We start from the raw sequence: 144,179 nt of genomic DNA, 5'->3' as shown, positions 1-144,179 counted from the left end.
TCCACATATTTATACAGTACAGCTCCTCCCCCTGATGTCCCGCCTTCCACTCCCCATAGGATGGAACTTTCCCTCCAAACCCATGACAGACAGGTACCATCAGTGCTGTATGTAACAAGCTCATCCAGCTCTTATTTAGTTTTTCTTTTGTATTGAAACATTCCCAGCATTAATGACTTTTCCGCTATATGTCTGAAGTACAGTAGCCTCAGTTTAGTCTTTTTTGTTTATGTGTTTCTAGGGAGAGTTCAGGCTTTTATTACGGTAATTTGGTGGTGAATGCCGAGGAATATGAACCGAGAGTTCTTAATACTTATTGCCTCTAGTCTACAGCATTCTCAATCATGTCCACAAACAAAAGAATTCTAAAAAGAGTACAAAATGAGATTGGTCTCATGTGGTGATATGATTGGTCAGTCTTCCTGATCTTACATACCTTCTTTACTACACTTTTTCTTGATTCCATTTGAATCAGTGAAAAAATGAATATACTGTAACTGCTTTAGCTGAATTCCAATACCCGTTTAACAGGGAAAGAGCCCACTGAATGGGAGAAAGGTGGCCTACAAATAAGACAAATGAATAAACAAATAAAACTCTGTGGAACTTGCTTCTGAGTAGACATGTCCGGGATTGCACGGTTTATTGCCTCCTTTCTATTTATATATTTAGATTGTGCCTTATTACTGCAGGTTTTCTGAATAATTTTATTGTCTTTTATTATAAATTGCATTGGTTATGAAAAATACAAATACCAAAGGTAGAAAGTACTAATAATTTAAAGAAAATTAGACCTTACATTATCATTTTGTTGTATTCTGAAATAACCTGGAAGGAATCCTATTCATTTTATTGCTGCCCAGAATCAGTGAACACAGTGATCTCAATATGTGAGTGCTGAAATGTAGATAAAATGGAGGACTTAAGAGTATCACTTCATTTTAAATTTAATTGTAAAATTAAGGAGAAGGTGGGATGCTGTCTAGGGCACTTAATCTTTTTCCCTTGACAGAGACAATATGTACTTTCCCACATAAAGAAATTTGCTGAAATCCATAACCATTGCTAAATTTATTGGCACCACTCTGATATTTCATTGCTTTTCGATGAGACAAACATTTTAATTGTATTCATTCGTTCACCCATTTGCTCTTTTTAGACTCTGTTTTTCTGCTTGGTTGGGATGAGTAATGATGGAAGACAGTCTGGGAACAGTCAGATAAAGATGATCAGGTCTATTCTAGTGTACCCACGTCCAGGATACCTTTGTTTCTTTGGTCTTTTGGGGTCAATCAGTACGTAACTAATAATTATGTGCCATCAAATTGATTTTGATGTATGACAACCACTTTCAGGATTCTCCAGGTAGAGAATACTCCGAGATGATTTACCATTCCCTTCTTCTGGGGTCAATCTGGTAATGTGCAGCTTGGCCAAGCCCACACAGGCTGGCTTCTCCAAGACACAGTAGGGAATAAAACTCCCAGTCTCTGGTTCTGTAGCCTGATGCCTAATCCACTGAGGTGTCCAACCAGCTACTGAGGTATACAACCAAGTTAGGATTAATTTCATCTTACTGATTTCCTTGGTGTTCTTCTATCAGACATCTCACTTGTACGGAGTCTCTGCTCAGAATCATTCTTTTGTCTGCAACTCCTTTTACCACTTTATTGCAGAAGATACATTTAAGGGAAAAACACAGCAGAGCTGCATAATATCTTCTAATTGCTAGTCTGAGGAGCTCTCTGTTCAGAAATGCTGTAAGGCAGTGGTTCCCAACTGTGGGTAACCCAGGTGTTCTTGGACTGCAATTCTCAAAAGCCTTCATGACCAGTTATGCTGGCCAGGGATTCTGGGTGTTGCAGTCCAAGAACTTCTGGGTTACCCAAGTTTGGGATCTACAGCTCTAAGGGAAAAAAAGATTGAACGTTTCAATTCATCTTGCATAGTTAGAAAAAGTGAAAATAAATGTTGTTCTCTACAATATACTCGAAACCAAGACAGAAGAATGACAAGGAATTGAAAGTCAAGTAGTGTTATTCACCGGTAGAACTGAATTGTCATTTTCCAACTCGCCACAGTCTACACTCTCAACAAATACATTGTGAAATGGACTTGGAAATATGATGTTTTGGTGTTCAGCCAGCAAATGGAAAATTGCTTTCCCAGGTGATGAGTAGATGTACTAGTCCGAGATCTGAAGGGTTCCCTCTGAGGGACCCTCTCAGCACAGCACAAGACTTCTGGGAATTGCAGTCCAGGAACACCTGGATCACTCAAGATTGGGAATCACTGCCCTAGAATAACACTATGTTGAGCACATTGTGGGAAATTAAAACTATCAGGCAAACTCACTGCTGTGGGTTGGGGAAGGTTGTCAGTGAGGCTTGCCTAGGAGTTAGGCTCTGATAGTTGCTCTCAAAACTCAGATAAATATGCCAAGCCTGATGAGTTCAAAGTAGGGTTCTTTTTTTTATTTCCATGGGAGTGAACATCAGCCACTATGGCAGAAGCAAGGGGAGAAGACATGTCACTGAGATAGGGGCTGTACCTATTTTGCCCATAATGGTTGTAGTAATTTAAAACCAATCTTTCTTTTACTTAGACATCCCCACATCCTGGGTGCTTTGCATATCCAGAATAAAAAGAATACACATTCCTACACCAAATGGGCTTGTTTCAGAGGTTACAAACCCCGACTGCTCATGTTATCTTCTAAAAAATTTTTTCTGAAAAGTTATTTACATTTGAGCATAATTTATGGATATATTCGCGAAGGCTTTCATGGCCGGGATCTAATGGTAGTTCTGGGTTTTTCGGGCTCTTTGGCCATGTTCTGAAGGTTGTTCTTCCTAACGTTTCGCCAGTCTCTGTGGCCGGCATCTTCAGAGGACAGCAACCTGTGCTCCGGTGTAGTTGGCTTAGGAGTGCAGTATTTATGGCTGTGAGCTAGGCTTTTGTCTTTTTCTGTAGATGGGTGATTAGTGTGTAACAGAGACTGGCGAAACATTAGGAAGAACAACCTTCAGAACATGGCCAAAGAGCCCGAAAAACCCAGAACAACCATGATTTATGAATGTTTAGCATATGGGTAGAATATTAATCATTGTCATGAACTTATAGCCATGGAATCTTCTTCCCTATACCAAAGGCATTTGTGACAGCAATACAACGAGTCAATAGTCCAAAATATGTATTGGGGGCAGGAAAAATAGTTATCTGCTTTTGCTCCAGAGATTTTTAGCAGGGCTGCATTGGTTTATCAAATTAGTTATCTGGATTAATCCATTCTATATATATAAAGAAATGTGAAGTGCTTATCATGTTCTCTAAAATTACAGGAAAAACCAAAATGTGCTTCATATTGAATTAATTAAATTTATGGTAGCTACTGCCAGGTTCAATGTGATGCTCCAATAGAAATCCCCTTGCGGGTTCGTGTGTTGAAAATTGCCATATCAAAAAGTTAACATAGAATCAGGGATTACCAAGAAGTACAGAGAAGCAGGGTATTTTCCTCAGAATCTGGTAAAAACTCTTTTCAACATAGCCTACAGACTGAATTGTTGATGTTCTGGCACAAAAAAGTGCTTCTGATCATTGAACATCACAAGAGAAATTTGTGTGGAGCATTGATAGCTATGAACTCTCTGGCTAGCAAACACTAATCCACTGCTTTCTGTTGATTTTGCTTTGTTAGTTTCTTGTGTACATGAAAAGAAATCTTTGAAACAAACAAATGAAGCATTTAAGCATTCAAAACATTTTTGTAGTCTGAAGTAAAGGTAAAGGTAAAGGTTCCCCTTGACAATTTTTGTCCAGTCGTGTCCGACTCTAGGGGGCGGCGCTCATCCCGCTCTTCAAGCCATAGAGCCAGCGTTTGTCTGAAGATAATCTTTCCGTGGTCACATGGCCAGTGTGATTTAGACATGGAACACTGTTTACCTTCCCACCGAGGTGGTCCCTATTTATCTACTCGCATTTGCACACTTTCGAACCGCTAGGTTGGCGGGAGCTGGGACAAGCGACGGGCGCTCACTCGGTCGCGTGGATTCGATCTTACAACTGCTGGTCTTCTGACCCTGCAGCACAGGCTTCTGCGGTTTCGCCCACAGCGCCACCACGTCCCTGAAGTGCTCTTCCATAATTTATTGGACTTCACATTTATTGGTTTTTTTAAAGTGTTAGTTTTGTTCAATTCTCTACTGTGGCTCATAGGAGAACAGACAACTTGTGTAGCCTTGGACATGCTGCACAATGCAAGGATGCCGTGAAAAGAAAGGAATGGTTAAAATCACTTGTGAATACACCTAGAAAACCCTGCAAAGATTTGCCATATGTTAGAATCAACTTAATGGCACATTATTATTATTATTGGAAACAAGAACACCATTCTCTCACCCATGATATAGTTTTGCTGGTGTGCAAAAGTATGCATTCTTAACCAGATAATAATCATTTAATTAAATTGATTCTTAGGTATGTCTATTCAGATTAGTTCAGTGAAATTTCTAGGTAAGTTTGGCAAGCCAAAGACTTTTAAAGTAAGGCATTCACGAGAAAAGTGGACAATCATCTGTCAGATCTGTTTTGATTTGGATTCTTGCATTGTCTAGGGGGTTGGACTTGATAGCCTTATAGGCCCCTTCCAACTCAATTATTCTATGATTCTGTAATCCTATAATCCTGTAATACTCTACTCCTTTTATCAGGTGTTAGGCTTTGCTTTAAGCATGCCAATGTCCAGCAACTCACTCTACTCTTGATTTTTTTTTCACCATAGTAGTCTGGTTATGAGGTATATTCAGTTCTGCTGTTATCCTCCAATTGGTCATGGAATTAATCAGAGTGGAGATTATCTTAGATCTACTCCAATGTGGTTCCAAATATCAAATATTTTGCATGCAAGTAGAGAAGTGCCAAAGAAATTCAACACAGTTACATTTGACTTCAAAAGAATAAACATCTCAAAAATTAAACAACAGGTAAAAAGGAAATTCAAAGGGAAAGTGAAGAGTATCAAAATACCCAGGAATGCTTGCATGTTGTTCAAAATTGAAATAATAGAAGCTCAGCTACGATGTCTACCATAGAAGGAGCAGTCAAGAATCATACCACAAAATCCACAAGAATGCCAAAATGGAAAACAAAATATTTGTTTCACATGTGAATTTCTAGAAGAAACAAGGCTTGTTTTAGAAAATGGACATCTTGCCCAAATGAGGAGACCACAAGGGAATACAAATGTTGACAAAAGAGACACAAGTTTTGAGAATGTAACAAAATAAAAATCGAGTAATATTTTGCTAAAGATTAGAACTCTGAACCATGAGAACCCTTTCAGTTTTACAGTTTTGTAACTGTTTGAATACATCTGAAGCAATGAGCCAGCTGACGGCAGTTTTACTGTTGCATGTTAAAGCTACAGGTGTACAAAAGGAAGACAAGGAGATTTCACAGAAAATGAGTGAATACTATGAAAGATTTATGGCAGAAACCTGAGCCTAAAGTGACAGTTTCCAGAGGGGCATCAAAAGAACTAAGGCAAATTGTTGTGTCAGGACATCAAGCTATAGGCCTCAGGGACAAATTTAAAACTGACCTATCATACCAGGTCTAGATGGCACCCACCCAAGAATGCTAAAAGTTCAAATGTGAAATTGCTAATCTTTTCACTCTACCTCCACCAATAATTTGTCCCTAAAAATCTGGAGAATAGCCAATATATTATAACTTGGAAAGGGATCCAAGAGGGATACAGGAAACCATAGGCCATTTTGCATAATGTCTGTCCAGATAAATTGGTGAAATAGGTTAAAATTGAATTAATCAAGAACATAGAACAAAAATTAACGAAGAAGAGCCAAAATAATTTATACAAAGATAAGACGTATCTCAATTACTTTTGGAATATATTTGAACGTGGACAATGGCTGACGTATTTGAGCAGACATTGGTTGAAATTCTATTGGTGTAACTATGACCATGGAAGTCTGATTATGTCACCAGCAGTGGACAATTTAGGGAAATTAAACACTTCCTGCTTCTGTCTGTCCTGTGGCTCCCATAACTGCTATGCAATCCCTTTGGCCATGTGGAAGCTGTGATAGCCATGTCTGATTATGTCATCAGCAATGGACAATTTAGGGAAATTATACACTTCCTGCTTCTGTCCCGTGGCTCCCATAGGTGCTATGCAATCCCTTCTGCCATGTGGAAGCTGTGATAGCCATGGGATGGGAGGATGAAGTTTTTAATTATTGAAAATTACCTCCATGGATAATGTCACCCTGAAAGCAAAAATTTTCAGTAATTAAAGACTTCTTATTCTCATCCTGTGGCTTCCATGGCTGCCACAGAATGGAAATGATTACACAGGAGCTGTGGGAGCTGCAGGACAAAAGGAGGATGTGTTTAAAATCAGAAAATTGCCTCTGCTGATAAGATCATCATCAGCCTTCCACAGGTGTATTTAAGCCAACAGGGTTTAGTCACTATATACTTGGATTGTTGGGTAGCTTTTGACAGAGTCATTCACCAAAGGCTACTGAACAAATTCAACAGTCATGGAGTAATAGAACAGTTCATTTTACAGATCATTCATTGGTTAACACATAGAAAACTTATTTCTGTTTATCTTATTCTGTTGAATGTTATCCTGCTTATACTGACATGAGAGGTGACCGTAATAAACAATGTTGTTATTCTGTAGTAATAAGTTCTTCTCTTTCATGGACTTTTTTCTCATTTATTGTACCTTGAATTCACATATACTTCACACATTGAAAGGCCTTTGAGGTAGTAGTGAGATTACCGATGAAGAATGTGATTTGGAAATCTTGATGGGTACATCAACATCACCATATGTAAATGGTGAAGTAGTCTTAGTTATTTTACCAATGCCACAACATTAGCAACGACATAGCACAATTGTAATGGTCTGAACATTGTACATTTCATTTTTCTCTCACCTCCCTGTTTACAGTGGCACCCCAAGGCCCATTTGCATGTTTAAATATTTAGAAACACTTGATAGATACCAAAAAACACTTAAAATATCTGATTATGTGTCCATAAAAGATTAAGTTTTGCTACTACTCAGATCTCTAGTAATCAGCTCATAAGGAAAAAACAGGTGAGAGTCATATTAGCTTTCCAACATGTTTGTGAGGTGAAAAATGGAGACATTTGTGTGTGTCCAGTGTAGTTGTCACTATCAATGCCTACTCCAATTAATTTTCTGCTGTCTAGCACCACCTAGTGTTCTTATTTTTTTGACTACATCAAAAAATGCTTACATATTTTCTCACCTACTGGGAAAAAAGGGTTAGATACCCTATCCTAAAACAGTCTCTTTGCATTGCTCTGTTTTTACCCTGTTTTCCCAAAATTAAGACCTAACCTGAAAATAAGCCCTAGTATGATATTTCAGGATGCTCGTAATATAAGTCCTACCCTAAAAATAAGCCCCAGTTAAGTGAAATCCTACCCTCCACCATTGTGCAGCAACCAGAAGATGACATAACTGTATCTGAATAAATGTAGATTGTTGTACATAAAAAAACCCATCCCCTGAAAATAAGCCCTACTGCATTTTTTGGAGCAAAAAGCAATATAAGAACTTGTCTTATTTTCAGGAAAACACGGTATATGCCACCTTTCTGCCCACAGGAGTTTCAAAGCAACTCAAAATTAAACAATAGCATAAACACTATTAAAAACAACAGTGAGATATAATATTAAAAACATTTAAATTATTTTTTTAAAAAAACACTACACACAACATACCCATATAAATTCAAAATATATATTGTTCCTACTCAGTTCCTAAAAGCCTTCCTGAAAAGGAAGATATTTGTCTTATGACAGGAGGACAAGAAAGAGGGACAACCTGGCTACCTGAGGGAGTGCATTCTATAGTCCGGGAGCAACCACTGGAGAGAGAGAGAAAAAATACTATCATGTATCCTTATCAAAGTAGACTGTGAGGGTAGTGAGACTGAGAGAAAGGCCCCCCAATAAATGTTTAAGAGCCAGGGAGTCTCATAAAGAGTGATAAGGTCTTTCTGTAAGCCTTTTTTTAAAATTAACAAAAAAAGAGAGATTGTATTGAAAAACATGTATTTTTAAAACTGTATTTAATACAAAACACAAAAAATCTACAAAAAGCATTTCTATAATTTTTTTTAAAAATGTTCCAAAATGCAAATAATGCACAAAAATCTTCATAACCTTGTCCCCAGAAAAATTGAATATTTTCATTCTTACTTTCAAAAACTAAATAAGCAGTGATAGAAATCCGTATTGTGAAAGGAAAATATTAAAAGGTTCAAATATTTTATTTCCCATTTCCCAGTAAGTTCTGCTTCATTTACCTCAGGCCAAGGAGCAATATGAGCGCAGTCTCTGCATATGTTTCTGTATTTGTGTGAAATCATCTCACTAGTCACGGCACACAAGGGCTGTAATAGTGATGTGAAACGCCTAAACCTTAGGATACGCAGGACTGAACTGAATTTAAAATAAGCATGCAGCAGCCAGAGAGATGATGCAGCATGATGGCTAAAAAGAGACAGAGCTATAAATCAAGAAGTTTAGTGTGAATCTTGTCTTTTGAAGAATCTTATTAGGTGGTCTCAGGCAACACCCACTTAGCTTAACTGTATATCTATAGTGCAAGGGAACAGTTGTACAATGTTTCTTTGCAGGGTTTGTCTACATACCACAGTAGGAAAATGTCCAAGATACATATTTGAGAGCATACAGATGTTGTCACTCTTGGCTTTCAAGCCAGGCATCTAGTTCTAAATTGGTTTCAGTGGTGCTTCTTTCCATGGTACAGTGGCGCCTTGCTTAACAATTGCCCTGCATTACGACGAATCTGCTTTATGACAATCTTTTTGCAATCACAATTGCGATTGCAAAATGATGGTCTAAATGGGGAATTTCGCTTAGCGATGATCGGTTCCCTGCTTCAGGAACTGATTTTTGCTTTATGACGATCAAAAACAGCTGATCATTGGGTTTTCAAAATGGCCATCAGGTGCTTAAATTGGCTCCCCGCTGTGCTTAGGGACGGATTCCTCGCTATACAGGCAGCAAATATAGAGGATCTCCACTGGACGGTGAGTTTTTACCCCATTGGAACGCATTGAACAGGTTTCAATGCATTTCAATAGGGTTTTTAATTTTGCTTTACGATGATTTCGCTTAATGGCAATTTTCCTGGAACAGATTATCATTGTTAAGCGAGGCACCACTTTAATGGGCTTAGGAGCCTTTACAGTCTTCAACTCTCCTAAGAACTTTATGGGTTGTGTGGGTGAAGGAAAGTCTTCCCCAAGCTAGTACTCTCAAAAACGTTTTGGACTACAACTCTCACTACCCCCAATGAGCAAAGCGAAGCTGACCATACACTGGATAGCTATGCTAGGAGTTGCAGTTCAGCATGTCTCGAGGGCTCCAGGTTAGAGACCTAGTTGTTATTGTTTTTTTTTTTAAGTTTAATTACTATCTCACTGCGTAGCTCTGAATTTGACACATCTTGTCAAACCCCAAAAAATCTACAGGATCTTTCCAAAGCATTATCTCCTAAATTCTAATAATTAGTGTTAGTTGGTTAGTAACAGAAGGTTACGGGGTCTTCATAGGTTCAGGCAACAACAACGGTTTATTAACATTTAACAAAGGTGTGTCAATAACCACTTCAGTAGGGATTAACGGGTCCCACTGAGGCTCCATTCTTTTAACAAATTTCATCAACCTGATAGCTGTGTCTCAGAAGGGGGGAGCCGGCCCAAAGCGCTCCCGATCGTTGGGTTTTCTCAGCGGGGCGCTCCTTACTGCGCAGCAGGGGTGGCAGGCCCTATCCCCCTCGAGAGGTGAACCACCCTCCTCCAGCGACCATGCCCTCTGGGGTAAACCACCATGGTCCATTCGAGTGTTTCATGGACCACCAAGCCTCCAGGGTGAGGAGAAGGGTCAGGAAGGAGCCCACCAACCTTCAGATTCGGAAAGTCATCTAAGAGAGATTTTACTTCACCCACTTTTTCTTCTTCTCCCTTGACTTTCCTCTCCTTTCCTGTCTCCTTTCCCACAGGAACTAATCTCACATTGCTTTTTCTTCGCAGGGGGATTTCATCACACTGTACTGCTGAAATCCAGCTATTGGCAGAAGAACAATGTCAGGGCGACGGGGAGGTGAGAGAGGAAAAAAAAAGCTTCTAGAAAGGGGTTCATAATATTTTCACTTAATATCATACCTGTCAATGTTGGGGGGGGGGGAAGGTGGATAGTTATTTTGAGTGAAAGCCTGAGATATGGAGAATGACTCCTAAAATCTGAGTCTCCACACTAAAGCCTAATGCCCAGCCTTAGTACATAGCTTCTTCTAAAGGCCAGTATTTAAACATACAAGAAACCGACAACCGCAGCACAAATGCCAAGCCCATCTAGTCCCACAGCCTAACACTATTCATATTTATTCCATGGTAAATCACATTGTTCCCATTAGGCTTTGAGGGCTTTTTAAATGGGATAGTTTGTATTTTTATTGCTTTTAAATCTCTTTTAGCAATGCTTTGACCTTACATTTTAATATACATTTCAATGTCTAGTAGTTTTAATATCTAGTAGTCTTACCTTCTGGAACTGAACTTGAGGGGGATAATAAATTACACTTGACACTACGGCTATGGGTACTGCTTACTGACAGCTCCTTAGAGTTCATTGTCAACTTTGAACATGTCAAGGTATGAATACACAAGGCCTTTTTTTGAACTTCCCTACTTGCCTAAAACTAGTTCAGATTAAAAAATCTCTGAGATGCACAGCAACTATCATTTGAGCTTTGAGCGGTGAGAAGGCGGCACAATTCGGTTTGTGCTTTGTATCTTAAGCATAGCCGCAGAATTTGGCTACAGGACTTTTGGAGACCACTTACCTTGCAAACAGCCCGTATGCTGAGACCTAGATCCAAAATGAATGGCCATTTGATACCTTAATCTGGTGTGGGGTTCTAGAATAACCCTAGAAATTTCAGCATTTTGAATTGGAATGTACTGCCCCAAGAAGTCAGACTGGCCTTCTCTCTTCTTGTCCTTCCTTTGGATCTGGGTTTGTTAGTTAGTTTGTTTATATTTTTAAAAATGTTTTTAAGTTTGTTTCTAATTTTGGTTTTAATATTGATTACTCTTTCATTGTTTTAAGTATAGCTTTTCTGTAGGATGTTGAACCCGTGAGCTTTATTTAGTTTCACTTCTTGTGATCTGCTTTTGGTCCCCTATGGTGAGAAAGGCAATATATAAATAATATAAACTCTCTGGGTGTTCAAAGTAAAAAATCTTTTAGAGGCACTTGAGACCTTTAAAATCTACCAGTGAATGAAACTTGGCAGCCTTGTGGAGATGAACACAAAGAGATTAGAGCTGTCATTCAACTTTCAATTAATGATTTTCTTCTCTGGTAAATATTTATTTATTTCCAGTTAAAACGAAGAAATCTGCTCTTCCCGGAGTGAACATCACACAGTTTGTGGACACTATTCCTAAAGGGTGCAGCACCCCTGATTTTGAGCGGAAACCAATTACCTTAACGTTACAGGAAGGTAAGGCTGTTCCCTAAGGGCTCATTATCCCCATTGCTTGTTTATATTTATCAGTCAACTGAGAGGATAATATCATATTCCTTTTCACCAGTTCTTGTGCTCTACGTGGGGCTGCATTTGAGGATGATTCGGGAAACTTCTAGTGGTGCAGAATGCAGCGGCCAGACTCCTTACTGGAGTGAGAAAACACCAGCATATTTCTCCTATTCTGGCCATGCTGCACTGGCTCCCCATTCGTTTCCGCATTGACTTCAAAGTTTTAATGCTCATGTATAAGGCCCTAAACGGTTTAGGACCTTGATACTTGGCAGAACGCCTGCTCCCACCAAGATCTACCCGGATCACCCACGTGAGTCAGGAGGTGAGGCTGAGGAGCCTGATGCTCAGGGAGGCCCGGAGGGAAAAGACACGAAACTGGGCCTTCTCGGCAGTGGCTCCTCGCCTCTGGAATAACCTTCCTCTAGAGATGCGCAAGGCCCCCACACTGGGTACTTTTAAAAGCCAACTAAAAACATGGATGTACATCCAGGCCTTCCCTCCTGTCAACACTTGACTCTCTTCTTTTTCTTGCTATATATTATTTACTATATTTTTGCACTGTATCTGTTATTGATTGTGCTGCAATGTTCTTGTGTCACTTTAATGTATATATGTCATGTTGGAAGCCGCCCAGAGTGGTAGAATATACCAGATGGGCGGGATATAAATAAATAAATAAATAAATAAATAAATAAATAAATAAATAAATAAATAAATAAATGAATGAATGAATGAATGAATGAATGAATGAATGAATGAATATTTATTTATTTATTTATTTATTTATTTATTTATTTATTTATTTATTTATTTATTTAATATGCCGCCCACTCTACCCAGAGGTCTCTGGGCGGCTTACAATAATTAAAATTCAATACAATAAAAATAAAATGATTAAAATACAATTAAAATACGATTAAAATACAATTAAAATTGCCATCATCAGGACCCACAGTTGATGTTATTTCAATTAAAAGCCTTCTGGAACAGTGGCGTTGAAATGTCATCAACGTCAGCACCAGACGAATTTCAGTTGGGAGGGCGTTCCATAGTCTGGGGGCAGCTGCCGAGAAGGCCCTTTGTCTACAAGCTATCCCTCTTACACCTCCTTGAGGGATGGCTCTTTCAAAAGGGCCCCCTGGCTAGATCTTAACTGCTGGGTAGGCTCATATGGAAGGAGATGGTCCTTCAAGTATCCAGGGCCCAAGCCGTTTAGAGCTTTATATGTCAAAACAAGCACTTTGAATTGGGCCCGGGCAGCAACCGGTAACCAATATAAATTAAACAGAATTGGCTTGATGTGATCTCTAGCGGCTCCACCACTCAAATAAATAAATAAATAAATAAATAAATAAATAAATAAATAAATAAATAAATAAATAAATAAATAAAGTTCAATTTAGAAATCCATATAGTCCAGCTGAAAGATTTACTATCAATATTGAATATATTCCACCAACAATTAGCACATACCACACACATATCCTGTATACCACTCACCACTGGAGGAGTATACCAGATACCTTGCAGTTGTGGCCAGGCATATATTGGAACCACAAAACGAAGCATCCACACCAGACTCAAAGAACATGAGAGACAGTACAGACTAAAACAACTGGAAAAATCAGCAGTAGCTAAACATATCCTAAAACAAGCTGGACATGAAATTCTATTTCAAAATACTGAAATACTGGACAGCACCAGCAATCATTATGTTAGAGTGCACAGGGAAGCCATTGAAATCCACAAACACCAGCAGAGCTTCAACAAAAAAGTAGAAAGTTTAAAACTCAACAAAGCTTGGCTCCCAGCACTGAAAAATACAGCGTGCAAAAGGTCAACGAACTCTACCCAGCCACAAGGACCGGTGATCACTACACACAAAAGACCAGCTAACAATGCCCATCAATCACAGTGACAGATAATCTCTCCTCCTTATCACAACAATGCACCCACAACAAAAACACACTGATGACCATAATCACCCAATCTTGAAAAGGACAAAAGCTGATCCCACAGCTATAAATACTCAACTCCCAAACAAACTGCAGCAGAGCACATTGTGCTGCTCCTGTCCTCTGAAGATGCCGGCCACAGAAACCGGTGAAACATTAGGAAGAACAACCTTCAGAACACGGCCAAAGAACCCGAAAAACCCACAACAACCCTTAAATCAATTTTAGTCCATGAAAGCTCAGATTAAAATAAAACTGTTGGTCTTCAAAGTGCTACAATATTTTGCCTTCATCTCTACCCCATCTTCTTTTCCCCCTTTTTCTTCTGTCAACATGTTGAGGGATACTAACACAACTACTTCTTCGGAATTTATTAAAATAAATCTTTTAGTCTTAGAAGTGCCACACTATCTTTATTTTTGTTTTTTATTGCATTTAGTTTTTTTTTTATTTCTGTTACAAGGTAAAAATGCAATTTTCAGAGCTGTGGTCAAGGGGGATCCCAGACCGGAGATACTGTGGCAACGGAGTACTGGGAAAATCGATGACCATGAGAGATATCGGGTCTCTTGTGTTCCTGGCACAAATGAATATACCCTGCAAGTAAGAGTTAACAATGAAATTCCTGTGAATATATTATCACCATTGAATAGATAAAAAGATGTTAAGGCCTTACTAACCTTGAAACTCAAAAAGGGGTCATTTTGTAAGGGCTTGTTTGATCTTACTAAATGCTCTAAGTTTGTTATGCATTAGAGTAATAATAGTTCAGGATATGACTATGGTTTCTGGAGAATATTGTAAGAAAGAAAGACTATGTAACATGCAAAAGCAGTGTAAACTGTAAAAAAAAATGACTGTGTAATAGAAGTATGTATAGAATAATTGACACGTACCATTTATAGTTTTAAAAGATTGACAGGAACAAAAAAGGGTATTAAAGCTGAAGTGGAAAGGATGGGACTTCCTCCACTCAATTTAGCAAAACATAAAACAAAACAAAATCATTTGAGAACTGATGGCCTGCCCATAGGGCTGTAGGTTGAGCCCTCTTACACCTCTTCGATCTGACTGTCTTTCTGAGATTTTGTCTCTTTGTGACAGAGCAGAGTTAGGCAAGATGCAGCCCACAGGGGCTAAAATGAACCTAACCAGTAGTTTCATCCCAAATTAAAAAAAAAATTGAAGAAAACTATCTTGTTCAAATATATATATATATATATCTTGTGCTCTCTAGAGGTATTGGGGCAATTGTCCCATAACTTGAGGGCTCCCCCAAAGTCCTGTGATCTCCACATTCACCACTTAAAATTTATTAATTAATTAAAATCAAAGTAAGAAACTTTAATTCTGTACCTGTCAGAGCACTTGTCTATGACCCATACCACCCACACCCCCAGGCTGTAATGCTGCAGGTAGCCATACTGAGGGAGGCCAAAAAGTCCACAACCAAGGGCTGGGCCTTCTCCATGGTGGCTGCCTCTCTCTGGAATGTCCTATCTATGGAAGTGCACCAGGCTCCTACTCTTATGACATGTCCAAAAACAAAACAAAACAAAAAACCCAAACATAAAAACCTTGTTTTTCAGAAGGGCATTTAAGGGCATTCCTCCTTTGTCATTATTATATGTATGATTTTTTTTTAACATTTACTGTTCTTTGTTCATGGTCACCATCTTATGTTTCTTCTGAATAAGTTTTAGTATTCTTGTAGTGTGGGTAGGGGGAATGATTATTTTCTTTATGTTTATGCACATGCTTTTGTTCAAAACTACCCAGAGAAATCGTATACCACTAGATAGTCAGTGTGTTATAAACAGATAGTCAGACAAACAGACAAACAAACTATTCCTGACTTATTTTGGCTAACTCTACAGGAATATCCCACTGCTGCTTTCTTCTTCTTCTTCTTCTTCTTCTTCTTCTTCTTCTTCTTCTTCTTCTTCTTCTTCTTCTTCTTCTTCTTCTTCTTCTTCTTCTTCTTAAGATTCTTTGGGGGAGATGGGTAAGGGTACCAAGAGTGAATACAGTCCTTGAAGGTGAAAATTGCCATCCCAGTGACAGTGACTGAAAGGAGCAGTTGTCTGGTCTGGAGTCCAGCATTGTGTTACCTCTCCATGATCTCTAATGAGTAAGGTCCAATGAATGGAACTGGGATTGGGGACTCAAGCCTCTGGGGTTTCGGGATCAAGGGTCTCTGTTTATTTATCAGGGTCTCAGTATTAAGCTTGGACTTAATGAGCTCAGTGCCCCAAACTTTTCACACAAGTAGAGAGAGAATGAGAGCCATCTGGTGCCTGGCCAAGGATTGCTAATGAATTCTTTGTCCTTTTTTAATTTTTATTTTTAAAGATAAGCAACATTACTGCAAATGATGCTGATGTGTACCGTTTTACTGCTGTGAATGAGTATGGGGAAGCCACTTGCAGTGCAGGTCTTAAGATCATACAGGGTATGTCACTCAGTCTATTATGCTGCAATGAATTAATCAATAACTTGAGGGAACAGATTACTTAAACTGAAATCTTAAGCATACCTGTAAGGAACAACAGTGAAATGTACTTCAAAGTAAACATACATAGAATTGTTCTCATAATCACTTTCAGACATCTTTAAATCTGATTCTCTTAGCACAATGATTCCCAACCTTGGGTCCCCAGATCTTCTTGGACTAAAATTCCCAGAAGCCTTCACCACTAGCCATGCTGGCCAGGATTTCTGGGAGTTTTGGTCTATCTTAGCAGGACACTACTACTGCAGTATTTCAGTAACATGACTAATATTAAGGAGAACGACTGTATCTTAACAACAGAGCCAGAACTCAGAAAAGCTAGGTTTTATACTACAAATGCCAGGTTCCCTCAGCCATGTCTAATAACTATACTAGATGAGGCATTCTGAGACTTGTGTCCCAAAGTAACATTTCTTACTGCTATAAAGAGTGCAGATTTTTCTATCTAGAAGGAAGTTCCTAATTCAGCCCCTGGCATTTTCAATTCAAGGGATCAAATAGCAGGTTATTTGAATGATATCTTCTTGAATCAAATTGCAGAGAGGTCTTGCTACTCAGAGCAGAGACAGAGCAAATAGGCAAAAAATATAACTTTATTTTTTAAAAATGGCTGCTTACATTCCTATGCATGAAAGTTGCCACTTAAAATCCAAATTAGTTTGCAAACAAAGGTTTTGTAAGGAAAGTGGTAATTTCCCACTCTCAGCTGCTAATGTTATGTTTTAAACTACGCATCTTTTATGGAGAACATGCAGTACATGTGGAGAGACAGGTATAGCTACAGCTGCGTATACATGCTGTATGTATGTTCTTCATTGCCCCAATAAAAAGGGAAATGCATTTCTCTTACTGAAGTCAGCATAAATATAAGCTACACACGAAATCTCTTCAAAGTCAGTGGGGCTTGAGTATGCTTAACTTCAAAATTATACAACTGTCAGTGCTTAAAGAGAATATTCTTACAACTGTGTTACTAATTGAGAAATTCTCTTTCCCTTTTGTCTTCCCTTCTCCCCCCCCCCCCTTTATAACTGATCAGTTGGCTTCAAGAAAAAACCAAAGGATATCGCTGTTGCACCACAGACAGGTATGTTTCTTGGCTTCATGGTCAAAACAGAGCAATACCTACGTTAATCCAGCTGGGAAGTACATCGACCAATTTAGAATTCTGATTAAGCTCTAAGTTATGGAAGCTGCATTTTCGCATGATGACTCTTTTTTAAAAATATATATATCTATTACAGACCTGAAGAAAGAAATAAAGCACTTCAGAAAAGCGTTAAAGAAAACGTGAGTGTTTTCAATACTTGGTCATTTTTAAAGGTTTTTCTTCTGTATGCTGGCAGAGCATAAAATGTAGGCATCCATTTACAATGAATATTATGCAGAAGAATATTTCATAGAAAAATGCAAAGAAGTTAAGTTGTCTTGTGTGTCATAGTAGTAGTAGTTTGCATCTATCAGAAAATGGGCATAAATAGTATGATTCCTAATGGCCAAGAGTTTGTTTTGCAGCCACAAAGTATTTTTTTTTACCTGAATTATTTTCTCTTTTGATTAATTGAGTCCATACTTAAGGAGGGGGGCATCTACTTTTACTGCTTGTTTAAACAGCCTCCAGAATGTAATAGATAAGGTTCTGCAATAAAAATTGATGTCCAGTTGCAGTTCTGCCAATAGTTGCAAGAATAAAGCCTTACTTGAAATACATCTAGTTTCGCTAAACAATAGATGTCTTGGGCAATTTAAAAATGACATGGTGGTGTCATTTAAAAACAACAACACTGGCCTTCTTTTTTGTCTGTGGTTTGGAAGTTTGGATGATATTTTAAAAAAGAGTTGAAATGAAAAGCACCTCTCCCCTGACGTCAAAAAAGAGTGCATAAAGAATAATATCTCCTACTATCATATACAATTTGGGATTCTCTTCTTGGGGTTGAGAATTTGAGATTCTCTTCTCAGCACACCCACAGCTGCTCCAAAGAAGGAAATTGACATGGAACAGGTCTGGCAGCTGCTGCTGGACGCAGACAGGAAAGATTATGAAAAGATCTGCTTGAAATATGGCATTGTTGACTTCCGCGGGATGCTCAGGAGACTTCAAGAGATGAAGGAGGAGCAGGAGACCAAGCAGGCTGAGGTAAGATTCTCTTTGATACAAGGGAAGTGAAGAATTCTTAATAATGTTACAAACCCCGTTTTGGTTTCTCAGGCGCCTCAAGAGATTTTACCTCCAGAGTAAGATTGAGACACAGGCTGTCTTTTCCCCCCATTATGATTCACACAATTCGCACATGATGTCACCAGCTTCTTTTGTCTTTCTAAAGCTAAGCACATGTGCACACAGCAAGCACAAAAGGAAAGGCCAATTTCTCAAAAAGATTCAAACAACCTGTGAAATAATTCTACTTTTAAAATTTCCAGCCACAACAAAGCAGCAATTATGGGACAAAATGCTGTTGGTTTTTGTGTAAGATTTCCATAACTTGGTATGGTTATTTGTAACCAACTGACAAGGTGCTGGGCACATCCTGATCACTTGCCTGTTCTTGTGACCTGTTGTGCAACTGAGGTGTGTCCCAGCATCTCACAATGCCATTGTTGGGGAGATATCTATTAGTGGAATTGGAAATTTTGCCAAGAATCTGTATATTATTATGCTATTCTTAAAAAATGCCTTTTTTTCTGAAGTTTGAACTATTTTCTCACAGCAAGTGGGGTAGAACTACATATAGCTATTCTCAGAGTAGACCCACCAGGATCAGAGAGGCAATACACCAATAAGTCTCATAATTTCAATGGGTCTTCTTGAAGCATGATTCATTCTGAATCTAATCCACTACTAGAAGTATATTCACATTTGTCTTGAAAGCATTGTAAGGGATGACCCTGATTTATGCTTTTTCCTGTTCTCCAAACAGTTTGTAGTAATCTGTTTAGGAACTAGAATGGTTGGAAATTCCATCATTTATCTGTGTGCTCTTTACAGTATGTGCACAGTATTGCAAACTTGAAGCATGTCAAAATCAATGAACAACAAGCAAATGCTTCAATTGATCTGGAGATGGAACTGAAAAATCCACAAAGCAGAATTTATCTGTACAAGGTAAGGAAAGATAAGTAGTTGATGGAGAGAAGTTCGTGGAGTTTTCTGCTTGGCATGCCAAAATGACTTGACTGCTTATGGCTGCTAGGCTTAGGATAGCATAACTGAATGTGTAATCCAAAAATACACCTCCTCCCTTCGTGATAGTGTACATTAGAAAGGAGACATATTAGAATAAAAGTGAGGAGCTTCACATCATCCATTTGCGGAATAATCACACAACATTTAACAAGTTGTCCAAGCTCCCAAGATATGTAATGCAACATTGCATGTTAGTGTTAATTAAAAGTTCCCAATTAGCTTATTTTCTTTTAGTTAAAAATTCTCAAAGGGCTAACCAATGATCCCAATTAAAAAAAATTAATAGCATTTTATTTATCTGTAGACAGCTTGCAAGAGATAGGTAGTTACCTGGCTATCTGCATAGTAGACATTCACAAAACAAACAAACAAACAAACAAACAAAAAACCATCTTTGACCTTACTTTGTTTTCATTTAGCTACATTCAGACATCTTGCCTTACTTGTAAATGCCCTGATCTCACATGTGGCTGCTTTGCTCTTTCCTTTCTGCAAGTGAATGAAGAAAAACTACAGTTTCTTGTTAGTTCTAAACCAGCTAACATTGTCTGAACAAACCAGAATATTAAGCCAGCTTTAAACTATGGTTTCCTTGTCTGGACATAAGAGATTACAATTAACTGAGGAGCTTTTGGCCCACTTGTGGAGGAATGAAGAAGACATGAGCAGGGACACATCTGTCTATTAAACATAACCCTCAGGGTATCTTTATAGTGTAATTAATATACAGAATTTAGGAATGTTCAGTTGTTTTTCTTTATCATGGTCCACTATTCTTCCTGTGAATTCTGCTCTCCTTTGCAACCTTCAGGATGGTGAGATGATCAATTTTGGACTGAATGATGACAACATAAAGCATTGCTTACGGCAGGTGGGCAAAAAGTACAATTTTGTCATCAATGATCTGCAACCAGAAGATGCTGGAGTCTATCAGATCAAAGTAGAAGATGTAGATATCTTCTCTACTGAGCTGGAAGCAGAAAGTAAGGTTTCATGACTGTGGGGCTGTGCACAGAACCCTATAGGAGAATGCATATGTTTTGTAACAAATGAAAAATGGAAACAAATGGTTCCCATACATTTCATTTGTTATGAATAAAGAAGTGAATGCTAGAATCATGAAAGAATTCTGAATTTCACATCTTCATTTGTTGCTCATTATTTACCTACTTTTAGTCATTTATTTTCACTTAGCAGTCAAAGTGAGGTTGTTGGGAATGGGATGACAAATCAATAAAAGCAGCCGCCATAGAATGTCCATGTGAACATTTTTTCATCAGTAGGCCCTCCCATGTCTTCTCATAGGGATCCTCAGAAGGAGTGGTAGACAGTGCTAGAGTGGTGAGAGGAATGTGTTTCTTTTTTAAAGTTAAATGAACCTGAGGGGTGGGGGTGGGGTCCAGGAGGTGGCTTTTGCTTTCTAACAAATCCTCCTTCTGCCATTCTCTCACCAACTGTCTGTACTTACTGGAGTACCTCTGGATTGGGTGACATCATAATTTTATCATCTTCTATTAGCATTCCAGGAAGTGCAGTAGCAATGGAAGGCTGCAGAGTAATGTGATTTTTAAAAAGTTTATAATGAGAATACCCACACCCTTTGACCACCTCATAATGTTAAGGATTAAGGTAAATGCACAATATTCCAGCCACGACTGGAAATATAAATGAGGACCTGGCTGGGAATAGACAACTCACAAATATTTATTAGTAACTCTCTTTGTTTTCATATAACTTTCTCTCTTTCCGGTGAATGGCTAAATAATGAAATTAGCTGATTTGTGGAAATCAGTGCTACTCCACATAGCACGTCCCTAACTTTCCAATTCATTTGCTCTTAGTTGGTCATTTCTAGCCTTAGTCCAATCTCTGTAAATTTCTCTCCATAGTGATTTATTCTTTTTTTCCTATTTAGCAAGTTTGATATCTTGCAGGGGTTATAAAATGCCTGAAATGTCATGCAGTCTAGACAGAAATACATAGTTAGAGGGAGTAGAAGTGCAATTGGATATTTCAGTGAAGGCAGTGAAATAAATGGGAATAATGAAAATGAATGAAACTATAATAAAAATGAGTGTGCTTTTAACAAAAGGATAACTAAATGAATGAGGACTTAATAACAAAACAAATGGAATAACAGTGAACAAATGTTTTATACACTCCTTGTCTCAGCCGTAAATGATTTTCAAACTTACAGCCCAATCCTATACATATTTAGTTCTATTGTATTGCTTACTTTAACTTGAGATGCATAGGATTGCAGCCGCACTGGGGTTAAAAATGAATTATAGCAACTGTTCAAATGAAGGCCTTGTGGATTTTTTTACAGATAGTCTTTGTCTGGTACCGCTGTTTTACATGTACCTTTTATATGCCTCTAATACAAACAATACTTGCATGGAAAAAAATGCATTTCGTGCATGTAGTAAGCACCCACATCTGGGAGTGTCATTTACCATGTACAAGCCTCGTAATGTGTGAAATACCCCCCACTCTTATACAGTAACTGAGGTCTAATGGCATAGTGTCTTTTCCACCATGAATATTAGCTGATCATTTTCAGACATCTATTTACAAAAACTATGAAATCACATTGCTACCCAGTGCTGCAAATTTCTTAAACGGTCCTTAACTAACATTTGAGTATTGCACAAGTTCTAATGTGATTTCAAAGGGTTAAAATAATATTATTCCTGATGGCATAAATCAGGACAGCTTCATTCCTAGGTATTCACCAGCACTTTGTACCAGACTGGTGGAGGGTTTTGGAACCAAAATACATTTATATAGGTAATTCTGTCAGGCACATTTACCATTGAATGGTAATCTGTTGCATATATATATTTACCCTCCGTTTGGTGTTGCAGACATCCCAATATATTTTCGCTTTCCACTTGGTGATGTGAGATGCCATGAGCAAGGAAATGCTGTCTTACAGTGCACCCTCTATGATCCCTGCTTCAATGCTGTGTGGCTGCACAAAAACAATCGTCTAGAGCCAAATGAGAAGTATGAGATCTCGGTCTCAAATGATGGCCTAATGCACCGCCTAGTCATCAAAAACGCCCAGCCTTCTGACAAAGGGACTTACACCATTGACATTGGAAGGCGTACCTCAAGTGCGTGGCTTGAGGTTGAATGTGAGTGGTAATCTAATCTTGATTTCTCACAATATAATCCAGTGCAAAATGATAGACCTTTTTTCTAATAAGCCCTAATAGCATTACATCCATTGACTCACTGCTGAAGTGTCTAACAGTAGAGTGTGAGTTGATTTTATTAGAAGATTTTGGAAGATTTCTTAGGGTTTTTTTTCACTGTTGCTCATTTCTGTTATTTTTAATGATAATACATTAATTTTGCTTTTGAACTGCTGTTTAGCATGTTTAACACGTATTATTAATATATTTACCTGAAGGAAAAACTGTTCAACTTATTACATTTTAACAGTATTTTTAAAAGCATTTAATCTAGCACAAAGTTTCCAATCATAATGGACACATGTGTTCTTTGTCATTAGCAAAGGCTTAGTTATTGAGATTCTGTTTTAGTACTGAGAGGTAACAGCCACTGGCAGTCTTACTTTGCCTAAATATGTGTCAGTCAGTGGTTCAGTATGTCTTTGCTTTGGATTTTCTCCTATATTATTTATTTATTTATTTATTTATTTATTTATTTATTTATTTATTTATTTATTTATTTATTTATTTATTTATTTATTTATTTATTTATTTATTTATTAACTTTATACCCCCCCATCTGGACACATGTCTACTTTGGGTGGGTAACAAGGTGGTGCTGTGGGACTAGGTGGAAGCAAATAGTATACAGTGGTGCCCCGCATAGCGACGTTAATCTGTTCCAAAAAAAAGTTGCTATCTGGATTCCTCGCTATGCGGGGCAAAAAACCCCATAGGAACGCATTAAAACACGTTTAATGCATTCCTGTGGGGGGAAAAACTCACCGCTATGCGGAAATCCTCCATCTGGCCGCCATTTTTGCCACCCGGTAAGTGAGGAAACTGCGCGAAAATGTGATTTTCGCCCATTTAGAACATGTGGATTCGTCGTTAAATGGGGCGCTTGCTATGTGGGGCACCACTGTATCTTTAACGTTAGATATATTATTTGCTTCTGTTAACGTCATTTGGGGATAAGAAACAGATCACAATTTCCTTCCCTTAAATCAAACCAATAAACTTCCATTCCTGTATAATATTGGTTAAGACAGAGAATAAGATGATGCACCGAATACCATAATACAAAACTGGGTAAAGTTTTTTTTTTTACTTATGTGATTCCACCATTACAATTATTTTGTTTTGTACTAAATTACCAGACTGTTCCTCCCTTATTTTCACCTTTAAATCTTGTAAATGGTCTTGCACTTTGTGTTAATTACCATTATGTTTGTAACACAGCTGCTAAAGGAAAGAGAAAACAGTTGGAAGGAGATAGTAATGACAAAGTTGGATTGCGTAAGAAACAATTGGAAGACGATCATTCTAAGAAATTGCGACAGGGAGAAGCACATGACAATCAAGATCACTCTGCAGATTCCAACATGGGCAAAATTGGCCAATATGGAACAGGCCAAGATGGATCACTGGGAAAAGATGGGAAGATGGGACAGCTTTCTGGGGCAGGGGCAGACATGGCAAGTGTCAGTAATAGACAAACTGGGCTTTATGGCAAAGATAGCATGAGAGATGGGGCAGCAGTTACAGGTAGACCTGGTAGTGCTGGAGGAGCAGATGGACTCTATGGCAGATATAGTATGACAGGTGATGCCAGTGAACAGAGAGGTGCTGGAGGATTAGGTGGACTCTATAGCAAGGACAGTGTGTCAGATGGAGCAGGTGGTGCTGGGGGCATTGGTGGAATTTATGAGAAGGAGGGCATGTTCGATAGTGGGGGTGGACCAGGTGGTGCTGTGGGACTAGGTGGAATTTATGGCAAAGATGGTGTGCATATTAGAGCTGGTGGTGCTGGAATCTATGGCAAGGATGGGATGCCAGGTGGTACTGGTGTTGCTGGATATGGTGGTTCTGGAGAAGCAGGTGGTCTTTATGGCAAAGATGGCATGCTAGGTGGCACTGGTAGTGCTGGTGTACCTGGGGGAATAGGTGGACTTTATGACAAAAGAGGCAAACCATTTGGATCAGGAACTGGACCTGACAGTAATGAGGGAGCAGGTAGTCTGTATGGCACTGATGGAATGCTAGGTGTTGCTGGGGTAGCTGGACTCTATGGCAAAGGTGGTATGCCAGTTGGAGCAGGCAGTAGTGTACCTGGTGGTGCTGGCAGAGCAGATGGCTTCTATGGCAGGGATGATATTCTAGGAGGTGCTGGGGGATCTGGTGGTGCTAGAGGAGTAGGTGGGAAGGGTGGCATACCAGTTGGAACAGGTGTTGGTGGAGCTGGTGCTTCTGGAGTAATAGGTGGTCCTTATGGCAAGGATGGCATGCTGGGTGGTGCTGGTGGTGCTGGAGGCTTAGAGGGACTATGTGATAAGGATGGCAAGCCTGGCACAGCTGGCCTTGGTGGAAATGGTCGTGCTGGAGGTTTAGGGGGACTTTATGGAAAAGGTGGCATGGTAGATAGTTCTGATAGACCTGGTGGAACTGGGGGAATAGGTGAGCTTTATGACAAAGATGGTTTGCCTGTTGGAGCTGGTGGAGTAGCTAGAATCTATGACAAGAATGGCATGATAACTGGAGTAGGCCCTGGTGGAGATGCTGATGCTGGAGGAGCAGGTGGTTTCTATGGCAAGGATGGCATGCTGGTTAGTACTGGTGGAGCTGGTGGACCTGGAGGAATAGGTGGATTCTATGGCAAGGAGGGCATGGCAGTTGGAACAGATGCTAGTGGACTTGGTGGTGGTAGAGCTGTAGGGAGCCTGTATGGCAAGGATGGCAGTCTGATTGGTGCTGCTGGACCTGGTGCACTAGGTGGTGCTGGTGGACCTCATGGAGCTGGAGGAGAAGGAGGACGCTACGGCAAGGATGGCATGCCAGTTGGATCAGGAACTGGTAGGCCTGGCAATGCTGTAGGAGCAGAGAGTCTCTATGGCAAAGATGGCATGCCACTTAAAGGAGGTATTAGTGCACTTAGTGGTGCTGGAGGAACAGGGGTTCTCTATGGTAAGGATGGTGAGATGGGAAGTGCTGGTAGTCTCCATGGCAAAGATCATGTGCTAGGTGGTACCAGTGGTGTTGCTGGGCACATTGGTGGACTTTATGGCATTGATGGCAGTGGTGGTCCTGTGGGATCTGGTGGACCCTATGGGAAAGATGGTACATTAGGTGGAGGTAGTGATGCTGAGAAACTAGCTGGACTCTATGGTAAGGATGGCATGCCATATGGAACTGGTACGGCTGAACATTATGGTAGTGGAGGAAGAGGTGGCCTCCATGGCAAAAGTGGCATGGGTGATGCTGGTGAGCATCCTGGTTCTGGAGGGCTAGGTAGACATTATGGCAAGGATGGTACACCAGCTGGAGCAGGCACTGGAGGAGTAGGTGGACTCTATGGCCAAGATGGCATGCCAGTTGAAATAGGCACTAGTGGACTTGCTGGTGCTGGAGGTAAAGGTGGACTTTATGGCAAGGATGGTATGCCAGCTGGAGCAGGTATGGTAGGCGGACTCCATGGCCAAGATGGCATGCCATTTGGAATAGGCACTGGTGGACATGCTGGTGCTGGAAGTAAAAGTGGACTTTATGGCAAGGATGGTATGCCAGCTGGAGCAGGCTTTGCTGCCCCTGGTGGCATTGGAGGAGTAGGTGGACTCTATGGCCAAGATGGCATGCCAGTTGGAATAGGCACTGGTGGACCTGATAGTGCTGGAGTTAAAGGTGGATATTATGGCAAGGATGGTATGCCAGCTGGAGCAGGCACTGGAGGAGTAGGTGGACTCTATGGCCAAGATGGCATGCCTGTTGGAATAGGCACTGGTGGACACGGTGGTGCTGGAGGAGTAGGTGGACTTTATGGCAAGGATGGTATGCCAGCTGGAGCAGGTATGGTAGGTGGACTCCATGGCCAAGATGGCATGCCATTTGGAATAGGCACTGGTGGACTTGCTGGTGCTGGAGGTAAAGGTGGACTTTATGGCAAGGATGGTATGCCAGCTGGAGCAGGCACTGGAGGAGTAGGTGGACTCTATGGCCAAGATGGCATGCCAGTTGGAATAGGCACTAGTGGACTTGCTGGTGCTGGAGATAAAGGTGGACTTTATGGCAAGGATGGTATGCCAGCTGGAGCAGGCTTTGCTGCCCCTGGTGGCATTGGAGGAGTAGGTGGACTCTATGGCCAAGATGGCTTGCCAGTTGGAATAGGCACTGGTGGACCTGATGGTGCTGGAGTTAAAGGTGGATATTATGGCAAGGATGGTATGCCAGCTGGAGCAGGCACTGGAGGAGTAGGTGGACTCTATGGCCAAGATGGCATGCCTGTTGGAATAGGCACTGGTGGACACGGTGGTGCTGGAGGAGTAGGTGGACTTTATGGCAAGGATGGTATGCCAGCTGGAGCAGGCACTGGAGGAGTAGGTGGACTCTATGGCCAAGATGGCATGCCAGTTGGATTAGGCACTGGTGGACTTGCTGGTGCTGGAGGTAAAGGTGGACTTCATGGCCAGGATGGAATGCCAGCTGGAGCAGGACTTGCTGGCCCTGGTGGCATTGGAGGAGTCCGTGGACTCTATGGCCAAGATGGCATGCCAGTTGGAATAGGCACTAGTGGACTTGCTGGTGCTGGAGGTAAAGGTGGACTTTATGGCAAGGATGGTGTGCCAGCTGGAGCAGGAACTGGAGGAGTAGGTGGACTTTATGGCAAGGATGGTATGCCAGCTGGAGCAGGCCCTGCTGGCCCTGGTGGTGTTGGGGGGGTAGCTGGGCTCTACGGTCCAGATGGCATACCAGTTGGCACTGGAGGGCTTGCTGGTGCTGGAGGTAAAGGTGAACTTCATGGCCAGGATGGTATGCCAGCTGGAGCAGGCCCTGCTGGCCCTGGTGGTATTGGAGGTGTAGCTGGACTCTATGGTCCAGATGGCATACCAGTTGGAATAGGCACTGCAGGGCTTGCTGGTGCTGGAGGTAAAGGTGGACTTTATGGCAAGGATGGTATGCCAGCTGGAGCAGGCACTGGAGGAGTAGGTGGACTCTATGGCCAAGATGGCATGCCTGTTGGAATAGGCACTGGTGGACTTGCTGGTGCTGGAGGTAAAGGTGGACTTTATGGCAAGGATGGTATGTTAGCTGGAGCAGGCCCTGCTGGTCCTAGTGGCATTGGGGGAGTAAGTGGACTTTATGGTCCAGATGGCATGCCAGTTGGAACAGGCACTACTGGACATAGTGGTGCTGTAGGAGAAGGTAGCCTCTTTGACAAGGCTGGCATTCAAGGTGGTGCTGGTGGGTCTGGTGGTAGGGGAGGTGGACTCTGTGGCCAAGATGGCTTTCCAATTGGAACCAGCACTCATGGATTTGGCACTGCTGGAAGGGGTGGCCTCTATGGCCAGGATGGAATGCCAGGTGTTGTTGGAACTCAAGGTGCTGGAAGAGCTGGTGGCCTTCATGGCAAGGCTGGATATCTGGGTAGTCCTGGTGGGCCTGATGATGCTGGAGGAGTAGCTGCACTTTATGGCAAGGATGGAGTGCTAGGTGGAGCTGTTGGTGCTGGAGGAGCAGGTGGTCTCTATGGTAAGGATGGAATCTTGGATGGGGCTAGTGGGGCTAGGAGTGCTGGGGGAGTTGGTGGCCTGCATGGCAAAGATGGGATGCCAATTGTATCTGGTATTGGTGGAGAAGGGGACCTGCACGGCAGGAGTGGTTTGCCAGGTGGAGAAGGCAGAATTGGGCCCGGCAGTATTGTAGACCATGGTGGACTTTATGGTAAAGATGGTAGGGCTGATGGAATTGGTGCTGGCGGTTTTGGGCTCAGTGAAGGAGGAGGACTGGGGAATCTCTTTGGTAAGGAAGGTAGACTAGGTGGGATTGGGATTGGTTTAGGAGCTGGAGATATTGATGGATCACTGCTTGAGAAAATGTCAGGCATTCCTGGCGAAGAGTTCCTTGCTTATGGACAGTCTTCCGGCTTTTATGGTGCTGGATATCATCCTGGTGACAGAAGACAAAAACTGTCTGACTTAGATGCCAGTGGACGTATTTCAGCTGATGTTTCGAGAAGCAGGGACAGAAAAGGAAGAATTCTGCTGGAAGAGGATGCAAGAGGTACTTTTACATTCCAGAATGGCTTTTTATTTAAGTTGTAGACAAGTTATATAAGTTGTGGCATCATTACTGAAAATAAATATTATGTTTACATCTCTTTTGCCTGTACAGAACCACATTGCCGTTTCACTCAAGGCTTATTTGACATCCATGCTCACAAAGGAAAAGCAGCTGTCTTGTTGTGCAGACTTAACAATGATCAGATTGAAGGAAACTGGTTTAAAGATGGGCTCAAGGTATGTCATAATTCATAATTCTCTTGGAGATTACCGGAAGCCATGTTTTCCTCCAGCATCATTTATTTAAATTTATTTATTTTGTATAATTTGTTAGGGTGCCTTCCTCCTAATAGGGGACCTGAGGCAGGTCATAATGTTAAACAAGTAATACTAAGCACACAATAAATTACAGATTAAAAAGCAATTAAATTATAATATTAATAATTAAGAATCCATTAAGTAATTTAAAGCATTTAAAACTTTAAAAGCACACTTAGAAAAGTCAGAAACAGCATAGAGGGACTCAGTCATAATTAGCTATGAGAATGCTTATTGAGGTCTTTTTCCTGCCTACATGATCTTTTATTTTGAAATAAAGATAAAAGAGTGAAAAGGAAAAATACAGTATATCATAGCAATTTAAGAGGAAAGGAGGATGAAGAGTAGCATGCATATGCTAGAAAGTTACCAAACTATAGAAGACAAAGTACCGTATTTTTCGCTCCATAAGACGCACCTCTCCATAAAACGCACCAAATTTTTAGGAGAAGAAAACAGGAAAAAATAATCTGTTTTCTTCACTCCATAAGATGCACAGACTTTCCACCTCCCTGTTTTGTAGAAAAAAAGTGCATCTTATAGTGCGAAAAATACAGTACCTTACATGGGAAACTGATGCTTCAGCTAGTGAATTAGCTGAATACATAAAGAAAAAGCAGGTTAACAAAGGTAATAAATGATCAAAATTTTTAATATTTCAAGTGGAAATATACTTGTCCACCTAACCAGCCATAAATTTTGGTGCTCACATGCACCAGTTAAAAGAACAGCAAATTTCCATTGCCCTGGACTTGCAGGTAAAGTGCTGGTATCATAGGCATTGATGCTAATACAGCCTTATTTTCATACCTTGGTGACTAGGTAACTGTACTGGTCCTGCAGGTAAAATCCATTGATCAAGATACCAGTCCCTCTTGAGCAGATTCCCATCTGCATATAATTGAATTACCTGATGAGACTATGGTAAGCCACCAGAATTAGTAGTATGGAATGTTGAAGCTATGCCAACAACACGTCTTGAGAGCAGATCTGTTTATCACATGTTCTTTTCTTTTACCTGCTTCTCATCCATTTTTGCTTCCACTCTTCAGTTTGGGTGATTCTTAAGAGTATTCAACCAACTTGACCAGGGACAGGATCTTCATGGGGTTACAGCTTGAAGCTCATACAGGAAGAATTGTTACATTAGCCTGGATTGTAATCTGTAGAAATTTGAATGTTGCATGTACTTTCTGAGAAATAATATTTTCGTGTACGCTCTTTTCAACTTTCCTGTAAGATAACAGGCTCAGATGGCGTGTCCATTGAGAAGGAGGGTCCAGTCCATAAACTGATAATTGATGAAGTACAAGAAAAGCATGCTGGCAAATACAAATTTGAAGCTGAAGACATCCGAACAGAAGCATCCATTTTTGTTGAAGGCAAGTCTAGTCAAACTACAGTATGCCATTTGGAAGATTCCAACCTAGATGTCTAGCCACTGCACCACACCGGGTATAATCCTTCCATGGAATCATAGTTTGGAAGAAATGAGAATGTGATTGATTCGTAATCTCAGAAACTAACTCTTATTGCCCCACAATGAGGGAAACAGGAATCACTGGGGAGACATTCACTGTTGACTATGAATTTCTGTAGTAGTTTATCAATGGGTGCATACAACAGGTTTGTGTTTAGGACTGAAACTCTAATCAGGGATTTGTAAACTATGATGTGGAGAATCTTTGGTTAATACAAAATGTCCCTGCTAAACTCATCTTCCTCTTCTGTTGCTTTTATCACATACCACCCATCCCCCTAACTTCCCTAAAGTGGTCCAATAGCAAATTTGCATTTGACTTCAAGCATCTTACTCTGAAGGCCTGCCCCCTCATCCAGTGACATCACTTCCCATAAAATCTGCTGTGCTAGAGTGGATTTCCCCCACTTTTTTAAATTTGTTGGTGCATCTGATGAAAATCTGTGCCATAATACAGTTGTTTCTTTCTGAGGTTCCACATTATGGTTTTCGCTGCAACAGATTAATAGGGATACCTCTTGGGAACATGTTGGTGATCCATCCTTATAACAGCCACATGCTTCATTTTCAGAAAGTTGATTTACTTCTCTCTTTCAGATTCTTCCTATGGATCTATCATTTTATAATTTAGTAAAGCTTTCCCAAGCAAAGTATATTCTTGCTTAGTCAACCCCTTTTCCATCTAGAACAAGTTGTCTATATGCATAGAGTAGACACTTGGTTTTATATGTTTATATATTAAACCATCACAATAAAACTGTATCAGTTCCCTGGGCTTGTGCAATGAAATTTTACCTTGTCTTCAGCAGAGCTCATTGTGAAAGAGTTGTTTCTGAATTTGTGATTACTATCTACAGATCAAACATACATACTATCTCCTAATGTTAAAAAGAGTCAATGTTAATAGGGACAAACCATACTTCATGTGCCAGAACTAATACAGTGTACCCTTCATTTCTATATTCAGATCCTCCAAGTATTGACTCTGCACTTCTGAATAAACTGAAGAATGAACCTATAGTAGTTAAGGCAGGAAAAAGCACCATAGTTAAGATCCCATTTGAAGGCCGGAAGCCAATCAGAGCAACTTGGCTTAAAGATGATGGGGAACTTCTGGATGATGCCAGGATCAGCACTGACTATTCAGATGACTACACCCGGCTCACCATATCCAGCACCAACAGGAAGGATTCTGGAGATTATAAAGTTAAACTGAAGAATGAGAGTGGAACCACTGAAGCCACACTCAAGCTGATAGTGATAGGTGAGAAAGCTATAAAATGAAGAAACTGTTTCGACAAATTATGAATGAATGAATTATAACCATTAACCCCTATAGGTTATTTAATACTTACAGTGGGCTTTTATAGCTAATGATAAAATCAGTTTACTGAAAGTGGAAACTTATGTAGTGCCATGTTGTAGGAAGCTCCTTATGTTGATAATAGAGTATGCAACATTAGAATATGCAACACTTTTGATAACTGTGTTAGAAGAGTGTTTATAGCAGAACTACACACATGGCAAGAATAAGCTTTCAGTGGACTGTTGTGCTATAGATAACAAGCAATATAACAAATTCTGTTAATCCATGCTTTTATAACACCTATATCAAGCCTACGTCTCTTGTTCCTATAAGTAGGATCTTGCATTGGTCATGCCAGTTCCCCTCAAGTGAACTGGGAGAACAGAAATCCCACTGTTGAACAAGGCAAAAAACGTCTTTCATATGTTCTGTTTTACTCCTGCATTTAGATAAGCCGCAACCACCAACAGGACCTATAGTAGTTGTGGACAGCTCTACAAGTGGTATAACTATTCAGTGGAAGCCCCCAAAAGATGATGGTGGCAAACCAATCAAGAGTTATGTCATTGAGAGGCAGCAAGTTGGCAGAAAAACCTGGCTGACACTGGGAGAAACCGATGGAAACACCACAGTTTTCACCACCAACAAAGTAGAGCAGGATAAGAGCTATTACTTCAGGGTTAGAGCAGTGAATGCCGAAGGTACCAGCGAAGTACTTGAATCTGACGAGGTGATGGCTGCTGCCAAAGGTAATGGAAAACCCTCTCTGTCTGTCAAATTGTCATCAAAGCACCTAACATCCTATCAGATGCTAAAAGATTTGGCACTGAACTGAAATGTAGCCGCAGTTCAACTGGGTTTGAACATTTTTATTACTGCATAAATAATTAGAATTTACATAAGAACAGCTACTCCATGCATTTCATATGGCACTTAATATATATAGTTGTTGATACATTTATTTGTGAAGTGAACTCTGAACCATGATTTATGGGCCGGCGCTTTTTGTCAGTAGTGACCTAAAGGTTCTCAAGGATCGTTCTTCACATTAAATTGAAACTGCTGCATAGACTATTCCACTCCTGAAGGAGTTTTCAGTGATGGGAAAAACATGCTCACTTCAGTTCTGAAAGGACTGCTATTATTAAGCCTTTTTAAAGCAAAGCCAAGTGTGCTGCTTATATACTGCTCCATAGTGCTTAAAGCAGTGGTCCCCAACCCCCAGTTTGCGGCTGGTGCTGGTCTGTGGCCTGGGCCAGACTGGGCTGCCAAGAGAGACCTCCGGCTAGCCCCCCCATATGCACTCATCCCTGCGCTGCCCGTTTGCACCTGCGTGCGCGCCCCAGTATGCGCATGCAAGCACCACATGGCCATTTGTGCATGTCCATGGGTGTACATGGGGCCACTTGTGCACATGCGCAAATGGCATGGCACTCATGTGGGCACCCGCCCACCCGTGGTCTTTGGTACCAAGTCTTGAGTCCCAAGCCCAAGTCGCTATTAAAAATACGTTTTCCCCCAGAAAAAAAGGAGGTTGCAACTTAATTATGACTCGATAGTGATTCTCATAACTCAAATCCCCGTCCCTGCTAGTTAGTCTGTCAATTAGTGTTTCGGATTTAGAATGAGAATAGTCTGTTTGCAAAGAGGTGTTGAATAACAGCATGCTTTTGTTAGTAGTTGTGTTAAAGCATTTAGTTTGTCAATAAGGTACAGAATGTAAAGCACTAACAGACAGCTGAAACATGGTTTTCTATATTGTGTTTTTGTGTTGTTTGTGGTTTTTTTCTTCAAAACAACTATTTTGGGTTCACAACTCCTGCATATATTTTATAGATAGCATGCCTAAGATATTATAATCATGTATACTGCCAGTCAGTATTGTGATACATGGCTTATAAAAATAAAAATAAAAAAGCTGTGTTTCAAAAGGCCAAGGTGAATGTATGGCGGAATTGTAGCTGTTTGCTTTGGTTAAAGATAATGCAACAGAAGTCATTCTTGTTCACAAGTCGAAGTGGCAACCCCAAATTTAATGCCAAGGTTTGGGGTTGGTTGCCATTTAGGCAGCGGTGTGGGCTCCTCAATGTGCTGATGGGATACCTTGGTTTAAAACAAGTTTATGATTGTAGTTCCTTTAGGTACAAATTAATCTTAATCTCAGATTTACATGTAACACAGAGTTCTTCCCTTCCCAGTTTGCTTGTCCATTCATGTTAAAGGAGAAACAAAACAACAAAAAGGCATGTTGCATAAACCAGAATTCCTGCTTTATTGCTGTGTCAGAATGTAGCCAATAAAGCATTCTATTTTGCAGTTTCAGCCATTTCAGCAATATTCAGATAAGTTTCTAAGGCAAGGTCTAGAAAATAATAGATAACTTGAAATAGACATACTGTACTGAGAATGACTAGGACTGTGCAGTTCCTAGACTGACATTTCATTTTTATTTTCCCACTGACAGTCTCATGTTTGATATGATGCTATGTTTAAAAGACACTTTGAAGAAACATAAGCTCTTAGACATTATTCTTATCTTAAGAGACAACAGAAAGTTTCAATTATGATGGGTTGAAATTTTTCCTAGTTTTTCCTGGCCCTCCTGCTCCTCCTAAAATCATCAGCGCCAGCAAAGGCACCGTCTCACTCTCATGGGCAGCACCCCATAAAACAGGCAACTCACGAATTTTGGGATACACCGTTGAGAAATGCAAGAAGGGCAGCAATACTTGGGCACCAGTCACTGATGTGCCCATAACAGGTAAGTCCATAAATTTCTAGTACAACAAGCGGGCCAAAGAATTTCAGAGTGGGAACAAGGAGATCCAGTTATGATATAAAACTCCTCACAAGAGAGATTAAGATCTGATTAGAATTTCTCTAGGTTTTATCAGAAAACTAAGTTGCCTCATTATTCCTTTTTGACTATCCACCCCTCCCCGGGCATTGCCTTCTGGGAGTTTTCCTTAAGCTCTTTCTTGATTCAAGAGCTTCTCTAACCATGATCTACACCCACTCGTCAATCCCAGCACAGACTTCTCTTCCTCTCTTTTGTTTTTCCCACCTAGCCTTTTAGTTAATAGCCCCTTGTTTATTTATAAAATTTATCCTACTCTCTGTGGACCTACAGTTCTATTTTGAAGCTGTAATGCGGGTCCCATACCATACAGACTCTTGTAATTCTCCATTCCAAATACAGTGGTGCCTTGCACAACGAGCGCCCCGTAGAGTGATGAATTCGCTCTATGGGGACGTTTTTTCGATCGCTAATGCGATCGCAGAGCGACGGCCCCAATGGGCGAAAATCGCAGAGCGAAAGTCGGTAAGCGGTTCGCTTACCGACCTTTGCTTTGTGACCCGCCGATCAGCTGTCTGGCGGCTACAAAATGGCTGCCGGAAGCCCCAAAATGGCCACGCGCAGCGTTTTTGCGCCCTTGTTAAGCGAGGGGAGGGCGCGAAAATGGCTGCCGGCCATAGGGAAGCATCGCTGAACGGTGAGTATTCGGCCCAATTGGAACGCATTAAACTATGTTTAATGCGTTCCAATGGCTTTTCCTGCCCCGTTCAACGATGCTTTCACACAGCGAGGGTTAATCCGGAACGGATTAACCTCACTGTGCGAGGCACCACTGTATTGGAACTCTGTATGCTCCACAGCTGCACCAATACCAGAGGTGTTATACCTGTCCTACACTGTTTGTCACCATTTTCGTTTCAGGTTCTGCTTGAAAATTCATGGGAACATATGCAGAATGGTCTATGAGAACTTAGTCTAAAGAGTATTGTTGTTTGTTATCTTCTCGTCATAAACTTTGCCACAGTATTTGATGACTATGATATTTCACAGCTTTTCTCCTTCAGGACAGCTGAATCAAGACATATTTAGTAACAGAATGTAAGTGCCCCCCATTCCATCTTGTTCAAAGCATAATTGCATCACATTGGGTTATTTGATTTTACAGGAAAGAAGTATACAGTAACTGATCTAAAGGAGGGGCTGCAATATGAATTCCGTGTTGCTGCCATTAATGCTGCAGGAACGGGTGAGGCCAGTGCACCTTCAGAAGCTGTTTTCGCTCGGGATCCTATGAGTAAGTGGTTTTGTTCATTCATCCTATGAGATATGATACAGGAAACCTTTGCTGATGGCAGTATATATGTGTGCATGTCTGAATAAGAAAGAGAACCATTGACAGAGAGGTTGATCCTTTTACACCAAGTATTTCCATAAACTCTAGCAAACGATCCCTGTCCCCCTTTGAACTGAAATCTAAATTACAGGCAGTGCACTATCAAACTAGCAGTCCAGGATATGAGGAGTGTCCAGAGGAAAAAAAATAGCCATGGCCATACCTACAAGGAAATGACCATGAGAATACGCATAAGCAGGAAAAAGAGAGCCCATCAAAGATGGCATTTGTATATGTGATCACAGCAAAACTTTATGGGAATCAATAAAATACAGTGCCAGTATCTTATATACTGAATAGTATAAGATTTCCAATGGATTATTATGAGGAAAATGTAGTGTGGTATAGCAAAAGGTCAAGAATGATTGCCAAAATTACAAGAAGAATAAAGGATGAAGTTTTCCATTAGCATATTGAAAAAATATGAGGAGAAATCATCCAAAGGTAAACAACGAGAGGCAGAATGTTAAGGAATAAGGACATTAAGATTTTTGGGAGAGGGTATCATGAGAATACTATTACCTGTTGAGGCCTAGTTGATGGGCAAGCAAAAGAGAATTTTCTTCTGAGTTGCTCCCAGGTAATAGATTGTATTCCCTTTAGAGCTACGATCAGTTCTCCCTCTTACTGCTTTCCGGAATAGTGCAAAGGCACATCTCTGCAAACCGTTTTAAAAACTGTTTCAATGTTCATTGATTATTGAGCATTATGACAGTGCTTTTTAGTGGGGTATATCTGATAAAAATGTAATTAAATACATTTTTAAAACAATAGAATTTTGGAATTCAGAAATGTCAATGACTTGCAGGGATGGGGATGCAAGTCATGTAACTCACTATTGAGTCACACTTAAGTCACACCAGTGATTCAGTTCTGACTTGACTCACCTGTTTTTTTAAAATGGCTTGGATTTGACTCTTGATATCAAGCCTTTTTTCCAAGTCATTTTTCAAGTCCCTGTTCTTTTGTTTTTTTTAAAAAAATGCAACTTGCTTCACATCTTTTAAAATACTCCATTTTCTGGTTGGAATCCTCTTAACAGGCTGTAGAGGCAAATTGCATAATAGAAGCCACCCCATCTCCTGTGTATATATGTGTGACTGACTGAGTGATGGCGTAGGTAGGTTGCTTCTCTGGGATGGAGTAGGCAGCGCTTCTGTTAAACTTGCTGACTGAGATCTTGTCTGCAAGTTTTTGTAGCCTTTTGCAGTGCGCATGTGTGTGTGTGTGTGTGTGTGTGTGTGTGTGTGTGTGTGTGTGTGTGTGTATATATATGTGTGCATACATGCATACATGTGACTTCTTTTCTTCTTGAGCTGCTCTCCTGAAAGAGACACCCCCCCTTTCTGCAAAGCGATGCAAAAACTTGTCATCATTTTGCAGAGAGGGAGTGTGTGTGCCCCTGCAGGAAAGCAGCTCAAGAAGAAAAGAAGTCACCTATATGCTTGCACGTGCGCACATATGCACGCACGCACATACACACATGCTCTATGCAAAATCATGCAAAAATTTAGAGATAAGAGCTCAGATAGCAGATTCAGCAGCAGCTCCTTCCACCCAGTTCCAAAGAAGCAGCCTCCCCACAGACACACACCTCAGCCCTGGGCAAAGAGAGGAGTCCTGTGCAAGTTGCAAGAGGTTTCTTCAGTGCAATTTCCCTCTGTCTGCAGCATGTTTAAAAAGAGGATTCCTGACTGAAAACTGAGCTGTTTAAAAGATAAGTGAAGCAAGATTTGTAAACATTTTGAAACTTTTAAAAAAGTTTTCAGAGGAAGGACAGAGGAGAACAAAAGTGGGTGGTTCTCAAGCCTCAGACCTCCACACAGACTCTAGTCACCCCTCCTTTTTTATTTTTCTGTTTAAAAAAATGCTTATTTTTAATAGTGACTTGAGACTCAGATTTGGGGCTTGGGACTTGGTACTTGGTACTAAAGACTTGGGCTCAGACCTAGGGACTTGGTACCAAAGACTCAGATTTGGGACTTGGACCCAAAGACTTACCAGCATCCCTGATGACTTCCCTTTCCAGAGCCTCCAGGTCCAGTGAGAGATCTTAAGGTTGTGAATACTGACTACAGCAGCATCTCTTTGTCATGGCTGAAACCGGAGGCAGAGGAAGAAAGTTTTGCCAAAGGCTATATTGTAGAGATGCGACACTCTGACACTCTGAAGTGGACTCCGTGTAATGCTGTCCCAATAACAATGACTGCATATATAGTCAGAGGATTGAAAGCCAGGGAGATGTATTTCCTTCGTGTAAGAGCAATCAACGATGGAGGCTTGGGTGAAGCTGTTGAACTAGACACTTGTGTCCAAGCTGCGCCTCCCTCTGGTGAGTCAAAATATACAACTTCTGCTTTGGCAATTAAGAGCCCACACAGAGACAATTCATTCATAAATATTATATTTATGTGATGCTTTACCTTTGCTATTGCTTCTGTGAAACTGCTACTGCTGTGAAATTAGTGGATTTGCAACCCCAGGATGTCGTGTTGGACACTTCATTCAACAGCTTCAAAAGAAAATTAAACAGATTCATGGATGAAAGGACAATAAGGTGCTACCAGTTATGGTGGTTATGCCTTCAGTATCACAGGCAATATGCCTGTCATATGGGGGCAGGGTTCATTCTTGCTTATCTCATCCTCACAGGTGTCTTGACATAACAAAACATTTTACGAAGGAATTTGATAGGTGAGGATGAGGAACAGCAACATTTTCTTTTTGCTTATGAAGAATTTCCTGGTAATATAGATAGAGTTAATGTATAACAAGAACCAATATTATACCTACGGCTGACTAGATTTTGTGCAAAACTGCACAGTTTGTAGAACTGTGCAAATTACCAAACATTATAATGCTGCTATAATTTAAAAAATGTAAGCACTGGATAGATGGTTTGCATCTTTCTTAATAATTATCCAGCCCTTCTGTGTCTTTCTTCTATGTTTGTTTCTGCTTTGATTATCAAAGGGAAAGGACACTAGATGAATTTTTGAGACAGAGGATAGTAGTAATGGTATTTTGTCTTGCTCTTGGTTAAAGGTGAGATATCTCATAAAGCTATCAAATTCATCAACAAGGTGTCTTGTTGGGTCAAAACAGTTTAAACTGATGAGAACAAGGAATTTAATGAGTATTCTTTACATCTCTATTCTGAAGACCAGCTGCTGGAGAACATGTATAGAAGGGTGCTATTGTTCTTGTCTTGTCTGCACAAGCATTCAGTCTAAGAGCATCAGAACAGTAAACTGAGCTACATAGGTGTTCAGTATGATCCACCATGTCTTTTCTTTTGTTTGCTGTTGGTGCTACTACATTAGTAGGGAAATTATCAATAGATCTGTGCTACATATTGCCAGAACTCAGAAACATTATTTTGGGGACTAGAACTCTTAAGCAAACAGGGCAACTATAAAATGGTCAGTACCTAAGGGTTCGTATGTAATGGGGGAGATAAAGGATTTTATTGAAAATAATAGGCAGAGAAAGAAAATTGGCAATAGTGAGGTAGATGCATGAAAGCAAAGGTCATCTTAGAGATGACTTGTTAAAGAACTGCGTTTCACAGAGAAAATTAAGAGAAGAAGTCTGATGAATACAGAGGTGAATGCTACTGCAGGCACAGAGAGCACAGAGCAGAAGGACATGGGGACAGGAATGATTGATAAACAAACAAACAAACAAACAAACAAATAAATAAAAATGAACAGAGAGCAGTGTGAAGGATTTTTTCATTATGAAGGGAAGAAAGTGGAAGCTTTGAAAATAAAACAATAATTGGGAGAAAGTGTGGGGTTACAGATTAGAACTGATGGGAACCGAAAGTAGATGCTTAAAACTTTATCTATGGGATAATTATTATAACATGAAGAAAGAATCATCTTCATCTCCTTACTCCATGTGATGAGTTCTGTTTCATTACCTCTTGCCCCTCTTTAGAAACCTAGGAAAATCAGATGGGCATAATGAGTTTTTAAGGCTCAAGGACCACAGATATATGTTTCTGTATATGATTACAGCTTGTTTCCAAACACTCTCTCAGAGCATGGTTTTAGAAAAAAATGACCATACTAGGAACTTGAGAAAATATAGAGAAGATAATATATGAGAGCATCTTGATCAACCTTCCTTTATAAAAGTTGGGAGATTATTGCAAATGTCTGCTTGTGGAGAAAAGACTGTTTACCAATAATTCAGCTAAAAGGGAAGCACCATTAATTTTAGCTTCCTCATTAACTTATCTCTTAAATTCAAGTGCATAGGATAATCATATTGTTAGAAACAGCTGGGTGAGCTGTTGTGAAACTCAGCTTGAATAGTGTGTAGTATCTTGGACAATAAGCAGCGGGGTATAAGCACTTGAATATAAATCAGAATGTATTTGGTCAGGAGAGTGAAAAATGAATGGTTTTCCATAGTTGCTTAATTTGTTTCTAAGCATTCTATGTGTTTGCAAGGTGATATAAGGTATTATATAATACGAGGTGAAATCTATCATTTATTTACATTATATTTTCCTTACAGTTGGTCCCAAGGTCTTAGTAAAAGACAGCATCAAAAGCTTTATGATTGTGAAAGCAGGGAATACCATTCGTATACGCATTCCTTTTGAAGTAAGTGAGAAATGTATTATTCAAGAAATATGAGATCTCCATGTTTTCCTATATTAGCAAACCATTGCTATAAAAATCCTAGACTCTTTTAAAAGGCATTTTTCTGTTACTTCATGTTCATCATTGAGATGCTGAAAATATTTTCTCATTTCTTGTATAGAATCATTTTCTCACTGAAAAACCAAACATTTATGTAAGATACTGCTTGCCTAATGGAACATACACCCAACTAAAGACGCTTATGACTGAGCTCTTAAAACAATATGCAGAGCAATTCCTGTATCCAAGACTGAAACAGTTCAGTACAAATCTATGGACACAGGTGCATGACATTCAGCTTCATGCAAAGAAAAGCTCAACACCTACATTAATATACTGTATTGTCATTTCTTTGAACATAGAAGTAAATGGAGAAGTCCTTGCACCATCTGGCTACATACAAACAACTTTTAGGTTCAGAGTGATTTTAAATAGGCACAGTCATGTTTTATTTCCTCTGAATTATGCCAATTGCCTGTCTACTGGCTGTAACAGTTCTGCCTTACTTTGTCAGAGAAGAAAGAGTGCAGAATGAGCAAATGTGTTTGATTTCAAGGGGAAAGGCTGTAAACCTACATTGGTACCCTTGTTTCCCCCCCCCCATGGATTCTGCTGTTGAATCAGAAACATTTCTGGTCTTATCCTCAGGGACAAATAATTAAAAAGCGCCTCCAGTTTTCACATATTTTTAATAAAGAAATAATGTTTTCATGTTGCAAGAAACAGTTTTTATGCAACTTAATGTTACATTTCACTTGGTCTGCCACATGTATATAAAAATATACATTATTTAGTGCTTCATCTCAGTGTATTTGTGTGTGCATGCTTACTTTGAAGACCTCATGGCTTGATAAAGCCCTATCTTTAAGCCACTGTATGAAAATAGTGGCCTAAATACCTCTTGATGCTGGGGTATGCCATGGAAATTCCTTCCCTTTCCATTTCCCTGCAGTCCTATGACTCCAGAAGGTTTCCTGGTCTTCTAGAGAAAGGTGGTGTTTTTTTTGTATATTCAAACAATTAGAATGGGAAGGGACACTGCCCCCCCACCCACCCATGTGGATTCTGCTGTTAGATAAACTGCCTTTGGAAATACATTTACTGTATCACCAGTGTGTGTACATATTATGTGAACAATACCAGAGTGAGACTGAATATCTCTTTCCCATTTAACAGGCTTCCCCATCTCCTGAAGTGTTTTGGCAAAAGGATGGGAAAGCTCTGCCTGCAAAGGCCACAACGACCACCAGAGAAAGCCTGAGCCAACTCATCATACCTGGAGCTGACTTTTCTGACAGTGGCCATTATGCCATTGTCCTCCGAACTGAGACTGGGAAAAAAGAGACTTTTGGCTTCCTGGTCCAAGTTCTAGGTAGAAGGGTTGCGGGTGTGCATGTACCATCTGTGATGACATCCCTTTACCTGGACAATTCCTTATTCCTGCTTAATTAGCAAATTGTTAGCAAGACATGTATCAACTATGCAGGCTTGTCTATTGTCCTTGGAGGGTGTATAGTTTACATGGCATTTAGAGGTCACAAGCTGTATATTTAGCACCACCAAAAAGGGATTATGGATCACATACCACAGTGGGCCTTTTCATGCCAACTGTCAGCTATGGAATAAGACATCAGCTGCAAGTATCACAGTCAGTCAGCCCTTTGGTTTAGAGTTTACAAAACCAATTGGTTCAACTGTCAACAGACATTTCTGTCTGAGATATAAAGAGGGTCAAAACTGGCTTTATTCCACATTCCATCTTGAAGTTAATGCTTTCCTAATCTTCTGTTCCCTTAAACTGAAATGTTGAGTGGTCCTCATTCCTGCAATTTGAAGGTGTTTTGTGTTTTCTACAGACTAAGCATAATAGTATTATGTGCTGCTTCACTTTGAATGAAGACATGATCAGTTGACAAATTAAAATGAAAAGTAAGATACTGATTGTAGCCAGAAGTTCAAATAGCTAAAGGATTTTACTGAAAATAATAGGCAGAGAAAGAAAATTGGCAATAGTGAGGTAGATGCATTTGTGTAATTGCTAGAAGAGTGCAATTGTTGGCAGAAGTAAAACCTTCCTCTCACCCATGTGTCAAAAATGGATGGCGCTCTCTTGCGCTGGCTTCTCAGATAGTAACTGTGTTTTCCCCATTTGTGGGAACTTTGTTTTTAAATGGAGATTTGGAAAGGCAGAAATAATATTGCTGTCTCAGGTAAAGATCAGATTGGAGCATTACTAAAAGAAACACATAACACTTATCTATCTGTGTGCCCTTTATTTGAGCATGGAGCATTGCAGGAAGCCTGTACAAATCCCTAATGTATATTTTATCACTTCATGTTCCTGCTATTTCTTTAAAACTTATATTTCTTCTTGTTTAAATTGTTTTCATTTCACAGATGTCCCAGAATCCCCTGGGCCTATAGAGCTTGTTGAAAAGGTCCCTGATACAGTGACCCTGATCTGGGAGCCCTCCCCAACGGAGAAGAGAGACAGAACCCTAAACTATCTGGTTATGCGACGCGATTCGTACAAAGGATCATGGGAACTGGTGACTGACTTGATTTACACGAACAAGTGCACTGTTGCAAATTTTGTCCCAGGCCGAGAATATTTTTTTAGAGTTCTGGCAAAAAATTACATGGGAATTAGTGAGCCATCTGAAACGGTGCAGCCCTGGAGTATTCATAGAGAAAGAGGTCAGTATTGTGCACTTGCTTGTTTGTTATATTTACACCCAGCCTTTCAGCAAGTGAGCTAAAAAACTGTCCGTGGTTCTACTCTCCACTCTTTTCTGACAACTGGAGGTTGAAAATGGTTTTGTGTTGGATTGTAACTTCCAGGCAATGGCCATACTGGATCTGGTATTTTGGGAGTTATGGATCAGAAACAAATTCTCTGAGCTCTGCTCACAATGACTTGGAGGTATGTCAGGCTGAGACAGCTTGACTAAGCTCAAGGTCACCTGGTGAATTTCATGGCTTACTGGAGACTCAGACTTGTATCTCTCAAATCCCAGCTCAACAAAAGAAGAGACATGCTGGATCATACCAAATGCCCCCAGTCCAGCATTTTGTTCACACAGTGGCCAGTCATTAGCTTTTGGGCAGTCCTTAAGCAGCCCTATTCTGGATACAACAGCCACCCTGCTTGACCTACCCTGCAACTGATATGCAGAGATAGACTGTCTCTGGAATTAGAGGGAATGACCAGTAGCTACTGATTATGTTAAACTCCACACATTTTTCCAAATATTTTTTTAAAATCTATCCAAGTTGGTGGCCACAACTGTATCTTAGAAATTTCCTGGTTTGACTATGTAGTGTAAGAAGAAATACTTAATTTTTTTCTGTTGTGAATTTCGTACTTTCCATGGATGAGCTCAGGTTCCAGTTTTATGTGAATGAGAGCAAAGCTTTTCTCTATCCACTTTCTCTACTTCACACTACTTTTTTTTTACCTCTATGACATTTCCCCATAGTTTTTTTCTTAAGGTCAGTAGTCCGAAATCTTCTAGTCTTCCTTCAGAGGGGAATGGCTTCAAATGAACAATTTAGTTGCTTTTTTAGTTTCCAATAATCCTAGAGATTTGTTTTGAACAAAAGACATATCATCAGTTAGATAAAGATATCTGCAAAATGATGGTATCAGGGAGTGTAAGGTTTCTTCATCCTTGTCATGTTGGTTTGCATTGATGGGAGTTTAAAATAGATACTGTACATCGTAGTGACTGAGTCATAACCTATAGAGAATATGAAATCTGAATCCTAATAACTGGGGAAAAAAGGAACATAGAAAGAGTCCTGCTGGATCACATATAAATTAAACACAGTCTAGTGTCCTGTTTCCTATAGTGACATTTCAGGTGCCTCTATACAACACCTACAGGCAGGACACAGGACCTACCCACCTCCCTTTATGACCCCCCCCCCATCAACTGACATTCAGTACTGTATTGAACTGTGCAGACAAAAGTTCCAAATAACTTTTAGGACTAATAGGCATTTTTGCTTTGTGAATTGGGCCATTTCTCCCGTAAAGCCATCTAGGACAAAGCATTTGTTTTTAACGTGGATCATCCTGGATTTACAGCTAATCAATTCTATTTGGTAACTCATTGATGAGAATCCAACTGAAGATTTACACTGGCATAAGTGCAATGGTAGAACTTTATTTGGTTATTAACTAACAAGTCCTGATTGAGCTCTTACTAATACACCAGCTGCATAACTCGGCACACAAATAGGAACTCAGAGAGAATTCACTAATAAGCAGCTACTCACCACTGTGAGTTATGCCATTGCACTTATACCAGTGTATATATTCAATTAACTGCATTCTCATCAGTACATGAGAAAAATACGTAACCTCTGTAACCAGTTAGTTGAGCTTCATATGACCCAGAGCAACATTGTTTTAACTGAGAAGTGCATGTATACTACAGTATAATGTTTTTGCTTATTTTTTTTATTCCAGGCCTCCATAATGTCATATGTTTCTAAATGGGGGGAAAAGGAATAGTTAATGTGTAAAAAATGTATTGTTAATAGGAATGTTTGTGGAATTTGATCTCTGATAATTCTGATATGAACCAGACTGATTCATAGAATGGCACACTTCTAAATTCAAAAGTCATACAATGCTGTATTAAAAATGCATATTTTGAGATATAATATACAGTCTGAGGTAAAATGTATTTAGAAACACTCATTTTACAGGAAAATGTTTTGAAAATATCATTTAAGTATAAATTTTCATATTTAAGAAATAATTACAGAACAGTGCATAAATGTGGATGGAATGGATATTAGTAAACATAAGAAAAGGTAACAAATGAGAGAAATAGACTGATCAATCTAAACATAGTTCTTGTCTGTATATTGATGAAACCTCAATATTTTGCCAAATGGAACCAGAAACGCACAAGAAACTACCTCAGCTCTACCCCATTAAATTAATTCCCAGCTAGTTCAGACTTAAATGTTACATCCAATGGGGGGGCGGAATGTTTGCTCAACTTTTATTGTACCCTTTGGGGGCCTGGTTTTATTTTTGTACCACTTTCAGGTAAATATGAAGTCAGACTTCCAAGATACAAGGGGATCAACCACCATCAACCTCCAAGATTCCTCGTTCCACTGAAACCACATGTGGTGATTTTAGGATTTGATTGTCACATGAGTTGTGCTGTGACTGGAAACCCAGCCCCTAAGGTAACCTGGTACAAAGATGGCAAAAATATCACCAAGGATCCTGCTTTCTTCAGCAAAAATGACTTTGGGATCTGCTCCCTCATGATCCCAGGGGTCACGCCTTCTGATGCAGGCCAATACATGGCAATGGCCATCAATGAATTAGGAGAAGCAAACAGCAAAGCTGAACTCACCATAAAAGGTAAGGTTAAGAATGTTGGGTTTGTCATTTGTATGAAGTAAATTAGTAAATGCTGTCTCTTAATTGTTCCAGAGTAAAGTCCTTCCTTGAATTCTGCTGTCATTTTACCATAGGATGAAAACACTTTTAGAATTCAGGGCAGGATGTCAAAAAAAGAGAGATCACTCTAGGAATTGGTTGTTGTTGGTTTTTCATGCTCTCTGACCGTGTTCTGAAGGTTGTTCTTCCTAACGTTTCACCAGTCTCTGTGGCCGACATCTTCAGAGGACAGCACTCTGTTCTCTCTGAAGATGCTGGCCACAGAGACTGGTGAAACATTAGGAATAACAACCTTCAGAACACAGCCAAAGAGCCCGAAAAACCCACAACAACCATTAGATCCCAGCCGTAAAAGCCTTTGCGAATACTCTGGGAATTCTTTGCCTTGCATAGGAATATATTTAGTTCCAGCAATTATTTTGTTCTGCTGTTGAATCCTATCTGTTGGGTCTGTCAATATGCTATAGAACTTTGCATCAGACCCATGGTTTCCAATCTTGGGTCCCCAGATGTTCTTGGATTAGAACTAGAGATAGGGAGGGGAGGGCAAACCTCCTTGTTCAGCTGCAGAGTGGCTTGGTGAGCAGTGAGGCAGGGCTGCAGCAGCTGAGCTACTGCCACTGCTGGGATGCAGGAGAAGACCACAGCCATATGGTAAGTGGTCTGGTGGGGTCTGGGGGTGGGAGGTAAATGAGCTGGCCACCTCTAATTAGAACTGCCGGAAATTTTGGCAGTTTAGCTATTGGGAGTTTTAATTCAGAAACATCTGGAGACTGAAAGTGGAAACCACTGCAATAGATAAAAGACTTCTGGTGAGCATCTGTGCTTTCCCTTTTTCACTGTATTATTACGTAAATGGTTTAGCAGAAATAGTTTTTACTCAAATTTAGTGAGCAAAGAAGATGGAAAGCAGATAGGAGTTCTAGTCTAAGACTAGATTAACAGTTCCTGGCATTATCTAGATGGTATCTCTGGCATAAATTCTAAAGCCCATACATACATTTTCAGTGTTTTTTAAAAAAAAACATAGCATGCTGCTTATATACCAACCCATAGAGTTTAAAGCACTCTATGGATAGTTTACAAGTTAATTATGCAGATACTTGTTGTGGGGTTTTTGGGCTCTTTGGCCATGTTCTGAAGGTTGTTCTTCCTAACGTTTCACCAGTCCCTGTGGCTGGCATCTTCAGAGCCCGAAAAACCTACAATAACCATTAGATCCCGGCTGTGAAAGCCTTCGTGAATACATTAATTATGCAGGTTACACAATGCTCCTCACCTCACAAGGTGGGTACTCATTTTACTAACCTCAGAAGGATGAAAGGCTAAGTAAACCTTGCACTGGCTACCTGGGATTGAAACCCAGGCCGTGAGCACAGTTTTGGCTGCAGTACATCAGTTAACCAATGCACTATGAGGCTACATGTGTGTTTAGTCGTTTAGTCGTGTCCGACTCTTCGTGACCCCATGGACCAGAGCACGCCAGGCCCTCCTGTCTTCTACTGCCTCCCGGAGTTGTGTCAGGTTCATGTTGGTTGCTTCGCAGACACTGTCCAGCCATCTCATCCTTGGTCGTCCCCTTCTCCTCTTGCCATCACACCTTCCTAACATCAAGGTTTTTTCCAAGGACTCTTTTCTTCTCATGAGATGGCCAAAGTACTGGAGCCTCAGCTTCAGGATCTGTCCTTCAAGTGAGCATTCAGGGTTGATTTCCTTTAGAACTGATAGGTTTGTTCTCCTTGCAGTCCAGGGGATTCTCAAGAGCCTCCTCCAGCACCACAATTCAAAGGCATCAATTCTTCGGCGGTCTGCTTTCTTTATGGTCCAGCTCTCACTTCCATACATCACGACAGGAAAAACCATAGCTTTGACTATTCGGACTTTTGTTGGCAAGGTGATGTCTCTGCTTTTCAAGATGCTGTCAAGATTTGTCATCGCTTTCCTCCCAAGAAGAAGGCGCCTTTTAATTTCAGGGCTGCTGTCTCCATCTGAAGTAATCATGGAGCCCAGGAAGATAAAATTTGACACTGCCTCCATATCTTCCCCTTCTATTTCCCAGGAGGTGATGGGACCAGTGGCCATGATCTTAGTTTTTTTGATGTTGAGTTTCAGACCGTTTTTTGCACTCTCCTCTTTCACTCTCATTACAAGGTTCTTTAATTCCTCCTCACTTTCTGCCATCAGAGTGGTATCATCTGCATATCGGAGGTTGTTGATATTTCTTCCGGCAATCTTAATTCCGGCTTGGGTTTCTTCCAGTCCAGCCTTCCGCATGATGTATTCTGCATATAAGTTAAATAAGCTGGGGGACAATATACAGCCTTGCCGTACTCCTTTCCCCATTTTGAACCACTCAGTTGTTCCATGACCAGTTCTAACTGTTGCTTCCTGTCCCACATATAGGTTTCTCAGGAGACAGATAAAGTGGTCAGGCACTCCCATTTCTTTAAGAACTTGCCATAGTTTGCTGTGGTCTACACAGTCAAAGGCTTTCGCATAGTCAATGAAGCAGAAGTAGATATTTTTCTGGAACTCTCTGGCTTTCTCCATAATCCAGCGCAAGTTAGCAATTTGGTCTCGAGTTCCTCTGCCTCTTCGGAATCCAGCTTGTACTTCTGGGAGTTCTCAGTCCACATACTGCTGAAGCCTACCTTGGAGGATTTTGAGCATAACCTTGCTAGCGTGCGAAATGAGTGCAATTGTACGGTAGTTGGAGCATTCTTTGGCACTGCCTTTCTTTGGGATTGGGATGTAGACTGATCTTTTCCAATCCTCTGGCCACTGTTGAGTTTTCCAAACTTGCTGGCATATTGAATGTAGCACCTTAACAGCATCATCTTTCAAGATTTTAAATAGTTCAACTGGAATGCCATCACCTCCACTGGCCTTGTTGTTAGCCAGGCTTTCTAAGGCCCACTTGACTTCGCTCTCCAGGATGTCTGGCTCAAGGTCAGCAACTACATTGTCTGGGTTGTCCAGGATATCCAAATCTTTCTGATATAATTCCTCTGTGTATTCTTGCCACCTCTTCTTGACGTCTTCTGCTTCTGTTAGGTCCCTCCCATTTTTGTCTTTTATCATGTTCATCTTTGAGCAAAATGTTCCTCTAATATGTCCAACTTATACACTGAATTGCGATGAACAATTCCCTAGGTTAACTTTGAGACCTGTCAATGTCCAATTTTCCTGAACAGATCTCTGGTCTTTCCTTTTCTGTTATCTTCCTCTATTTCTTTGCATTGTTCATTTAAGAAGGCCCTCTTGTCTCTCCTTGCTATTCTTTGGAAGTCTGAATTCAAGTTTCTGTAACTTTCCCTATCTCCCTTGCATTTTGCTTCCCTTCTCCTCTCTGCTATTTCTAAGGCCTCGTTGGACAGCCACTTTGCTTTCTTGCATTTCCTTTTCTTTGGGATGGTTTTCGTTGCTGCCTCCTGGACAATGTTACGAGCCTCTATCCAAAGTTCTTCAGGCACTCTGTCCACCAAATCTAGTTCCTTAAATCTGTTCTTTACTTCCACTGTGTATTCATAAGGGATTTGGTTTAGATTATACCTGAGTGGTCCAGTGGTTTTTCCTAATCTCTACATGTAATCTGTATCAAATTAAACTGGTTAATATGTACTCTACCACTAGGGGGATAATTTTTTTTAACCTAAGATGACCTAAGGTTAAAAAAAGAGCAGGTAAATTTTTTTCCTGTTCTTATCTTGGATTTCTGTTCTCAAGTAGAAGCAAAATTTAGCAAATGGAGCTGTTCTTAAGTTGGATTGTTCTTAAGTAGGGACGTTCTTAAGTAGAGACCCCACTGTACATTCCAAGTTTGGTGTAGTGGATAGAGTAATGAACTAGTACTCTGGAGAACAAGGTTTGAATCCCCACTTGGTCCTAGAAACTCACTGGAAGAGTGGAACTGGTAAAATCACTCCTTAGATATCTCACGTACCTTGGAAGCCCTATTAGAGTTGCTATATGTTGGTTCTGACTTGACAGCACAGAATACACACACATTGGCCTTAATGACTGAGGCTAAAGTCCAACAACTTTTGTAGGATTATAGATTCTCTACTCTGTAACAGAGTGGTAGTGTGCTCTTCATGATTTCATTCTGTATGTTCCACTTTCCTATGACTCCTCAGATTATGTCAATAGTTCCTTTAGCTACTTATGGCTGCAGTAGATGAAGAACAACTACCTCTGAAGATCATTTCTTTATGGACTATATGTACAAAAATAATTTGATTTGAAGGCTTTAGATCAGTAGTTTCCAACCTTGGACCAAACTCCCAGAAGGCTTCACAATTAGCTGGTCTGGCTAGGATCTCTGGGAGGTGTAGTCCAAGAACATATGGGGACCCAAGGTTGGGAACCACTGTTTTTGATGAATTGAGGATCTGCTGTGTTAGGCAGGTTGAAGCCTATAACTAAATCTATTAAAAATAACTAATATCTTCACTCAGATAAGTAGCCCTCCCCATTATTGTATACATGTCCCATTTATTCATATAAAACCTATCATTTTCAAATCACTCTTCTTTCTTTTTTCCCTGTTTCTTGCGGAAGAACCCACTGTTTGGTAGCATGAGTTGTAGTATACCAGCTTTGCACAGCCTGCGATTTGATGTTTTCCTGTTGGACCGATGCTGTTACTGAAGGATGCATATTAGCTCTTATGTCGACAGCTTGAAGACTCTACCTAACACAAGGAATGTGATCAAAATACAGCAGCTGACCTTTTCTACAATTTCCCACATCAGGAAAGCCTGCTGAAAAGATTCATGCAGTTCTGCCCAGCAATTTTGCAAATACAGAATCCCATAATGCTTATCATGAATGAAACAGCATGGAGATAACTGCAGAGAGAAAGAAGCTGGAGATTTATTGTCATGTGTGTCACCAAAAATGAAAGTAGTCCTGTGGGAAATAATTAACTGTTTATGGGACTGCAACTGAATCCTTGGATCTAAACCTGTGAGATCTGAATGTTGCACATAGTGGCACTGTTGGAACATGTGATTTATAGATGTTAAACATTTGGGATCCTTCAGTCAAGAGGAATATCCAAACCTATCGGAGACATCTCACTATTTTCAACTATCACATGTTTAATTGCAGAAACGTTAGAAGCTTATTGGAGTGGGAGAATGCCACTCATGTAATATGTGTGATATTAAAGACAGATTCTTGAATAACATTTACCTTAAATCTGAAGTAAAAATTTTAAGATCTATTTTCCTGAAATTATCATGGTTTTATCCAAAAGATCAAGTCAGGAATATATTTTCAGTATTTTTCAAACAATGAGTTGCATCCTGATTGCAGGCCAAATGCCTGGATGAGATAAGAATTTACTGACAACAGAAGATACTTGCTCCATGCCATTTTTCACCTGAACTAAGCTATTAGTTGGCTATGCTGTTGTTTTTAAAGCAGTCAGTGCCTTTGTAGATGATATCTCATTTCAGAACAGAAAAAAAAGCATAGGAAGTGTTTTTTTGCAGAGTGGCTGTCCACAACTATATAGTTTTTACTGCAAATATGCTGCAGTGACAGGCCTAAATGATATTTCTTCAATATCTAAAAGAACTGATATCAAGCCTCTGTCCACACTCAGCATTCATTAAGAATGTGTTGACTCCAGAAATCTTGGCAGTTTCCAATACATTTCTGTGGTCATTTTAGTGGGTTTTATCAGGGATCACAAGAATCCATACAAGTCAAGTGAAACTGTACTAAATCAATGAAGTTTTTAAATATGTATGAAATGATTAGAAATGGAATGCTTACAAAATTTAATGTACTTGATTTTGCCAAGTTGTTTTATCAGATCATGGGATGGGGATAGAAAGAGGGGTGTTTGCGTGCTAAGATTGCTTGGAAGAGGCCCATGTTATCAACAGTTTTTATGCTTTTGTTTCATCATTTTTCTTTCTATTTCTATTGCACTTTATGGGCCAAAGAGAAGAGAAAATGTACTTTTAACCTGAGTAGGCAAGACCTTCTGTTCTAAATAAATTATCAATGAGTTATCACCATCTGAGTTTGAATCTGTCTCTAAGAGGCTGTTTAGACGTCTCAGTAGCCCTGCAATAAGCTGCATTTGAAAACAAAATGAGTAATGTTCATGTGCTGCACAGAAAAAAATGATTCCCTGTCAAATTAATCTGTGCTTGTGAATACATCATGTAATTAATCACCCAAATTTAAATCAAGTTAAAACATACTAAACTTGATTTAAATGGGATGGGGGGTTACTAGTGGGATCAAGCTCTTAGTTCACCATTCCGATCCCAACACTGAGGACTGAGTTTTTGCAACTATACTCATGTAAGAAGAAGCTATCTGAAAACTACAGACTGCTCTGTGAATATCAGTGTTTCTGCAGTGCCCACCATTATGATGCTTTTTAAAAGAATTTCCCAAAATGTATAGGCTTCTTTATATTCAGAAGTGAAAGACACTGAGAGTTAAGGGGGGGAAAAATCAAAGAAAACCAAAACTGATAGTTTCATCCATTATGCCCGTTTGAGTCCTTAACTCTTAAAAGTCTGACTATGAATGCCTATATTCATAATGAATCAGATTTGCTATCTTTGAGATGCTTCTTAACTTTCACACTTATGTAGCACGCAGTTATGGTATGGCCCTCTTTGTTCAGAGAAAAACTCTCTGCACATATTGAATTTGGCTAGAGCTCAAAGCTGAAAAATCATTTTTATCTGTTTCTGTTTAAAATTATGTATTTTGGGACAGAAAGAATTTGAGGATTTTTTTTAAAAAAAGATAAATTAAAGGCAGTGAAGTGAAATGGTCATGTTTTGCCATGCTGAGATTATTGACACATAATTGTATTGCAGAGTCACTAGAAAAACAATGGCAATGACATGGATAATTTCCAGAATTTATATTTACAAGAGTGAGAATTAATTATAAAGCCTCTAACTTCAAGCTAATATGTATACAAATCGGAGAAAAAGTTAGGAAGGAAAACATCCAGTACCTCCACTAGGGGGACTCTTCCTAAAATACAGTACATAGATATTGTTTACCTACAAGGGACAGGAACTGGCATTCAGATGTTAGCACTAATAATTTCATTGAAAAAATGAGTAAGGAAGAAAAATTGTTGCCTTTTCCCTTTTCAAATGGGAAAGGATATCTCACATCAAAGGATATATGTCAGGTGGTTGTCTATGTTTCTCTTTAATGTCTCCAGTGTTGGAGCACTCACCACCTCTCAAGTTAATTGGTTCCACTGTTGTACCACTGTAACAGGACAATTTTCCTGATATTCAACTGAAATCTGGCTTCCTTTAACTTGAGCCCATTGTTGTGTGTCCTGCACTCTGGGATGACTGAGAACAGGCCCTGCCCCTCCTCTGCATGACAGCCTCTCAAGTATCTGAAAAGTGTTAATATATCACCCCTCAGCCTTCTTTCCTCAAGGCAAAACCTGCCCAGTTCTTTCAGTCTTGCCTCACAGGGCTTGGTTTCCAACCTCCTGATCATCCTTGTTGCCCTCCTCTGAACTTGTTCCAATTTGTCAGCATCCTTCTTGAAGTGTGGTGTCCAGAACTGGACACAATACTCATGATGAGGCTTACCCAGTGCTGAATAGAGGGAAACAAGCACCTTTGGAAACTATACTTCTGTTAATGCAGCTTAAAACAGCATTTGCCTTTTTTTGTAGCCACATTACACTTTTGGCTCATATTCAGCTTGTGATCTACAATTCCAAGATCCATCTCACTTATAGTATTGCTGAGCCAGGTATCCCCTATCTTGTAACCGTGCATTTGGATTCTTTTTCTGAGATGCAGTACTTTGCACTTGTCTCTGTCGAATTTCATTCTGTTGTTTTCAGCCCAGTGCTCTAGCTTATCAAGATCATTTTGAATTTTGTTTCTGTCTTCCAGGGTATTAGCTATTCCACTCAATTTTGTATCATCAGCAGATTTGACAAGCATTCCCTGCACCCCCTCATCCAAGTCATTAATAAAAACGATTGAACCTTGAGGTACCCCACTTGTTACGTCTTCCCAGTTGGAGAAGGAGCCATTAATCATTATCCTCTGAATATGATTCTGCAGCCAACTGTGTATCCACCTGAAAGTTGTTCTATCCAGCCCACACCTAGTTAGCTTGCTAATCAGGACATCATGGGGCACTTTGTCAAAATGATGTATCCTGTGACTATTTTAAGGCCCAATAAGTTTTTTGTAGAACTGGTTATATTTTGGAATTCCAGAAGCAGTTTCAGTAAACTTCTTGTACAAAAAGTAGTCTCTGTGTGAAATCAGAAGCAAATGTATTTTCTTATGTCAACATGGAGCCCTTCTTGTCTTTGAATCCTGCAGGCTCCCCCAATAGGCATGGATGAAAAGGAAGAGTATGTTTGCATGGCCTTCTGCTTCGTCAGAGTCTGTGGGTTTTCATGTTAAATATTTTGCCTGCATAACACAGGAGGGTGACTGCTGAGACTACTCTAGTCATTTTGGGCAACAACCATATGAATACAATGCTCTAAAAACAGGTGCAGATGCAGTCCTTGAAGATTGGTCTAGAAGCTATCAGAAATAATATCTTGGGATTGACTTGTATTACCTATGCACCACTTACTGTGCATATGTGAAATTATAAGATTTGATGTAGCAGAAATATAGGTGATTTGATCAAAACTGTTGACATTCACAATATTCTTTGAGAACAGCTCTCTCTCTCTCTCTCTCTCTCTCTCTCTCTCTCTCTCTGTGTGTGTGTGTGTGTGTGTGTGTGTGAGAGAGAGAGAGAGAGAGAGAGAGAGAGAGAGAGAGAGAGAGAGAGCATTTTCCAAAAGTTCTTACTCCATTGCCTGTTATTTGCTTGTTGCCATTTAATTAAATGTCAATTTAGCAATTTTAATTTGGCTAGCAATGAGACTGGTGACAAAAACTAATCAACAGCAATGCCTCCATGAGATAAAAATCTGTTTGTGTTCATTACTTCAGCTATGTCACATATGTGTATGTTCTCTTTCATGTAGGTATTGCAATACTCCCCTCTTAGCACTCATTCAGTCTGTCTGCTTTGTTAAGGAAGAACAGACAGGTCACTTCTTCTTGCTAGTTCTAATCTCCCCTTCATATGTTCCCCATTTTCCCTAGGAACATCATCCACTTTTCTTCAGTCCCCAGCCTTGTTGACTGAAATGGTGGCATACATGAGCCACACAATAGCACACTGTTTGTTTACTGCACCATTTTGCTCTTTTTTTTCTTTGATATTGGTTAGTTCTAGGAATGTAGAGAGAGACTAATCCCTTATCTGATGCACCCATAGTTTATTAGCTGCAATTTGAGTAACAGTTGAATGAATACAGTGGGGTCTCTACTTAAGAACGTCTCTACTTAAGAACAATCCAACTTAAGAACAGCTCCATTTGCTAAATTTTGCTTCTACTTGAGAACAGAAATCCAAGATAAGAACAGGAAAAAAAACCTTTCCTGCTCTTTTTTTAACCTTAGGTCATCTTAGGTTAAAAAAAATTCTCCCCCTAGCGGTAGAGTACGTATTAACCAGCTTTGCATTAGTTCCTATGGGAACTAATGCTTCAATGTACGAACGCACCTCTACATAACAAAAAAACAGCCAGAACGGATTAATTGGTTTTCAGTCCATTCCTATGGGAAATTTTGCTTCAACTTAAGAACATTTCAACTTAAGAACACCATTCCAAAACGGATTAAGTTCTTAAGTAGAGGTTCCACTGTACATTATTTGAGAGGAAGAAACTAAATGTGGAAAAGCCTGCCTGTTTCAGTTTCTCTTCTTTCAGTCTTGCTTGTCTTTTCCCATTTCCACGTGAAGTTTGATTTTAAAATAAATAAATAAATAAATAAATAAATAAATAAATAAATAAATAAATAAATAAATAAATAAATAAATAAATAAATAAATAACAACAACCCACAACTCATTTATTTTTTAAAAAAGCTTCTTCCTGAAATTTTTTGGGTATATTCCTCCAAAAATACTTTTCTGTGCACAATTTTGTCTGATAATATATATGTGTGTATGCCATATTTACTAATACCACACTTCTTCAGTGTGCTTCCTTATTGCATCTGGTTTTGTATGGAGACCTGCATCATGAAATTTGGAGAAATACAAACACTGTGTTTTGATCAATGTGTGAATTCAAAGGAGCAAATTAAGTAGGCTTGCATTAAAATGCCAGCCAAACAAACTTCTCACCTACTTCCTAGGAATGGTGTAAAAAGCATTACATGAATATCCTATCTGTTACATGTCTAACTAAACTAGAAATGAAGAGGAATAAAAAAGTCGGATATGTACACCTTCTGGCTAGTCTATCTCCGGAAGCATAACTTTCTCTGGCTTTATTCTCACAATAATATCAAAGTTTAGCAACACTGATAACACAGTAGTAAAGCAGGCTACCCAGCTGCTGTGCAGCTGGTGAACAGCAGCTGGCGATCACAGTAGTCAAGATGCAGTTTAATGTTTGCTTAACAAATGATGGATAACACTAATAAGACATCTTTACTTGTCTTGGGAAATTTTTTATAGTAATCACCAGCAAATTTGGAAGGATAACTACAAAGGAAGATCCAACACTACCTGATGGAGCATGGCCTCCTCGTACATTGGAGAAATGCTGTTTGGGCTGTAGTAATTGTTTTATAGAAGACCCAGCTTATTTCTGTTTCCACCTACAAACATCTTTTGTTCACACACAAGCACTTTGTATATTAGATTTTGTATCTGTAAAATACTGCACATGTACATGCAAATGTATCATTCATTAAAGAAGTTATGAAAATGTCTTTCCAAACATGTTATGGAAGTTATCGATTACGAAGTTAGACTGGGTAACCAAGTCAGCATTCAGGGGCAAAGCAAAGGCTGTCAATGTAGAAAGTGCAAAGTGTCCAATTACTGCAGCTAAATTCATATATATCCCAGATACTGCTTGGTTTTACGGGGTATTAAGTAAGATGGTCTCATAGTCCCATTTCCTAATCTATGGACATAAGGACTGCAGAGAGGAAATACCCGCTCTAGACACACTCAAAATTTCCCATTTATACTAGAGAATGCCACACCTTATGGAACTTCCCCATGTGACAATTTCAGCATATTAAAAAACCTTACCCATGTTAGGTGCCTTTATCTTCATGTTAAATATTTCCAAAAGTCTTAATTAAGGATATATCACAAGATCTCTTGCAAGTGGGGTTCCTGTTTAACCTGCTTTCTGTTTTATTTTGTATCTTTTGTTCCTACAACAGCACACAATTTCTCAGATGTTGGAGAGACAAATGTAGATTGCCAGGTTGTGGGGTGAGGTGGGGCTAAATCATGTATTTTGTTGACCTGGAGGAAGTGATTAAGGATAAAAGAATATTTTCAAAAAATATATACAAATCTAGGGACAGAAATAGGAGTTTTGTGATTGGTGCACTTATGAAACCCCATCACATCAATTCAATCAATACAATTCTTATTAATTAATTGTTCACCTAATGTCTGCCAGTGCCTTTGTTTCCTTCATTCATTGCAACACAGCCACTGGACTAGACAAAGCCTGCTCTGGATGCAATACTCTTCTGGCTCCACTTTCCCTCCCATCTTTGATCACATAGACCAAAGTGTGCCATGACAGATATGTTGCACTGTCTTTTCATCTAGGCATTCCCAAATACTTTCAAACAGCTAATTACTCCTAATACCAGTGCTTGAAGTAGGTAAGAGCTTGCATCAGAAGCCTCCCTACTCCCTGTCATATGAGTTTGCTGAATCAGGGCATGATCGACTAGGCAGTCACAGCAGGAAGAAAAGAACAAGAGTTAATGCTGTCCAACAGAGTCTTGGGCTTGGGTAATTACGAAGTCCTTACTTCAGTTCTCAGACCTATTGTCTTGTTTACCTGCCACCAGCCAAGTTTGATAGTTGTTGTGTTTCCCAAATTTGCTCCAGAAACAAGCTGAGCATTATCTGGGAGTTTCCCCAGTTCCTTTTAAGTAGCACCGCCCCACAGCAAGGCCAATGTACGATTCCTGTGGAGGAAAAAAGTTATTACTCTCTTGGCATTCATGCCAGCATTCCAGCTCAAAAGCTGGGTGTTGGCTCTCATTATTGCAAACCCAGCCTTGTTTCTCTGCCCCACCCTATACCTTTCAGTCTGTCACTATCTTGTCTTGGGAAGTAGGATGGCAAAAGAGCTGAGAATACACCCCTTGTCTTTTTTTTTAAAAAAATGCAGAGAATCAATCTAATCTACTGGTCACATTTTAAATTTCATTATGCACAAACATGGGTTCCTTGTCAGTCTCAATAATTCATTTTGCCCAGAACAGATCTGAAATAGCTTCTCCAGCTCTGAAATAACTCCTATTTATACCTTCCCAAGTTGTTGAAAAGTACCAATGACCTATTTTCCCAGGTGTTTCTTGGTGTTGAAGCTGTGCCCAGTCCACATGTTCAGATCCACCAACTCTCCTTTCACAGGGTTAAAAACTGGGAAAAAATTGTCTTTTCAACATGCAGGCTGATTTGTACAAATTTTGCTTAGAATAGCCAAATGATGTGTGATTCAAAGGGTGCAACTTCTTATAAGTATGCATTTATTTGTGAGGTAGAAGTTCATTTTTCTTCTTCTGTCTATAATCAAAAGCTACATTCCAGTATTCTAAGGGTGGTCAAAAGAATTAAACTGTCTTCCTCATCCCTAGAACAGAAAGGGCAAACATAAGACACCTACCCCCAATGGTGTGGATCACAGCTCGCACAATCACTATCCAGCATCCCTAGTTATATAGGATGATGGAAGTTGTAGTCCAAAAATATCAGGTGGATCACATGTTCTCATCAATTGGATTGAAGATTTGTCAGTATAAAGGGCAAGGAACTTTTCTCCCTTTCTGCACCTTTTCGCTTATTTTGTGCTGTTAATTAAGAGAAACCTGCTAAAGATCCTCTTTCAGCAGAAACTGAGAAGATGGAGTGGATCACCAAAGCCACATTCCTTTTTTTCCAGTCATAGGACAGTGGACATCCTTATTTTATGAGGAGGCCCCAACTTCAAGAGAAATGCCAACTTTCTGTATACCATTTCTGAAGGGCTGGAGTGGATGTTATAGCAAGGAAGGGGTGAGAAAACCTGATTCAGCCAGCTGAAATGCACACACCCAAATCTTGAACTAGTATTTTTAAGTGAATTCTGCAGCAGCTCCTGGTAATCACTACAATGAGATATTTTGTTTCTCAGAATGTCCTAGATGTTGCATCATCCTTAGGCATTCCATGGAAAAAATGGTAGGCAATGTTCTGTGATAAATTTGTAGCATCTCTTTCCATGTCATTGCAGACTACCTGCCATCAAAAGGTTCAGAATGACATGGTCTACTCATTACTGCTACTGGCAAAGAAGAAGAAGTAAAGGAAGGAAGGAAGGAAGGAAGGAAGGAAGGAAGGAAGGAAGGACATATTTTAAAATCAATCATTCAGCAAGTACAAACACCTCTATTCCTATATTACTGCATGTCTGAGATTTTGTATTTGAAATATCAGATTTAACCCTGAATCTGGACATGCACATAACAGCTTTGGAAGGGTGATTTTTGTTGAGACCAGTGTATGAGTTGAAAACAAGCAGTAGGATATTGAAGTAGGCTGGGATAAAGGTACAAATATAAAGGTATAAATACAGTGTGTGCATCTGTTACAACACTGAAAGTAAACAATTGCTAGAGCAAGTGTGCGGGAGAAAATAAGTTGCATTATCAAAAATTGGTTGACTTAGAAAATGCACTGTTATTAGATAAGGGCACTTTATATTCATTTCCCTGGAGAAACAAATATGAAACATGGCATCCACACAGCCAGCCACTCATTAGCTGAGTGGAGAGACTCCCCGTCCCCCCTCTACACCAAAGTGCTTGGCTGAGCTGAGAGGCGGGGAAGAGACAGTCGGGATCCTTCGAGGATCGGTGCAATGATGACACTATCAATTAAGGATGATCATTCCTTATGCTGCAAATTCCTTTTAATTCTGTCAAGAAACAAAACAAATTATTCACTGCTCTGTTTACAAAAAACACTAAAAGTGTTTTTAAAAGACAAATTCTTCCAGACAAAGTGTAGTTTTTGCCCTGTCTGATGGAGTTTTGTAACTTTGTAACAAAGGATGGCGTTTTGTGCTGTGATTGTTCCCATATGCAGTGATGTCTGCTATGAAGTTGTTCCAATTCCAGGTTTTGGTCAGATTTTTACTACATATACCAGCACTCAACACAGAGGGAAAGGGAGACAAGAAGAATTTAAGGCATCCAGGGGAAGATACTGGATAGCAGAGGAATGGGAGGAGAAAGGGAATAGGGTGAAAAGCAGAAAACGTGGGGGAACTGGAGACAGAGAGTGATTGGAATCACCTTTCAGATGCAGAAATGACAAGAATCATCAATAAACGTGATGGACAGCAAAAAAGGGAAGAAAAATTAAGATTGAGGTGGCATTCTTAGAAGATTCCTAAGACAATAATAGTTACAGCTTTTTTTGGTACTTTTTGTTGTAGTCAACAGAAATAATGAACCTTTGGATTTCCAGATTTTGCCTTTTGTTGACCCAAGTCAAAGCAGACTGGCTCCAAACAATTTTGCATACAAGTGGGTTAATTTCCATAGCATTAAAACAAGGTCCAATATTTGGTTTTGAGTGGTGTATTGGAAAAAGTGATGGATTAGGATTCTGGAAAACAGGGTTTGAAACCCCACTTGGCCATACAAACTCACTGGGGGAGTAGAACTGGTAAAACTGCTCCTAAAATATCTCACTTAACTTGAAAGCCCCATTAGGGTCACTATGAACTGCTAAAACACACAGAGACATATACATCCATACTAACAAGAGAAGTTTCAAGGCTAGTTTATCCCTTCTGTTTTGTAATGTATGTTCAGTTCAGATGCTGTTTTTTTGGTGCCTCAGGCTTTAACATGTGCTTTGTTATAAATTTATGAGGACTATCCTTGATCACAGACTGTCCCAAATATCTATTATTATATTGCACTTTATTCTCAGCTCCGTACAGATCTTTGGATGATGACACCAATGTTTGACAAGAGGACTCAGGTTTTCTTATTTAAATCACTGTGTTTCCAGTCTACAGTTCCAAAAGAATATGTTAATAGCGTTTATTTTCACAATTAGCATTTTAGCACAATTTTTAAACTTATGTTTTCTTTGTTGTACACTGCCTAGAGTAGACAATTGCTAGATTTTATATTATCTAAATAAATAAATAATAGTGGGATTGCCTAGCTATTAATAGCAGTAATCCTATTATTAGTAATAGCAATAGTAGTAGTAAATGGTATCCTTTCTGACAGGTTTGACATAAACCTGGAAGAATTGTTAATATTTTTGTGCTAAGCAATTGTAAAAGAGCAAAAACACTGTAAGTAATTGTAAGGATCCATGCTACGAATTGTAAGCCAAGTGAGAATTTATGCACCTGGGGTAATACATGATTTGTATCAGCTGAGAAAGAAAACCTAGGATTGGCTAACCCTGGGATAAAGCAAGCAGACCCAGCACACATACTCTGTGGTGTCCTGGTTGTTGTGGTGAAAAGTTCTGTATTGTCGTAAAGGAATCTTGGAGAAGGTATCTGACTGCTGGACTGAATTAAATGGACTCTGATTGCTGAATTTGATTTACAAGGACTTTGATTTGATTTATGCATGAACTCTGTTGGAATTGCTGTGTTAGACAACTGGACTGGAAATAAGGACAAAGCTGTATGTGTATGTATATATATTCTGCAACTAACCTGATTCAGTACAATTATTTCTGCTATCAATACTGTTTCCTTGCCTGGTAACTTCCTAAGTCTGGGAAGCTCTACTTGTTAGTGTCACCTGGCACACCTGGTATACTGCAACTCTGTTACTTTCTGTGGTCTTCTGCTTCACCACTTCCCAAGAAAGGTGTGAGTTCTTAGGAAAAACCAGAACACTTTATTTTATTGTTCTTCTGATACAATAGGATATGGATAGGGTGACCAGGTGAACCGTATTTCTAAAGAACAGTGAGCAGTTTTTATTTGAAAGGTGGTCAAGTCAGTAGTGAGTGTCTGAGTAGCAGGAAGAAGAGTCAGGCAAACAGCTCACTTGGTCACAATATCCCCCACTATGATGAGATGTACTGTAATTTCATTTAAATTATAATAGTTAATTGTATATATATAACATGGTACCCATCATTACACTCACCTGGGCAGTATACAATACTGACTACCCAAACAACAACATAGTCGATGAACAGCAGGGCATGATACAAAAGTATCCAATGGTGATACTGCTGGAGATATTTTTTCAGTGTCACTTAATTTGCCTGTTTGCCTATATCACCTGTTGCAATTGCATAATGGTGTAAAATCAGTGTGCAGCTAAATTATGATTTCCTGAGAGTGGCATGCACCAAAATGACTGTGGGTAGCACATAAATATGTTTCTTTTTCATCACTTTACTGTGTTCACTTTAGTGTATTCACCCCCACAGCTACTACCGAACAATTGAAATAGCTTGTGTTCTACTCCTAAGTCTGACTAACGTTGTCTCAAGTATTCTTTATACAGTATCTAGTAACTCTGACTGCATGGAAAAAAGAGTGAAGCCTACTTTACATATGGCAGATCTTAAAACATGAGGTAAAATGTAACATACAGTACTAGCACCAGTACAGCAATGCATAGGGAGCTGCCTTCACATGGGCTATCTAGTATTATCTAAAACCCATAGCAATTGTGCAAGACAGCTGAATTGCTCAAGCACAGCAGCAGAAGACAAGCTGCTTTTGATTCAGGAAAAAAATGCTGACAGTCAGTAAGACTTAAAACAACTACAGAAGCCAGGCAAACAACACACCCGATCAGTATGGTTCGATGGAATAAAAGAAACAAATGAATAAGGATCTTGGATTCCCAGGGGGAATATATGAAGCAATATCATTGCAGAAATTCCAGAATGGCATATGTCTCATGATTACTGATGCTCACTGTTCTGCTGGATTATGTAACTGCAAGACACAACCAGCTGTGCGGGTCCTTTGACAATAGCAGAGATACTGTGTTTTAACCAAAGGGGTAAATAGTCGTGGAGATCATAGCTGTACCTCAGGGCTACTGTTGGCCTACAGCCTCAATACTTCAAATTCCAGTATGTTAATCATTTTCACAGTCCTTAAAATGGTTATGAACTTTGTCTGGTTACATAAGTCTTTTAAAATCTTCTTTTTTTACTCCAAAGGTGTAAGGGAGGTCTTGGATTGTCTAATATCACCAATGCTTCCTTCCCTCCAAAAGCATGAAAACTCTTATTGTCCCCTGGAAAACATTTTGTTTCAAAATCAAAGCAAAAATTAGACTACTTGCTATTAAAGCCACTTTAAATCTGCCTGATAATTTGAAGAATGAGCATGGTTGGGATAAGACCTATATAATCCAGGAGATGCTATATGCATGAAGATAAAATCTCCACATACATAATACACTGAAACTAGAAGCACTTAGGGATGTGGTTGATGGTAAAACGTTTGGGTGTGCTTGAAAGTATATATTCATGAATAGATGTAGATACATACTGGATAGTGAATGGCATCATGGTAGATGGTGCGAATTTCAAGGTGAGGCGTGTGGCCATAATAATATCTTTCATTTCAGTGTTCCCAGCCTAGAAAATAACAAAGGGACACATGTTCTCAGTATGTTAGACAAAGAGCTGGCTTGTTCTCAGAGATGCAGGGCAAACTAGCAATAAAAAACATTGCATTTGTTTTCCTTCTGTGTATTGCTCTTTCTTTTGTTTGGCAGAAAGCAAACATTGTTTTAATTGTTTTACTAGCTTCTCTTCTAAGAATTAAAAACAACGGGTTAAATCTTAGTCACAAAGTAGGGCCAATGAAATAGAAATGTATGTTACTTATGACTAACAAGTCTCATTCATTTCATTGAGTCTATTCTAGCCGAGACTAGATCAGAGACATACTTATATCTTTGGTAGCGACAGCATGAAGGAGCTATTTTGAATCTGATTTTTTTTTTCACTTCAGTACCAAATTTCAAAGTTCAGGTTTCATTCAGTTTGAAAGCATCGAAAACTTCTTTGTGTGGTGAATAAATATTGTCACTAATGGTCACATTTCGGCCACTGTGAAAAGTCTCTCATCCTCTACATGCACATAAATATTACTAATAAATCGGCTGTCCAAGATATTCAAATCAAATATAACCCTCTAAATATACACCACTGGTGGAGTTGTTTCTGGGGGGAAAAGACAAAAATATTTTTTTATCTTTTACTCATAATTATGAACTCTGTGAGAATTTGTGGTGTTTGTATGAAACAGGAAACATGTTTGCAATCTCATAAGACAACACAAAGTGTACAGAGTGGCTAGAAGCATCTGTGGCTTTTTAGCTGAATGTAAGTAAAGGATAATTCAGATTGTCAACCACTGCACTCGTCAAGATCATCAACAATGGCAAAGTTAAAGGCAGGAAGGATGCCTCTTTCCTTTTCAGTTTAACTTGGTCTACATATTTAGTAGAATAAGATGGCTGGTCTCTAAGGCAATAAGGTGGACTGTATCACAGGTTGGAAATGGAGGACACATGTTTTTAAATGCTGTCTTAAATACAATGAAATGAAAAACAAATGTTTAAAAAGAAATAGGGACCCATGCTTACCTGGGCACCCCTTTGCTGGTGAAGTGGAAGCCCTTGGGGTGGGCAACTGCAGGACAACAGGGATAGTCATGGCAGTGCCCATATGGAACTGCTGAGAGCTTAGAGAGCAAAGGGGGTGTCAAGAAGATACCCCCCAGTGGGCTCCCAATGGCCAACAAATTAGGGCAGCTCCCTGCTGACTAGCTATCGGCTGGCAGGTGAATCCAACAGACTGTTACTGAGCAGTTTTCACTCCGGTCCACTCATACCGCATCAAAGTGGAGTGCCAGGCTTCCTTGGATCAGTCTGAAGCCTTTTGCATTGAAACTTAGGCTCCTGTAAGTGGATCAGGGCATACTAACCTGCCCCAACATACTAGAGTTTACCTTACCAAGGGTTTTGTCCATGGGGTAGCTTTTTAAAAATGTCAGGATATAGTGATTCTATCTCTTCAATCCCTAGGAGCTTTACTGAATATCTGTCAATATCTTCAGTTTCTACTAAATGGGAGGCCTACTCTTTGAGAAAGAGGAGAAGGGGATGACAGAAGATGAGATGGATGGACAGTGTTACCGAAGCTGCCAGCATGAATTTGACCCAACTCCGGGAGGCAGTGGAAGACAGGAGGGCCTGGCATGCTTTGGTCCATGGGGGTCACGAAGAATCAGACATGACTTAATGACTAAACAACAACAACAACACTTTGAGCTGATGGGGCTCAAACAAGCAGAGTTGTGAGGGTTCTATATTGCCATAAATTAGATTAGCTGTGAACGCAGTTAAAATTCCAGTGCTTAATATATTGCTGGGGCATATTCAGCCATATGGCCTCATGTACTTTCCCAAAGTACAGGGGCCCTGCATGTTAATATGAGGAGTAGCTTAGGTTGGAAAACTAAGGTTGGCATGATTTCCTCCATCACTGTATAAGACAATACCATGAACATTTGAGATGCTGAGAGGCAACGATTTCAAAGTGATGATTCAGCAATGCTAACTAAACTGAGAAGACTGGAGTATTTTTTTTTTCCACCAGAGGGACTAATCAATGGGGAGAAGGCGAAGATTGATTTATATTGGAAAATGATGGTATGTGGGGGCATTATGTGATAGGACAATATGCTATTGTGGAGAAGCATCATCTAAATATCCAGACTTAATATCCTCCTTTGTTATATTCAACACTCCAATCATAGTAGCATTCAGAGAAATTGGATAGGATTGGTCCTAAATTAAACTGCATACTACAAATAACGTATAAATAAAAGTGAAAGGAGAAAGCACTTTCCCCACAAGAAGTGGAGGGGAAAAAGCAGGGATCATCAAAGCACTTTGATTCCTGCATCCTCCCTCACTTTCTTGTGAAGAAAGTGTTGGGAGAAAGCAGGGATCAAAGTGCAAATTGAGTGTCGTCTTATACACAGAAGTAAGGAATCAAAGCACTTTGATCCCCTTACTTCCATGTATAAGAAGACAACATTCAATTTTAATCTAAATATTTTAGACAAAAGTTCCTCTTGTACATGGAAAAATGTGGTATATTAGATTAGATTGACACATTGAGCATAATACACCAGACATAACACTAATAAAATGAAGAAGTGTCTCCAGGAGATGTCAGAGTTGAACATAAAGAATTCAAAAAATTAACAAAATACAGAGACCTGGCAATAAAAATAATGTGCTTATGAATGAAGCATATTTCAGTGGTCCCAAGTAGTCACTGGGGCATTGGGAATAATGCTATGGAATTTTATAATATATTATAACCATCTGCAGATCTTCACTTCTCACAAAGTGCCCAAAGTAGGACAGCTTCAGTTGCAACATATTTGTCTTTAGAGATGTAGTTCAGGCTTGATTTGATTTAGGACCCACTTGTTTGTCTTTCTCGTAGTCTAGAGTATCCGTAAAGCTAACATTCAGCACCAAATTTCAAATGAATCAATTTTTCCCAATCAGCTTTTGTTACTGTCCAGCTCTCACACTGATACATGGAGATTAGAAATACAGAATTGTGTATTATCTTCATTTTGGTCTCCAGTGACATATCTTCACACTTGATCTTTTCTAATTCATTCTTTGCTGTCCTTCTGAGACTTGGTCTTCTTCTTATATACTAGCTGCACTCTCCATTTGGATTTATGATTGAACAAAGGTATGCAAAAATATCTAATTATTTCAAATTCTAAAGTTTTTGATTAAGTGGCTTCTTCATAGGGATAGCTGGCCACCCACTTGAGATCTTAAAGGATCTTAAATCAGTCAGTCACACTTGTTACATTAAGGAACTGAATGTGCCTGTTTTAGTGACAAGTCTGTTAAATTTTCAATTTTCTTACAATCAAAATCACTACCAAATGCATTCATGGTTTTTTGCAGGTTTGTGTGAGAACAGAGATGTGGTGGGGTGAGGAATTTGGCTTTTTCTCACAGTCACAGAGGCTAGTCAAAACAAAAAAACACAAACAAAGTTGTCAGTACAGAGCACACCCTCCAAAATGCAAAGAGAATTAGAATATGCATTTGGGAACATAGATAATTGATGCCATGTCTCAATGGACATGTGCATTTTAACTTTTCCACATTCCAACTTCGGGACCAGGAACAAAATACATAACCACTTTAAAGAACATGTACTGATGAAACAAATAAGTGCAACACTTATCTGGCATAGTTCTTAATTGAACTACATTTTTTTAAAAAATGGCAATGAAAGATGGTGGAGCCAGAGGAGACCAATGTTTATTGGGGTTAAATCCCATAAGCAGAGGGAGACCCAGGGATAGAGGTTGCAATGATCACAGACACAAGTGGCGAGGGACCCAGGAATGGAGATTACAACAGTCTCACATGCAAGTCCTCACCGCAGCAAGCAACATAAATAAATAAATAAATAAATAAATAAATAAATAAATAAATAAATAAATAAATAAATACATACATACATACATACATACATACATACATACATACATACATACATACATACATACATACATACATACATAAAAAATAAATAAATAAATAGATAGATAGATAGATAGATAGATAGATAGATAGATAGATAGATAGATAGACAGACAGATAGATAGATAGATAGATAGATAGATAGATAGATAGATAGATAGATAGATAGATAGATAGATAGATAGATAGACAGATAGTGGTACATCCAGACTCTCTTGCTCTTGGGAGGGGAGGGTCACAAGAGGGTCCTGCAAGTAGAAATAGAGAACTCCACTTGTCTCAAACTCTCAGGTAACTGTTTTCCTCAAAAAGAGGGCTGCCTCATGGTTTTGACCCTGACTGTCACATCACCAACTGTTGTTGTTGTTGGTTGTGAGGAAGAAGAGGGAGAAAAAGAGAAAAAGAAAGTGCTTGAGATCCAGAAGAACGGTAGCAATGACAAACCTAGACGGCATCTTAAAAAGCATTTTCCATTTTAAAATTACAGTCTATTTTTCACATTTAATTTTAATTTGATATTACAGTCTATTTTTCACATTGAATTTTAATTTGATATTACAGTCTAATTTTCACATTTTAAACCCACACTGCAAGATCCATCAGAGCACAGAAACATAACCCCCCAGCCCAAAACTACACTGCAAAACCCACCCAGAACAGGCAGATTTTAAAAAGCAGAAAGCAGCACCTTACCTTACAGGCAGTCCCAAGCCTGCCTGCAAACCAACACACTCTCACTCAGAAGCAGAAGTCAGGCAGTCCCAAGCCTCCTCTGATCACATACACTCTAACTGCTGGGGCGAAAGAGCTACAAAGAAGCTCTTCGTCAACCAATTTGAATTCCCCGCCTTTCCCCCCCACCTCTTTTGATCGCAACTCGAAGCTCTGGCTGCAAGTCGAAGCAAAATTTCGCAGCCGGAGCTGGTTGTAACTTGGTTGTATGCAGGACTTTTGTAAGTTGAGGCACCACTGTACAGTCTGAGCACCTGTGCCAAGATTTGTGGCTAAGAAAAGACAGGTGTCAATTGGTCACAAGACATTTTTCAAGTGCCAGCTTATTGTAATAATAATGGAAATACATAGGGAGCTAATCTTCCATGTGATTAGCGCATGTGGTGAGGAGAAATTTACCACATATCTATGCATGCCGTCACATTGCTGTCAATTTGCCTCCAACATATGGTGACTCTATGAATGAGTGACCTTCAAAATGTCTTATCCTCAACAGCCAAGCTCTTGTAAACTAAAAGCTGTGGTTTCCTTTATGAGGACAACCCATCTCAAGTTTGGACTTTCTCTTCTCCTGCTGTATTCAATTTTTGCTAGCATTATTACCTTGTCCAACACGTCTTGCCTTCTCATGATGCTCCCAAAATATGACAGCCTCATTTTCATCATATTTGTTTCCAGATATAGTTCAAGCTTGATTTGATCTAGGATCTACTTGTTTGTCTTTTTGGCAATCCAGAGTAGTCACAAAGCTCCTGTCCTGAAACATATTTCAAACAAATCAGTTTTTCTCCTGTCAGCTTTCTTCATTGCCAGCTTTCACACATACACATAGCAATTGTGAATAAAACAAAGTGGATGATCTTGGCTTTGGTCTCCAGTGACACATCCTTGCACTTGATGTCCCTTTCTAACTCCTTTATAGCTGCTCTTCTGAGTATCTTCTTCTGTTTCTTGCCAGCACTCTCCATTTATATTGATGATTGAACCAAGGTATACAAAATCTCTGTTTCAGCTTCTTTATTGTCAGTGATAAAGTTGTGTGTTTCTTCTGTAGTCATGATTGCTGCCTTCTCTTTGTTCAACTGCAGTCCTGCTTTGGTAGTTTCTTGTTTTACTTTCATCAAAAGTTATTTCAAGTTGTTGCTGCTTTTGCCGGTAACATAGCATCATCTGCATATCTTAAATCATTGATACTTCTTTCACCAATTTTCAGTCCTCCCTCACCTGAATCTAGTCCATCTAGACTAAATTGATACAATACACCCTTGTCTGAAACCTTTGTCGATAGAAAGCCATTCTGTTTCTCCATGTACTGTTGTGATAGTAGCTTCTCCTCCACCATATGTAATCTATAAAGCATAGACTGGTTTTTTTTCTGAAATTTTTTCATACGCTCTAGGAGCCAGCATATATTTGAAATATTATCTCGAGTGCCTCTTCCTTGTTTGAACTCAAACATCAGGCATTCCTCACTCCATATAAGGTAAAGGCCTTGGCACATAGAGTCAGAAAATTGTTGTAGGGTTGGAAGGAACCTTGGAGGTCTTCTAGTCCAACCCCCTGCCCTAGGCAGGAGACCTCATACCACTCTGGACCTTATACCATCCTAGACAGATGGCTGTCCAATCTTTTCTTGAAAACCACCAGCGATGGGGCACCCAGAACATTGGGAGGCAAGCTGTTCCACTTAATGGTTCTCACATATTGCCATCTTTCAGAGTTTTGCACTTCTCTAGGCCTCCCATTGTTTCAATTTTGAGTGGCCATTCTAAGCATTTCCTTTTCTTTGCCGTGCTTGCCTACAGCAGAACCTTTCCCTTATTACCCCTGAAGCAGGAATGAGGTAAGGCAGCATTGTGTCCAACAGCAAGAAAAAAGGTGCAGCTAGTCCTATGCCATAATCTGTCACCCAGTTTCCTGAGAGTTTTATTTTCCCATGAAAGAAGCATAGATTTTCCTGTCTTATTCACAGGTCCTTTAACCCTTCTTTTTTGTGGCATTTTTCAGCTTTCACACCATTGCAGAATGGTTAAGGGTGCTGCAGTTTGTCTTCTTTTCTGTTATACGTCTGCTCACCATTCTGTAGCTTCTCTCAATACCCACGCGTACTGATCTGAAAAAGTCCTTTAAAAAGAGTTCCTTAATGATGTCTTCCCTTGAAGTGTGGGAAGCTGAGGTGGGGTGGGTGAGCTGCCAACTACCACAGAAACGATTGTGCAAGGAAGGCAAAACATGTTCATGCAGTCCCCAGCCATCTCGTAAGTAAGGTAAAATTAAAATTTATAAAAATTATGGACTCCACCCATGAGAATTTCTCTGCAATTTTTCTCCTCTCTGGACATTGTCATCTAAAAGAATTTAGTTTGGACCAAATTCAGTGAGAGCGACGACAATTCTCATGGGAGAAAATTTTGGCACAGAACTAATATTTTCACTGCTTAGGTAAATTCTCTCAATTGGTTCCTGCAAATTTTGTCTTGTATCTTGCTGTGTTTAAGAGCAAGCTGAATTACCCTGGAATTCCATCCCTTCTAGTATAGGAAACTACAGTTCCCTGGGACCAATGCTGTACTACTGCAGGCACATCAGAGTGCGTTGCAATGTTCTGTGTGAGGACAGAATTCACAGTAAGAAGTTTCAAGACAGGGTTCACATATGCATAGAATGCATTCCTTTTGAACTGCAACTGTTCTCCCTTATTTAAAAAAATAAATGGAGATGTTTGTTTTATGGAGAAGACTTTTAATGCCAGCTCTTCAAACTGCCTTCTTACATGGAGCCCTGTTGTCCCATTTATACTTGCTCGAAGGCTCTCTGGCAAGCAGGGAAGAAGAAAAGAGGTGCACGGTTTATATGAAGCGGTGGAATGGATAACTGTCGGCAGTTTCACATGGTACATGAAATGGCAATCACCACATTATTGGCATGGAAAAATCACTTTCCCAGTGGTAAAATACTATGGCTTGAGTATTGGGGAGATACATTGAATATTGGGAAGATACATACAGGTACAAATTAGAAGAAAGAACAATAGAAGCACAGTGCTGATTAAGGAAAGAGCTGGTACAAGGCTGGGCCAACCAAGCAGGCTTCAGAGTGAAATCAGTAAATGCCTTCTCCCTCATGAGTTGAAGCACATTCAGTTCCAAGCATTGTACTGGGGTACCGCCCAGGTACCTACATTTTCATTTTTAAATCCTGCTTACATAAGCACTTGAGGCTTCAAACTTCCCCACAAGCAGCATGCACTATCACACTACGTTTGGTTGCATATTTCTCTCACATCTCCTGCAGTTCTGTTTTGCCAGGTTGTGTCATACATGGGTATATTGCTAAACATTACCACATTGAGTAGATTGAGATCCCAAATCAGCAGTTCATGTAAAACTGTGTGGTTCATTTAAACTCTTGGTGTCACATTTACAACTCTAGAAAATAAGAAGCTTCTCACACAGAAGGAGATAAAATTTATCACATTCACATTGAGAGAACCTGTGCAATATAGGGAAAACTGGATTAGGATGACCTGGTTTCAAATCCATCCAAAGGATTGACCATCTCTCAGCTGGACTGTGTTCACAGGATTATTGTGAGGATATAATGGGAGAGTGGGTGGAAGGAAAACATACTTAGGGGAAAGTGAAAGAAAAATGTAGCGATGATCTCAATGGCAAAGGTAGAAAATGTCTGTGAGATCCACACCATGACTATGCTCAACAGCTGATGTCAACCCCCTTTCCATCTGGAGCTTCCTTAGGACATCCTAGTCTATCTGGCATACAGTTCATCATTTTGGCCAGGATCTGTTAAGTAACAGCTTGATAGTCCCATTCCTCTGTTAATGAACCATTGTCACTTTGTGAATCTGGCCACCACGTATTTGCATCTGAAGAATTTGAAGAAGTAGATTTTTTATCCACAAAAGGTCATAACTGGAATTAAATGTGTTGGTCTTTAAAATGGCACTGTGTTTTGCCTTCCTCTCCTACACTGTCTCTCTTCCCCATTTTCTTTTTCTTTTTGAAAACAATCTTTTAACCATGTTTACTTGGAAGTGTGTTCCATTGGACTGAATGGAATTTACACATTTGGAAATATATTTGAAAGCATAGTTTAAATAAGGCATGGACTCCAAATAATAGATGGGATTTAGCTTTCTCCAACTTCCCACCTTGCCCAGCTTAACACATCACCCACCACGAAGACCACAATTAAACAACAACCATCTGATGGCTCTTGGCCAGCTGTCAGGTATAAGATATGTACCTTCAAACTTCAATAGCATTGTACAGTGACAACCCTAATGTGTCCCCTTGCTATTGCTTCATTTTTTTCCTTTCTCAGCTAATACATTTCATTTCATTTGTTCTCTTTCGCAGGGATTAATGAGACAAAATTCTTTCTTCCTGAATGCCATTGTGCTTGCAGAGCAGTTGATGAAGTAAATGGGGCATTTTAGAATCCATTTTATGGACAATTGCCCAACCAATGTAATCTAATTAAAATATTCTAATGTTTTAAAATGCCTGAAAAGATAGGTCTTTTTCTTCACTGTTTCTTCCTTGTTTCTAAAATACCCATTCATACATCTGTGCACTGGCTTCAGATAAATCACATATTTATTTATTTATTTATTTATTTATTTATTTATTTATTTATTTATTTATTTATTTATTTATTTATTTATTTAACTTAACTTAACTTAACTTAACTTAACTTAACTTAACTTAACTTAACTTAACTTAACTTAACTTAACTTAACTTAACTTAACTTAACTTAACTTATATGCCACCCACACTACCCAAAGGTCTCTGGGTGGCTCTCATCATAGAGTTGCCATATGTTGGAGACAATTTGATAGCATGAACTGCAACTAACTAATAGTTTTGAAAGGATTTCAGCCTAAAATGCTGTGGGGCTGACAAGCGCCTCTTCCATGAGGCAGGTGGGCTTCCCACCTTGGTGAACTGCCTCTTGGCCTTTCCAACACGTAGTTTTTCAATAAATAGGAGCAGAGACAGCACAGTTACCAGATATGCACTAAGTGGAAGGTGCAGTGATAGCAGGCCTGCTACTTAAGGAGGGGCCAGTGATCAAGAGAAGGGCCTTTGGGTAGATGCTGTGGACTGGGAGGCATGTGAAGCTCAGAAGGTGTGACCAAACAAGGCATCCCCAAAGGAGGGCTGGAGGTGGTCCATAGACAAGATGCTAATATAGACAACTGGGTTGACCTGCTGGCGTTGCCAGGGCAGGCAGTCCGGGTACAGCAGAATAAGGCCTGTTGCTGAGCTGAGAGCCAGTGCTGAGCATGCTGTCTCCACTGACAAGACCAGGACTGTCCTCCACACTCTGTGCCAACTCGAGAGCCAGACAACCCTTCGAGAAGTGAACTTCTCGGGTCTGTGCACCCATCCTCACTGCTCTGTACCCCCGATGCAGCCACCCATGTTTCCTGGTTCTTCAACCATGCCCCTGTCAAGACCTACCAGGTGTACAGACCAGAAGGACCAGCCATAGGTTACTATGGCTATACCTGTGCCATGGCTCATACCACCCACCTGCAGGGGCAAGAGACTGTTTTCCTTCAGCATCTTGTTGCGGCACCCCATGCCTGGCCCACCCGTGAGGGGTTCTAGAACTGATAGAAGAGAAAGGCCTCCATTCCACACAGTAGGGTTGCTCACCAGAGGGTTATAGAGGATGGTCAGGACTAAGATGTTAAACCTATAAACCTATAAGCAGCACACTTTACTATAAGCATTCGGTTGACACATTGTTGAGCCAGGCTCCATTGGCCTAGTTTGTTTAAGTTGTCTTTCATTAATAAAATGTTTTAGTTTGAAGCAATCCATGGTGCTGTCATGGAGGGGCCACAGGCACTGCTCACATTGCTATCCAACATGGGGCCTCTCCTCACAGTTCAGTGGGATCTGAACAGCCAAGGGCACCCACTCATTTGGGTCCAGAAATTGTCCTTAGACTGTGACCCAGAGCCTTTCTTCAATACATTTGAGCAAGTGGCTACAGCCACTGCCTGGCCAAAGGAGTAATGGCCCCTGATCTTAATCCCATGTCTCAATGGTCTAGCCCAAGAAGTAGTGGATGCTCTGGACCCCACTGAGGCAGCAGGTTCAACAGGCAATTCTTAGTATGTTCAACCTGTTGGAAGAGGCTTACTGTAAACAGTTCCAAGACCTGTGGTTAAAATGTGGGCATATGCCATGTGGTGGTTGAAGTCAGTGGTGAACTTGATCAACAAGATTGTGGAACTGGTAGTGTTAGATCAGTTGGTCTCCATCTTTCCTCCCAGACCATGTAGCTGTGTTGAACTACAGCTGAAATCCTGAAAGAAGCTATTAGCATATAAGGTGCCTGTGACTTGTGAGCATACTGTAGGGTGCAACACTCTGCAGTTCCCTCTGCTTGTAAGGTCACCCCTTCTCCCGCAATGACTTCAACATTTCTGGAATTGTTGCATCTAACGTTAGAGCAGGGGCAGTAGCTATCCTTAAGATAGCCCTGATGTAAACTACTGTTTTCATGGAAGATATGGTAAATAAGTATTTATAAATCCTACTACTCTGAGATGTGTTGACAAGTCCTGACTAAAGATATCAAGCATTTTGGCAGCAAAGTAAGGTGAACAAGACTTGTGATCGCAATCCATGCCTTGGCAAGGCCCCCAGAAACACAGAACAAAAATGCTTTGAACAAGCCTAACACTCAGGGTGTGTCTCTGGTTTTCAGGGTGTGCAGGATGATTCATGGCATCATCATGTTGTACTGAGCGCACAACATGCTGCAAGTGAGAGACTGAGCACCTGAGCCATGGCTTTGTCAGTCCCCCCCCCCCAGCTGTTGACTTCCACAACCCAACTGTCATTGCCACCATATTATTTCACTTTTGGAGCAGCCAAGACTACTACACAATGTAAAGTCATTTTCATTAGAACTAGAAATATTTTTATTCAGATTCCATCACAGACATCTAATATCTGCCAGTCTCACAGAAGGTTGAAAGATTCAGTTCCAAAAATTGAGGAAAGAGTGTGTGTGTGTTTACTCGTTTAGTCGTGTCCGACTCTTCGTGACCCCATGGACCAGAGCACGCCAGGCCCTTCTGTCTTCTACTGCCTCCCGGAGTTGTGTCAGGTTCATGTTGGTTGCTTCGCAGACACTGTCCAGCCATCTCATCCTCGGTCGTCCCCTTCTCCTCTTGCCATCACACCTTCCTAACATCAAGGTTTTTTCCAAGGACTCTTTTCTTCTCATGAGATGGCCAAAGTACTGGAGCCTCAGCTTCAGGATCTGTCCTTCCAGTGAGCACTCAGGGTTGATTTCCTTTAGAACTGATAGGTTTGTTCTCCTTGCAGTCCAGGGGATTCTCAAGAGCCTCCTCCAGCACCACAATTCAAAGGCATCAATTCTTCGGCGGTCTGCTTTCTTTATGGTCCAGCTCTCACTTCCATACATCACGACAGGAAAGAGTACATATTATTATATTATGAATCTGCTTGTCCCTTGAGAATGACTGAGGTAACTCTCATGTGAATTATCCCACTTGTCTCTGGTTGATAGGATACCACAAGAAAATTTTCTCTGTAGTGGTATCCAAACTGTGGATCTCTCAGCCTCAAGGAATCTGTTTGGTGTCGTAAATGTTGCATCCAAATAACATGTGATCCTGCTGGAGTATATATATATATATACTGTACATATATGAATAATTGGATAAATGCCATATTTTGCCAACTATTCTTATCTATTTTATGTAACTGAGTCATTTTATACTGTCAACTAATTTTGTTAACTCCATGGCTTTTACTTAGGTATATATATACACACTGGGGAAAGGCTTGCATCTTTGTTTTTAGGACTTCATTTGATTTTTTTTTTTAACCCAGTCCTTTCTAGGGTCTGTTAATAGCTTCACCAAGCATACCTTTCTCAGCTGAAGGACGTTATGCTGACAAACACTTAGCACAATCGGAAACAGTGTGGCACTGATCATAAGAACAAACTAGGGTGTGCAATGGCTATTGAGCAGGTACTCTTGGAGTCCTGTGGATTTGATAGCTTATTGACTTAGAGAAGCTGTAAAAGCATGACAGAAAGCCCTAAAACCATGAAAAGCTGCATGTGCCAACCTTCTCACTGCTGTGAAATTACCACAGCAGAGGAAAATCCTTTTCTGGACTTGTCCAACCTATGCCTGAGGTAATTGTTCCCCTTAGTTTTACTTGCTACCTTGTTTTTCCAGGTTCTCCTGTTATTGAAGGAAATTGGTCAATTTCCTCTAGAATGTAACCTCCTTGATGATGAAAAGTTGCCACATATATTAATCTATAATCTGCTTTCTCATTTTCAGAAACATCCCCCCTTTTTCTGTAGTCCACCACAATATTCTCATTCTCTGCTACCAACCTGCTCCACTCCCATCACAAAAGTCACATTGCTGCCATTCGTGTTTCAGAACTTTGCTGTCTCCTCTTCTTTCGTTCTTTTAGTTCATTCAGGAAGATGAAAATGTCTAGATTATATGAATGTGGAAAGGACTTCTTTATTCAATTAATTTCTGAACTTTTCAAAAGCTTCATGCAGCTTCTAAAAGCCACTCCTTAAACATATTGCATACCTTGAAAGCTCTATTAGTGTCTCCATAACATGCGATTCTACTCACAGTCACTTAACACAAGGTAGATTACTGTCTATAATGTCACATCCAGATGCATTAAGGGGCTTTTCCCAGAGAACTAAACAAGTAGAGCTGCATTCTGTGATGGAAGGCAAAAAGGCTTTAGAAAATGTCTCTCAGTCAAATTGACCTGAAGGATTAGGTTTCTAAAACCCAATAATGACATTAAGAACTAGATACAACACGCAACAAGAGGGCATGGGGAGAGGGAAAGGCTGCTGAGAGCAAACTGGGCTGAGCGACTGTGCTCTTCTTGCTATGTGCTGGCCAGAGTAAAGCCTCCTCCATTCTGGTTTGCCAGCCCACACTCTCCCTTCTCATTGATCATGCTGGTCAATAGCCTTGTGCCAGCACAATCCAAACACTAATGGCCCAGGTCCCAGGATCCCCCATGCTGCCATGTCAATTTGCCATTCCCAGAGGCCGCCACACAACAGCTGTTGAACTCGGCTGTTGCTCTGGCCACAAACTGGGATCCCCAGGAAAATCTGGGCCCCAGTCCTTTTGTATATGTTTCTGGATTTGGTCTGGATTTTCTGAAATAAACTATTCTTCCTTTATTTTCTGTAGAAACCAATTTCTAAAAATTGTTTTCCTTACATCTAGGCCACTCTGAGCCTTTTGAAGGGCCATAATACGTATATCCTCAGCAATCAATCTAAAATGAAGCAGTACTTCAAACAGCAAAGAACCTAAAGTTTCCAAAACGTCCTTATAATACATTTTGGAAGCTCACACATTAATGTCTAATTTATGGCCTACTGAGGACCCTCAAGCATAATTTACTTTATGGCCTTTTTTTCCTCGATTAACATTCTTTTAAAAACTGTTTTGTGAAAAAGAAACACATGGTAGATTCTTAGACAATAAAGAGCTTATTTTTATTCCTTAAAAGGAATGAAATAAAAGACAAAGAATAATACTAGTTATGCCACTGGAGGCCATTTTGTGTGTGGTTTGTTTGTACTTACAGAGACATTTACTGCCAATATAAATTCAACAATCCATAGTCTGGAAAAAATATTGTTCTGGAATCTCTTTCATATGGCACTAAAATGTTTTGAGATAAAGAGAATCCAGTGTGTTCTATTGAGTTGCTGTGTTCTAGATTAAAACAGAGGTTAGACAGTAATTAATGTGATGTATTAGTAGGTAACTACCTGAAAAGTGAGGGTAAGATGAGTTCCAGATTTTATCTTTTATCTCACAATCACAGGTATTATTCCACATCCTTCTCCAGCACACAAATTCATTTTCATCTGCTGCTTCTCAACACCTACCACTGGTGAAGCAACTAAAAATGCCACCGCATCAGGTTCTGTTTTACTTAAATGTTCCTGGGCATGCTCCCTATTAACTTACAGAAGCCATGTAACCTTTTTTGCCCTTGCTCAGAATACATTTATAACCATCTGGACAAAATGCAGCCACCAAATTTTTATTCCTTCCCAATGAAACTATACTCCCATTGAACCCTTGGAGTATTATTTCACCAGGGAAGGATGGGGACTGTTATCTTGTCCATCCATACCTTGACAGAAAATTAGGCTGCCAGAGACCTTTTAACAGAGCTTGGAAAATGGGCATTGTTATCTAAGACATTCTGAGAGATGGACCCCAGCCTTTTCCAAGAGTGTTTTTTATGTCCCATCTTGGTAAGTGAGAAAACTTGCCTAGCAAAGAAGTTGTGGCAGCTACCTTAACAGGGTTTACTATGTGCAAACTTTGCTAGAATCTCATCTTCTCAACTATGAGGCACAACTGGGAGGTACATTATCAATTCCATTTCATAAACATGAAACAAAGCTATACAGAAATCAACTTGTTTTGAGCTGCACAAACTGTTTCAGAAAATAAATAGCATCATTCAGCTGGAATTCACACTCAGTGTTCCTTCAAGGCTACCATTTATTTCTGCAAACAACATGCCTGGAATTATTTTGTGCATCAGCAAATGAACAACTTATTCCTGACTAGTGACCTAGTTCAGTGCAGGGAAAAGAAGAAAATAATTCAGATGAGAATGTCCTAGTCCAGGTTTGGCAACTGTGGCCCCCTATATGTTTGCACAGGTCATCAGTCCTACTCAGTATAACCAATGGTGAGGGGCGTCACAGGAACTAAAGTTCAGCACCTGAGAGTGATAGCTGCCCACCTCTATACTATGGAACTGCCATGAGGCAAATCTGGCAAAAGTACCGGGAATCTATTTGTACCAATAGATTTGGAGAACAGTGCAAAGCCACAGGAGTAACATTACATGGGACATGACTCCCTTTCCAGCTTTTAGTTTTAAAATCATACATAATAACCTCCCCCCCCCCCCCGGATGCTTCTTTATTCCTGGTCAGATATTTGCTGACTTTTCAAAGCACAGTCACGTCAAGAGCAGCCACCAGCCCTGCAGTATTTGGGTGAGTGTGCTGTACTGCCTTGGGATCAGCAAGTGGAGTAGAGCAGTGGGTGTGTGCAGACACAGACTGAAGGTTGTATATCCAGTCTAGCAGAGGGCGTGCCAGCTCACTCACACACAGGAGAGCAGAGTGTGGGGAAAAAGCAGCTGTCAGCAGAGGGACGTATGGCAAGGAGGACTCTTTGAGATTCTACTTTAAATCAAGAATTTTGCTGCTTTTTAAAAGTTCCAAAAGAGAGACAGGTGACATCCCTCCTCACCACCAGGCCTCTTGCAATCATGCTTCACTCTCCCTCTCCACTGAAAACAGCACTGGCCTATGAGTGCTTCCAAGATCAAGCCAACTCTACTCTAGCATTGCCATCAGATCACAAGCTGAAAACAAGAGGGACAGGAAAACAAAGAGTCCAGGAGCAGGTGATGTTGACAGTGAAACGGCAGAAGCAGAAGACCTCGCTTTCCTCAGCATCAAATGCAGCAGGCCACTCCAACCGAGGTAAATTCCCACCACTGCTCTGAATGGGAAGGGATACTCCCTTTGTGTAATATATTTGACTTTACAGTGACTGGTCCTATCAGGAGGGACCTTAGAATATATGGAATTTATTGAAATTTGTCTATAGAGGACATCTTCACTGACAGCCCCATCAATTCTAACAAAGTCAAAGGACTTCATTTTGGATTGACTAGTTGTTTTGATCGGTGGAAATGATGGGGCTAAGTGCAGATGATGCAGCTTTGAGACAGAACGTTGTGACCAAAAGTTTTCTGGTCCATTTTGGCTTTTAGAGCCTTTGATTCTTTTGTGGTGTAGCTTAGTGAATTAGACTGGTATAAATAATGAACAAAATTCAGCCAAAGCTAATCACTTTAAAATTGCACAGAGTTCTTCAGAGAAGGAAGCATTTCCATTAGAATTCAAGCATCTTGCATTAAGATCACCAGGATATAAACGGTACAAATAAGAGTTTGGGATTACCTGGATCCTAACCAGGATTTTAAGTCTGCTTGTCTACACATGGGAAAAGGAATGCGTCCCTGCCAGAAAGTTATTCAGTTGGACTTACAGTATTGTTGCAAAAGTCAAAGGGAGAATGTTGTTACCTACTTGTTTCCCCAGCTTAAACAGTCTGGTGGTTTCCAATGAGTGCAGATGTAGAATTAATCAAAGGCTGTGGGTTTTTGTTTTTAATGCACGCTTGTAAGCAGTGTTCTGGGGCTTTTGAGAAAACCTGAATGCCTCTCCTGTGCATTACTATGCTGTGATGGCTATACAAAGAATGAGATCGTTGAAATCTAATTTTAGAGCACTTTGACACACTTCCTCCAGTTATTTGAAGCTGTGAAGACTCATAATTATAAGATAATTATAATGATCTTTATATATTTGTTTTACAGTGAATCAGATAGCCTAAAATAAATAATTTTCATGATTCAGTCTTAAGCAATTTATACATACAAGCAGCTCACAACAAGTTGCTTATTATGAGAAGCTACATCTGATCTGTTGATCGTACAGATAAAATTACAATTATTATGAGAAGCAGCAATATGAAATACAAATACTGACGTGAAGGGGTGTACTAGACAGTTGCACAGAACACCTCTGATGGGCATTAGAGATAGCTAGAAATTCATCTCTGTAAGTTAGGACTGTTGGTGGAATAATGTTGAGGATTTCTAACTTCAACTCTGAATGCTTGTTCTCAGAGTAACTCAGAGCCTTGTACATTTCAGGACTGTAATTTCAATACATTTTGGAATGGAAGTGTAGGATTAAAAAAAAAAAACCTTAAACAAGACATTGGGTGCTTCCAAGCAAAGCTTTCATCCTGTAATTCTCCTGTCTTGGTTCTTCAAATTTTGCAGGGGTTCCGAGTAACAATGTATTCCACTTGGTATTCTCGCCTTCTTATACCCTTCCCACCATTTTTTCTTTCTAGAAAAATAAATAAGGATGAAAAGACAGAATAGCTGCTTAAAACCTTTTAACAGTCAGCATTAGGTCTGGAAGCATGCTTTATTTTTAACGTTTCTTCCTGTCTTTATAAATCTGTTGCTTTCATAAAAGAAATGACAAACTAAGCTTGTTGTAAGTCATTTTGAAAATAAGGAAAGCCCTCTTAGAATGGCAAAAACTGTATTTATAGTCACCCAAGCAAATTGTGCAGAAATGAGTGAAATAAGCCTTTTGATGTGTTGTATTGGCAAGCCTAGTCTCCCTAGCGTAAAATGAGTTTGCCACTTTTTATTAATTAGTTTTTTTAAAAAAACTAATGAAGTGTTTACAAGAACCCCAGTTGCTTAGTACAAAGGCATGCCCCTTTAAGAAAAAATTGCCATGGGTCAAGTAGCGTGTGGTTAGTTAAGTGTCTGGGCAACAGGCTTTGCCACTTTCCAGGAGGGTGGGAATTTTTTACTCAACAGCTAATTGTGTTAAATACTCCAGGGATACACAGCTGACAGCTCTGGACCACACACTCTTGGTGCCTGCCTGTGTGGCCCCCAAGATTAGAGTCACCTCATCAACTTTCTTCTAACTTTCTGGGCTTTGCTTTAAGATTTGAAGTCTCTCTACCACCATGCCAGCCATTCCAAGATCTCAGTGGGCAATAATGGGGAGTTTTATGCTTTCCCATCCATGTGTATGGTATGTCTGTGTGTGCATGCATGAGTATGTACATGTCTGCATATATATGTGTGTGGAAATTTTTCTGTTTCTCTGTGTGCATATTATGATATGACACACAGCCCTAGATGTTTGTGTACCCTTGACTTAGAACATTGTGCAGCAGTAATTTTGTGGCCTGGATTTTACTGTGAAAATAGCAATGTCACCTAAAATGTAGTTTGTCTGTCTAATAAGAGATTGGAAAAAAGTACATTAATCTGAACAAAAAAAATAACTGATTATGATGAATATGAAAATGCTTTTTCTTCTTGGGAGTCATTTGCATATGATGTTTTTGTGTTGAACAAATTCTGTTTAAGACAATCATATGTCTTGTTCAATGCTCTGAGAAAATGAAATCTACAATGACTTTCCATATTTTTCATGGGAAGAGAAATAAAAGGGGCATTCATGTCATGTACTGTTCAAAATATATTGCACCAAAGGTGAGAAAAAGTAATATGAATTGTTCTTCAGAATGCTGATTGGATTTTGAAAGTGTGAACAAGTCTGCTTGATCTGTGAGAGCCATAGTGGTTGGCTGAAGATAGAGTAAAATGCCAGATGTTCTCAGCAAGAATTATCCTCAGGTGGGAAAGAGGTCTCTGAAAGATCTGTGAGAGAAAGTGGATGTGATACAGAGGTCCATGTGCTGTATTTTTGCCTTTTTTTTTTTGAAAAATGAAACTTCAGAAGGACCTTATAGGAAACCAACATAGCAAGAACTGCTGAAGACTAGGGCTGTGTTCTACAGTTCTGTAAGCTAGGTCCATTCTTATTAACCAAGGCTTTGAATAATATTAAGTGGGATTAATTGGGCTGATTCTCTCTCTCTCACACACACACACACACAAAAGTAGTTGTGCTATTAGGTGTGTCACTTTTGAATTTCAAAATTTAGAAACACACCTTGCCGAATCTTGCCGAAGTATGTATTTCTCTTAGAAATAGACAGAGCAGTCTGTTTCCAGTCAATGTCAGGTTTTCATGCATTGGTTGTTGTGGGTTTTTCAGGCTCTTTGGCCGTGTTCTGCTAGAGACCGCACTCTGTTCTCTGAAGATGCCAGCCACAGAGACTGGTGAAACGTTAGGAAAAACAACCTCCATAACACGGCCAAGGACCCCGAAAAACCCACAACAACCATTAGATTCCGGCCGTGAAAGCCTTTGTGAATACATTATCATGTATTCATCATAAGTCCATTCCAACAAATTTTCTGTTTTTAAAATGCACATTTAAATTATATGTTTTTTCTCCTAAAATAACATTTTAGTTAAAATTTTATTCATTTACACAGTAATGGAAAGTCAATACCACAAGCATTTTGTTCTTCTCTGGCAGGCTGTTCTTTGTACAACTGGTCATGCGTTAGTTGCAAAATTGGGTGGCTGGCTGGTTGTGCAACTAATTGCATGAAGGTTAGCCTGTTGCAGGGGGAAAAGCCATGGCATGATTGCCCTTGTGCATACAGGGTTTTAAAAGAGTATTTTGCTTTTTATGCATATATACCCCACCAGCTCCCTCACCGGTAGAACCAGGGTTCCCAGTTACCTGTTAATAGCTCCATGGGCTCCAGTTTAGCTTCTTGATTCACATCATTTTTATTAGAGTTACAGCAGCAATTCCCACTGCGTTGTCTCCCACAGTCCCATAGAGTCAAACTACAGTCTTTAAACCAGTTGTCGCCTGGGGCCACCAGTTAATTTCACTGGAACTCTCCCAGAGTCCAGTTTCTGGAAGGCAGGAAGGACAAGAGAGATTAGGTCCAGAATACACACCTTTTAGAGAAGGCTTGTATAAATGAGCATGAGAACTCAATCTGTGCCGCTTGTCTCTCCAAGTCTCTTCCCTCACTTGCCTCTCCATAGCTGTGGCGGTACCCAGGCTAACATAGCCTTGTCCAAATGCATGGCTGGAGCCTCCAGTGCCTGGCTCCAATCAATAAACCTGACAAGGGTAGACAGCTTCGGACATCCTCCCCATGTCCATTTCTTCCAAGATAGGTGGCAATCCTTGCTTTCCCAGTTCTGCTCTTTTATTCCCCTTGACCCCGTTGACCCTGACTCCTCCAGATTCCTCTCATTAGGATGCAGTCTCTCCTGTAGTTGCAGGGACTCCCTCCAGCTAGCCTGATCCTGAAGAAACTCACCCTCTTCCCAGCTGCCTGCTACCTGTGTGCTGGAGCCATATGGCTTGCTAAGGGCACATGTCTGCACCCCCTCACAATGCATTTTGTGCAAATGTACAAAGCAAAAGATTTGCATCTGTCTTCAGTACAGAAGTCACGTAGGAAATCCCAACAGTCAAATAATTCTCTTTTCTTTAGGTTAGATATGCAAAGCCATCTTTCCAACTTAATTGAACAATACAAATGTGTGATTTATTGAGAGATGGCAGTTTTCAAATCTGTACATGAACCTCATAAAACTATTGTGCAACTAAAGGGTTCTCGAGCAAGTTGACTAGTGGAAGCCAAACAGTAATCACTCGAAATTCTGGCAAAGCTCAGACAAGCAATTGCTTGAAAAATTGCTGTTCTGGCAGCTTGTCTGGATGAACGGTCTCTAGCAGATAAGGCCAGTAAAACATAGAAACAAATAAGGCTTGGTTATTAACATTTATTATTAAACTTAAATGAAAATTATAATAGAAACACTATCACCATGATAAAATTATAATAAGGAACAGTATCGTCATCTCAGGACATTATATTATTCTATTTTTAAAAAAGGTGTGGTTTAGAACATTCCTAAGAAGCTAGAAGACTTTTATGGATGTTTTAGTTAAAGGGTGACAGGAAACACTTTATCATCTCTCACTTAGTCATCTGAAGCAAATACTGGAACTGAGAAATGCCCAGACATATAATAGTATCTGTTCCATTCAACGTATTCAGGTATTATTGTGAAATGGGAAGGGCTCAAAAAACAATCCTGTTCATAAGTCAGACACAGTAAAAAAAAATACTACATTTAATGAGAAACTCAAATTGGCAAGTGGCAATGTAGGATAAGTAAAATACGAGTAGAGCTGAGTAGGTGCATTGGTTTCTCAACCTTATAGCTGGATTTTCACTGTTGGTAGCTTGTGGAAAAATGTAATAGTTCTCACCAGGGGTCAAAGAGACAAATGGAATATCCTTTCTTAACCTAAGAAACAAATGGGACAAAAACATGAAACTTTTGCTGAATATTGCCTATTAGTGTATGTTTAGCATACCCCTCCTTTTTTTTAGTTAAAAAGTTATGCTCATTGAGCCCAACCCTTTTCCACCAAGCTCCATGCATTTCAGATTATATCTTAATGCAGTCCAGCTGTATTCACTACAACACATGTAGACTAGATGTGATAGTATACAATCAGATGTCAGCTGCTTTTAGTGATGTAGGAAATGAATCATTTTCTGGGCAATGGCAGATTCTATTATTAAATATAGTGTGATTTTAGATGCAAAGGAAGAAATTCCTGTTGATATGTGGGAAATCCTTGTAGAAAATAAGGGTGCAACTTGAAAGGCATTTTCCTGTGGTTTAGTCCTGGTTGGAGATGCACTGCTTTGCTCCTTTTCCCGGTGAACAAATGAAATACATGCTATTGAAACAAGGCAATTCCTGCGTCAGGTCAGAGAGTTTGATGCCTGAATATCCTCCTAAGAGACCTTATACAGTAAAACTTTATAGAACTCTGGGGTGGGGGGGTGGGAATCAGCATCCTGTGTTCACAGCTGGTGTTTATCCCAAAAAAGGAGGTTAATTTCCAAATGAAACCAGACAATCACTTCCAACCATAACAAACTGCATCTGAGTATCAAAGTATGTCTTTTCATTGTTGCAACAATTTCAGGCAACATCAGCTTGTCTAATTGCATCAGCTTTATTCCTTTATTCTTTACATCGCTTCTATGTTCCATAGGGACAAAAATATTTCAAAGTTGTTGTAAAAAATCCATAGGTCATCTAGGTACTGGAAACTCTAAGCACAAACACTTAAAGAATATGTGAAAACTAAACTGAAGTTGCAGGCAAATACTTAAGTCAGAATTCAATCTAAAATACAGTAGAAGTATATTTCAAGAGGGGAAAAAGAATAATGACAATGTTTCAATTATTTTCTTAAAATGCAAGAGCTTATAGCCTAAAAAGGCACAATCAAAAAGCATGGAATACAACTCTAAAAGACCAAAGTTGTTAACATTAAAAATCTATGGAAGTAAAATATATCACCTTAGCCTTTTAGCATCTCCAGGTACACATGAAAATTATTCTCAGTGCTCACCAGCCAAGCCAATTTGAATATATGGAGAAAAATCCATGCTGTTCTCATCTGCGGCTGTTGTTAGTGCTACATGATTGTTGTTGGCATCCTATGTGTGTGGCATACAGTCATGATGTGATGATGATGTGTGTGCATCTCCTTTCTCCCTATATTTTCTACCTCTCACAGATGTAAACATTTCTCTTAAAAATGTAAACAACCTCTTTTCCATGGCCTACAAGTTATAGGGGATGCACCAGCAAAAATTTTTTTGATATGAATTTCTATTCCTTTTTACCTCCTGTACTACAAGGGCTTGTAAGTGAAAATCTGGCAAGCTGCCACTGTGACAATAAACATTATTGATGTGACTAAAATTTGCAAAGCCTGGAGAAATAAAGAGATGCAAAGTAAAGGATTGAGTACAACAAGGTATTTAAAACCAGCGTATAGCAGCTACAGAGAGTACAAGTTACAGAACTTGCAAACACTGCCTGTCACACTGTATGTGTCTGTCATATTGTATCATTTTTTTAATACAATTTCAATTCTCTCCCACAACTCTACTGTCATCCATGAAACAAATGTGTAAGGCAAGATTTATGTATAGTGAGTTTGCTCAGCTGGAGAGCCAATTGTAGTAAAGTGCTGTTCAAGCCTCATTTTTAAAGAACAATGTACGTTTTCAGGATTATGTTTTCTACAGTGCCCTTATGCACTCCAAATGCACAAAATTTCACATTGTCACACTTGATCAATGCCCAGTTGTAACTTTTGGGGTTCATTTCAGGGACTACTTTTTTGGGGGAGGACTGTGGGTAGGATCACTTTGGTTTGGTTCAGTTCTACTGTATGTGATTGCTAGGATCAAATCAAAGTGGATGGTTTAAGCTGTCACTTTGCTTAGGCCCCTTAATTACGTATCTTGAGAAACAGAAATCTTTCTTTCTGTTCCCCTGCAGAGGGAAAGAGAAAAAAAGTTTTCAATTTCTATTTAATTCTTGCTAAAATATCAGCAATGCTTTGAAAGGGTTTTTTAAAAAGCCCTTTCAATACATTCAGTCAATCAATACATTGCTGATGCATTGTGCCAGTTAGCAACAATTAACGGGAAGGAAACTTTCCCAAGATCCTTAAGAATCTTAAGCAAAGCACAGTATACTTTTCTTCTTGTTATTCCCCATTCCCTTTAAAAGGAAAGAAGATTAGTCTAGATCATGCTTAAACAGGGTCACTTGAAATACATCAGTCCTTGCAAGGATTGCTCTGAAAAACATACTGCATCGCAAAATGACCCTGTTCAGGTGAATCTAAACTGATCCAGTATAGTGTAATTGGGCCATGTAGTTACACCATAATTTGTATGCTTCAGAAGACTTTCTGGTTTTATTTGATATTAGTAGTGTACGCTGGCTGCAGTCGAATGCCTCATCCCAAGCTAAACTGGGAGTATTTATAGTGTTCTAGAGATATAACAAAAAGAAATAAGCATACCCAACTCAGTTCTGATGTGGATTGGGATCAACCAATGCTCACTTATTGGAACGCCTTTCCCCAAGAACATTGATCTGCACCACCAGATCTTCACATCAATGCTCTTACATATTGTTAAATCAAAGAAGGCCAGAAAGACTTTCCTCCAGAAACAGTGCCTTCTCAACAGTGGCACCAGCCCTTTGCAATGGACGCCCAGTGGAACTGCACTTGGTCCCCTGCCTCTCTGCCTTCCAGAGGCTACATAAAACAGTATTTTCATTATTTAATATATTTGCAAAGATGGCCCTGCCTGCCTGTTCTTGATGGATTGGTTTTATGCTGTTTATTGACTTGTTTGTTTCTCTTTATATTTTTTTGGTTTATTATTTACTTCTATTGCTATATAAAAGCTTTTGTTTTATATTTACTTGATTTGTTAACCACCCAGAGTAGTGCTCTGTCCTAACTAGATGGTATACAAATTGAATGAATGAATGAATGAATGAATGAATGAATGAATGAATGAATGAATGAATTTGGATTGCATTGGGGAAAAAAGTAGGTGTCTGGAAGGTTTAAAAAACTGGCCACATCCTGTTGGTTATTTATATGGAGGGTCAAATAAAAACTCCTGGCCACTTCCTGTAGGTGATTTACATGCACAGAAATTAAAATGTGTAACTTACCACAGCAAATTACTGTTAACTAACGAAGTGATGACCCCATTACTAGGTAGTACACATAAGTCACTAACAGGATTCTGGCCATAAAATTTTTGAAAAGAAGCATGGTAATGGAAAGAGAAAGTAACAATACCACATAAGGCAGACACTGAGCTGGCATCAGATGATGAAAACGGAGAAGGAAATTGACAATTAAACTGCCCAGGAAAGATAAAGGATCAAGTTGCTGAAAATATGAGGAGGGCCCCTGGATGATGAGGTGAGATGGGATTTATATTCTCTTTCACATGGCATTATCTTGCGTTTTTGGCTAAGCTGCTCAGTTAGGCTAGAGCAGGGAAGATGCTGAAGACCACCAAAAGTTGTGCCATGTAAGGCTGATGACATTATTAGCTGCACAAGTTTTTCAGAAATAAAAAAATTCTGATTCCCCCTGACTTGGGATGATTTTACCAGTGATATCAATTTCTGGAAATTAAAGAGACCCTCCTCTTGTGACCTTATGTCTTCTCCATGATTAAAAAGATCCCAAGGGAGCCTCAGGACCTTTGGGAAGGAAACTGGAAATTTTAACTTTAAAAAAAAGCCCCTGACTGATGATGTCACTACTGTTACCCTATTGTATTTCAGCCTGTGCAGTGTGTGAGAGAAAGTTCTGGGTGTTGAGTATTCATGTTTCTGCATGGGCTTTGGGTGCTTAATTAGTTAAGCTGAAGCTGAATCTTGGTGTCCAGTTGTCCCTCTCAGACCACCTATTCCCCTGCAGCCAAGCCTTGTTGCTTTATATAATCACAGTTTCTCTCACACACAAAATTATATAGCTTAGAAGCAAATTTCCCCAGTATGTGTGAGTTTTTGATCAGTCCAAAGGTTTTAAAAAAAACCAGGTTAGTGAATCTGTCTGAGAATCAGGTTTCTTTCTTATTCTCTTTGTGACACAGGGCATTGGCTAGCGAATGATTGATGTGACAATGAAAGAGGGAAAGTGTACAGCACTGTACATAGTTATATTTCAATCCACTCCTTTCCATCCTCTACTGCAGAGGTCGTCAACCCCTGGTCCGTGGCCCATTGCCAGTCCGTGGCTTGAGCCCGACCAGGCCGTGAAGACAGACCTCCCCTCCACGCACTCCCCTCCCCACAGCTGCTTTGCGCGCACGTGTGTCAGTGCTGGTGCTAGCACTCCCTCACCACTTCATGCAAGCCCCCGTGTCCGACAAGCAGCTGTGGGGAGGGGAGTGCATGTGTGTGGGAGGTCTGCCTTTGTGGCCTGGCGGCGGTGGTTACAAGGGTGGGGGGGGCTGGGAGGCAGGGCAAGAGCTGGGTGCTCCAGCTGCTCTTCTCCCGGCAGCAGCACTGGCGACGAGGATAGAGGGTGGTTGAGAAGAGCTGGGAGGAAGAGCAAGGGCCGGGTGCTCCGGCTGCTCTCTTCCTGGCAGCAGCGGTGGTGACGGGGATGGGGGGGTTGGAGACGGGGTAGGGGGGTGGGCAAGAGCCGGTTAAAATAAAATAAAAATTAAAAAGACTCCCAGGCTTCCGCCTCCGCTGTGGGTGGGTAGGTGCTCCTGCGCATACGTGAAGTGGTGAGGGAACCGCGTGTGCTCCCCAACCACTGTGCGTGTGCATCGGAGAGGGCAAGCATGAACGGCCGCCTCACCTCCCTCAGAGACTCTGCCGGTCCGCACTAGTTAAAAGGTTGGGTAACTCTGCTCTACTGCATAAAGACAGCCTCTTCCCACCCTGTAGACCTATCCTCTTGTAAAGACAAGACCAATTCCAGCATTGAGCAATGAGTAGCAGGAAAAGGAAATCTCAAAAAAAGAGAAAGCAAGCAAATGTTGAAAAAAGCTGTATGTCTGCAACTTGTAGTAAATTCTCCTTTTGACATTTACCATGTGGCCAAGTTTCATCATGCTGCATAAAATCAGTCCAATGGTTCCCCATTAAAGTGTCCCCATACAAGTGAATGGGGTTTATTTTGAATAAACCCAAATATTGTGACAAATGCATGACAGGGCAGAAGACACAAGACAGCATCCGGCTGGATCAGATCTGATTGGAAGGAGCTAAGAATGCTACCCGAAATGAACAGGGGAAATATGTACACATTTATACACACAGGTACTGTATAAGAAGGCAATGCCTCTTCAGGCACTCATAAAATGAGTGAAATTCAGATGTAATGAGGAAAGCATGCAAGCCCTGGCCCCTCTATTGTGGTTAGCAACATGTGAAATTAACGGTATGAAGAGGATGATGATGTTGTATCTGTGTTGCCCTTTCTCTGTTTGTGTAGCCTCTTCACCCCTTTGTTCCGAGGCTACACAGATACAGCATTCTCTTACTCTTTGTATTGTTACTTCCGCGTATTGACAAAGAGGACAGGGTAATGTATTCCTCTTATCACATGTGGGCCCCACACACTTTATGAATGGCTTCAGTGAGCTAGGCAAGAGATTACTTTAATTGGTACTGACACCTCTGATGAAAATCCTTTAGATATATAATTAAGGGAGTGGGAGAAATGCCATTCCTCCACTAATGGTTTCAAATATATTTGTACTGCCTCTCATCTTGGTTGCAATTGGTGAACCCCCAAGAGGTGGTGTATAAATTAGAACATGGTATAAAAACAGTATGATATGCCTCATGTTGTATTCTTCTTTGGGAAATTATAGAAGTAATTTCATTTTAGGGCTCCACATAAAAGAACTGGTTAGCACTACGAGGTCAGCATGAGGTGGAAAATTTGGAGAATATGTACAAAAATATTTAAGATCTATAGAGAACAGAATCAGAGATATTAGAATTTAAAGAAATGATATTTTCTTTCTACCCCTCCAGATTTCAGAACAGTAAGGTTCAAACTAAATATTAAAGGAAATGCAGCTTCTTAAAGATTAATGTCTTTGCACCCTGGCAATGGGATTTCCCCATGGATAGCTGTGTCAGACCTCAGACTTGCAAATTAGATTTGTGTTTCCTTCTAAAGACCAATCACAAAGCAAAGCACAAGTAAATAGGCAAGGAAGAGTATGTGTTATGATTAACAGATATCTTTCACTACCTGAAAAAGACCTGTTTAGAAAACATGCTAACCATACCATTCAGATTGATCCTTAATTCCTTTTGAATGGATATTCCTTTTTTTTTTTTTACTATTAACCAGGTATTTAATAACAACTGAAGAAGGGCTTTGTAAAATAAAATGCAGAACCTCAGTGTTTTAAGCAGCAGAGCTGTCTATATGGCAGCATGATTACTTATGTGTCAGATGTCAAGTCCCTTTAGCTCATAGTTTTCATTCTGTTCTATATAAATTTATGTGAATATACTCAAAATGGCTGCTTATGAGCATATAAGCCTATCTGCATATTTCCTAAAGTACATAAAAGTAAAAATATACTGTGGTTCATGCTTCCAAATGCATAGGACATAGTACTGTTGCTCAACATAGATATTCCTACACTTAGGCTAGCTGGCTCTACTGGATTAGCAAAGGCTTTCCTGTTCATTCTACTGAATGAAACTCTGGATTTCCTCCCCAATGCGCTGCCCTTAAAGGATCACTAGAGTACTGATGGTGCATAGGCATAGTAATGGCTGAAAGTAGGGAAAACAACAGCGAAATTGATTCACTTAGTGGAAGGGGCTTAAGAGTGGGCTGAGTCTCTCAGTTGTTCAGTGGTGACTAGGTCAACAGTTTATAAGTATGCCAGCTTAACATATGTACCCTGAAAAATGGCAACACCCATCTCTTTGCAATTCTTATCAAGGGACAAATACCTGCATAATGATGCATGCTTGGTATGTGCTCTTATTATTCTCACTGTTTTATTGCAACAAATGTGTTTCAGTAGGTGATCTGTTTCTTCATGTTTGACATCTTGACAGCACTAGTGAACATTTTCTCTTGTCCACAGCCTATCACTACCCTTGGAAGGCTGTAAGAGGGGTTATAGTGTGGAATGCACCAAAAGAGGTTAGTGTCGTTGAGGTTTTGTTAAGAGTTAGGAGACAGGGAGAGAGAAAGAGGATAGAACTGAGTGTGGAGTAAAGTGATGTGGTGTAAAAGTGAAGGCTGAGATTGGGGGAATTCAGGGAAATGTTAAAATAGAAATGTAACAGAAGCTAAGTGTTTTAACAACCAGCCATTCTGTCAATATGTTGTGTTTAAGCCTCGAGAAGAAAGTATATTAATTGCTACTTGAGTCTATATGGCAGGGGAGCACAGAAAACATACAAACCTATTTGTTTGGTGGGTTCTGTAGAAGTAAATTGGGGTGCCAAAGGGCTATAGTGTCATTTACTACTGGAAAGAGTTATAAATGTATTTGATCAGCAGCCTAATCTCCTCTATTCAATTTGGTAGAGGGGGCACTGCTATCCATTTAACTTCATACAGATTGCAGATTTACCTGTTTCACACAAGCCATGGGTGTTTTATATATGTATCAGAGCCCCAGCATTTGTAAGGGACTACAGGACCTGGATGAATGAAGTTTGAACTTTGATGAACTAAGCTATGATGAACTCATATACAGGTAAAGGTAAAGGTTCCCCTTGACAATTTGCCCAGTTGTGTTCGACCCTAGGGCGCAGTGCTCATCCCCGTCTCCAAGCCGTGGAGCCAGCATTTGTCCATAGACAGTTTCCGTGGTCACGTGGCCAGCACGACTAGACACAGAACGCTATTACCTTCCCACCATGGTGGCAGCTATTTATCTACTTGCATTTACATGTTTTCAAACTGCTAGGTTGGCAGGAGCTGGGACAAGCGACGGGAGCTCACTCTGTCACGTGGATTCGATCTTACGACTTGCTGGTCTTCTGACTTTGCAGCACAGAGGCTTCTGCGGTTTAACCCGCACATCCCCTGAACTCATAACTGCTCCCAAATAACTATTAGAAAAAGTGATTTCAGTTTTCTGTTGGCTCATAAAAAGTATGAATAAATCAGTGTAGTTTTTACTGGCAATGAGTGAGTGAGAAAGAAGAGTTGCTTCACTGCTTCTTAAGATCTAGTGTACAAAAAGCACAGTCACACTAGTTTGATCTCCCTTTAACTGCCATGGCTCTGTCCTATTAATGTAGTCTTGTGGGGTACCTAAAATTCTCTGCAAGGAGAATCAGGATAGTACATTAGAACTCTCTTGCAGATAATTCTAAAAGCCTCACCAAAGTACAAACCTCAAAATATGCCTGGATGGAGTCCTGGCAGTTAAAGTGCTATCAGTATCAGCTATAACTTTGTAATGCAGATACAGTCTTAAAGTTCCCCAATGGTAGATTATTGCCACAAAATTAGTGAGAACAAAATGGTAGCAACATTTCTGGAGTGAGGATTCAAGTATAGTATATGTGAGACCTCTCAGATTACATGCAGGGACTGGTGTGTAGCTATAAATATCACACTATAAACATTCACACTGCTACTGAATGTTACCTTGTAAAACTATTCCCAGAGGATTAGGACAAAGAAATGTGCAAGTGTACTGTCAGCCTATTCATGAGAGACTTCTCACATAAAAGAATCAGGTGAAGGGAAAATGCAACTTTGTACACTGCCTCCTTGGTCTGTATTCAGTTACTACAAAAACAACAGTGCATTCATTTTATATTAAAGAAATTGTGGAGTGTAAGGTCAAGTTCAGAGCCATCAGAACTAAGGCAGGTAATCTGACAGAATTCTATGTACATTCAATATCAGGACACTGGTTAGTTCTATATCCATTAGGTGAGCTATATACTGCAGAAAAGATCTCAGAGCAATATTTATAATAATATTTATTTTTATTGCGCTCTATACCAGAGCGCAGTCCAATACTAAAAAACAGTTAAAATACAACCATAACATAATTACAGTGATAAAAAGATTCAGTAAGCAATTATCATTCAATAAGGCAATAAACAATCAAAATAGCTATAACAACAATATAATAATTAAAGTACAGTAATTCTATCACAATAATTCCCTATTTCACAACTTCATAACAACCGTGTGGGTATGGGAGAATAGGAGACAGCAATTAGTTCAAGGAAAATTGGTTAGGCTGATGGATTAGAGTCACTTCAGGGCTAATGTAGAAATTGTGTTTCCTATAGCTTTATTAGAATTTACTTTGTAAGCATGTAAAAAAAAAATCAGTTGCTTTAAGCATTTGGGGCCATGTGCCATAGTCCATTGATGGGCAATGGGTCCCAGACATATATCCACCCTGAATGTGTACCTTTCTGCTTCATACATCATGGGTAAACTCTCCTTGTATGCACAATGGTTCACTACATGGGTGATCTTTCGGCAGGATTTTGTGCAAAGAGTTACTCGTTTCTCCACTGTGCAGATGGAAGTCCTGTTGCTTTCACTGGAATAGTCTCTGACTTATACAGGTATAAACTGGAGATTGTGGGAAGTGTGATGCCTGCAAGTAGTTATGCTCTATGTTTTCTCACAGAATTCTGGCCTATATGTTTATCATAGCAAACAAAACATTGGTGTCACTGTATCCAGCCTAGATATACGTAATACTGTATTTTTTGCACCATAAGACGCACTTTCCCCCCACAAAACGGGGGTGGAAAGTCTGTGCGTCTTATGGAGCGAAGAAAACAGATTATATTTTCCTGTTTTCTTCTCCTAAAAAATTGGTGCGTCTTACGGAAAGGTGCGTCTTATGGAGCGAAAAATACGGTAGTTGCCATATAAATCATAGAACTGCCTGAATCTGAACCAGTGTACTTTATTACCTTTCTAATCCCACTTTTCTTCCATCAAGGTGGCTCACACAGATTCCCAGTAAGCTTTGCCCAAAGTCAGAGCCTCACAGTCTGGGCAAGATTGTTACATCATCATTGTTACATCAAACCATGCTCACACCGGCGCTTTCTCAAGTCCAGGCACTTTCATAACAGGATGATTCAGACATTGTCTCTGCTTGTAGTATTTCTAATTTCAAAAGGGTATTCCCTGTTTTACAGAGCTAAGCAACAGGGTTTCAAAATGTATACAGATATAAGAATGCTGCTGCTGCTGCTAGGAAGGAAATATGGGATGTGCAGACACACAACTCTGTAATAGATCGAAAGATAACAACACTGTCAACCATCGAAACCTTTCTTCTTTCTGCAGAATTGTACTGTGTGTGATGAATGGGTTCTCAGATTCCTCCTGCAGAAGAGCTCTCACAAGCAAGAACTCAAATAATGCAGTGCTTTATTAAGCACTTCGTGGATCTTCTTTAAATTCCCATAAAATGGAACTTTGCATATATTTAGGATGGTCCCTAGAGGAAGATATGTGTCGGCTTAATTTCCCACCATATGTTTCATTCAAAATTATACACATCTGTAACTTATTTGTAAGAAGTGTCATACAGACCAAATACTTGTGCATCACATCCAAAATTAGATGAATTGTCCAACAGTTTGGGCATACTGTTATTACTTTCCCCTCCACCCATGAACCAAATTTTAATATTTTTCTACTTTCCCCCTGTTCAAGACCTGCAACCGCAAAGAGGCAACTCCCATGTCAGAAACGTGAAATAAATTATTTGATTTATCATTTGTTTAAAAAGTTCCAATAAACTTTTCAATATAATCTAGTAAGAGTAAAATAATTTCTAGTAGAAATAAAATAAGGATGTCTATACTGTATAGGGATGTTATTTTTTAAAAAAAACAGTAAGAATTTACTAATTTCTCCATTTTCACGATGAAAAGCATTTTAGTTTTTTAAAAAAATTAAATTTGAGAAAATGACATATTCCTCCATCCACACACAGGATTTTGATTGGGTAACTATTAAAAAGCTGGTTTCAAACTCCTTTGCAGAATCATATTAATATTGGTTAGGATTATGACTTTTTTTCCCCCTGATGAGCTCCGCCTTTAATTTCTATATGGCAGGTAGATTCAACATGATTGTCTCCATCTAAAAATACTTTTGGGATTGTATGTGGTCATTGCAAATCATAGGGGAAAAAACTTTACAGCTGTTTTCATGTTTGGGATGGAAAGGAGGCTTTAAAATTTGAATACTGAAGACAAGAAAACAGAGATCTTCCCACCCTTGGTCTTGTAATCCTTCTTGATATTGAGTTGCCATGATTTGGGGGAATATATGTTAGCATGGTCACAGATTGGTGATGGGTTACAATTTAATCTACTGTGGGGGGAGTCTCAGTGGAGAGTATCCTATGCCCAGGAATCACACCTCCAAACTTAAATACAAAGAGCATATTATTCTTAAAATATCCTGTGAACTCTGCTTGTTCCTTAGAATTTTATATGCAACACATTAAAAATGTGCTTAATGCTGTGCAATATTGTGATGTTGTTCCTCATATGCAACATATGTTGCATAAATAAATAACAACAATAATTTAATAAGTTGACCTCTGCAAAGTGGCATGCTGAAAGAGTTGTCTAAAAAAACCCAAATGATCATGTAGACGTGAGCAACTTCAGAACTGAAATGACATCTGGCCTAAATTCACCATTTGGCAAATTTTCAAATATTGGTGGAATTTAAAATCTCAAATTCAGCTTCCCCAATTCAATTTTAAATCTACCAGACTATGAATCATAGCTTCTTAGAAAAAATATGCATCTAATGCAGCTGTATCCTTCTAGGAAGAAAGCTTCTCCTTGGTATCCACTGACTCGGAAGGTTTTTTTTTTTAAGTTACTAAAGCAGTGGGAGATAGATACTTCATTGATAGAACTAAGCACTCTATGTGAATCAGAATTCAGAGACAACTAACATTCTTGCTATGTTTGCAGGTTCCATGTATGATGGTCTCACTGATGGTTACAGTTATGGAACAGCCCGTGGAAGCTACTATGCCAAAGCCAACACAGGAAACAATTGGGGCCATTCGGTAAGGTTTTCACTAAGACCCATGGCATACCACTAAGACAGAAAGAAGTGGGAGGGCATGTCATATTCTACAAAACAACCCATAAAGCAAATATTCTAAAAGAGACAACCCCTTTCCTTCACCTCTTTTTTGTTTTTGTATTTTTTTCCATGGCAGCATAGTGCTTATTTGAATCAGCGCTAACACTGTTTGGAGATGACAATTGTTTATTTGCAGGGAGCTGGCACCTTCGTGACTGCCTCTTTACTTTGGATTTAGCGATTATATAGGGTAGAAAATATAGCAAAATGATGCTAGTTGAATCAGAGCAAAATAAAGCGTCTCTGCTGACTGAACAAAAAGAGATGATTCCTCACTGGATTTCCCCCATGCTTTATGTTGTGTAGTCACTGTTGTTTAATTCAGTTTCATTTGTGTCAAATCCAATACAAACTGTGGTTTAAATTACTAATGTAGTTTCCCCACAACTGAGCTATAGTGCATTCGGAGCAAGAAAGATATGCTGTATATATTTCATTTATAACACACCCCCATTAATAAGATCCCCCCCCAATTTTCTAACCCCAAAATTAAGAAAACTTAGCTTTGAGGATTCAGCCTTGGAGCTCAAAATGCCGGACACTTTGTCTCTGTTGAATCTTGAGCCTACAGGCTCTACCTCCAAGGAGGTGTGTTCCAATTGGTTTGTTGAGGGTCAGCTGATATAAGTTCCATAAAGCTCATGACTGGAGGAAGCTAAGTCTCCTGACTGTAGGAAACTAAGCCTCGTGGCTGAAGGAAGCCTGTATACAGAGGCAAGGTATGTGCCGTTTTGTTCTCTCCTCAGCTATCTCAGCTAACTTCCATGCAAAAGATACCCCTCAATTTTTAGGGTAATGATTTTAGGAAAAAGTACCGTCTTATAGATGGAAAAATACGGTAGTTCATATTTCACTCAGCAGCTTATAGTGGATCCCAATTATGTACTCAGAAATGGTTAGATTTGCTGAGGGCCATTTGGAGCAGATATTTCTACTGGGCCCTGGTTTGAGTTCCATTCCCATTCCCATGAGGTAAAAAATGAAACTAAGTTATAGCTCATGACTGAGGATGCTTACACAACTGCATTACCCTGTTGCTATAGGGCAAGCCAAGAATTTGTAAAATTTGTCAGGATCCATCAGAAGCAGGGTTCACAAGAACCCAGTGGTCTTATACACCCCTTCTGACTCAATTGTTCTATGATTTTACGAATCGTACTCAGGAGTAATGACTTTTGGACTAGTTCTATGGGATGTGAGAGTATGCCCTCCTATAGAACCAAAACAGTGAAATAAAACTTACACACAAACTGTAAGACTTATACCTTGTGAGACGAAAAGAGGGATGCATTTCTATATGATATGCTTTCTTGAGAAGTATCTGTTCTCAAGTCCCTACTGGCTATGTAGGAATGGCTCTTCTCTTGTGCCAGGGACTATAATAATCAGAGATACTGAAATCCGAGGAACAGTGTGAACTTGTTTTGCTCATGATTTACAGTTCCCACAGATGGGTAAATTATTTACCCATCTTCTGATATACAATCATATCAGACTGTAAATGCAAATCAAGCAGACAGAAACATGAAGAAATAAAGTGACTGGACTTTAATTAGTTCTCAAAATGTTCAGAGTTGAGGGTTTGTGAATGGGGAGGGTGGAGTGTATTTTTGTGCTTTTTCCAGAGAAACTATGCTTGGCACATATATTCTGGTATAGTCCTTCCCCATGGTTGTTCATAACTGAAAATATAGCCTAATAATATCACATCAGTTTGGAAAATTCTGTGAAATAAACCACCTTATCCAAAGAAATTTCATGTGTTTGATCTGTAAACAGGAAATAGGAGCAGTATACATTTCTGCAGTTGAAACGATTTTGCTCTCTCTCGGTCTCCTTCATACATTTTTCTTAGATTTTACTTTTTTTTTTTTCAAAATTGGCATAAACATTCTCAGGACAAACTATATATTTATCTAGTATACAAGGGAAAGTATATCTGGCATCCAAGGCTAGGGCTAGACTATCAGAGTTGTCTACCTCATGAAGCAGTATCTGTTTTACATTAGCTGATGCTATAATAATTTTTTTTATTTCAAGGATGTCATGAACCTAACAAATAATAGAATCACAAGACTCTGCTTTCATTTGTGCATATCTTTCTCATCTTCTCTCTTACTCAGCATGAGATATACTGTATGTGACTGAAACTTCCTTTTTTAGTTAGAACTAAATAGAGAAACTTTCAGTCTTGTTCTGTATAAGAGATCAGACATAGACACGTATGTCAGTCTGACATCAATTCCTGGAAAGATTTTAGAGAAGATCATTAAGCAGACAGTTTGCAATTACTTAGAAATCAATGCTGTCATTACTAGAAGTCAACACGGGTTTCTCAAAAACAAGTCATGCCAGACTAATTTGATCTCTTTTTTTGATAGAGTTACAGGTCTGGTGGATGAAGGGAACGATGTGAATGTAGCATATCTTTAAAACCCAATTAAAAACATGGCTGTTTATTCAGGCCTTCCCTCCAGCCAACTCTTGATTTTTTTCTTACTTTTCCTTTTTATCTTTACTGCTGTTCTTGTTTGATTATTATGTATTTGTCTATGTTTTATTATTTGATTTTATATTTGGAAGCCGCCTAGAATGGTCCGGTGGGCCAGATAGGCGGGGTATAAATTAAATAATTAAATAAATAAATAAATAAATAAATAAATAAATAAATAAATAAATAAATAAATAAATATCTTGATTTCAGTAAGGCCTTTGACAAGGTTCCTCACGATATTCTTGCAAAGAAGCTAGTAGAATGTGGGATAGCTAGTGCTACTGTTACATGGATTTGTAATTGGTTGACTGATCGAACCCAAAGGGAAATCACAAACGGCACCCTTTGTCCTGGAAAGAGGTGACTAGTGGGGTGCCCCAGGGTTCTGTGCTGAGTCCCATTTTATTCAACGTCTTTATCAATGACTTGGATGAAGGAATAGAGAGTATGTTGATTAAATTTGCAAATGATACCAAATAGGCAGGGGTTGCTAATTCCCCGGAGGACAGGATTAAAATTCAAAATGACCCTGACAGATTAGTCTTAGGCCAAAACTAGCAAAATGAATTTCAACAGGGAGAAATGTGAGGTCCTACAGCTAGGCAGAAAAAATAAACTGCACAGATATAGGATGGAAGACACCTGGCTACACAACAGTACCTGTGAAAGGGATCTAGGAGTCTTGGTAGACCACAAACTGAACATGAGTCAGCAGTGTGATGCGGCGGCCAAGACAGCCAATGCGATTCTTGGTTGTATCGGTAGGAGTATAGTGTCTAGATCAAGGGAAGTGATAGTACCACTCTATTCTGCTTTGGCCAGACCTCACCTGGAGTATTGTGTCCAGTTCTGGGTACCTCAATTCAAAGAGGATGTTGACAACCTAGAACGTGTCCAGAGAAGGGTGACTAAAATGGTTAAAGGTCTGGAAGCAGTGTCCTACGAGGAGTGGCTTAGGGAGTTGGGAATGTTTAGCCTTACAAAAAGAAGGTGGAGAAGGGACATGATAGCCATGTTTAAATATTTGAAAGGATGCCATGTTGAGGAGGGGACAGGTTTATTTTCCAGGGCTCCAGAGACTAAGACATGGAGCAATAGTTTCAAACTACAGGGAAAGAGATTCCATCTGAACATTAGGAAGAACTTCCTGATGGTCAGAACTGTCCAACAGTGGAACAGGCTACCTTGAAGGGTGGTGGAGTCTCCTTCTTTGGAGGTTTTTAAGCAGAGGCTGTTGATGGATGTTCCCGCATGGTGGGGGATTGGACTGGGTGGCCTCAGTCTCTTCCAACTGTATGACTCTATGACACATGTTAATATATGAAAGCTCCTGCCCATTCGGCTTCATGATAATGTCACAACACAGCATCATCTGGAAGCCATTTAGATGCATACACGGCTTCGGTCTCCCATTCTAGAGAATGTTATGAGTAGAAAAAATGTCAGCTTACAGCTATTAAGAATTTGAAAATGGCATCACCAGCATCAATCAACTCACCATAAGCTTTTCCCCTTTTCACTGACCCACCTAATGAAATATGTTGAAATGAAAACCCTAATCCACAATCCTTGGGGGGTTGGGGGCAGACAGGGAGAGAAAAAGCTGGGGGAAGTATGTCCTTGTTCACACTCACATGAATTTACTTGTGTAAATATGTGACATACCTTGGAAAATGTAGCAAAGTGAGTTTTGGAACTGCAAAGTTGCTCAATGTTCCCTTTTAGTCATTTTAACAAGAATCCATTCTAAACAGTAAGAATATGGTCTAAATTTTTTTAAAAAGGAAAAATCATATGCCCCCCAAGCATTTTGGCCTCAAAAACATAATTTTTAAAAATGTAACAAGAAACATTACTTATTACTCAGAAATAAACTGAGACGAGGCAAACACGCACGTGCATACATGCACACGCAGACGGGCACACATGCACGTGCACACACACACACAAACACATAAAGAAGAGACAGGGCCTGCTTGTAGACCACAAAGCTGATTAAAAAGGAAAAGAGGATGTGCATCAGAACTCAAGACCTCCTGACAACATCTCTGCATTCCTGTAAAAATGAAAGAGACACTTAACATTCTGCTGCAGATTCATGCATACCTCCCTGCTTGCATGTTGTCTTCCAGCTAGGCTCACTTTTCCCACATCTCCTTTGCATGCAACAGACAAAATTCCCACAAAAAAAGAGAAGAAAAAGGAGGAAAAATTCCAAAATGTCTTTCTTTCCTTCCTTAAACTGCGAGGTATTTGTTAAGCTGCAGGTGCATGTGATTCCCTAGACACACACTGTCACTTCGTCACTTGCTCTGTGTCTTCCAGCAAAACATCAATAGCAGAATCAATTGGGGGCTGGGGGGGAGGAGAAAAAAGACTAGATTATTGCTGGTGCACTGAATCACTTAGAATAACATTTTAAAAATATTTTAATCCACCAGAGCTAGGTGAGAGCAGCTGTCTTGTCTTCCTCCTATGAATGCAACTTTGTACATCATAATGTCATAACATAAATTTGCTCCCATGGACATTCTGACCAAGGAATATGACACGGCTGCTCTGGGAAGTCAGCCTGCAACATGAAGCAGCAAAAAGCACCTTAAACTAAACTAAACTAAAATCTCCTGCCCAAGATGAATCAGGGAGATTTTTCAGCCCTGCAAAAGATCAGGATCAAACAAACTATGAAAACTAAACAGCTTACATTGCAGTCTAATTGTAAGGAAAAGGAACATTGTTTGTCTAGCATCCTACAGTTTAACGTAAGGAATAAGGAGAGGTTCTGGATGAAACAAAATGTATCAGAGACATGAGAAAATGTAAACATTCTGGGAACTATTTTTCCCTAGTCGCTCTTCAGTCATGTTTATATGGTATGGAACTGGATTGTTTAAACAGTCCAGTGTACACAGTGATTGCCAGCTAGGAAATGCTAAATGCAAATTATTACCTGAAACATGTCAGATCTTTGTGGTGGTGCAGTGGCACATGGGCCTCACTACCAGATGACTGGGGAAAATTCATCAGGGTATGAGAAGCTACAGCATTTGAACCTTCCTTAAGGTCCCGTGGGGGGAGATATCATTTTTATGTGAATTGATTAAGGGCATTAATCTAATAAATGAAAAACCTTTTGATCAGGTCAAGCGTTCAGGAAAATAACACAATAAGAAATAGAAATGTATCAAAGAAAAATTTGCAACAGTAACATTTCAAATGAAGAGGAATAAATGTTTTGCTAGTTTTGCAAGTTTTCCTCTTCCAGGTGTATGTAACCGTCTGGATTGAATTCATTTCACAAGCAGGATCAAGGGTGTGCACGCGCTCATCAATCAGGGTGGTACGCCATCGTATTTCATTGTCTTGGCTTTTCCCTCCAGCCTAAAAGACACTCCCTCTCAACGTGTTTGTGCAAAAAAATTAAAAATTAAAAAATATTCACACCATCTGCTGCTTTAGAAACAAGCTACCAATGGTTTTTAAGAAGTAAAAATAAAATCATACGTCTTTCAGAAAATATTGCTGTTCTAGGTACAGTATGTAAATTGGAAACACCCAGAGCTGTGTTCTGTTTCTGTTTCTCCTGCTGACCTTTTCAGTCGTCTTTGGTACTGCATTTTCTCTGGCCACACAAGATGAATGATAGCAATCCTCTTCTATAAGACCACATCTATAAAGGCGAAAAAAGAGCTAAATATATTATTATGTGCCTTAATTTCTTTGTGAATCATTTTCTCTATCTGAAAAATTGCTGTGATAATTTAATTGCAAGAGTGTTGTCAGAAGCTAATTAAAAATGGAAACAATTAGGTGTACTGTATTTAGTTTAGTGACAAGCTGAACAGGCCTGGATTACTAAAATCATATCTATGAAGTGCTTTCAGGATGCTGATACTATATTATTATCATTATTACAGTAGGAATCTATATTCCATTTCTGCAAGCTAGGAATGATGTTACATGCCCCCCCCCCCAAAAGAAGGTTGGCATTGTATTGACATTAGAGAGTTGCCACTGCGGAAGGACCATTGGATTGCTTTGCACGATCATGGTCTTGATCCTTTCATTGACAAAGGGCCCCCAAGACTTTCTGATTAGCTAATGAGTTGTGGGCTGGATAAAACAACTGTCAGATGGATACACAGCTGGCTACAGAATCATATTCAGAGGGGGATTATTAATGGCTCCTTCTCAAACTGGGTGTAGCCCAGTGCTCAAGTGGTGTAACCCAGGGCTCAGTCCTGAGCCCTCTGCTCTTCAACATTTTTACTAATGTCCTGCATCAGGGGGTGCAGGGAATGCTAATCAAATTTGTGGATCACATAAAATTGGGTGGAATAGCTAATACCCTAGAAGACAGAAACAAAATTCAAAATGATTGAGATAGGCCGGAGCACTGGGTTGAAAATAACAGAATGAAATAACAACAGGGATAAGTGCAAAGTACTGCACTTAAGAAAAATAAACCAAACATATGATTACAAGATGGAGGATACCTGTCTCAGCAATACTACAAGTGAGAAGGATCTTGGAATCATTGTAGATCACAAGCTGAATATAAGCCAGAAATATGATGTGGCTACAAAAAAGACAAATGCTATTTTAGGCTGCATTAGCAGAGATATGGGACGTGGTGGCGCTGTGGACTAAACCGCAGAAGCCTGTGCTGCAGGGTCAGAAGACCAGCAGTCACAAGATCGAATGCACGCAACAGAGTGAGCTCCCATCACTTTGTCCCAGCTCCTCACCAACCTAGCAGTTCAAAAGCATGCAAATGCGTGTAGATAAATAGGTACCACCTTGGTGGGAAGGTAAAACAGGGTTCCCTAGTCACGCTGGCCATGTGGCAATGGAAACTGTCTTCAGACAAGCACTGGCTCTACGGCTTGAAAACGGGATGAGCACCGCCCCCTAGAGTCGGACACAACTGGACTAAAAATGTCATGGGGAAGGTTTATCTTTACTTAGAAGAGATATAGTCTTCAGATTCTACAAGTTACTCATTCCCCTCTATTCAGCACTGAATAGGCCTCATCTTGAGTACTGTGTCCAGTTCTGGACACCACATTTCAAGAAGGATGCTGGCAAATCGGAACAAGTTTAGAGGAGAGCAACAAGGATGATCAAGGGTTTGGAAACCAAGCCCTATGAGGCAAGACTGTAAGAACTGGGCATGTTTAGCTTTGAGAAAAGAAGACTAAGGAGAGATACAATAGCACATTTCAAATATTTGCAAGGCTCTCATACAGAGGAGGGGCAGGATTTCTTCATGACCATCCCAGAAATGCAGCAGTAGGCTCAAGTTACAGAAAGCCAGATTTCGGTTGACTATCAGGAAAAATGTCCTAACTGTTAAAGCAGTAAGACAGTGGAATCAATTATCTCAAAATGTGGTGATTGCTTCAACACTGGAGGCATTCCTTTGATTTATATTTCTCTACTGAGCAGGGGGTTGGATTCGATGGCCTTATAGGCCCCTTCCAACTACATTGTTCTATAATTCTATGATTCTGTGATTCTAAGAAGTAACAGCTTAGGGCTAAACCCAATTGTTAGTATTACCTAGTGTTGATTGTTACTCAGTGGATAAATTTATTCAGTTTATCTATTTAATACATAACATTTCATGAGCATTGACTTTAAAACATTTCTTCATTCAGTGTAACTGTTTTGGATGGGACTAGCAATTCCATCTAGGTCATGATTTTACAAATCTGATAATCTATTTTGAATTAGCAAAAAGAAAGTGGTAACAAAGAAGTCACCATGCTGACATGTCTGTATCATTTAATATTAGCCACCTGCAGCCATATAGACACACTTGAAAGTTCAAGCAGAAACAGAGATTAATCAAAAGCAGTCATATTATATGATAAACTGATATATCTCTTAGGTCACAAAGAGCAGGCAGACACTTTACAGTAGGATTTGTCAATACAAACTTTTTTTAAAAAAAATTAGAAATTCAGCAACAGAATAGGAAGCAAGCGCTTGGCCCTATGCACCCCTCCTTCAGAAACATTTCTTGGTAAATATAAATCATTGTTAAACAATCATCAGCATAGATGTAAATTTTCCCATACATTTATTTCACATCAAGCTGGAAGAGTTCAGCACAATCAGGTTGCTTCTGTATAGAATTCTTCAGGGTATGAAGTATGTTGTTTCATATTTCTGATACCTGAACATGAACTAGTTCTTATGCTTAATCAGCTGCCAATCCTGCTCTCCACCTCCACCCCGCAGCTAGGGTACTGTGAGAACTAGCTTCATGGTGTAGTCTATATGTCTGATGCCTAGGGGCTGTTGCACTAAATCCAACACTTGTTTGGTACATGCGCATATGCACATACACATGTCCCATTTCTATTTCTTGTATTTCTAGTTAACTGTAACCTTGAGGAAGAAGGAGACAGTTATCTCCCTCATAAACACTGTTTTGAAGTTCCCACTGGCTATATTCAAACTTGCCGACTTTGCTGAGTGGTTGTAGAAGAAAAAAGCAGAGTGCCAAGTACAGTATAAGCTTCTTTTGGACATGTGTTGTTTTGCAAGTCAACAATTCCAGCAAAAAAAAAGAAAATACAGAACAACAACTTGGCACAGATGTTGGTTCTGTGGGGCATCTGCTGAAAACAAAACACCTGTTTTCTTTCACATGCAATCGTGGCAAATGTCTAGAAGGTGAGCAAATTAAAGATATTTTTGCAAATGTGTGTGTGTGTGTGTGTGTGTGCATTTATCAAAACGAAGCATCAAATTCTATTTTCTGTTTGCCTGCATTTTGGAAGACAATAACGCTTTTCAAAATGTTCTGCTTTTCATTGCTGTTCCGCTATTAACACAATCGTCCTACTGAAACCTGGGAATTTGGAATGCCAGGTTATTAGCTTTGGCAAGGCCCTTTTCTGTTAAACAAGTCCTCAGATGCAAGTCAACACGAGCCCAGCTTGAGTAGGGTGAGGCACACAAGATGTCTCTTGTAAAGATGTGAAAAAGCAACATCTTTTATGTGAAAAGAGACCCATGATTTTTCTTTTTAAATGCCTGAAATTTTGCTATAATTTATGTTCTTGATATCATAGGGTTTCCTAACTTTCAAGGTTCTGAATTTTATTGTTTTCCAGATCCTCAGTGGCTTTTGTTAATGGATATTGTCGCAGTTTTTTGTTTTATTTTACTTTGCTTCACAAGTCAGTCATAAAACTATAAATCTAGTTTGGCTTGTCATCGTTTTTTTTAAATAATGCAGCTGGATGCTCAGAGAGATGGGTAAGACGTCCATCATTATGAAGAATGATATTTTTTTCTGTTTTCAGCAAAGCTACCATCCCATCTGCATTTTTCTCCCATGAACTCAGAAGAGGGAAGCATAAATGAATGTATGTTTTAACTGAGAAGTATTCCCCAGAGTTACACATCTAAAATAGCCCAATGAAACTTAATTTTTAAGATAATGTTAGAGCTCTGTACGTGTGTATGTGCACATGAGTACAAACATACATGTAATAAAATTGCCTCATTAACACTTCAAATAGGCACTTTGCTTTAAAGGATAAAGCAAAAAAAGGCAAAATTCAAACAGTCAGTGCAATCCAGACTTATAGATGCACTGGCTATATAGAGGAAGCTTTCACTATTTATTGAAATAGCCTCCTATTGGCAGAAATGTCCTTGTGCCAGCTGAGCCCACTACTACTGACTGATCTTAGGAAGCTGTTGATGGAAACGCTGCCAGCAAAACTGTTGTATTGGCTAAGATTTGTCCGCAGAAGAGCCAAAAGAGACAGATAGCCCTTTCATATCTTACCAGGGTGAGGGGAAGGAGTTACAGTAATCTGTTAAACCTAGCTGTTTGTATCACTTTCCTTTTCAATAGGGTGGGCGTGCATTGGAGAAGTTTGAGGTTTTCCTTCTTCTTTTGTTGTTGTTGTTTAGTGATTAAATCATGTCCGACTCTTTGTGACCCCATGGACCAGAGCACACCAGACTTTCCTGTCTTCCACTGCCTCCTGGAGTTGGGTCAAATTCATGTTGGTAGCTTCGGTGACACTGTCCAGCCATCTTGTCCTCTGTCGTCCCCTTCTCCTCTTGCCTTCATACTTTCCCAACATCAGGGTCTTTTCCAGGGAGTCTTCTCTTCTGATGAGATGGCCAAGGATTGGAGCTTCAGCTTCAGGATCTGTCCTTCCAGTGAGCACTCAGGGTTGATTTCTTTCAAAATTGATAGGTTTGTTCTCTTTGCAGTCCAGGGGACTCTCAAGAGTCTCCTCCAGCACCACAATTCAAAAGCATCAATTCTTTGGTGGTCAGCCTTCTTTATGGTCCAGCTCTCACTTGCATACATCTTCTTTTAGGCAGCTGCAAATGTCATTTTAAAACTACACTTTAGAATCCAGCTGATTGAATTTGTGTGTATGATGTGCTATGGATGTCTCATATGGAATTTCAGTACGGCAAGTCATGTTAGCATTAGGAATAGGACCAGCTGTACCTGATGGTGCTGAGTTTCAGACCCCACCCCAGTTTAGAGCCCTTGTTTTCATGTTTTTTCACTATATGCACAAATACGAATATGTACAATTACTTTGAGATACTGTATTTGGGTACAAATCAAAAAATGCAGACTACAAGGAAATGATGATGCTTGAAGCAAATTGATTATGATTTCTAAGACAAATAAATCAGACTGAATCAAAGTGGATGGTATTTGCATACCCCTAATTAGCAGCAATTCACCACTATGACACATTCAATGGCATTTATACCAGCATAAATCCCCAATACAATTCTGACCATTATATATTCCAAGTTTTTAACCATAGAGCACAATTAATTTTTATTATCTACTCATACAGAAAAAAATGTGAATATTCATTAGAAGGTCTTGAAACTTTGCATTGAACTTTAATGAGTATTTAATTGAAGATTAAGGTACCAGAAGTGTGATTTGGGCAAGTGGTAATGGTAGCCCTCAGTAAGACATACATGTGTTTCAGAAGTCAATGCTTATACCTACAGCTGGAATATAGACATCAAAAGCACATGGGACTGAGAGACTAGAGGATTTCTCCCCTTCCCTACCCAATTTCCACTTTTTTTCTGGAACCTGTAAATACACTTTTCTCTTTCAAAGACAAGTTACAACCCATGGTTGTAATTCTGCATTCCATTTACAACTGATATGACTTTCCCTGTGCTTTGTGCCTGAGACAAAGATGGGGAAAAATTGGTGACCAATAATGTGTGAGGTCAGAAAGAACTAGGAAGATGTAGAGAGATGCTGAGCGATGGTATGTCTTCCTACTTGAGACTGCCCCATCATGTAGCAATCTGTGACCAAGGATTATTGCTGATGAGATGGGTAAAGAGGTCAAAGCAGGAACTGATGTCTCAATGATGCAAAAAGACTTTTAGGATTTAGTCATAGACCCATTTCCCTTTGAGTAAGGACCAGTGAACCCACTGGAATGTATCTCTGAGTAGAAGATTCATAGAGTTGACCAGTCAAAGCATTGATCTTCATAGAAGAGATTCCATTTAAGATCTGCTTCGTGCTGCAAAATGCCTTGTGTCTGTAGAGCACATTTGCATCTACTGAAAAACTGTATTTTTTTTTCTATTCTTCCTTTTCTCTTTGCCCTCCATCTTCATCAGATATACAATGGAACCCTCAAAAGAGAAGCAGCAGAGAACAAGCGCTACAGTTCATACAGTCAAATGGACAGCTGGGGCGGCAGAAATTACAACAAGATCTGCAGTCCTACTACCCCCGGCAGTGATTACTGCTTTGTGCAGAACATGAAGAGTAGCCGGAGTGAGCCAGATCTCTACTATGATCCTCCACGAGGCACATTAAGGAGAAATCAGAGTGGCAGCCGTGTCGGTCACAAGGCCAGTCTGCATCGTCACAGCTTCTACAACAACACATCCAACCAAGGAATTACAACCACAACAAGGACGAGCAAAAGAGTTCCAGCCCGCACTTCTTCTTACACTTCCACAAACAAGCATGAAGTGGTTTATGCTCAACCAGTAGCTAGCAAGCCAGACATAGTCTATGGACAACCTCCTTCCACTTCAAAGTAAGTTTCTATGAAACTTTTCTGTTTTTCCAGTTACACGTGTGTCTTTGTGTGCCTGCCTATACACATGCCAGCACACATGTATCTAATGAACTAGACTCTCATCCACAACAGCTGAAACCAGAATACATTTTGTGGTTATTAAGGCCAAAAGGACTTCTTTTTGCTGTAAGAAGCTGACACAGTTACAAATCTGGAATGCCCTGGCTACTTCTGCAAACTTCTCCCAAGAAAGGATTTGTTATTTTAGAATATAACAGCACTGATCCAGTTTATTACAAATCATTCTTTTCAACTTCATCCCTAGAACAATGATTATGTGGGAAATGTTCTCCTCTGCCAATTAACTCTCAGGAGTTGTCCTGATTGTAGCACCCCTCCTGATGGAGTGGTGCACCCTGTAGAACTAGTTCAGACTTGGGAGTTGTCTGTCTTTAAGCATTGGGCCTGGCTGGTGAGTCTTCCTTCCAGTAGAACAGGTTCTGGTTGGGGAGTTGTCTCATTACTAGAACTGAGATTATTAGCATGCTGCTGCACCATTGCAGAAATGAAACATTAATTTTTTTTTGCATTAAAGCTGTTCCACGGGAAGCATGGATCCCACCACTGCTACTGTGTGCTGAAAGAGCACAGGATACACTGGTATTTGGAGACAAAGGTCTCTATAAAAATCTACTGTTGGCTGATGTGTTTCCACTAGATGTTCCTTCTTTGTTTTTGGAGTGCTAATTGTAAGCTTCAAACTGAAGACCTTCACTGCAGACACTAGTTTGAAATGCTAAGCATTAAATTCCACCCCTGCTACAGAATGATACTGAAAATTAAATGCTTTCAGGAGGAATGTAAAGGAAAAAGGCCACATTCAAAGCAGGATAAGATACTAGCATGGGGATGGTAGACAAATACTGATAACATAACTGCAAGACCTCATACCTTAAGAAGAACAAATACAGTGGTGCCCCGGTAGATGATGTTCCATTGAAATCGCTGTTTAGCGAAAAAATCATCTAGTGAAAAGCCTTTCCCCATTGGAATGCATTGAAACCCGTTTAATGCGTTCCAATGGGGGAAAATACCTTGTTGTCCTCTGTATGGAAGAGTATCACAAATACTGGGGCTTTGCTAGGAATTAGGCCAGCTTACATAGATAGTAGAAGATACCTTTTATTATTGAGTCAGTTGGTTTTATTGCAGTATATGACTGATTATCTGTTGAACTCTAGTGACTGCCTTAATGCGGAAAAGTAATTTGTTCTCCTTCCCAGACAATTTGAAATAGCTGTCACTTTGAAGGATCTGCTTCCATAGCTCTATCTAGCTTAGCATCTTTTCCCCCTTGAACAAAGTGCAAGAATCATCAGTGGAACAAATTCTGTCTAAACAAGCAACTGCACTAAATATTCAAGGATTTATTTTTGTATTTATTTGACTTTTATACTGCCCATCTGGCTACCAGAACCACTCTGGGTGACTTACAAAAAAAGGTAAACAATATTAAAGAACAGTGAACACAATAACAATCAAAAACAAAATTAGACCAAATTAGACCAACTAATATAAACTAGCAATGAAGTAAAAACTAAAAAGTAATGGAGAGTTTAAAAACAAGATGGCGGTACAAGTAGTATGTAATGCTGAAACCACCACTGCGTTAAGATGCTGAATACTCCAGGAAAGCCTGCCTGAAAACCCATGTTTTCAATAATCGTTTAAAACTCCCTCGGGGAAAGGGCCAGGCAAATCTCAGGTGGGAGCTCGTTCCAAAGATGAGAGGTAGCTGCCCAGAAGGCTCTGTTCGTGGTCTTCTCTTTCCCTCTCTCTCTTGGGGCCAGTGTTCTCAAGAACCTACCTAGGAAGAACATGTAGAATGGGCAGATCTCATTGGAAGGAGGCGTTCTTCCAGGTATTTTAGCTTACGCTGCATATTAAAAAGGAATTAGTGGACAGCTCATCATATCGGGAACATAGGAAGCTATTTCACACCACATCAGAAACATTGATACATCTAGGTCAGTACTGTCTATGCTGACTGACAGCAGCTTTCCAGGATTTCAGGTTGGCTTCTTTCTCAGCAAAATCCAGAGATGCTGAGGTTGAACTTAAACCATCTGCATGTACAGCACCAGGTCTACATCTGAACCATGGTCAGTCTTTCATTGCTTCACAGTCTTCTCTGACTTGCATGGATCAGGCTTTTTCTCTTCTCCATTAGCTACTAAATGGAATCCACACCTGGGTGTTACCATGCAAGTGCTAAAGTACGTATTCAGTGCATTGGTTCAGGCTGTGGTTTACAGAGTGTCGGCCACAAAAAGCAGAATCCAGCTGAACAATGAGAAATTTAATGGAAATCTGGATCATAAATTCAGATGTTTAATTTTTCCCTCTGGCCTTTTGCATATGCCATTAGAAACAACTAATGCTGGTCATTTCATTTGTGCCTTAAGGATCAAAGATGAACATCTCCTACTCAAGTCACCATGCCTTGAGTGGGGTTTGAGCAAAAGCAGCTGTTGAAATGTGCTCCAGTTGCTCATCAAGGAGTGATTGTTTCCTTCTGTAGTTACTTGGGTTGTTGATCTTACCAGCTGTAAAAATCATCTTGATTAAAAAGGCACGATAGTGGGTATGTCAACACCAGTACTCTATGTGACTCAGTTCGGTACTGACTTTGCTTCATAAATCTATTGCACAATCTGCCTGCGGAATCTGTACCAACATGAAGCTCAAACCTGCAACCAGAGTATCACGCTTCAGTTATCACACTTCACTGCCAGTGTGTCAGGGTGATGTCAATCTTTGATCATCATACAGCTACCTCCTCCTACTTATCACTATAGAAAGAGGAGAGATACAAACATGATGGACGGTAGACACGTATTAAAGAAATTGTCCATTCTGAGAGGTTGCCCTTTTGTTGTATTTACAATATATATTCCTCATGTTTACAGTAAAGGAAACAAAGTGCTAAACTGATTCTGTACTATAAAGGTTTAACAGTTTGCAGAAGAGAATTCTGTCAGAAAGTATAACTTGCTTCAAAAAAAGAAACCAAGTGTTACGTTTTAAAGAGAGACTATAACTTTTTCCAAACTGCAGAAATCATATGGGTGTGTTTTCTTATGAAATACTGTGATGAAACTAGAAACAAAGACCTAGTATGATGATTACTGATTATTCTTTCTTTTTTTGCATGTTGATCCCATTTTTGCGTGTTGATCCCATCTTGAATATCAATACAGTCCATCTCATGTTAGATCATCTTCTTTTCCTACTGCCTTCTATACTGTACTTTCAAGTATTGTTGTCTTCTCCAATGAGTCACAACATGTCCAAAATATAATGATTTCCATTTAGTCATTTCTAACAAGAGTTTAGGCTTGGTTTCAAACAGAATCACTCCAGCTTCAGAATTTCTGCTTGTTACAGTTCTTTAGGTATGTGATATCAGTGGCTCACTGAGGGGTTTTTTATGTAGTATTAACTAGTTTATTTTGCTAAACATAGATCTGGGGAAAGAAACAGGAGTGTGCCTTGAGAGGAGGGAACTGACCCCTGCCATGGTCCCCACATTTGCAAGTTGCCTATTCACAATAACACATAGACAGCTTATTAGTCTCCTCATAATCCATAAACTACCTATGCAATGGGTGGAAGGTTCCAATTTCCAGTTAGTCATCTGAAAATTGCCACTGTGTACCAATCCCCAGAATCAGGAACTGGTCCTACAATTAGCCAAAGTGTGGTAATTATCACTGGCAGTAGATGCGGGCTAAACTGCAGAAGCCTTTGTGTGCTGCAGGGTCAGAAGACCAGTAGTCGTAAGATCGAATCCACGCAACGGAGTGAGCTCCCGTCGCTCAAAAACATGTAAATGTGAGTAGATAAATAGGTACCACCTTGGTGGGAAGGTAAACAGCGTTCCGTGTCTAGCCGTGCTAGCCATGTGACAACGGAAACTGTCTTCGGACAAACACTGGCTCTACGGCTTGGAAACGGGGATGAGCACCGCCCCCTAGAGTCGAACACGACTGACTAAATGTCAAGGGTAACCTTTACCTTTACCTAGTAGATTCTGGACATCATGGAAGAGTAGCAAAATTATTATTTATTTACTCTTCTATTATTTTATTTTTCACTGCCAGTGATAGGTGGGGAGATACACACACACACACACACACACACCTTTCTTCCTCATAGGCTAAAGTAATGTAGTGGTCTTTGGATATAGTACAGTTTGATTTGGGTAGATCATGGTGTGTGAGATCTCAGGCAAGCCCAACCCACCACACTAATGCCATCTGGTTTTATGTGTACATTGAATCCATCCTTACAGGTATAAAGACTGGAATATTCTTATTTAAGTACTGAAATCCAAGATATATTGTTGGATTTTCTGTCAAGTACCAAATGGTGCATCAGTTTGTGGAATTGTGGAATATTTGGCATTTTGAGCATTTAGTTTCTTTTGTCTGTTAAACAATGAATAGAATAATGACAATCCTTATGGATTGTAATGAGGAGCAGAGCGGCATGACTTTGAATACTTGATAAAAACTGATTTATTAGAACTCAGTCTTTAAAACAACAACTGGAATCCTATGGCATATTTCTGTTAGTATAATTTCATCAGCATAACTTTCAACAGTGAGTTGCTGCAAGTTTAGGCATTTCCTATCACACTCCAGTTGCACAGTGGGATTTTACTGTGCCAACCAGCTCATGCAACTGGAGTGTGAAACTGACTTTTTTTTTACTTGTAGCAGTTTGCCACTAAGGGTTATGTCAACAGAGTTTCATCAATAAGTGTAACCTATAGGATTCAGGTCAATATTTATGAGAAATGTAGTTATTCCTTATATAGCTATAGAAAACCTTCTCACTTGACTATCCCATTTAGTAATGATGTATTAGTATTTGTGGAATCCAAATGCTCTCAAACAGAGCAGGTTTACTTAAAGATATGCAAGACTGAAATCCAGTGTCAGACCTACCTAAACAAAATATCTTGAAATGAGTTTGAGTTGCTAGTGACAACGAAGTTTAATTTCAACAGGTCTACCCTAGGCAAAACATATGTTGAATTTAGGTCATTCTGTCAATTTTTTTTAAAATGAAGTCAACAATCACAGTATCAAATATATTAAATAATGCTTTTACATTGCATTATATACAGTATATTGGCTTAGAACTATGAATTCCATTCAGGGTAGCTGTTCCAATTTTATTAGCCAGGGATGTATTTTTAGAGCTTTGTTTCCATGTTAGAAAGCTACCTTCCCTACATCCAGATACATTCCTCCTTCCCATAAACAGATGCCAAAGTACAAGGACTTTCCCCCTCCCTTATTCCCACATTCCAGCTGACTACCTGCATAGAGATGTCACTTCTGAAGGGTACCAAGTAGAGATTTGAGACTTCAGAGGACTCCTGTTAATGTAAATTAGCAAAGAGAGAACTCAACAGCATATTCTTGAAGCATCCTAACTGGTGAATGAAAATCCTGCTGAAGAGCTAGTATTCTTTGGAAAAAACAGAGACCCATATGGATTTACTTAAACCCTATTCGGGTATTATGCCTGAATTTGTATCAGTCTAAATGGATAATAAGGAGATAAGGATGCATTTATATCCCCATTCTCTCTGGTGGTATCTCAGATCTTTGGGTGTTTAGCATGAAGAATCCTGTAAACATATTCAGCTAAACCCATGTACAGTATTCCCATGTTTAGAAGCCCTGCCAAGTATGGGTTGAGCAACCATTAGCCCTGTGTAGATGGAGCCTTATTTTCATTTGCATGAAGATGCAGAGGACATAAATTCATCAGTTTGATTCCTACATCCCAGACTGAGATTGAGACAGAAGCATGTTCAAAATCATGTAATACTTAATGGTTACAGAGAGTGACAGCCCTAGTTATCTTCTCTGGAATCCTAATGGGATCCACATTTTGATTGTACATAACATTTGAAAATCAGCTTTATATCAGTAACCATCTGTGACTGCAGGTGCAAATCAAATCCTAGTCAGAAGAATATGATAATTCAGTTTTATGTATTTGCATTTCCTAGATCTTGATGTATTTTTACAGCATCAGCACCTGGTTGGCTATGTCTCATGATTCTAATTTTTGTGGTAATAAATTTTATTTGCATATAAAAGAAACGCAGCCCCCAACCTCCCATTCCCACACAATGAATAAAAATAAATCCCCAAACCAAATAAAACAAAATTATGGTGACAGCTGTCAGGTGATGGCAGGGTCAAATGATGGGAGAATATTCCTAAAGGCTCCCCTAAAAAGTATTATTTTAAGTTCTGAAGGGAGGAAGTTTGTCAGATCTCAAGTGGGAGGACCTTCCAAAGTATGGAACCATAAACATCTGTAACCATTTAGCACGGGCATCTGTAATGCCTCACATTACATAGACATTTTTATTTCATCCAGATGAAAGTGGATGCTTATCACATTATATTAAAGAGGTAACAAACAGTTTAATCAAAGTGATCATCAAAATCATTCTTTTTTTCTTTTTTCTTTTTGGTTTACTGAAGCTACTGGAAATGGCATGTTGCTGTGCAAGGCATATAATTTGAGAAAATCTTACAGGCAATACTGTTCCTGCTGATGATTGCAGTCTGGTATGATAACATCTATACTGTGGCCTAGTTACACTAGATGGATGCACAACAAAACAAGATGCTATGCAGAATCAGAATTATAGACTAGGGATGTAAATATCTTGTTCTTCCATGTGAAAACAAGAAACCACAAAATGTTTCTCTTTACCTTTGTAATAGTGAGGTATCTTCTGGTGTTCTCACACCCTCAAGGATAAACTTTATGGAAATAGTATGAATAGCACTATTTGCACAAGCTGTGCAACTTGTGCAAAAGTGTGGCATCTGATGTCTTGTTGCATAGACATTTGAAATAAGTGGTGAATGAGTTGTTTGTTTGATAAATGATCCAGTCCTTCTGTGCTTGTTCTAGCATGTATATATGCTTTGTTTTACAAACGGAAAGGACACTAGTTTATCACAGCGACATTTTGCACAGTCACACGTGGAAACCTCAGTGTGAACAAAACTGTCACTCCTTGTATTATCATGATGGACACAAGGTATTTCCTTGGTGGCTAATAACTCTCTGCAGACTCTCTCACCCTCTCAAGATGGTGTGTTTTGAGATCAAGCTATTTAACAAGAACCCATCATATCCCTATTACAGAGGGAACGAGTTTTTCCATCATAGAAGCACAGGAACAATCTTTTGTTATTGGTGGTGAAACCTATAGAAATGACATGGAGCGGCACAACAGATTCCCTTGATTCAAAGGCAGTTGGAATTTTTATCTGATATATTTCACATGGTTTTAATCTTAATACTGTATTATGCATCATAGGATTTATTTTAATTAGTTTATTTTAGTTAGATTTTAACTAAAGAATTATGAACAATTCTTAGCTGGCAAAGAAGAACAAAACAGAGTCTCTGGAATTACCCATAGTGTATAGCACTAACAGGTGCAGTATATTAAATTGACAATAGCACCAGGGAAACAAATGCAGAACAGTATAAGAACAGCCCCAATTCAGATAAATCAGTAGTGATGTGCATGGGAAAAATCCTCAAATTTCTTATCTTTCAGGTTCTTTTGGGAAGGCACCTCTTGCTTTTTTTTGTATTCATGTGTTTCATGCAGATCTCTTTTTTAACACAAAAGGGAAAGCCTCCTTCAATTTTTTTAAAAAATTATTTTAGGATTCTCATTGTGTTTCTGGTAGTGCAAAAGCCCTAAAAATCCTTTAAAACTACTTTACAAAAAAGAAGAAGAAGGGGCAAAGCACAATCTACTCCTAAATTAGGCAACAGTAGATAAGAAATAAAAATAATTTTACAAACCCCACAAAAATACATTTTTAACAAAATAAAGGGTAATTTAACCAAATTTTATATTATATATATATGTGTGTGTATATGTATAAAATTAATGAAACACAGAAAGCAAAGAAGGATGATTTGCTGCTGATAGCCCTCATTGGTCACAACACCATGCTTTTGCAATAGTCCTAATTTACTGGATGGAAAATTTATTAGGCAATTTGACAAAACATGAAAGAAAGACTGAATGAAAGAGCAAAACAGGAAAGAGTGCAAAACTTTAAAGTACCCCTCTTTTGTTAATACAAATCATTTGTATTTTAGAGTCCCTCTTTTTGGTAATCAGTGAAAGAAAACAGACAAACAAAAAAGAAATATAATCACTTTCAGATTTTCTTTCCTTTGTGTAAACACAAACTGCCAACTCCTCTCAGTCATTCCGTGGTTAATAATACTGAAAACAAAGGGAATCAAGAGAGTCACACTCCTTATGAAAATATCTTTTTGTCCTTTTTGTCTGTAGAATTTGTCACGATGAGATGGATTACGGAACAATGACCATTCAGAAAGCCATCCAGCTCCTGTGTTCCTCAGATGAGAAGAATCAGGCAATGGGTGCTTATTACCTCCAGCACACATGCTTTCAGGATGAGTCTGCCAAACAAGAGGTAAAGCTATTTCCCACCATAGTGCTTCAGCTTTCTGTGGCTTAATGGACACATGTTTAAACATGTGGAATTATATCAGAACCTCTGTATTTTTATAGCTCCAGGAGAAAAGGGGGCTCAGAGTGGGAAGAAGAATCTTTTTCATTCAGCGCTGATGTGAAATAGTGCTAGAGATTCAGTCATGAATGCACTGGATGGACCAGTGACTTGTTGCTGCAGCAGAATCCCATTACTAGGCACAGAGGTCTACTAGTCCATTGCACAAATCAAATCAGAGGGAGGTGGACAAATGACTTCAGCCTTGGTTGGTTGTTTTTTTAATCAGGGGGTTGCCTAACACAAACTTTTGAAAACAATTGTCTGGAATTTGGTAGGTTTATCCCCTTCTTTAAAGTCTGTCATGTCTCCAAATTCCATGTACATTAACGGAAAACTTAAAAAGCTATAGCTATTTTGGTTTTCCAGTGCAAATCAAGAGGAAGCTTATAAACTGATTTGGATCTGGGGCACAAATAAAATCAGATATGGCACAGATTGGCCTGAATTGAGTTGGAATGCATTTGGAAGACTTGAGCTGGCCTTCAGGTTAGATTGGGGGACACATGTACCACCATTTACACGAGTAAATGAATATTCCTTGGGTTTCTGGTCATGAGGAACAAACTGCATTACCTTATCAGTGAAAGATTCCTATTTCAGATATTGCTGGTGACCTTTGAAGTCAGGAGGTTTTAAAGACAATAAAAAATTCATTTATTATTAAAAAGGAATGAGTCCTGTTGTGCCTCAAGGAACTTTCAAGAAATTATAAAGGCCACGATAGATAGATAGATAGAGAGAGAGAGAGAGAGAGAGAGAGAGAGAGAGAGAAGGGGGGAAGGGTGCAGTAAGTTATGTTATGTAAAATACACTTCCATGCATTTGCAGTGCATCTGATTGAGGCGCAGTCACACCAGTGAAATGTACCCCTGTGGTCATGCGACTTTTAATTGTATTCCTGATATTTATTTCAGGATGTGAATCCCAACATGTTTTTGGGTTGCCAAGTCATTTCCTTCCAATTCAGTAAATGCCTAGAACATCTTGTTGAGACTGTGTGACAGAAGTTAACTGATGTATCGACACAAACAACATGGAAAAATTAAAAAAAAATTAAAGTTTTGACATGCATGGGGACGGTAGTTCAAAAAAGTTGTTTCACACATGCAACAACAACAACAACAACAAAAATAGAAGCATCTGGCCAAGCAAGAAATGATCCAAAACTATCACACTTGCCTGGTAAATGATTTGCTAATGACTGTGTATTATGTGATCATGGCCCAACACTGCTAAAACTACCAAATACTTTAAACTAAAATTTAATATAGATAACTTTAAACTGCAGAACAAAGGTTTGTAAAATGTTTTTATCAATTAGTATTTCATTTTTTGTTAGGTCTATCGACTTGGTGGCATCGCCAAGCTCATTGAACTTCTCCGTAGTCCTGATGAGAATGTTCAGCTGGCTTCAGCTGGAGCCCTTCGAAACTTGGTCTTCAGAAATCCCACAAACAAGCTAGAAACCCGCCGCCAGAATGGAATTCGAGAGTGTGTGAGCCTTCTGAGGAGGACTGGAAACACAGAAATACAGAAGCAACTGACAGGTAACTTACCACATTTTAAAACAGGGTAGGAAGAAAACAGAGGAATAAATCACTGATTGTAAATCAGTGCATAAAGAAGATATCTTTCCTGAAGATCTGAAGGCCTCTGTTTTAAAGGGAAAACAGCTTGTTATGAGAGTTGTCAACAAATTAAAAAATATGCCTTTAGTAGGTCATTCAACTGTGCATACATTTTAAAACATTTTCTTATTAGAAAGAAACATGATACAATATTGGATGTATTGGAACAAATGGAAAATAACAATTTAGTACAGAAAAACTATTCCTTTATTACAAGGAAGGGCAAAATTTGTTCAACACAGTAGAATTGCGATCTTGATTTATAAATTTCCTTATAAATAAATTTCCTTAACAGGATTACTCTGGAACTTGTCATCCACTGATGAATTAAAAGAAGATTTGATACATGATGCTCTCCCTGTTCTGACCGATCGTGTTATTATTCCCTTTTCTGGCTGGTCTGATGGTACCAGTAATAGATCAAGAGAAATGGTTGACCCAGAGGTATTCTTCAATGCCACTGGCTGCTTGAGGTAGGCCAAGAGACATTTAAATATTTGTTTAAAATTGAAAAACTTAGCTTATCCTGCAAACACTCTCAAAATTTTTTATTTAATACATGTATGTTCTGCCTTTTACCTATCCTTTCAATGTGGTTTTTTAAAAATTAAAGCAACATATAAAATAACCATAAACACTTCCAATAAAATGAGCAGCATGTGAAGGTGCACTTAACAGTCAGAAGTACTTGAAACTGTATACATAGATGTTTTTAAAAGTTTGAGTGAGTCCAAACGTTTTTGCTGAGTACCTAACAGAAAACAAAGTTTGGGCCAAATGTACCACCTAGGAAGGCCTCAGGCTCCACCAGTAGAAAGCCCCTTTCGGTATATACAGGGAAGATTTGATGGTAACAAGGAAATAAGTCTTACAAGGGCTAGCCTTATCTCTGCAGAAGGCAAGATCTGGCATAGGGGATTTGGTGTCCCTTTATGTTCTTAGTAGGTAAATATGTTGATATGAGAAGAAGCACTTAATGTAATGCTTAATGTACTATCAGCCAACATTCTGGTTGTTCTGTCCTACATTATAGTAAACAGGAAATGTTTTATTTCATGCATTTGAAACATGATTTAAAATACTACTACTAGTATAAATGTTGTTGTTTAGTCGTTAAGTTGTGTTCGACTCTTTGTGACCCCATGGACCAGAGCACGGCAGGCCCTCCTATCTTGCCTTCACACTTTTTCAGCATCAGGGTCTTTTCCAGGGAGTCTTCTCTTCTCATGAGATGGCCAAAGTATTGAAGCATCAGCTTCAATATGTCCTTCCAGTGAGAACTCGGGGTGATTTCCTTCAAAATTGATAGCTTTGTTCTCCTTGCAGTCCAGGGGACTCTCAAGAGTCTCCTCCAGCACCACAATTCAAAAGCATCAATTCTTCAGCGGTCAGCCTTCTTTATGGTCCAGCTCTCACTTCCATACATCGCTACTGGAAACACCATAGTTTTGACTATGCGGACCTTTCCCAACAAGGTGATGTCTCTGCTTTTTAAGATGCTGTCTAGGTTTGTCTTCGCTTTCCTCCCAAGAAGCAGGTGTCTTTTAATTTTGTGGCTGCTGTCACCATCTGCAATGATCATGGAGCCCAGGAAAGTAAAATCTACCACTACCTCCATATCTTCCCCTTTTATTTGCTAGGAGGTGATGGGACCAGTGGCCATGATCTTAGTTTTTTTTTTTTTGATGTTGAGCTTCAGACCATTTTTTGCACTCTCCTCTTTCAACCTCATTAAGAGGTTCTTTAATTCCTCCTCACTTTCTGTCATCAGAGTGGTATCATCTGCATATCTGACTAGCATAGGTCGCCTTGGTCTAAGTGTGGGGAAGGGAGCTCCCTCGACAGATTTTGGTTGAGACCCACCCATTTGGATCACAAACCGTCTGTGCCAGGTGCGTGCTGCCACACAGACAAAAGAGAGGCTCCTGTCATCACATCTCAGTCACTGCCACTGACTACTGAATTTATTTTGAATGGCCCTCTATAGTAGTTTCCCTTGGCGGATTCCTCAGCAGTTCTATAGAGCAACCCCCTTTTGTTTTGTAAAATGCCTATTTATGGGCATTTTCTGAGCCTAGGAAAGTTTACCAAAGTCTTTGCCATGCAGATATTAGTCCTGACTTGTAAGTTCTCCTGTAGATCTCTGTCAATTCCTGGCTGCTAATAACTATGAATTATCCGATGGGGAGCTGAAACAACTATGTAATTAGAAAGTTCAATGAACTGAAAGGGCACAATTTGGGATTCAGGGAGAAGCAACACCTTAGCTAGATTCATTAGCCAAGGTCATTGTTTAGTTAAACAAAATAGATGAACTGTACCAGTAAATGCAGCTTTCCTGCTGCATGGGTCTCATATAATAGGTAATCCAGGAAATGACTTTGAATTAATAGATGTTACTTCCACTCTTGCCTAGACAAGATGGAGGAAAGCTCCCTGATGAAATGACTCAGTGCAATATTAGCAAATGGCTGCATTCCAAGCTCTATCCCTTCAAACCTGTGTAATGGTGGGAAAATAATAAAAGTAGTTTGAAGTTGATTTTAAAGCAAGCTAAGACTAGTTGATATATTTTTTAAAAATGGTCTTGTAATGTAATGTGATAAACCAGTTTCCATGCAGACTTTAGCTTCACAATAGGGATCTAGAAGGTTTTACTCCCTAGTGAACCAGAAAGATACGGGAATATACATGTCTAGAAGGTACCAGCCCACAATTACACCTTGTCTCTACCCAGGGTGAGATAACACTTCTCCCTACCTCTCAGAGTCTTTGGGAGAAGGAGTTGTATTGCTGTCTAATGAGTGGTGTATGGATCTGAAAAATTCCTTGAATTTGAGAATTACTCAACCATTTATTTTCCATAAAGTACCTTTTAAATCTTCCTGTGCGGGTTTGTGAGAAAAATATATACTGGTATTCTCCCTGAGCAGATGCATTTTGTGAAATTGGTCTGTTTGTGGGAATGGAGCCCAGGCCCCTTCCAGATCTTAGATAGGTTTCGGTGAAGTATTATTTTGATTATTCTTCCCTATTTACAAAATACCTTGAAGGAACCTGAGCTCTGCTGATGCTGGACGTCAAACCATGAGAAACTACCCTGGACTGATTGACTCTGTAATGGCTTATTCCCAGAACTGTGTGGCAGCCAATCGGCCAGATGACAAGGTACTAAGCATGCTCTTTATGTACGCCTCTTTCCCAGTTGATACAACTCTTGCTAGTATTGCCAGACTAGTAAACCTAAAAGATTGTATCTGCTCACACAACCAATTTTTCCCTTTCCTTCCTCCCTCCTACAAGTCTTTGTACCCATTAAAAAGCCTCTCAAGACAGTGGGATGGTGGGGAGGGGGAAGTGTATTGACCAGGGTGGATTCTTCACTGAAGTAGGCAGAAATCACAAACTGGTTGCAGGGAGCTTGCTCCAGTGGCAGGAAGTCTGCCGCCTGATTTGAACATTACTTCCTTTTATTGCAGCCCTCTGCGACAATGCTTAGTGATCAGTACATTTCCTTGTCCCTCAGAAGTTGTTTTCAGGGGCTTAGGGGCAGTGGTACATGACAAATCTGAAATTGTATGTGTGAATACTGGCAGCCCTTGTAGTTGGCCCCCCCAGCCCACCCGGTGTGTGTGTGTTAAAGGCAGGTTGTTGGATCAGATTTTTTGTCAATGTAATGACTCTGAATTGACTATTCAAGAGCAAACCATGCTCAAATACAGGGGCAGTGTATAACAATCTCACAATATTGGAAAATTTCATTTTCCCCCTAACTGCTGCAGTAATTCTAGCTAAGATCAGAGTGAACTGAAAAGCCTGAGCCATGTGGCACATGATGTCATAATCTATGCTACTCAGGGCTTCAAACTGCAAACCCTGGTTCCCCTTGAACGAGATGGTGGTAGGTGAGATGGTGGGTTAAGACTGTTAAGAAAAAGTCTCCTACTCATGGTTGTTGTAGGTTTTTCGGGCTTCTTGGCCGTGTTCTGAAAGTGGTTCTTCCTAACGTTTTGCCAGTTTCTGTAGCCGGCATCTTCAGAGGACAGCAAATTGTCTCCTACTCATGTTATAATTGGACATAATCCAATATATCCAACAGTTTAGTTCCTGAAATCTTAAATAATCAGGGACCTGTATCTCTTCAAAATCAAGAAATAGTTTAGAATCTGTTAAAATGCCACAAAATAGTGAACAAAAACTCAAATTCTGCAAAACTATTCTTTAGGCCACTGGTTCTTAACCTTGAGTTACTCAGGAGTTTTGGACTGCAACTCCCAGAAGCCTTCACCACCAACTGTGCTGGCTGGGGTTTCTGGGAGTTGCAGTTCAAAAACATCAGAGTAACAAAGGTTAAGAACCACTGCTTTAGGCTATTTGTGTACAAAGGTTTTATATTCTCTGAAGACAAACCTGAATATACTACAAGTGATATAGATTGTTTTTTGTAGGAAGGCTAATTTGGAAATATGAATTGCAGAGAAATGGGGGGGGGGAATGTTGTTCCTTAGGCTAATGGAGACTGATTTTCACATAGCAGAGAATTAGCCAATCTAAAATATCAAATTCAAGGTATATGAAAATGCAAACCTATTTAGGAAGAAGGGGATGTCTAGTACAAAGCTGAGCAGATGATACATAGATAGATAGATAGAAAGATAGATAGATAGATAGATAGATAGATAGATAGATAGATAGAGAGAGAGAGAGAGAGAGAGAGAGAGAGAGAGATATTGATTGATTGATTGATTGATTGATTGATTGATTGATTGATTGATTGATTGATTGATTGATTGATGTCTGTGAGGGGTCATCAAAACATCCTATATATTAAAAAATTAGGGGGAAATGGTGCATTACCTATGCTGAAAGGTTTAGCAAATTGTTGTGTGACATAATAGGATGTGTGCTGATATAACTGAGAATTGATTGCTTATTATATCTTTATTCTTTCAGTCAGTGGAGAACTGCATTTGTATCCTGCACAATCTGTCTTACCGTCTGGATTCTGAGGTGCCTAATAAATACACACAGCTTAACCACATGGCCAGAAGCACTTACACAGATAAATCCCTGACAAGCTGCTTCAACAACAGAGGCGGGAAGCTGGAGGTAGGATACTGTGCCATTTCATTTCCTGAAGGCAGGATATTGTAATCAAGTGTAGGCTCTCTTCTCTGCTTCTTGCTACTTGGTAAGTCCTAGAATGAAAGATGTCTTGTCCTATATAATGACTTAAACTTAAGTCATAGGGTAAGAAAGAAAATTGAGGCTACTGCATATCCAAAGTCATCAGAATATATAATACTGCCATTTGCATATCTGCACATCTTACTCTTGCCCCATGCATGCTGGCCAGAAATGTGCTGGTGACACAAGGACATGTGAATTAAACTGCAGTAACTTACAACAGGCTGCTACCAAATGAGGCATTAAAAAGGCATTCATCTTTAAAAGCAGAGACATCACCTTGCAGAAAAAGGTCTGCATAGTCAAAAGTAGTGGTTTTTCCAGTAGCGATGTATGGATGTGAGAGCTGGACCATAAAGAAGGCTGACTGCTGAAGAATTGATGCTTTTGAACTGTGGTGCTGGAGGAGACTCTTGAGAGTCCCCTGGACTTCAAAGAGAACAAACCTATCAATTTTGAAGGAAATCACCCCTGAGTGCTCACTGGAAGGACAGATCCTGAAGGACAGATCCTGATCCTGCTCACTGCAAGCACAATACTTTGGCCATCTCATGAGAAGAGAAGACTCCCTGGAAAAGACCCTGATGTAGGGAAAGTGTGAAGGCAAGAGGAGAAGGGAATGACAGAGGATGAGATGGTTGGGCAGTGTTATCGAAGCTACCAGCATGAATTTGACCCAACTCCAGGAGGCAGTGGAAGACAGGAGGGCCTCCCGTGCTCTGGTCCATGGGGTCATGAAGAGTTGGACACGACTTAACAACTAAACAACAAAATGAGGCATTAGTCACATTATTAGGTATGTACCCATTGCACAGTTGAACACATGCCTCATTATGTGACAGCACCTTGTTAGTTAGTGGTAATTCTGTATGGTAAAAAATGCAATTCAACTTAAGAATGGCTAAATCACCAAAAGCATTCTGACTACAGATGTTTTCATGTCATGTACAGTCAAAATGAGATTATGAAATGTGATTATTTTATAACATTTCAGTTTCTCAGTTTTCTCTTTATTTCTCCTTAGTATGATGAATATGATCTACCTCTTCCTGAAGAAGACTATAAACCCAGAGGGTCCAGCTGGCTGTATCATTCAGATGCTATTCGCACATACCTGTCTCTGATGGATCAAAGCAAGAAGGATGCCACCCTCGAGGCTTGTGCTGGAGCCCTTCAAAATCTGACTGCAAGCAGAGGACTGGCAAGTACCATACTTTCTCCTCCAGATCTGGTTAGATATAGGGGAGGGGAAGAAGAGGCCAAGGGTGTATGTGTTATGCCTAATGTGTTATCAAAATTCCATCCTGTTAGGAAGTAAGACATTTAATAACTTTTACATATCTGTTTCCGTTACCAAAAGCTGGAGGAGGTTAGGAGTTTGGTTTGGAGTATCTGATAGATATTTCATTTGCTAATTGATAAAGAAAGTATGAAAATTGTGTGTGTTTTGTCCTAACCGGATACATCTTTTTGGAGGTTTAGTCATTTTTTAGGAAGGAAAGAGGAACTTTTGGAATTGTTGTAAGTACAACCTTCTTTTGTTTTCTAGATGTCAAATGCTATGAGCCAGCTGATTGCTTTAAAAGAGAAAGGTTTGCCTCGTATAGCACGGCTCTTACAATCCACTAATGCTGAAGTTGTCCGATCTGGAACATCCTTACTGAGCAATATGTCTCGACACCCAGTTCTTCACAAAACCATGGGTACGGCCCACTTTTCCGATACTGCATGGAATGCTCTTGTTTTTATTCTTTCTTCCATAGGCATACACAATAGTTGTTCAAAGCGTGCAAACATTCTAAAGTGGCCTAGGTGATCAAAGAGTTTAACTGTGATTATTGCACATTGTAATCCATTGTAGGCCCTTTTTTCTATGGTTCATGTTTTCTGCTGAATATCTTTGTAACTGGATTCCAAGCAGATCAGCCCTCTCTGCAGTTGGGAATGCAAAGAAAAATAGAAGGCATAATTCTGCTCACTGTAGAATGAAGGGACACGTCCCTCACTGCCTTGTCACCCACTGCCATTCTGCTACATTGTGAAACACACAACCATATGTTTAAGAAAGACAGAGAAGCAATGTGTTATTGTCTAATGATGGATCTCATCCAATTCTTTGAGCAAGGGAAATCCCCTGTTCTTCCCAGAATTTTATGGATGTTATGCCATGTCAAGTGGTGCATCATCAAGAATAATAAAATAGCTGGTGTATATTTTCTCTATATATGCCAGTCAGCAGCATGGTAAAACCTCCATATGGTTTCCCCACACCAAAGGAAACATTTTATGAAAGAAATAAGGATCATCAATGACAAGCAAGTTCAACAATAATCTTTCCTCATCATGCTTATCCATACTTTGGTTGAAAACTTCTCAGTTTTTTAAAAGTCATCTGTGTTTCTACTAGCCCCTTTGTGCCATATTTGTTCAAGATATATTCTGTATTGTCTGGTGGTCTCACATGCAGCCGAACATGTGTACAATATTATGCTACCTGTTAAACGTAAAAGGCTGTTGCTTGATCTAATTCCATTGGAAAATGAACAAGAACTTTTTAGCTATTGAGGTGTCTCTTCCTGTATGATCCACTCTGCTTGTAGCAAAAACTGGACCATTTTCTTAATACTCTGTTCAATTCAATTCCATTCTTACAACTCTGACAAAGATTAGTATTTCCCCCTAAGTTCTTATTTAGTCTCAATAGGTCTTTTCACATTTATGTAACTTTTTAATGTTAATCTGTTTCCTCTCTTAGCTCATCAGGTGCTTCCAGATGTGACCCGTCTTCTAGCCCTGCAGGCTCCAGGTTCTAGCAATTATGGAGAGATTATGACATCTGCTTGCTATGCTCTGAGAAACCTAATGATGTCCAACCCACAAATGGCCAAGCCCTACTTGACAGGCAGCTTGATAAATAATGTAGTAGCTCTTTGCCGAAACGGGTGAGTAATGATGAAGAAAAATGGACATGAGGGAATTCAATTCTTTGAAAAAAAAACCTACAGTTTACGAATGTGGGATATCGTTCTTACGTATCCATTAGGCAAAATGCCAGGAAATGGCACAATATTGTGCCCGCATTGTCAGCAGGAAAAAGGATGCCAAGCTTCACACAGCAAAGGACAGCCTGAATGTTGACAACATCAATGACAGCAGTCAAGATGTTCTATAAGATACCCTCTTATGTTCACTACCATTCACAAAGTGACACGGCACAAGGGAAAATCCCAGAAGCTGACTCCTTTTTTCATCCAATAACCATTTCTCACCCAAACACAAAGCAACGGTCAGGGCTGTCTTTCAACAAGTGTAGATTGGCCATTTCTCCAATGACTGTGCACATACCTACTGAGGATAATCAGTGGCAGTTTATAAGGTTTACAGTGTTAATTCTGTCTATCCAGTTTGGTGAAGCTCATTTGCCTTCTTTCATATTGACAGCTCCTATCCCAAAGCAGCTGAAGCTGCTCGTTTCTTGCTATCTGACCTGTGGTCAAACAGAGAGCTCCAATCCATACTGAAGCAGGTAAGAGAACAAGGTGTTCCCTTTTCCCTGTGTGCAATAAACCTAGCATGGCAGTAGAACAAGACCACCTACCTAAATAAAAGGTTCTGCTTAGATATTTGGAAAATTGCTCAGAAACTAATAATAACAGTAGAGAATGTATGATGATTCTAGAAACTGAGGATGCATTTCTGTTTAGAATATTTAGACAGGACATTTTTATTTTAGATGTCCAATGTCCAATTTACTGAGAATCTTTTATTTTATATGTTTAATACATTGCAAATATGCATTTTCTAGAATATGGCTAGAAAAATATATACTGCACCCTGTGGGTTGAACTTCCCTTGTTTGCATATGGCAGGATACTAGGAGGGAGGGAGGGAGGAAGGGGACTGGGCCCAGCAAGCAGAGGAATGTGGAAATAAAAAGTGCATGAGAATTTCATGTACTCCAAGCTCAGGTGATGGGGAGAACAAAATGAAAACATAGCTGATGAATGGGGGGGGAAATTCAAAGGGAGTTCCTCTATGCTTGAAAAACTTTATACACCTGCTACATTAGATATGTGGCTGGAATGTCTTTGGTTCACACCTCCGTGCTCCCTGAATGAAGGTTTTTGCCTGACAGGGACTTTTACGGCATTGCATGGATTTTTATATAAATCATACACACACACACAAACACACACAATTTGATTGCTTTAATTAATAGCAAATTATTTTTTATCTGGTTCCTTCTTATTTGTTCTACAACCTTCCTCCTGACCATCGCTGATTCCACAGCAAGGATATGATAAGAATACAATGGGATCATTAACAGGAAGTGCTTTCAGAACTCTGTCTTCCAGATTCTAAGAAAACATTGTCATTGCCTGTTTGGATTTCAGGTAAATAATGGAAGAAGATTTTTAGATCTGGAGTGGGGAAAGTGTCACATCTCAGAAGTTCTTTAAACTTTAGTTCAGGGTGGGAAACAGTGGCTCTCCAGGTATTCATAATCATAATTATGTGCTGTCAAGTTAATTCTGACTTATGGCAACCATTTTTGGGGTTTTCCAAGTAGAGGATAGAAGGGGTCTACTGTTCCCTTCTTCTGGGGGCACCCTGGGACAGTGCAGCTTGCCCAAGGCCACACAGTCTGGGTATACTCACAGGAGGCCCAGTGGGGAATCAAATTCCCAACCTCTGGCTCTACAGCCAGATATCTGAACCTCTGAGCTATCTAGCCAGATATTACTGGACTACAATTCCTGTCCTCCCTAGCCAGACTACTAAACATGCAAGTACTTATGGAAGTTTCAGTTCAGCAACCATAGTTGCCCACTGCTGTTTTAACCACATCTCGATTATAGGCAAGTGTGCAGCCACTTGACTGAGACTATCTCTGAATAAAAGGCAAATAGATCAGGGCCAGCCCATTCTGTGCCTTTTTGGTGAGATTCTGACCTAATTCTTACCTAATAGTATTTGTGCATTCCTGGTTTTCCATGAAGACTCCATTTCTGCGAATGGGGAAAAGCAAAGGACAAGGCCAGCTCATAGAATAAATGGAAGGGGTGCCCACCTATGCCAAGACAAAGTTATTGGTAGTTATGGTAGGGGAACTGGTGGAGTGAAGTGACTGTGGTAGTAGACTACAGAGCTAAATGCTCCATTTTATTTTTATTTTTTTCCCTCTTTTTTCCAGCTTTCAGGGGGAAAGGGAAGGAGCACCCACCCATTCCAAGGAAGAGTCACAGCTGTTCTTAGTATCCCAAAATTGCTAGGGAACCGGGTGGGGTGAGGTGACTGTGTGTGCACCTGCACCCTACACCTTCCAGGGGAAAGAAGGATAGTTCACCTTTTATGTATGCAGCTAAAATCCCCTTAATGGCCTGCTTCTGAGAGTCTTCAGATCCAGACCCCTATGGGAGGAGTGAACATAAAAATCAGCACAAGGGCCTGACTCTGAGGACCCTCTGAGTCAAGCTAGGAGGAGGATTCCAGCTTCATAGTCCAGTAGAGCCAAGCTGTGACATTTATCATCCTCATTCTTCCAGAGTGGAACATGTAGTGGAGCCATGTACTGCCAACTTATGCCACCACCAGACCCTCTCCTTTGTCAAATTTTGAATGCAAAGACCCACTGTGATTTGTCCTTGGTACATCTTCACCCTCCTCTTTTCTTTTGAGTGGCAGTGGAACACCACTGATGCCTCTGTAGCTTTCCTTCAGGGGTGGGGCTACCTTATCAGCAAGAATAAGTTACTGACTGGGGTTCTATGAAGGCGAGTCACAAGTCAATGATCATTTAATAGGTTTATGGCAGCTTCACCTTCTGAGTAATGGCCAGAGGTTATCCATGAGTGACTCTGTCCCTAGTAGCAGGGGAACTCTGGGGTGGGAAGCAGATTCCATTGAATCCTATGTTGCCAGTTCCCTCTCACAGGTGCGCCTGTATATGAGAAAGCACACATAGGAATTGCTTAGTGCATGAGTGATGGGCCCTCTCAATAAACTAATGCTGCAGAGGTTTTCCTTTTCTTTCAGAATTGGTAACTTGTTCCTGTCTGAAGACCTCAGTCGTCAAGGAATCAGTTAAGACAGAAAAAGACATACACAGTGTTTTGAAAATTCAACTCAGTTGTAAAACGCAGTATGGAAATTGTATACCTACTTATAGGTATCTTCAAACATGTTTTAATTGTGCATTGTTGTTTTTTTCTTTTGTGGGGAATTGACTTGAGGTTGAGGTTAATGATACTTGATGTCAGTCATTAGGATAAAAATATGGGATTTTTATTTTGAAAGCTATAGGGTAAAAACCAATCTCCCCCACTGGCATGAAATTATTGTGTCATGAAACTGTTGATATTTTACTCTCTAAATGAGAGAGTATATTTAGTCAGGTTGGGTAACAAGGAGGCTCTGCAGGCCTTGAGTCCCCAGATTTTGTTGGACTACAACTTCCAACATCCTCAGCTATCAGCCATGCTGAACAGGTATGAGAAAGAGTTTTAGTCCAACATAATCAGGGAACCAAGTTTGTTAGGGGTGGGGGTGGGGGTGGGAAGGCAGGGGTTGGTATAGGGAAAGAGAAGCTGCATTCTAGTGACTTTGAATGTCATATATATATATAGGTCTAAGCATGCAATCTGATGTACATTTACCATGATATATGGCCTATTGAGTTTCTAAGGAGGAACAAATACTCCTGTAAGTGTGTACAGGATTGGCAGTGGGAGGCTACAAGGTGTATGTATGCACACTTACCTCTTAAGTGTATCCACTGAATACTACGGGGCTTATATCTATGTAAGCATAACAGAGCTGTGCTTTAAGTCCTTTTCATTCCTCATTTTCAACAAATTGTATGAAATTACTAATATCCCGAGTGTTTATTTCATTGTCTGTGGTCATAATATGTAGATATTTACCATGCTTCTCCTGTTTTAGACTACTTACATGAACTCTGCAACTTAAATTTTACTGACATCATGGGTTTCCTTCTGCAGTCACTTCTTCATCTGTTTGTTTTCATATTCTGTATTTTTGCTTAGCTTTTTCCTTATAAGTTGTAATTTCTAAATGCCAAGAAGCAAATTCATGTCAGCAACTTTTCTCCTGAATAGGTTCTTAATATTTTTAAAAAAACTTTATTTTTGTACTATATATAAGAAAGGGATTGTATGGAAGATAGAGACTGCCAAAGTAATGCTTTCCAAATCGTATAAAGCACTACAAGATTCTGTAAGGTTCTTAAACAACAACAGTTGTTTCATTCAAGTTGCTGTCTTTGCTCTCTTTTTTAAAAAAATCTGTCAACTCAATAAATCTGTCAAGTTGATAAGCTCAGAAAGATGACATAACCTATTTTCCAGAGTAAAGAAAATAATATATTTTAAAGGGTTCTGTGGGAACCATTATGAAATTATAATATTAACAAGGAAATAACAAAACACATCTGCTTTTTTACTGGACAATGTTAAAGATTTGCTGCATTTAAAAAGATTTGTTTTGATTCATCCTGACCAATAATGACCGAGACATGAAAGGAAAGGGTTGGTGGGGTTTTTTAACCAACCAGTCTCCTTGAGCCATTAAATTTGACTTGCCCTATGCTTTTCATATACAGTCTCAGCTTTCACATCTCACTGAGATATCCTGTCAGATGTTTTGAACATTTTCTGGTGGAGTATTGCAATTATTCCATAGCTGATTTATCATATAATGCAAGAGCTACAGTTTGAGCACATGATGGGTTTTGGGGAAAGGAAAATGCCTATTATGAATAGTTTGGGTGCATTTCAGAATAAAAAGCCTAGAGTCCACAATCAAAGGTCTAAAACACAGGCTGCATTAAATACATAGCATAATAGTTAAGCTTTGCATTCTTTTTCTTTTTAAAGTTCCAAATAAGCAAATTGGCCCTATCCAGATTAGAACCATAGCAGATGAGTAAGGGAGATTTAACCAACAACCATTTCCTTCATAAACTCACACCATGGGTTAAATTAGTGGAGATGTCATTTATTCCATACATAGCTGGAAGAAAAAAAGAAATTGAGTCTCAGCTGGACACAATAGCCTAAACTGGAATTACTGGTCTCAACTAAAGTAGACTGACTGAATCAAGGGACTTCACACAAGTGTTGACTGATGATTTAGGGACTGGCAATTGGATTTAGGTCCATGTATTTAAGGCCCACTTAAGAAAGCTTGGGGAATAAATATGTCCCATCGCTTCCTCTCCACTGCAATCACTTACATTTCTTTGAAAAGCATATTTGAAGAGTTTGTTGGAGGATTCTCCTAATGATGTTGGAAGGGATATAGTTCCTGAGGGGGTGGGCGTTTCTTCATGTTTAACCAGCCTAAGTGAATAAATGAGAAAGGAAGATTGAAACAGGCACAGAATCAGGAGGAAAGGAGAGTGGGGATTTAAAAGATGAATGGAGTGTGTGTGTGAGAGAGATATCTTAGAGATGTACCTGATAAGTAAAGGCAAAGGAGAAGAATGATAAAGATTTATATATTGGTTCAAAATAATCATAGAATAATGGCGTTTGAAGGGACCTATGAACTTAATGTTTTGAATGTAACTGTTCAGCTTATGTATTTTTAACTTTTAATGAAATATGTCAGTAGTATTCCATCCCATCTACTACAGTAATAAATACAGCCCACAGAATACCCTCTGGTGCCTCCTGCCTGCTTGCTAGGCCCTGGCAGCAGCAGCTGGAAGCAGCAACATTTTGAATCAGGTGGTGCCACTTTAATTTCCTACAATCTCTCAAGATAATGCCATTCTAGGGAGGAAATTGGAATGGAAATACCCGGTTCCTATTCAGAACATCACAGTAGGATTCTTTTTAAAGAGTGAGGTGATCACAAGGTAGGCTGAGAGCCAGCACACAGGGTCCCTGATAGCTGCCCAATAATGCTAGGTTATGAGGCCAGGCATGGTTACAAACAATGCTTTTACCACTAGATGCATTATTTAAAAAATAACAGTAAGCCTGCTGACATATTCTTATGTATTAATGGGTACTGACGTGGAGAAATATAACTATAGATATATTAATAATATTTTTAATTCAATGAGCAAAATCCTATTCATGCCAACATAATATGAAATTATGCCAGTGTAAATATGATGTTATGCCTGGCAACAAGGAGTTGTGCTGTGCAGTTGCACAATCAGTTGCACATCCTCAGCACTACCAGTTGCACAATGAGCTGGCAGAAGTGCTTCGGCATCACATTTCCTGCCCCAATCCTAGCACAGCTACTGCGAGTGCAATCTTGAGTTGCACATGCATAGTTGCACCACACAATTTTGGGTCGTGAGTTCATAACAGGCTTTGGTGCAAAGCCAGTCAGTGGTTGACAACTATCAATAATCTATGCTTCAGTAGAATCCAATTTCATAAATGTTTGGTGTATAGTAAAGGCATCTTTCTCACTTGTCAAGTTGTACTATTTAGGAAGCCACTGGCTTTGCACAAACATTTATACAAAATGCGTAATGGTTCATGGACCCTGATCATATCACAGAACTTGCTTTCTACACCATAGTATGTAGTTAGAAACGGATCTAGTGTACATATAATTTGCCAGCAGGTATTGGATAGACAGAGTGGCTCTGAATATTGTTTCAAAGAATGTACTGAACTTTTTTTTCAGTTCTGCCACATAACAAGAAAGAAATGATGAGGTGATGATTGCATAGGGCATGCTTCATGTAAATAAATGTAACAATTATGATGTCAACACAGCAAAACAACATGGTTATTTCCTTTTAAGGTCTTCTTTTTTATACCTTGTAAAATAATAGTTGAAGGATGCCTTGGATGTGCAATGCATCATTTCAGAAGACTCATGAGCATAATTAGAAATGAACTTTTGCTGGCTTTTGCTGTTCTATTTCTTACTACTTTCTGTAATATCAGCCTCATTAATGCATCTATACAGAGCTATTGAAGTTACTTTGTAAGATACATTTGCAAGAATCACACATCAACCCTTTTGCTGTACTGTATATGTATTTGCTTCAATGGAACATCTAAAATCAATAAAGTGCTGGAATATCTTTTAAGTTTTCACCTTGGCTACTTGTTGTTTCTTTCTGTTTGTCTTTCACCAATATATATCCATCCCCTTTTCCTTTTCTCTCTCTCTTTTTCTCTCTTTATATATCACCCATCTAGAATGGGTCTACTCTGGGTGGTTTACATATAATATATAAAAAAAACTAAGATAAAATCCAGGTTAATCCAAGATGGGAAAGGAAAAAAGAAAACGGGGGGAAGAAGAGGAAGAAGAAGGAGAGAGAGAGAGAGAGAGAGAGAGAGAGAGAGAGAAAGGAAAAGGGGAGATAGGCTAGGTAATGGCTGTAGGTGAGTCCTGCCTTTATAGCCATGTCTTCAAGTTAGTCTTGAAGGCCCTCAGCGAGGGAGCCAGATGGATCTCAGCAGGTAAGTTGTTCCAAAGCCAAGGGGCCACTGCCGAGAGGCCCAATTTCTGGTTTTTTCCCACCTGGTCTCTCTTGGTGTTAGGCCCCTCAGCTGCCCAGCCTGACTGGAGTGGGTGATATGGGTAGAACTGAGCGGAAGAAGGCACTCTGCCAGGTATCAAGGTCCTAAACCGTTAAGGGCTTTATATATAATGGTTAACATCTTGAAATCAATGCAGACGTGGATAGGTAGCCAATGTAAGATGGCCAGAGAGGGAAATATGGTGAAATCTTTTCAACCCTGTTAATAGCTTGGCCACCATGTTCTGGACCATATGAAGCTTCCACATCAGTCTCAAAGGAAGCCCCACATAGAGAGTGTTACAGTAGTCTATTCTTGAGACTACGAGTGTATGGACCAGCGTGGTGAGTGCCCCCATGTCTAGATAGGGATGCAGCTGAGCGATGTGCCGAAGATATAAGTGGGCAGACCGAACCATGGATGCCACCTGGGTCTCCATGGTAAGCGCCGGGTAAAGATGGACCCCCAGACTATGAATCAAATTCTTTGTGATGAGAGTAACCCCCTAAAAAAGAGGGGTAGTTCCCCAAACCACTGACATCAGGGGCCCCCACCCACAGGACCTCCATCTTGTCCGTGTTCAACCTTAGTCCATTTGACCGTGGTTGACGGTATCAAAAATGGCTGAGATATCAAGGAGATCAAGCAAGGACATTTTGTCCCATCGGCCTCCCTAAGTAGGTCATCCAGCAGGGTGACCAATGCCGTTTCTGTGCTATGGCGCGGCCTAAAGCCTGACTGAAACAGATCCAGGGCATCGGTTTCATCCAAGAGAGCCTGAAGTTGGTCGGTCACCACCCTCTCAACTACCTTGCTGAGAAAAGAAACACTGGCGACAGGCCTATAATTGCCAATGTTGTCCACCACCAAGCTCAGTTTCTTTCTAATGGGTCTAATGAGTGTTTCCTTAAGAGGAACCTCAAGAAGAGACCCATTTATTATTTCAATGGCCCATTCAGTTATCACCAGCCTGGCAGCTATGATTAGCCAGGTCGGGCAAGGGTCAAGGGAGGAGGAGGAGGCTCGGCAGCGATCAAGGGTCTTATCTACCTCTATGGATGTAACAAGTTGAAACTGAGTAATTCTCAACAGACAAGGTGTTGCACTGGACATCTCAGCTTGATCCACTGTTTTCAAATAGGGTGTGAGATTCCGGTGGATGGTCTCCATTTTTGATTTTAAAAATGCTGCAAATTGGTCACAAGAAATGCTAGATGGAGACCAGTCATTGTGGCCAATTCCGGATAGGTCACGTGCTATACAGAATAGTTCCACCTGCTGATTGGATGCTTCACTTATCAGGACAGCGAAGTAGGCTTTCCTAGCAGCCTCTACCTTAGCAAGATAGAGATTAGATGCTACCTTGGCAGCTTTTAAGTTATTTTCCGTCGGGTTCTGCCTCCAAATACTCTTTAGCCTTCTCCTATTCCGCTTCATAGCCTTCAGCTGCTGGTTAAACCAAGGTGCTCATTGGGCTCTGTGGCAGATACCAGCCCCTTTTAATAAAAATAACATCCAGTGTTTGCAAAAGTGTAACCCATTCCACAAATGAAGGTATAAAGAACTCCACATGCAATGTGAATAATGAAGAACATTTTTATGAAATGCAAACTAACTTTTATGTCATGTGCCCTGTAATGAAAAAACAACAATTGACTCGGCTGGAGTGAGGATATGTCTCTCATCTCACACTGCATAAGTAAGAGCATTGAGAAGTAAACACTTGTTCTGCAGGATGCAGTGCCTTGATCTTAAGTAAGCCCAAGATTTCAAGAATCCAGTTTTTGTGATATTGCTAGATTTGATGATGACAAAAGGCTATTAACCCTCTCCCCTGTCTACTACTTAAACACACCTTTACTCTCTGGTTCTGTCCATAGTATCTGCTGATGTTCTCTCATATGGAGCAAAGCAGCTGCTCAGGAAAACAGGGTCGGGGGGGTGGGGGTGGGGGTGGGGGTAGGGGTGGAGTTCTGTACAGAGACACATGAAAATGTCAATCATGCATATTCATCTGCACAGGGAGTGGTAGAAGGAATTCAGATAATGCTCTGATAAGAAACTATTGAATTGGCACCTTTTGGAAGGCTTTTCTTCTCCTTACTAAACTAGCTTACAGACACTAGTTGCTTGTGGAGACATGACCAGATGAAACAACTGCCTATGAAAACATAAATTAAAGTAAGAAATTAAGAGCCTTCCCTTCCTATTGGCTTCCCTTCTTCTGCTCCAGATTGCATCTGGTTTCTCTCCAAGGACAGGAGGGAATAATTGGGCTGATGCTACACCAAAGCTTGGAACTTGCAGCTGCATGCCTGTTGTGGCTAGCCCTACCCCACAAGGATGTCAACATTTCAAGGCGATGTGTAAGTGTGTCAACAAGTTTTTTCCCCAGTTTAACAATAAGGAACTGTTTGGGCCTAGAGAGTGACAAAGAGAGAGAAAAAGAGACATTGTTTGAAACAGCAGGCAGGCAGGCTGGTAGGTATCTAAAGCTACCAAATTATTCTTGAACTATCTCACTACAGGAGAACTTATCATTTTTGTTATATGATAGTTTTCCTAAAACATGAAGTCATGCTGTAAAAGTCAAACACTGGTTTGGGAGGTTTAAAAAGTTCAAATTCCAGAGGTTCTGAAGTATGTAGTTGTTTGAATTACATTTATGAAGCCTACGTAATTTGTTTGCCTGTTATTCTACTCTATAGCCTTGTCATTTTTCTTCTAAACCAAATTCATTTCTGCTGTTTCTTTTAAAACAAATTCATTTCATTCTGAAGTGACTGAACATTTGATTTTTCTAAAGTTATGTCTAACCTGTAATAGTTCATTTGGACCTTTAAATTTATTTATTCTGAACTCTGTCCCAAAGGAATTCATCATGAAGGATAAATAAATAATCAATCTGTCTGACTTCCTTTCCTACGAATACAATGGCCAGTTTCCTATTGCATAACTCCATTGGCACAATGAGTGTCCTTCTTTCTGGTAAGGCATGACTCATGTGCAACAAGACACATAACCAACATTAAAGCAGAGACTTTTTAATTAGTGGCAAACTGCTGCTGATAGTAGCATCACTCCCATTGTGCCAGCATAACTGTGGAAAAGATTTTTGCCCATGGATACAAGGAGTTGTTTTGTATTCACAATAATTATAATGCTGTCCACCACATTCATTAGTAACATAGTATTAGAAACAACAGTACAAGTACTGTACTAAGGGTGCAACTAGATGGGCATTTTTCCCATGGGTTGGTTCGGGGAAAGGATGGTTTACTCTTTTTCCCGGCAACTACACAAAATATGTACCATTCCAAACCAGCCTATCCCTGATCGAAACCTACCCACATCTTTTTGTATCCCTGACAGGGTACTCTTTTTTTAGTGCAAGTAGGATTGCTTTCTTTTGGTTTGGTTCTATCATGTGTGATCACTGGGATCAAATCAAAATGGATGGCTTAAGCTATCCTTCGCTTAAATTGCTTAAGGATTTTGAGAAATGGAAAACTTCCTTCCCACTCCTCTGTAGAGGAGGAAGGGAAAAAAGTTCTACATTTCTTTTTAATTGCTGCTAATGCAATAGCATTGCTTTGAAAGGGTTCTTTTTTTGAAGGCTTTCTTTTTTTAAAAGCCCTTTCAATACATTACCAATGAATTGTGTCAATTGCATCAATTAAAAATAAATGGAAAACATTCTCTTTCTTCTACTCTGCAGGAAATTTGGAAGGAACCTTTTTCTTTCTCAAGGTCTTTAAGTGACTTCAGCAAAGCAGGGAGGATTTGTATTTGTTTTTGTATTCTTTCCCTTTAAAGAAAACTTAAACTGTCACTTAAAGTGCAGAATGGCCGATCCTTGCATGTAGATGAAACTATTGCCCCAAATGACATACCACACCTCAAAATGACCCTTTTTTAGCATGATCTACACTGGTCCTTGGTTGTCCTTTAGTTGTTTAGGACTCTTCGTGACCCCATGGACCATAGCACGCCAGCCCTCCTATCTTCCACTGCCTCCTGGAGTTGGGTCAAATTCATGTTGGTTGCTTCGATGACACTGTCCAACCATCTCATCCTCTGCCGTCCCCTTCTCCTCTTGCCCTCACACTTTTCCAACATTAAGGTCTTTTCCAAGGAGTCTTCTCTTCTCATGAGATGGCCAAAGTACTGGAACCTCAGCTTCAGGATCTGTCCTTCCAGTGAGCACTGATCCAGGCCATTATAATTGGGCTGTCTAGTCACACCCTTAATTTCTTAACTTATATTTCTGTCAGTAATTGAAGTAAGGTATCTGTCACTGTTTGATTGACCCTCTATATAAGAAATTTCAGAACTCTGTCACTGCACATTTGAAACTAAGCAATTCACAGTTTTAAATAATGTTAAGATAATCAAGCCATTTAAATTAATTGTTCTTAGAAAATTTAACATTAGACTGAAACATTCATATTTTGGAATTGAGTAATTTCAGCTCAATGATTGTTACAAAACTTCAGAAGGGGATAGTAAAACTGCAATAAAATTATTCAGTGGATCTATGCAGATCATACAAATATTACTGTGAAGTTTTTTCTATTATCAATATCTTATCTCTACCGAGTCCCATCTAATTAAAGGGAGTCTGCCTCCCTTCCTTCTCAGTCCTACTGGTGTATTATTTAACCATTTATCAGAACTTATCTGTGAAGATTCTCAGACATCCAGGTGTAATCATCTGGAAGTTGAGTCATGGCAACTGGACTTCTTTCTTGTTAGATTGAAACATTTTGCTACTCATCCAAGTAGCTTCTTCAGTCTGAGGAGAGTTGGTAGGAGACCCCTGATATATAGCTAACATGGTGGATATATCATGGATTTCCCACCAACTCTCCTCAGATTGAGGAAGCTACTTGGATGAGTAGCAAAACATTTCAGCCTAACATTGAACAGAATCTTGAAGCTGACCCCTGAATCTTCTGAGAACATTGCTAAGGGGTAAAGAAATGTAGCTAGGCCGCGATATCACAAGATCAAATAGGACAACTGTGTGGAACATTTTACCATTTTTAAAGAAATTAAAGCTGCCTAGAGGGCAGTTATTTATTTATTTATTTATTTATTTATTTATTTATTTATTTATTTATTTATTTATTTATTTATTTATTTATTTATTTATTTATTTATTTATTTATATGCCACCCACACTACCCAAAGGTCTCTGATATGTAAATAGAATTGGGCTGGGACTTTTATAAACTGCTGACATATAAACTGAGACTGCCAATCGTGGCCAGAACCTCTGCCCCCAAGACCACATTTAATATCTCCCAGCCAACACTGCTGGGAGATACATAATGAGTAAGGCATCCTATACTAGTAGGCTAGCTTCAGTGAATAGACTAGCACAGCATTTTTCAGAAAATGTACTCACAGATACAGATTTAACTTCAAAGACAATGTGATCCATAACAAGAGGATATGCAAAAGCTGGTGTGGCTGATGCAGCAAGCAGAAGGCACCTCACCCCAAAACTGGAGTGATGACTCCTTCAGTCACAAGCTGCCCTTACTGATTTCCCTAAATCAGATGGGAATGCTCTCCACATTACTGTAAATACCTCCATTATTTATACCCAAAATAAAATGTAAGAGCACTTCGGGCTAAACGAATTGTTAGTCTCAACTAAATAAACCCAGTGAATCAAGAAGACTCATGTAAGTGTCTCATGAACTTGCCAAAAAGCCAGTGATTTGATGAATCTCCTCTATTTGGAGCTAACTGTTGGATTTTGGCCTTGAGCTTTAACTTTAATAGATTTCCAGTACTAAACAATAAGAAGAACTGCAATGCATTTTCTTTGGAAGCATACAGTCCACACACTTAATACTCACATCACTACATTTATGCAGTTGTAAAGAGTAAGTAAACTCACACTAAAGCATCACAATTGCATTTAAGGTCACATACATTTATGCACAATTTGGTACATAAATTACTATAAGAATGTTTAAAATATATCAGATTTATTCATTTAGTCGTGGGCCTGGCTATTAACAAAACAAAACGAGATATCTTAATTGGTAACTAGTCCCACCCCTCCTTGTCTTTTCTTTTAATTTTTAAGTCATAATGAGTAATATAATGTCTGCCCTAATATGGATATGATGTACTGGGAAAAGCGAGAAGAAGAAGAAGAAGAAGAAGAAGAAGAAGAAGAAGAAGAAGAAGAAGAAGAAGAAGAAGAAGAAGAAGAAGAAGAAGAAGAAGAAGAAGAAGAAGAAGAAGAAGAAGAAGAAGAAGAAGAAAGCAGTGGGATATTTTATTTATTTATTTATTTATTGGACTTATATACCGCCCCATAGCGCTACAAGCACTCTCCGGGTGGTTTACAATTTTAATTATACAGGCTACACATTAGAGTTAGCAAAATAAGTCAGGAACTGTTTGTTTGTCTGTTTGTCTGACTATCTGTTTATAACACACTGACTATCTAGTGGTATACGATTTCTCTGGGTAGTTTTGAACAAAAGCATATGCATAAACATAAAGAAAATAATCATTCCCCCTATCCACACTACAAGAATACTAAAACTTATTCAGAAGAAACATAAGATGGTGACCATGAACAAAGAACAGTAAATGTTAAAAAAAAATCATACATATAATAATGACAAAGGAAGAATGTCCTGAAATGCCCTTCTGAAAAACAAGGTTTTTATGTTTGGGTTTTGTTTTGTTTTGGTTTTGGACATGTCATAAGAGTAGGAGCCTGGTGCACTTCCATAGGTAGTACATTCCAGGGAGAGTCAGCCACCATGGAGAAGGCCCAGCCCTTGGTTGTGGACTTTTTGGCCTCCCTCAGTATGGCTACCCGCAGCATTAGAGCCTGGGGGTGTGGGTGGTATGGGTCATAGACAAGTGCTCTGACGGGTACAGAATTAAAGGTTCTTACTTTGATTTTAATTAATTAATAAATTTTAATTAATTTAATTAATTTGATTTATACCCCACCCAGATGGAAGTCTACTCTGGACAGCTAACAATAAAACATAAACATAATATAATAAAATAAAGACCACAGTGACAATATAATTCAAAATGACAAGGTCATTAGATGATGATAGGAAGGAAATCCTGCCTAAAGAGCCAGGTAGTAAGTTTGCTCTTAAAAACACCCAGCGAGGGAGCCAGGCAGATCTCTATACCAGAGGTGAGCGGCTACTGCCAAGAAGGCCCAGTTTCTTGTTCTATCTCTCCTGGCCTCCCTTGGTGTTAGGCCCCACAGCCACCCATCCTGGCTAGAATGAGTGATTCGGGTAGATCTAGGTGGGGGGAGGCGTTCCGCTAGATATCAAGGTCCTAAACAATTTAGGGCTTTTAATGCCATCATTAACACTTCAAAATCAATGTGTAAATGAATGGACAGCCAGTGCAGAGCAGCTAGAGTGGGGGAAATATGCTGATATTTTCTCACCCCGATGAGAAGTCTGACCGCCGCATTCTGCACCAGAAGGATATCATGGTCGACGGTATCGAAGGTGGCTAAGATATCGAGGAGGACCAACAGAGACGTTTTGTCCCTGTCAGCCTCCCTCAACAGGTCATCACACAGGGTGGCCTATGCCATTTCTCTGCTGTGGCGCAGCCTGAAGCTCAAATGGAACAGATCCAGGGCATTGGTTTCATCCAAAACAGCCTAAAGCTCTTCAGGCACCACCCTCTCTACCATTTTGCTAAGTAAGGAAAGCTTGGTGACGGGACTATAATTGCCAGTGTCGTCTGCCGCCAAACTTGGTTTCTTCCTAATTGGCCCAATGAGTGTCCTTGCCGTCCTGGAGAGACCCATTAATTATTGCAGTGGGCCAGTCAGTTGTTACAGGCCTGGCTGCTTTGATTAGCCAGGCCGGGCAAGGGTCAAAGGAGGAGGTGGTGGCATGACAGCGATCAAGCTGTTTGTACACCATATCTGACATCACAGGCAGAAAATGATTACATCTCATTGGGCAAGGTGGAGCGCTGGACATGTCTGCTCAATCTACTGTTTTCAAATAGGGTGCAAGATCATGGTGGATGGCCTCCACTTTAGATTTTAAAAATGCTGCAAATTGGTCAGGTGAGATGCTAGTGGGAGGCCAATCA

General features: G+C 39.7%; 2 protein-coding genes and 1 long non-coding RNA gene across 3 annotated transcripts; 2 read left to right on the top strand and 1 right to left on the bottom strand.

The window, feature by feature from the left end:
* Positions 1 to 10,693: 10,693 nt before the first annotated feature.
* IGFN1 (immunoglobulin like and fibronectin type III domain containing 1) lies at positions 10,694 to 51,942 on the top strand. The gene is made up of 23 exons (XM_072996511.2): positions 10,694 to 10,697; positions 11,486 to 11,605; positions 14,063 to 14,202; positions 15,952 to 16,051; positions 17,151 to 17,198; positions 17,356 to 17,401; positions 18,074 to 18,251; positions 19,101 to 19,217; positions 20,110 to 20,281; positions 22,166 to 22,438; positions 23,720 to 28,531; positions 28,643 to 28,767; positions 30,089 to 30,230; positions 31,296 to 31,592; positions 32,084 to 32,383; positions 34,222 to 34,395; positions 35,597 to 35,725; positions 37,854 to 38,156; positions 40,352 to 40,440; positions 41,656 to 41,851; positions 42,877 to 43,176; positions 45,545 to 45,871; positions 50,471 to 51,942. Exons 1-23 carry the CDS (start codon positions 10,694 to 10,696, stop codon positions 50,485 to 50,487), a joined length of 8,409 nt encoding a protein of 2,802 aa, XP_072852612.2. The 3' UTR covers positions 50,488 to 51,942.
* A 25,285-nt stretch (positions 51,943 to 77,227) lies between these two features.
* On the top strand, positions 77,228 to 132,599 carry PKP1 (plakophilin 1). The gene is made up of 14 exons (XM_020782362.3): positions 77,228 to 79,939; positions 97,313 to 97,410; positions 109,642 to 110,069; positions 118,480 to 118,624; positions 120,063 to 120,270; positions 120,647 to 120,824; positions 123,405 to 123,519; positions 125,305 to 125,460; positions 126,563 to 126,739; positions 127,088 to 127,241; positions 128,294 to 128,480; positions 128,980 to 129,064; positions 129,829 to 129,932; positions 131,575 to 132,599. The coding sequence occupies exons 1-13, from the start codon at positions 79,723 to 79,725 to the stop codon at positions 129,898 to 129,900; spliced, it is 2,220 nt and encodes a 739-aa protein (XP_020638021.1). The 5' UTR covers positions 77,228 to 79,722; the 3' UTR covers positions 129,901 to 129,932; positions 131,575 to 132,599.
* LOC144589163 (uncharacterized) lies at positions 81,230 to 83,981 on the bottom strand. Its single transcript, XR_013545103.1, has 2 exons — positions 83,894 to 83,981; positions 81,230 to 81,382 (listed from the first exon to the last, which is right to left on the bottom strand). It is a non-coding gene; the product is annotated as an uncharacterized LOC144589163 (long non-coding RNA).
* Positions 132,600 to 144,179: the final 11,580 nt, after the last annotated feature.

This window comes from Pogona vitticeps, chromosome 4 (assembly GCF_051106095.1).
Source record: "Pogona vitticeps strain Pit_001003342236 chromosome 4, PviZW2.1, whole genome shotgun sequence".
Classification (NCBI taxonomy): domain Eukaryota; kingdom Metazoa; phylum Chordata; class Lepidosauria; order Squamata; family Agamidae; genus Pogona; species Pogona vitticeps.
Note: the sequence above shows the minus strand (reverse complement) of the source record. Positions and strands in the feature narration are given on the sequence as shown.

Excerpts from the sequence above, each read along its gene's own strand:
- PKP1 (XM_020782362.3), top strand. The coding sequence starts at position 79,723 with ATGCTTCACTCTCCCTCTCCACTGAAAACAGCACTGGCCTATGAGTGC. Across the intron at positions 120,825-123,404 it reads AATGCCACTGGCTGCTTGAG|GAACCTGAGCTCTGCTGATG; the intron begins GTAGGCCAAGAG and ends AATACCTTGAAG. Across the intron at positions 128,481-128,979 it reads GTAGCTCTTTGCCGAAACGG|CTCCTATCCCAAAGCAGCTG; the intron begins GTGAGTAATGAT and ends TCATATTGACAG.
- IGFN1 (XM_072996511.2), top strand. Across the intron at positions 16,052-17,150 it reads AGGTCTTAAGATCATACAGG|TTGGCTTCAAGAAAAAACCA; the intron begins GTATGTCACTCA and ends ATAACTGATCAG. Across the intron at positions 30,231-31,295 it reads AGCATCCATTTTTGTTGAAG|ATCCTCCAAGTATTGACTCT; the intron begins GCAAGTCTAGTC and ends TTCTATATTCAG.